This window comes from Mustela putorius, unplaced genomic scaffold (genome assembly GCF_011764305.1).
Source record: "Mustela putorius furo isolate JIRA1106 unplaced genomic scaffold, ASM1176430v1.1 tig00000228_pilon_pilon_pilon, whole genome shotgun sequence".
In the NCBI taxonomy this organism is placed as follows: Eukaryota; Metazoa; Chordata; class Mammalia; order Carnivora; family Mustelidae; genus Mustela; species Mustela putorius.
Window position 1 is genome coordinate 22405494 of NW_025421322.1, and position 129856 is coordinate 22535349.

The 129856-nt window shown below is 37.0% G+C and overlaps 2 protein-coding genes across 4 annotated transcripts; one reads left to right on the forward strand and one right to left on the reverse strand.

Annotated features, from left to right (window-relative positions):
• Positions 1–333: 333 nt before the first annotated feature.
• On the reverse strand, positions 334–45364 carry MRPL13 (mitochondrial ribosomal protein L13). The gene is made up of 7 exons (XM_004743497.3): positions 45150–45364; positions 42975–43098; positions 32885–32978; positions 25896–25956; positions 18701–18787; positions 12722–12843; positions 334–623 (listed from the first exon to the last, which is right to left on the reverse strand). The coding sequence occupies exons 1-7, from the start codon at positions 45174–45176 to the stop codon at positions 602–604; spliced, it is 537 nt and encodes a 178-aa protein (XP_004743554.1). The 5' UTR covers positions 45177–45364; the 3' UTR covers positions 334–601.
• Positions 45365–45479: 115 nt separating this feature from the next.
• On the forward strand, positions 45480–120755 carry LOC101693418 (MDM2 binding protein). Of its 3 annotated transcripts, XM_045078080.1 has the most exons (22): positions 45481–45669; positions 46508–46588; positions 50957–51030; positions 51126–51274; positions 52929–52987; positions 55102–55246; positions 56231–56348; positions 58871–59005; positions 60813–60907; positions 61713–61785; positions 66460–66577; positions 82501–82674; positions 84200–84307; positions 91883–92044; positions 96736–96853; positions 103010–103165; positions 106548–106643; positions 113192–113458; positions 115354–115603; positions 116196–116309; positions 119665–119730; positions 120503–120755. In XM_045078080.1, the coding sequence occupies exons 1-22, from the start codon at positions 45552–45554 to the stop codon at positions 120539–120541; spliced, it is 2715 nt and encodes a 904-aa protein (XP_044934015.1). In that variant the 5' UTR covers positions 45481–45551; the 3' UTR covers positions 120542–120755. The 3 variants fall into 3 exon arrangements, with proteins under 3 accessions (XP_044934016.1, XP_044934015.1, XP_044934017.1); XM_045078081.1 differs by lacking the exon at positions 84200–84307 and having other exon boundaries at positions 45480–45669; XM_045078082.1 differs by lacking the exons at positions 60813–60907; positions 61713–61785.
• The last annotated feature ends 9101 nt before the right edge of the window (positions 120756–129856 follow it).

A 129856-nucleotide genomic window follows, 5' to 3' on the forward strand; every position in this document is an offset into this window, starting at 1 on the left:
CACCACAGACAGGGCAGTGAGATTTCCAGGGAGCAGACAGGCCATAGTTTATTTGGCGTCCTGGAGACCAAGAAGCTATATGGAAAAAAGATGACTGCACTTTGTAAATACCTCAGCGCAAACCTTACGCTTCTGAGCTGGATGAATGTACCGTGGGAGGTTAGACACAGTCATCGCTGAAAGGAAGAGCAGAGGTGGGGCTGCGTCCCCCGGGTGCGGGGCAGAACAGCGATGGCGGAACTTGAGCGAATCCGCACGGACGGGCACTTGTCGGCAACTCTACCTGCACTGCTACCCAGGACGTGTGTTTTTGTTAAATGAAAAACTGAACAGTTACACAAGTAAGCAGTTTTATTCTTAGCATCCCTTACAGCAATTCAAATTGGACTATATAATAAAATAATTCTATAAAATAATGTATTTTGTTGCAATTTCCTATTAAGGAGTATCACCTCCAGAGCCTTCTCCATAAGCTTTCAGCTCCCATGTCAAGTTCCTTGTCAAAACGCAGCGGCTGTCTCCCTCTGCCTGGAGCTCCGGAGAGACTCCTCAGGAAGAAGCTGCCATCACCGCATGGCTCTTTCCTGCCATCGTCACTCTTCTAGAGTCGATAATCTTCAGGTCTGAAAGACAAAATCAACAAGTCTTTCTTTGTGAAATCATTTTCTCCTGCCTGATGAAGAAGATTAGTTTTCAATTTAAAATGAAAGTAAACTGTTCATTGAGAAATTCTCTACAAATAGTAGATTTTTGGTGAAAACCACTAGAGTCAAATCATCATGAAGCAACAATTCCCAAGCTCTTTTGAGAGTATAAATATAAGCTGCCTTGTGCCTGTGCATGAAGGCAGTATTTAAAAACTTGAATTCAATTTCTGTTCCTTTTTTAAATACATACTTTTTTAAAGACCTTTTGATGGAAAGGACTGCTATGATCATTAAAAATCCGTATCAGCATATGGATTTACCCAATCAAGGCAATTTCTGAATGAGTAATATCCCTATTTATATTATTTTATCAGGCAAAATTTAGTTTTCGTTATGATACATACACAAATGTATAAACACAAGGCCTCTGATATTTTAATTACATACACATAACTGGTCTTTTCCTCATTCATGCATTTATAGGATTAACCATACTCCAAAGTTACTTCCAGCAGTAAATTACAACAAAAAACACTTTTTCATTTTCTCCGTTGTTATGATTTAAAAACGGGAAATTACAAGATGTGAAAAATGTTAAAGTGTCCTTTTATCTTTTCCATAGGTGTGTTTGTAGGTGTTGAGCTCACATGGGACTTTCAGAAGGAAGTTTGTAATCAGTAAACTAGATGTTTTTGAAACAGCTGTAAAAATATGATAGTTTGAATTCCTTTAAAAAGTAGATAAACTGTTTGCCCTGAAATAGCTTATCTAGTCCCTTTCTCCACTCACAGCATGTTTTCTTCAACAGAATATGCACAAGATACCAGACAGCTCAGCTATGAAGACCAACAGTCTAGTGGCTGAGTAAATAAACGACATTACAATTTCAAGTTAGTATTGAACTCTGAGGAACAAGGCTCTGATCTGGGAAACCAGCCAAATACGCTTCACCGTAGCAGCCATTCTGTAACGACTACAGGAGAAACTGCAGAATTTTGTCACCGTTTGTTTCTGAAGTCTCTTTCCAAATGTAAAAACTGCATCTGAAGTCTGGGAAACGACAGTGTGGTCCGAGGGCGAATGTGGCTCCGAAACGCATCCTTCTCATCTTTGGCTTGTCGCTCAGTTCGGTGGGAGCAGCTCCCAGTCAAAGACGCCAGCACATTTCAAGAAACCACTTCTGCTGTCGAGCTGGTTCATGTGATTATGACGAGCGGGTGGCGATGAGGCCACCAGAAAGGAATCTTCGAAGCTGAGGTCCCGACAAGAAGTCGCCGTGACTCCACTCAAGAACCCTCCACGTGCTTAGTCACAGTCTAGTTGTTTCCACACCAAAGGTTAACTTACTAAGTAACAATGAGATGACAAAAACACCTTTTAGTGGGATTTACAAATAAAACTGGAAATGTGTGTGAAGGGTGTCATCGGTGATAGAAAGAGTCTGTAGTAGGCAGTGACCTGAAAGCTGCAGGGCCTAACAAGGCCGCAGGCTGTTTCCAGAAGATTTTCTGGTGGCAAGTGAGGAGGATCAAGAAGAGGGCTGTGCTGGGGCTGTGCTGAGGCTGTGCTGAGGCTGTGCTGGGGCTGTGCTGGGGCTGTGCTGGGGCTGTCGCGGCGCTGAGCGGGAAGAAAGGGCTGGCTCAGGACTGAAGAGGCATAAAGTACCCTCCCCCTCCGTCGGTGGGGAGGGTGGGGAAGGACGGGGAGAGCGAAGGGGCCAGGGGGAGGGAGGGGAAGAAACGGCTAGAAAATGAGGATTCAGGGATGGATCTGGATTCTTCCCTTCAGCTTGAAGACCTCTGTGAATGGCAACGGTGCTGATTTTTTCAGGATCGGGAATACAGGCAGAGGGACAGACCAGAAGGGAAGGACCTTGGTTTTGAATAGGGTAAGATTTGGACAGGACAAGCACCAGCAGTTAGGAGGTGGGGTTTAGGAGAATGACATGTCAGAGTCTCTACCACAGATTCCCTCGCTTTCGGCCCACTTCTGCATATCAAGTGGCTCTGCCTAAAAGATCTTCAGGAGTCCTCCGCTGCTTTGTCACGAGTCAAACCCTGGAAACCAGCATCTAACCCTCCATGCACGGCCTCAGCTAACATTTCTGAGTTATTCCTGCTACATCCCTTTCCTTTACATTCTGTTCCCATTACACGACTTGCTACCGCCCAGATTAAAACTTTCACACCTCTCGACATGGGGACTTGAGCGTTTTTCTGCCTGGTAGACTTGACTAATCCTTCAAAATCCACCTCAAAAATCACATCAGCTGGGTAGCCCTCCACGGCCTCCCTTTCTGACTTCGGGCTCCTCTTTGTAAAATTGCCAGAGGATATCATGCATACTTCTGTTACAGTGTTTCTCAAATTATACTTGCCTTTATTTATGTAAATAAATGTTACTTACGTAAGATGTGCTGAAGGTTAATAAGCCATGAAGTGTACTAACCACTTCACATACATTATCTCATTTTATTCTGTTGTGAAAAAGATATTTTTATCAATACTTTTATCAATCCCATTTTATAGTTCATAATACTGAGGCCAGAGAAGCTGGATAACTAGCCTGACACACAGCTAGGAAGTGGATGAAAGGATCTAGTGCAGACCTTCTGACTGCGAGGACTTGCATGTACCATTTCATTCTGACTTCTGGTGGGCTGCTGGTTCGTTTGAAGGCAGGTCCCCATGTAACTGAGCTTAAGCTTCCAGCAATTAGCACTGGGCCCACCAAAAAGCAGACACCTGTAAGATACCTGTCATTACAGTACAGTCACTGCCTTGACAATGCCGCTTTGTTTTACAAACTCATCCTTTCCTTTTTTTAATGGAAACTAGTCAGGATCTTTTATGGATGGCTGATCTGCTTCCAGGAAGGGAAGACCGTATCATGGCCAAGGGTACTTCAGATGTTGGCATAGCCAGAAATATCAACTCCTACTGGAGGCAATTAATGATATTACATGGTGTTCAGGAGGTACCGTTGTGGGGAAAGTGAGGTTTTTACACTAAATACGGTTTTATTTTTCCGCATGCACGCGCGCACACACACATGCATACACGCAAGGCCAGGCACGCATACAATGCATTTATACCGCGTACCTTCTTCCACTAAAAGAAATCCAAGATAAGAAAGGGAGGGGAGGTCTGTTTACCTGAGTGCCCCTCCAACTTCAGTGGGCACACACATCCCCTGGGCTCTTGTAAAAATGCTCAGTTAATCTGTAGAGGGGCTCACGATTCTACATTTCCAACAAGCTCCCACGTACTGCAATGCTGGTCCATGGACCACAGTGTGACTTAGCAAGTCTATAAGGTGAACGTAGGCCACGCACACAGAGCTACTCATAAGACAGGGGATGACTATTTGAAGATGCTGAAGGAGCAAATAAATAAATTTATAAAAAAAACCATGCTGTGCCTAAGAGAAGGTAACACACTTCTTCCTTAGCTAGAGCTGATTTCATCTGCTATACAGTATCCTTTGTAGTTCTTTACCCAGGAGAGGACTTTATTAATAGACAGTTTTATGCTTTTCTGATGCAATAGTTAAGTAATTTTAAATTATGGTAACAGGTACTGAGGCTGGATATCCTTTTGGTATCTATCATCAAACAAAGATTAAATTGTAGTCAATGTAGTTACTAGATTAAATAATTATTAAAAGGAAGACACCTAGCATCTAGTATATTGCTTTTCATAGTACGGATGCTTAAATGTTGTTTGAAACTTTAATGAAGTTAAATGGCTTAATCCTTTGCTAGAAGGATGATGAGCAAATTTATATTCTGTATTTCTTTGCCTTAATTATTTGTCGCTGTTTCAGTGCAAATAAAAAATCATGAAGTTTTAAAATAAAAGATAGTCCTATGTAAGGTTAATGTTTTTGTAAATAACAGTATTCTAAAATAATCTCAGGAAATCTTTGAAGGGACATTTCAAATGCTGTTATAGAAAGGTAATCTCTATTGATTTTTATAGAAATGTTTCTCTTGACAGAAATGTTATATTTTAACAAAATTACCATAACCTTTTCTTTATATATGTAATACAAAGTATCCAAAATTAAATATATCAGAATTACACTAAAGCACAGATTTTAAGGAAAATGTCTATTTTAGCTGTAACTGTTAAGCTAGCTTTAAGAAGGAAGCAAAGCCCAAAATAAGAATTTACCATACTTAATTAAGTCAATTCCTCTTTCAGGAAGATCAGATTCCACTCCTTTATTCATTCAACAAAGATTACGGAGTGTCACGCCTAGCTGTGGGCACTGGGAACACAACATCGAGCAAGACAAAGTCCTGTCTTTAGATCATGCAGCTTCTCATAGAGGGAGATGCACATACAGTCACACACAGTTACACACACACATATGTACACTTTGACTTCTGAGATGAAAGCTAAAAGTGTCAAGCTTGCATATATACATTTAGGGTAATTTGGGAGATTAATCAGTCTTCAGAGAATTAGCCCTTTCCTTAATTCATTTTCTAAACTGTGCTAAAATTAGATAGCTACTAAATGTTCTCCAGCAGTAATTCATTTTGTACTTAATTCTTGCCACTAGCAGAAAACTGCCTTCAAACACTATAGCTTGAAAAATAAAATCACTTTTTTGAATGAGGAAACAGAACTTAAATATGGGGTGTCCGAGCAAGTATTCTATGGTACTTGTGATTGCTCAGAAACTTGAATGTTAAAATCATACCACCTCTCACAAAATTCTCTCTTTTCTATAGAAAATCCTTTACCATTGACATCTCTATTCAAAATGTTGTCAGCCACTCACTAAATGAAACAGGTAAAATACAGCCACTCATTAAAATGAAACAAGTACCTCTCAGGAATTCAGAGATTCAAATTCTTGACAAAAAAATGACAGAGGCCAACACATTTTAATTATCCTGAAAATGGGGACATTCCCGTAAGAGAATTTATCTTCTGACTTCAGGAAAAATCTTTAGGGAGACTTCAGTTTTCATTGTAAAATGATGAGAGAAATCCATTAGGTTTGTGAACAAAATGAAATATAAAGCTATAAAACACATAGTTTATGTGATGTTTCAGTTAGATACTTAATATTATTTGTCCCATTAAGATAATTTATTTTTCAGAAGAAAAAAAATTTGAATTCCAGTTGTGAATCCATGAAATTTTGTGTAACTTAAGTGTAATAAATCTCAAAAATATCTTATTCTCCCTTGGGTCTTATGTCTTTTCACTCATAAATAATATTCGTCAATATAATGCTTATTCCAACAAAATATTTAAACAAGAATATTTAGACAGTAGAGTAATCTTAAGAACAATAAAAGGTCAGTTTGATTGAGTTTTAAGTCATTTCCATTGTACTGGTGAAACTATTTAGAGTAAACAATGAGAGGAAATCTGGTGACATCGCATATTCCTTGAACTAAAATTCTTTGAACTGAAGATGTCAGCCGTACGGGAAATTGTGAGGCAGAATAATGGCGCCTTAATCCTCATTTCTCCAGGCACTGTACCATGCACCACGTCCTGATTAGAAAAAAGCCCAACTGTGCTTTAAGAAACAAACAATCAAAACCCAAAATTAATAGGACTGTTAAATTTTTTTAATCTACTTACTGCTTTTTTCAGCTAAAATAAAGAGGAATTGCTGTTACATTCAATTATCATTTTTAAGTCATAAGCTCTATTGGCTTGGAAAAACGGTTTGGTTGCTCAAGTAGAGATTCTTTTTAGTCCTAATCTGTTCATATCCAAAAGAACAGTAAAGTTTAGAATGTCTAATTTGAGCAAAATTCAGCACTGGAAATACTGAGGTATACAGTTTTTGCCAGTGCTGAGCTGGTTGAAATAATGGGAAAATTGGAATGTAACCCTGCTCCTCAAGTCCGGCTAATAACTTCTGTCTGTGAAGAGCAGCAAATTAAGTTAAATCTTGTAGGAAAATGCCATATGACCAGACTAGCATAAAATTATGGAAAATCTTGAAGATGTCCAGATCCCAATTCCTTATGGGTTTTGAAAAGGTAAAAATCCTTCTTTATGGTCTTTAAATATAGCCTCTGATGTGAAGCACTTTTATAAAAGAGGCATAGGTAAAAATATTGTTTTCTGGGTATTAATTTAAATACAACTTAAAATCTGTGGAGATTTTTCGAATTCATACGTTTCCTATGGGAGGGCACGTATAAATTTAAATCACTGCTCTCTTCTAGAGCTACAGACTAAATTATACACGATGCTCACCACAGTCCTTTTCCAAGGCTAATGTCCCCCGCACCTGTGCTCCTTCCATAGTGCTGGAGGCATCACCCAGGAAACACGCTAAACCGAATCCTGCTTTCAGCAGAGACAATTCAGGGCCAATCACGACTGTCTTCCTATCTCTCCACCTCCAGCCCTGCCACCCTCTTCTTTGTAGGCACACGTCCAACAGCACACTCTGTAGAGGACGTTAAACCTGGGGACGTGGTTTTCTTATAAACATCTCTTTTCAAGATTTAGTGATGCTGAACTTTCCATACTTAGTTTCTATACAAAGGTGAGGGTTTTGCTTAAAAGAAAGCATTACAGACTTAAAGAGTGAGGAACACAAAAATGTATTTCTTTTTGGTATTGTTTCACCACTCACTCTGTGGACTATGTGAAGCAACTCAAGATGAAATTTTCCACATACCTTATTTGTCCTAAGAAAAGCTCTCCTACAGAATTTTGTAAAAATGAAAATAAAAAAGCTTAAAATGATCCAAGTTTTATTTTTACCCTACATAATGAAAAGTTTCCATTACAGTGACAGCATTATAATTTCTATGATTACTGTGGTTTTGTAATGTGTTGGCAAAACTACAATGAATATGGAAATAATTATTGACAGCTTTAAAGTAAGTTGACCATTTGAAAGCTACAACCCAGGGAAATGAATTGTGAAGAAAAAACAGTGCTGTTGCTTTTTCTTTGACAAACAAATTCTAAGTGCACACCCTCCAACTATCACTTGCACATGGCAACCACACGTTTATTTTGTACCTTTAAGAAACAATGGATAACTTCATAACCTATTCTAACACAATCTATATATGTACATACGAGCTATAAAAAATACTAATACACCAAGTATATCAACTAATTTAAGAAGTGAGGTTTATAGGCAATACTTCTCATAGAAGAAAATGACTTTCAGTTATTAAAAAAAGTTGTTTTCTCATAAATATCAGTTTCTTTCCTTCTTGTTTAACATTGTTTTAAAAATGGCTACACAACTAGCATAAGAAAATCTGCATAAAAGAAAATTAGGCCTCAGAGACTTTTGTAAATGATTTAAATGAAATCCCAAAAATGGAGCTTTCAATTAAGATTAAAAAAAACTTTGTCAATCACCTAAAGGGTTCAAGGCTTAGTTTTGACTATCATCACTCTTTGATCATTGCTCAAAAGCTTTAGTTTCTACTAGAAAAGCTAATAAACTTACATTTGACGAAAAGCTAATAATAGTTCCAATTTAAAAATGTACATTTCTATACCATAAACCCATTTAAAATTTTATTACTAGGGAAACAAAAACCAAAGCAAGCTAGTTTTGTGTCTGCTGACTTAGGTACAATCCAGGTACATCTGTTTCAGTCAAGTCTCTGCAGATTTCACCATCAGATCTATCTTGACTAAATTCCAAAGACTACATTCCAAAGGAAGATTATATTGTTGGCCAAGCTATTTTGGGTGGAATGAGAGTGTATTTTAAGTAGCCTCCTTCTCCAAAAGGAGAAAAAAAACAAACAAACATTTTTCTCATGAAAGCAAATCTACCAGTAATGAGAAATCCCATTTTCAATGGATAGCCCTGCATAGTGTGTTAGGTATTTTCATTTTTACTCTAATGTCTGTAATATTTAATACTAGAACTTTATGAAATGGTAAACAACTAAAATGGCAACATTCACTAAAGGGGTCAGTAGCCACATGGGGCTAATGAAACTTAATTAAAATTACATAAAAGAAAAGTATTTTATTTAATTATTTATTTTTTTGCTTCAGTTTATCAGTCACACCAGCCACAGTGTAAGTGTTGAGTACTTGAGTACATGTGTGGCCAGGAGCTACTGTATTGATAGCTCAGATACAGAGTTTTTTCATCACGAGGGAAATTCTATTAGACAGCCCTGACCATCTAAATTGTAATACGTAAGTATATACCACATTATCATCTGGGGAAGTTATATGGCTACCTGTAAGGAAAGATCATATTGTAATAAAGCCCAAAGGAAAGCCTGGTGCCTTAATGCATATTCCTGTCAGAGAGAAATCTGGGATGAAAAGAAAGGGCAGGAAAATACATCTCCACAGTAGTTACTAAAAGAATTCATCAGGTTACTCTAAGTTTCTCTAAAAGTCTCCTTAAAAATAATTACAGAAAAGCCCTTCCTAATTCCATTAATATAATAAAGGCACTTAGTCATCTTCTGATTTGTTTTAAATGAGCCAGGAATCACTTCGTGAAATGAGCAGTTTCATCAGTGCTCTTTATTCATGATACACAACTCCGAATGCATAATCTATTTGGTCACATATCTGATTAATAACACCTTTAGTATTTCTAGATTAAAAAAAAATAAAGGTACCACATATCCCCTTTGGTTAGGAATATAAATTCATTTATGATGGTGTTTCTATAAAAAAATCAGGAATGACATTCTTAGGACTTCCAGAATTTCATACAGCCTGGTAAACCACCAAAACCCAAAGACTACGTAAAATACTTTTTTAGGATGTAACTTTATAAAGCAAACTATCTGAGAACTACATATGACTTAAGTATACTTAACCAAGATGCTACAAGAGGTACTCAGGCAGAGTGGTTAGGACCATGACCCAGGATCATGACCTTGGGCTTGAATCCCTAACCCACCACTTAACAATCATGCAATCTTAGTCAAGTTATTTTTCTTTCTGTGCCTACATTTCCTTTTTAATGGGGGGGGAAAAAAAAAGACATAGATACACAAACACAAAGAAAGAGTGGAAGCTAACACACCAAAATTAGTTAACTAAAGTGAGATTATTTATTCCCTTAATTTTGTATCTTATGCATAGTTTCTACAATGAACATTTAACACTTTAAAAAAAAAAAAGATTTATTTATTTATTTAGTGAGAGAGCACAGAGCAAGGGGAGGGGCAAAGGGAGAGAGAAAAGCTCAAGCTGAGGCCCTACTGAGGGCAGAGCCCGTTGTGGGACTAAATCTCATGATCTGAGATCATGACCTAAGCGTAAATCAACAATTGGACAGTTAATTGACTGAGCCATCCAAGTCCCCCAAACATTTAATACTTTCTTTTTATGTATTTTTTTAAAAAAATTATTTATTTGAGAGAGAGAAAGATAGCACAACCAGGGTAAGGGGTAAAGAGAGAGGCAGAAGCAGACTCCCCTCTGAGCAGGGAGCTGGATGTGAGGTTGATCCCAGGTCCCTGAGATCATGGCCTGAGCCAACGGAAGACACCAAACTGCCTGAGCCACCCAGGAGCCCCCATTTAATACCTTTTAACTTCCCCAAAGTGCAAGTGAATTTTTAATTGAATGCTTGAGTTTAAAGTCTATATTATGTGAATTCTTAGTAAATTAAAGATTCCAGGGTGGTAAATTTAAGCTAGTAAATGTTTTTCATAAATTAGAGATTAATTTCTATTTGTGCATCTCTTTAAAAGAAGTTATAAAGGCTTGTCTTCCTAGAAAAATGTTCATATACGTAGGTTCAGTTGTAAATGTAAATAAAAGTTCTATGTAGTTTAAGTAGGAAAAGGCACATTGAATATATCTGCAATAAATGACTATGTAAATCTGTAACAACAAGTTAAATCAAAATTATTTTTCTAAAAGTACAGAATTTATCCAAGTACAGAAGTCTCATCTCTCAGATGCCAAAGCGGGAAGAACTGTAAAGATCATAGCATGGAAAACAAACGGTAAAACCTTTTATTTTCAGAAACTACTGATTTATCTAAATAAGTCACTATAGGGGCGCCTGGATGGCTCAGTGGGTTAAGCCTCTGCCTTTGGCTCAGGTCATGATCCCAGAGTCTAGGGATCGAGCCCCGCATCAGGCTCTCTGCTCAGCGGGGAGCCTGCTTCCCACCCCCTGCCCCGTCTCTCTGCCTACTTGTGACCTCTGTCAAATAAATAGATAAAATCTTTAAAAAATAAATAAATATAAATAAATAAATAAGTCACTACATAATCTGGATTAAAAAATGAATTTAAATAAAACGAATTAAAATAGACTCTTGGGTTTTGAAAAGAAGGCAAATTATTAAGTAGGTATCTATAAAGGTCAAAAGAAGGAGAAAATCACCCTAACTAAACTTAGTTGTTAGACTCAAGTCATGTCATAAAATGTATAGTTCTGGTCATTGTCAAGCAATGAAAACCAGAACCTAAGAAGTGATAGAAAATGTACAGAGAAAAGTATTTATCATGAGGATATATCCTGATAACTAGCTGGTATGGATATCATCAGATATTATAAAATTGGTTTTTTCAATTTTTCATAAAGAGTCTGTTAATCACTCATTTACTGTCAACTGAAAATTGATAATTCAGATGATACAGTGAACAGAAACAAAAGTAATAAAGTGTTTTTAAAGCCAATCGATTTCAATGATTCTAGCATAAAGGACTAGTATTAAATTGGAGTATTTTACCACCGTCACTTCGTATCTTCTAGAGGTTCTTTCCTAATGTCATTTATAAAAGTTGATACTAGAAAACCTGCTTTCTTCATTTATTTATTCAATAATTATTTGCTGAATGCCTACTGAATGTGCCAGATGTTATGCTCAGGTAAATAAGACAACCTGGAGTTCCCTCATAGAATCTAATTAGAAAAAGACATTAAAAAAAAAAATCACACAGGTACTTAATTACATTAGAATAAATGCAGTAAATGAAAAGGAAGTGTACAGTAAGTATACTTTATAGCACAGAGGGTAGCGTTTAGGAGAAGACAAGATGCCCATTGTAGATCCAACAACAAGGATATGTGGTTCCCTTTTTGATTTGTATAAATTCTGTAAATGATGCCGAGACCCATCAGATGAAGTACTGTTCTACGCACTGAGGACACAGTGATGAACTAGACGCAGCCCCTGCCCCTCACGAGCTGACCATGATAATGACAGAGTTACACAGCAGGTGCTGTGGCAGAAGATGGCCAGGCTCTTTAGTCTAGTCTTGATGTTTACACAAGGCTTCTTAAAGGTGGTGGGATCTGAACTAAGGTCTAAAGAATGAGTGAGAGTTATTTCAGAGCATGGGGGAGGGACATGTTGTTTTAGGCGAAATAATGCAAAACGAAGACAAGGAAGATTAAAAGTCAACACGAAGCAGCTTCTCGGAACTCAGACAGAGGAAACTGTGTAGAGGATACCAAGAAGTGTCTGTTATTTTGTTTTTCTATTTGAATCAAGACTATTAATTATCCAGAATTGATGACTTTTCATTAGATGATATTCTCAAGTTTAGTGAAGCAATCTGGAAAATGGAGAATCACTCTGTTTTAGGTAATTATATGATTTATGATTCTAAGAGACCATAATCAATCCAAGTATTGTCATCCCAAACAAAATATCTGACAATTTATAGGCACTTATGAACACCCTTGCATGTACATAGCAAGGTTTTAAGACTTAGAGACTTTTTGGTTCTAATATCAAAATCTAGAATTTATTCACAGGTAGAAGATGGAAAGAGTATCCAAGGGAGTAAAAAAAAGTTCACTCTTCCCATCTTCAAGATCTTTTCATCTGGTTAAGGAAACAGACAGGATACTAAACTGAGCTTAAAAAAAAGAAAAAATAGGGGCGCCTGGGTGGCTCAGTGGCTTAAACCGCTGCCTTCGGCTCAGGTCATGATCTCAGGGTCCTGGGATCGAGTCCCGCATCGGGCTCTCTGCTCGGCAGGGAGCCTGCTTCCCTCTCTCTCTCTCTCTGCCTGCCTCTCCGTCTACTTGTGATTTCTCTCTGTCAAATAAATAAATAAAATCTTTAAGAAAAAAAAAAAAAAGAAAAAAGAAAGGAAAGAGAAAAGACTTACGGAGACCACAGTCTTGGGAAAGCCTCTATTTCTTCCTGTGTGTACTCATCTAGACGTCTGGGTACTTTTCGTGGTTGAGGCAGCTCTTCTACTAAATTCTTACGAATATCTTCTGGTATGTCCTAGGTTAAATAAAATTTACGTTTAATTTTCTTAAAATATATCCCTTAGTAATAAATTAGTAATATTTAATAAATATTAAAAAATAACAAAAGAATATTTACAGAATGAGGAAAACAATATAATCTTTACAAATCCATGAAAACCCCTGAAAAGTATATTAATGATACAAGTAATTCATTATAATACTGTACCTTATATTTTAATTTTGACAAACCTATTTCTCGTGATAAATTAAACGTCTTTAATTCTGAGGACCACTGAGTCACTAAATTCTATCTTTTTTTTCCTCAACTGTTTAATTTATTCCCTTCCTTTCAACCGCAGAAGGCACTGCCTTGGCTGATTCTTACGATTTTTCATCTGATTGAGTGGATGTACTGGGTTTGTGGCTTCCAGGGACACAACCTTTCAATTGAGACTCCATGTTGTTGCCAGAAAAAACTTTGGAAAATGAAAACCTGCTGGATCCTTGAGTCATTGAGCCAACAAACATTAACAGAACTCCTTCTACGAACCAGAAACTATGCTAGGTGCTCAGAATATAAAAGGAAATGAAAAGACAATGGCCTCTACAGGGCTATAATTTTAAAAATGTCACTTCTCAAACCAGTGTCCTCACTCCTAGGCCACCCCTGTGACTTCACCTCTTCCCACACAGCCGTCCACGGCGTCTGAGTCATCAGCCTCCTTGCCTCTCACGTTCTGTTCCACTGGGAAACCCTGGTGCCTTTACTGACAGCATTCCCTCTGCCCACAAGGACTTTCCCCTGCTTAATATATTCAAATATTCAGAAAAATGAAAGGAAAGGTAAAATGCAAAAAAGTCTGAATTTGGGTAGTGAAAAGCCAACTAAAGAGTAAAGCATATAGTTGAGAGTTATTTCAAAAGAAGAATAGATGTTAAAGCAAAGGAAAGGATAAAATGAAGAGCATGAGTAACCAAAAGAATTTACATTTATATTGTGCTCATGATACAGAAATAGGGAAAGGAAATTGTCCTGGGAGTCTGGATGGTTAAGTTACTTTTGGAAACTCTACTGAAATAATGGTTGGATGTTAAGAGGAAAGCATCCGATGAGTATTTCCACAGGGATAATAGATATATTTCCCTCTTTTCATAACTGTATGTTCCTAAACATTAAGAAAAAAAGATTATATAGTAAATTACAATTCTCTGCAAAGAGCATACATAATTGGGAATCAAACATCTGGGCAAGGACAAGGGACCAAAACAGTCACTGTTTTCTATTCAATGTCTTACAAGTCAAAATATAATTTTACAATTAACTTTAAAGAATCAGAGCTCTAAGGCATTATAAATGTATTCTAAAATCTAATATGGCAAAATTTTAATAATATTTTTAAAAAGTTAGGTGGGCTTTTTAAAATTATGGTTTGTACAGGGTGAGTCACTACCAGTACATAAAAAATACAATACATACTACTGACAATGTGTTTCTTCACTGAGAAGCATTTTAAAAATACTTAACTTCCCTCCCCTAATGTATTCAAATCTTTAAGTTTAACTGCACAGAACTGGAACACAGAGAGGATGTCTGGACATATAAATATTAAGTTGCTCTAATTTTTTACTTCCTGGAAAAGTCTATTTGCCAGTTTGATATTTACAAAAGTTTATGAATATTTCACACTCCTTTGGGGAGCCATTAAAAAAAAAATCCCTCTATCATTCACAATTTTAAAAGTTGCCAACTGCTTACACAGCAGAGGGTGTGGAACATAGTGGGTTAGTAGATGTTTGCCGAACTGAAGGAATTCTGACTGAAATGAGCTTACAAATTTTCTCTACCAGTAGAGCAATTTACTGAAAGAATGGATTAAAACACTGCAAAATGAGGAATGAACGTTGTTGATTGGGCATTACACATTAAACCAGGAAGAGGGGAAGCGTCTCTTTTAATCTGCGCACCAAGAAAGTAACCCACACGTGCTAACTGAATGTGCGCATGGAGATGTGAGAGATTTCACCGTTCCTGCTGCATGGAGGGACTGATTAACCTAAATGGGGGGAATAAGGAGAAGAATGAGTGAAATAAAGAGGGAGCAAGGTGATTAATTTTTTCAATTTCTAGAGAAATTTCAAACCTACAGAAAAATTGTGAGAATTTAGTGAAGACACCTAAACTCACCTAATTCACCAACTGTCAGAATAGGACATGTTTGCTTTCCTTTTCACCTATATACAAACCTACACACACAAACTTTCATTTTGGCTGAACCACTGGAGAGTTATTTGTAAATAGTTCATCCCTAAGTATTTCAGTGTGTATCTCCTAAATATAAGGCTTGTCTCCTATGTCACCACATTACAAGTTCATGCTTCAGAAAACAGTGATGAAATACTTTCTATCTGATATATAAGTACATATTCAAGTTTTCCAAACTGGTAAAATATTGTCTTATGTATCTTTTTTCAGTCTAAGATCCAGTCAAGGATCACAGGCTACATGCAGTTATGATGCTGTTACTATGTTGTTTCACATACATACAAAGTTCTTCAGTCTAGTCTCTCTTAACACAAAGCCTTTCCCTGCTCTTTGTCATTCCCTGAAATTAACACTTTTGAAGAGTCCAGGCCAATTATGTGGTGGAATGCCCTTTTCTTTGGATTTGAGGGATTGTTTCCCCATTAAAGTCAGGTTAAACATTTTTGACAGAACGCTATATATAATGTTGGGTCTTCAGTACTTTATTCATAGTGGGAAGCACGTGATGTCAGTCTGTCCCATACTAATGATATGTTTGATCTCTTGGTTATGTTGGTGTCCACCAGGTATCTTTAAAATAAAAAAGTATCTTCTCTCCCTTCAAATAAAGTGTCTATGACACGATGTTTTGAAATTGTGTGAATATCTTGTTCTACAATAACCTTTCACCCAGTGACTACAGAATATGCTGATAAAATGGTGGCTTTTCTAATTCAGTGTTATTTCTACATTTTTTAGATGATATTCTCTAAGGAGAAGCTTTTCCTTCTCTAGAAAGGAAAGGGAAATTACTAAGTGTTAAATATAATTTTGGGGGGCACCTGGGTGGTTCAGTGGGTTAAAGCCTCTGCCTTCGGCTCAGGTCATGATCCCAGGGTCCTGGGATTGAGCGCCACATCAGGCTCCTCTGTTCCATGGGGAGCCTGCTTCCTCCTCTCTCTCTGCCTCCCTCCTGGCCTACTTGTGATATCTGTCAAATAAACAAATAAAATCTTAAAAAAAAAACAATAATAATAATTTTTAGACTATAATCGTGGGCTCACAAATTTTCACCTTCTACTCAACATAATCCATTATTATTACCATTCATTTTGAGGCTCACGCTGTCCCATATGTGGTCAGTGGTCACCAATTCAAAATGCCTTCCATGTTCTCTTGATATTTTTGAGCACTGCCTTACTTTCTATTACTTATTATTTACCAGTATAAACAATATAGAAATAAATTAAGTGCATGTGTATACTCCATACTTTGTTCTTTCTCTGCTCCAGACCTAGAATCAACCATTCCTCCAATGAGAACCTGGTTCCTTTTAAAAAGGAATAGCACTTTGGGGCGCCCGGATGGCTCAGTGGGTTAAGGCCTCAGCCTTCGGCTTGGGTCATGGTCCCGGGGTCCTGGGATCAAGCCCCACGTCGGGCTCTCTGCTCTGCAGGGAGCCTGCTTTCTCGCTCTACCCCTGCCTGCCTCTCTGCCTACTTGTGATTTCTCTCTGTCAAATAAATAAAATCTTAAAAAAAAAAAAGAAAAAAAGGACTAGCACTTAGAAAACAAGATCTGGGTACTAGTTGTGTTTAATTCTACTAGTCCTGTCATATAATATTTATTTATTTATTTAAAAAAAGATTTTGTGAATTTATTTTTAGAGAGAGAGAACGAGAAAGAGAGCACAAGAGCATGCGTGAGCAGGGGGAGGGCAGAAGGAAAGGAAGAGAATCCCAAGCAGATTCCAAGCTGAGAATGCAACCGCAGGTGGGGCTCAATCTCACAACATTTTTAGATGATATTCTCTAAGGAGAAGCTTTTCCTTCTCTAGAAAGGAAAGGGAAATTAGTAAGTGTTAAAAATAATTTTAATATCATGACCTGAGCTGAAATCAAGAGTCAGATGCTCAACTAAGTCACCCAGGTGCCCCTTGAATAAAAATCTTACCATGAAAAGAAAGTTATAGTAAAAAATAAATAATCTATAAGGCATTCTCCAAAACATCTTAATTCTCTCTTCTCTAGTTCATTCCATCTCTTTGTCCCCATGCTTCAGTAAGTAGCCAATTTCATTTTCTCATTTTTTCTTCCTGAGTTTCTTTATGCAAAAAGCAGCAGATATAGTGTATATGTGTAAACATATATATGTATAACACATACAGAAGGTAGTATGCTATCTGCATTTTCTCACCTTGCTTTTTTTTCACTTACTAATGTATCTTGGAATACATCAATTCACAAGAATATATGTCATTCTTTTTTTATAATTACATAGTACTCAACTGAATGGATATAATATTGTTTATACAATTACCTATGAATAAACTCATTTCTATTATTTTATTACTATAAATAATGTAGAAACATTAATCTTGTGTATCTTCAGAGTAAACAGATTGCTGGATCAAGTGTGGCTCTCCTTATGTATGTCTGGTATTATATGCAATGTTACCTCATTCTCAGATTCCTTATGGGTTGCACTGTTTTGGACTTCTACCAGCAATCTATGAGTGTCTACTTCCCTATGGCCTGGACAACAAAATGTGCTATAAAGCTTCTGAATGTTTGACAGTCTGTTTTGGGGGAAAGGCCCATTAATTTTATCATCTGAAATTATTTAAGTAATTTGATGTTCAACTGAACTACCATGAATACTTAAAACATCTACATTCAAACCTGACTACCTTACTACTAAGATTATCTATTTATATATACACATTTTGTGTGTGTGTGTCTTTCAGAAATTACGGACTCTAAAACATGGGACAGTACAATCAGAAACAAGTTTTAATAATTGTGATTTCATGAAAGACAGTTATTCTTAGATGATGACATAGCTCCCATACTTGTCATCTACAAGGTAAAGTGAATACTGGAAAATTCTACTCATTCATGCACAGCAAAGGTAATATATTAACCATTTTGATAAAAGCATGAATAATTTACTCATGCAGTAAGCTAACTAAATAGAGCACTCAGTGGCTTAAATAGTTGATACAACTTGGTATCCTGGAATTAGTTTCCATGTTATTCCTCTAGCAGGAACTATAAGGACAACAATCACAACCGTGGTAATGATAGCAACGGGTACTTCCTGTGTCAGGCCTGTTCTAAGCATTCCACAAATGTTATCTCATTTAACCCTTACCACAATCTCGTAATCCAGTCAGTACCCTTATTTCCATTTTACAGATGAGAAAACAGGGATAGTAAGTAACCACCCATGGCCATAAAGTCAATAAATGGTGGAGTATGAATTCTACTCCAGACAGTCTGATTCCAGAGTCTGGACAATTATTTTATTATAGAACTTCTACTGTTTCATTACATTATACTAAAGAGAAAGCATAAGGACATAAAATAGTTTAATAGTAATAAATAGAACTATTTTTTTTCCAAGTACGTTTTTAGCTGAATAAATTTTGAGTTAGGAACAAGTATTCTAAAATTAAATCAAGGAAAATAATTAGCAACCAAAACTAAGTTATTAATCCATGATCACACAAGATTTGCTACTAGTTATAAAAAATGTAAATGAAATTCATGCTTTTAATAGCTGATAAAATTAGCAATGAGTACCCTCAATTTAACAGGCTCTGGCCATGTTCCTGCAGCAGCATCGTTACCAATGACCACTGACTCACCTCATCTGGGAAAAGATGCAATCTCTGCATCAGAGTTCTTCTGTGAAGGTTTTTTGGCAGCATGCCATAAATAGCTAGTTTCACGATCTGAAAAACAGATATATGCAAGACTCAATAAGAAAAATTTGACTTGGGATATAAGAAGGCAACCACATTTAGAGATCGTGACAAAAACAAAGTGGGTTAAGACTCAAAAGAAATGATGGGACGCCTGGGTGGCTCAGTTGGTTAAGCAGCTGCCTTCGGCTCAGGTCATGATCCCAGCGTCCTGGGATCGAGTCCCACATTGGGCTCCTTGCTCCGCAGGGAGCCTGCTTCTTCCTCTGACTCTGCCTTCCACTCTGTCTGCCTATGCTCGCTCTCGCTTGCTTTCTCTCTGACAAATAAATAAATAAATAAATAAAATCTTAAAAAAAAAAAAAAAAAAGACTCAAAAGAAATGAAAGAAATTAGGACCTAAGTAGATATGTGGCAGCAACAAAGGAACTGTCATTGTTTTGTGCATTCCTATTTTCTTTAGGCTCTATCTGGTTTAATTTATGTTTAAAGGATAAGGACAATAGGAAGATGTTAAAAATAATCTATATATGTGATGTTTGCTAGAAGAAGCAATTCTCTAGGCTTGTACGAGAACCTATGGCTCCAATCTGTCAGATACTGAAGAGAGCAGAACCCAGGGAGGCCTTAAGTCCTGTTTCCTCCAGGCAGGTCAGGAGGTTTCACATTCATAAAGTAAGCATGGCCAGACAGTTCTGAAACGGACTCCCTAAGCTGCAAATCTACAACAATGGTAACAGTTAACATTCACTGAAAACTTACTGTGTACACAGTGGCCAGCTGCACCCCATTTATTGTCTTGTTTGTGACGCTGAGTCTCATTGCACACACAAGAAAACAGATTCAGTGAGGTCAAAGAGCCTCCCAATTTCACCTAACAACTGGCAGTGCTGGAATTCAAACCAGGCGGTGGTCTTACTCCCAGAATAGACACAGTACATGCAATCACGGCCATCATGTGTTTGTCTCTCTAACTTCTCAAGAAGACAAAAAGTCCCTTTCTCTCTACCATACCCATTCCCAAGATGGCAAACTAATCTTACGCAATTTACTTTTCTCTTTTTAAGATTATTGTCTTTGTTGGTCTGAATGTGATTTGATATAAACGTTGTCAAGAGAAGGTCACACAGAGTCACGCTATGTCCCATAATCTCCTGGGGGCCTGCTGGTATACAGTATATACAAATACACTGCGAGGTCTTCAGTAAGCCACTGATAGGGACATTGGAGCGCTGCATCAATTTTTACCATCTGTACACATAATCCAAGAATGTAACTTGACATACATTAACCCCATTAAAACTATACTGTTAGAACAGTGTTGCACTGTAAGAAGATTTCTTATTTCTTTAATTTTAAATCTTCAACTACATACAAAAGCAAATGCAATCCCATATATATTTCCCAGTTTAGTGCTGTTAATACTTTATGCACTGGAGATCTTAATAGAGATTTCTATTGTTAAAATTAAAAGCAATGAAAAATTCGGGGCGCCTGGGTGGCTCGTGGGTTAGGACACTGCCTTCAGCTCGGGTCATGATCTCAGGGTCCTGGGATCGAGTCCAGCATCGGGCTCTCTGCTCAGCAGGGAGCCTGTTTCCTCCTCTCTCTCTGCCTACTTGTGATCTCTCTCTGTCAAATAAATAAATAAAATCTTTAAAAAAAAAAATTCAGTTAGTCACACAAGCCACATTTCAAGTGGCCAACTGCCACATGTGTCTAGTAGCTTTCATGTTTGACAGTGAACATAGAACATCATGACAGAAATTTCCATTGGACAGCAGTGGTCTAGCTTTTCATCTTTAAAATTTTAATTTTTAAAAATCTTAAGCAGAAACTGACAGTGTTAAGTCTACTGAGCATCTTCTCTGGCTAAACTAGTCATTATGTCCTCAGAATATCCCAACAGCAATTTTATTGTTATGGCAGGGTTATGTGGCATTTAGGGTTCATGTTCTTAAAAAACTGTAGTTGTAGTCACTCGAATTAATAAGTTGTTTTTTTTAAACTTGCCCTATTAAAAAATGCAAATGTAACAGTCAAATTAGAGAAAGCTAGAAAGTGTAGAAAGGTTTTAAGTCAACAGGGAGAGAGAAAAAAGGAAGACATACAAACAATATTCACTCCAAATAATAGAATACAACATGTGCATGCAATCAAGTAATTATAGCTGTATAGGCTTAAGTGTTAAGTTCTAAGGAATTCAGAAAGTGAGAAAGACAGAATAAAACGAGGTTAATAAATATTAAAGAACGTCCACATCTGTAGACCAGGGCATGTACCATTTGTTTCACACAAAATAACTTCATTAACTATGGGGGTGGGGGGAAGATAAGAAAGGAACCATGTTAGGAAAAAATATAAGGACAAAGATGTGGAGCATCTGGTTGGCTAAGTCAGAAGTACATGTAACTCGATCTTGGGGTTGTCAACTGAAGCCCTACATTGGGTGTAGAGATTATTTAAATAAATAAAAACTTAAAAAAAAAGAAAAAAATGTAAGCACAAAGAAACTATTAATGAAACTAAAATATATGATAGAGGGATAAGGAAATGCTGAATCAACATATTTATTTTAGTTTACAAATAAGGACCTGTATATTTATAAAAATACTTTGAAATATTTAATAACCTACTAATAACTATTTAAATGTATTAATTAATGTATTTTACAAACAATATTCTAGGACCGTACTGAAATGAGAAGCACGCATTATGAAACAAATTCTCTTACAAGCCCATACACCAAGTACTGATTAGCAAATTATGTCTGCTGGCAGAAGACCTACTGCTCCAGACAAACACTTAAATATTTGATTTGGAAGTAAAATAACTGACCTCTTCCTTAACAAGCCATTCTTTTTCAAAATACAAAGTCAAAGTTAAGATACAAAAAAAAAAAAATTAACATTGTTTAAGTGAGGTAATAATTCAAACGGATTTAACTTTAAACTATTTTCAAGGCCTTCATAAACATTTTGTAATACATTTTAATCTTTGTTTATAAAACATAACTTGAAACAATTTCTATAAATGTTATCTATTGCCAAATCCTTATAAAAAAGTTGGAACTATACTGCCGCCTAGTGTATAGTGAGTATGCCTAAATAACACAGAAATTTAAATTTTAAAAATATTTATTAAATATTAAAACTACAATATGTTGTGGCACTTACGGTATATAAGCATGGTACATATGGCACCACATGTAGCACATATGGTACAGAAGCCCTTATAACTTTTTAATACCATTAGATGCAATCCATAATAACAGGATATTTTATTTCCTGTAATAGTCTAAAAACATGTTTTGAAACAGAACATCAAATATTTCTTGAGCAACTTCTGAGCATATTTTTGTAAAACACCTATAAATGATAAGAAATAAAAATAAACAGTAAAGCATGGAACTTCCAAATGTTACTTCAGGACTTACTATAACAAAATACGTCCTTCTCCCTCATCTTCAAGAAAGTTTTAGGCAGTATTACACCAAACAAATGACTGTATCCTGACAGTAGATAGCTATTTTTATTCACCATCGTAGGGAAATAAAAAATAATGTCTTCACAGCATAACACTTTTTCATTTATGAATATATTTAGGTATAAAGCTAAAATAGTTCCTAATGGGGAAAACTGTTATTTATTCTATGAGTACAGTTCAAAGACTGAGTTATGAAGAATTAAGGAAGGAAAAATAAAATTGTGAAATGGCAATGGGAGACTTTGTTTTTAGTAATATCAACAGCTAATATTTAGATTAGAAACTTCTAGTACATAACTCAAATGACAAATAAATATTAATGAAATTAATAATACTGTTTTAAAAAATCTTTTCTAAACCATGGAAGCAACTAGAGGCCAGAAGTAGGAGAAAGTAGTACAAAAGAGTCCTAAGGCTGGCATTTGCCCAGAGGCATCAGCTTAGTGCAGGGCTTGCATTTCAAAGGACTACCCCTTTTTTGGTCAGGAAGTAGGATCAAAGACTTCCTCATAAACCTAGATTTTCAACAGAAGTCAATACCCACGGTACAGAGTAGAGAAATTAAAAAATCAAATCTTTACTGATAGGAAACATTAGAACTATGAGCCTGATTGCACAAGGCCTCAAGGCCCCAAATTCACCTTTTTTTAAAAATGGGGATCAACGGGACGCCTGGGTGGCTCAGTTGGTTAAGCAGCTGCCTTCGGCTCAGGTCATGATCCCAGCGTCCTGGGATCGAGTCCCACATCGGGGTCCTTGCTCCGCAGGGAGCCTGCTTCTCCCTCTGACTCTGCCTTCCACTCTGTCTGCCTGTGCTGGCTCTCGCTCGCTCTCTCTCTGACAAAAAAAAAAAAAAAAATCTTTAAAAATAAAAATGGGGATCAAAACCCAGAAGTCTATAAAGTATAGCTTAAAGAGGCCTTAGGTTGGTGTTAAGTTCTAAGGAATTCAGAAAGTGAGAAAGACAGAATAAAACGAGGTTAATAAATATTAAAACCCCATGTACCTGTCAGGAGCTAAGACAATATTTTTTTTTTATTAAAGATTCATTTATTTAGTTTAGAGAAAGAGAGTGTGTGCACATGTGCAAGGGTTAGGGGAAGCGGCAGAGTGAGAGGGAGACTCTCAAGCACACTCCGGTTGAAGCAAAGCCCAACCTGTGGCTCAACCTCACAACCCCGGGATCATGACACGGAATAGAAGCAAAGAGTTGGGCACTTAACTAACTAAGCCCCTGCCAAGTAAATTTATGACAAAATCTACTCTGGAGATATAGATCCTAAAGAATTCTCAGGGATGAACTTTTAAGGTACATGAGCTTATCAAGTATCCTGAGCAGAAACAATGTATTACAGACCCACAAAGACCACAAATATCAGAATCAGATATAAAAACTAAGAATTATGTTTACTCTGCTTAAAAAAATAAGAAGGAACCAAAGTATGACAAAGAAACAGAAAAACTATCAAAACTGACCAGCAAACTTGAAAAAAAGACAAACAGTAAATCTTCAAGAAAAAAAATAAAAATTCAAATTAGGACTCAATAAAAGGATGAGACATAAGTAAAAGTATGTCTCAGATGAGACATAAGCAAAAAGATAGAGAACTAGAACACAGAAATAAAGAAATTATTGGGTGGGTTAAGTGGGTTAAGCCTCTGCCTTCGGCTCAGGTCATGATCTCAGGGTCTTGGGATCAAGCCCCGCATCGGACTCTCAGCCCAGCAGGAAGCCTGCTCGCCATCCTCCCAACCCCGTGTCTCTGCCTGCCTCTCTGCCTACTTGTGATATCTCTCTATGACAGACAAATAAATCTTAAAAAAAAATTATTGACAATGCAGCAAAGACAGGGAGACACAAAATATGAAAGAGAACTAATAAATCATGTACAATGAAATAATACAACTACTGTAAATATTATCATATTTCCAAAAGGAAGGAACAGATAAAGAATAAAGGCACCAATATTTAAAAGACCTAAGTGCTGACAAATTTTCAGAACTGAAGATACCAGTCCTCAAGCAAAATAAATAACAAGACTTGAATAGAAACAGAAAAACCAACACCAAAAGAAACAAGACAAAATATATACAAAGAAATAGTTACATTGACATGTGACTTGTCAACAGCAGTAACAGATGCTAAAATCTGTTTGAACAATAGCTTCAAAGAGGTGAGACCAAAAAAGTTATGCTAGAATCTCATATATTGAATAAGCAAAACTAACTTTCAAGAAAGAAGGCAAAAATAAGATAGTTTGAGACAAAAATGAGTTTACTATTAAGAGAATGTTATGATAGGAATGCCAAAAGAAATATTTCAAGAAGGAAATTAATCCCAAAGGAAGGCTGTTATGTGAAAGGATTTATAAGCAAAGAGAATCATAAAACATCAGTTAACTGTGTAAAACAGTAACAAGAATGTTGAACTGGAAGGGTTTTAAGAATTTCTGAATAGAGAAAGAATCATAACTGTGAGGGAGAATAGGTGCTGAAAATCTTCTGAGGATCTTGATTTGATCTGGAGGAAAGTAAAGATACTGATTAATCTTAGACTTAGAATAAATAAACTTAATCCAAAAGAAGGCAAGAAAGAAAGAGAGGGAAAAAATAAAACAAAATCTCATTCAATTTAAATGTAAAGTAAAATGACATTTCAGGCAAACACTACCAAAAGAAGGCTGATACAGCTTATTAATATAAAAAATATATAAACCTGGAGTTAAAAAGCATTACTGGAGATAAAAAGGGCCAGTATATATGCTAATTAATTCTTAGGAACAGGATAATTCCAAACTTAAATTCATCTAACACTAAATCTTCAAAACATATAAAGCAAAAATTGACAGAACTACAGGGGAAAAGTAAATCCACAATTGAGATTGTAACATAACTCTTTCATGTAACCAATACATCAAATGAACAAAAAAAGGGAAGACTTTTTGTTTTGTTTTTAAGATTTTATTTATTTATTTGTCAGAGAGAGAGAGAGAGCGCGAGCGCGCACAGGCAGACAGAGTGGCAGGCAGAGGCAGAGGGAGAAGCAGGCTCCCAGCCGAGCAAGAAGCCCGAGGTGGGACTCGATCCCAAAATGCTGGGATCACAACCTGAGCTGAAGGCAGCCGCTTAACCAACTGAGCCACCCAGGCGTCCCAAAAAAGGGTAAGACTTTTGACTGGAACATATTTTGCATATTTGATATAATGAATATATAAGCATACATAGATACAAACAATGCTCTGCAAGATGTTTTCAGTGAACATATCATATTCCAGGTAATCAGGCTGGTATCAAGTAATTAAAAAGAAAAGCAACAAAGCTGTTTGGCTACATGTAAAACATAGTAAATAGTGCTTAGAAAATATATAGAATTGAATAATAATATATATAATTGAATAATTGAAAACAGAATTGAATAATTCAAGAATAATTTAATATATAGAATTGAGTAATTAGAATTTGAAAAATATATAGAATTGAATAATAGTAATAATGATGGGTTAATACTTAGCAAAACTTGTGAGACACAGTTAAAGTGCAGAATTTATAGCCTTGCATGCCAGCTACATTAGAAGAGAATCAAGACTGGAAAAATAGTTTCTGAACCAGTTTTTCCACAGATGATAAACAATAAAAAATACAATAAACTTACTGCTATTGGATCCTTCTGGTGTAGCTGAGCAGCTGTTACTTGTTTAAATCCACCTGGATAGCTGTGAAAAGAAGCAAAGACATTAAAACTGAGAGTAGGCTATGACATAGTATTCTTGAAATGAATACTGTTTTATAATATGAAAACTATTTTTATTATGAAATTATTCTTGTTTTAGGAAAACATGCTGTTCATTAGTGTCTTAAAAAAATTAAGTAGTGGGGCGCCTGGGTGGCTCAGTGGGTTAAGCCTCTGCCTTCGGCTCAGGTCATGGTCTCAGGGTGCTAAGCCTGCTTCCTCTACTCTCTCTGCCTGCCTCTCTGCCTACTTGTGATCTCTGTCAAATAAATAAATAAATAAAAATCTTAAAAAAAAAAAATTAAGTAGTAACCCGATGCTATTTGAAGTGCTATTCTTTTTAAGTGGTCAAATATCATTATTTCATAAAAGTTCCATATCTTGGGAAATTCTTGACATAATTATCTTTCTAGGGAATTAAAGTTTTCATTCATTCATTCACTCACTCATTCATTCATTATGGGGCAGTTTATCATGCTTGAATTAAGAAAGAAAAAGCAGTAAACCAATATGCTTCACATTTCCTACCAAGTCAGAATGTCTATATAACCTACGGGTCAAGTTTGGGGAAAATAGTGGTAGACCACTTTGGTTCTAAAGTGGAGTTCAGGGCGCCTGGGTGGCTGAGTTGGTTAAGCAACTGCCTTCAGCTCAGGTCATGATCCTGGAGTCCAGGGATGGAGGCCCACATCAGGCCACAGCTCCAGGGAAGTCTGCTTCTCCCTCTGACATTCTCCCCTCTCATGCTCTCTCTCACCATCTCTCTCTCAAACAAATAAATAAAATCTTAAAAATAAATAAATAAATAAGTAAATAAAGTGGAATTCATACTCTGAGCAGGGAATGATCCTGTTTCCGATTAAAAGGTGGTAAAAGATCACTAAGAGTAATATGCTGGTCCTAAGTAATAAAATATTGCATTGCATTCATATAAAAATATATATAAAATGGATAAATTAGAGGTCAATAACTATGTATGTATATATATATATGTGCATATATACATATACACACATATGTATATGGGATACACACACACACACACACACACATACATACACACTTGGGATAGTACTGGTGGTAGCTTGGTAACTTGGATGCCCCATACCCCAGTCTAGAATCTAGATTTGCCAGTGGCTACCAGTATATTATTTAACTCATTTTACCTTTTCATATAAGAGTTTATTCACATAAGAAAATGAGGGGTGCCTGGGTGGCTCAGTGGGTTAAGGCCTCTGCCTTCGGCTCATGTCATCATCCCAGGGTCCTGGGATCGAGCCCCACATCAGGCTCTCTGCTAGGCTGGGGGCCTGCTTCCCTTCCTCTCTCTCTGCCTGTCTCTCTGCCTATTTGTGATCTCTCTCTGCCAAATAAATAAACAAAATCTTAAAAAAAAAAAAAAAAAGAAAGAAAGAAAGAAAGAAAATGATACTATCTGCTCCATCTACCTCTCAAGATTTTTACAAGAGCCAATGAGAAAATGTGAAAGTGCTTAAGGAATTTAAAGCAAAAACAATATATAGATGTAAGGTTTCCTTAAGCTGAATGGATAAACACAGCCTAAACAATTTCTGAGGAAGGGGAAAGGAAAACATAAACTCAGTGCACTCTACAAAAGAAGTTAAAGATTACCTAAATGTAATTCCTTTCATAAGTTTCTTTCGACAAGACTTGAAAACATTTGAAAAAACCACATTTCAGGAATAAAATTTAAGAAGCAGATTTAGAAGTCTGCTGAGAAAGATGGATAATTTTCAAAGTGATACTCTTGCATTTGTTTCAAGGAATTTCAGTTTCAGAAAAAGAAATATCTGTCTAGACTTCAATTACTATATTCATTCTCTCCACGGAAAAAAATACTTATACCTTCTATGCTAAAGATCACCTTTCTGTTTTGAACACTGGGATGCCAAATTCTAAAGCATAATACCATCTACATTTTATTTCAGGAGAAGAGCATAAAATTCCGAGCAGATGAATGACTTGAAGAGTATAATAAATACTCTGTTGGTTTTTAACTGGTGAAAAAGTAATTACACTTCCTCCTCCAGGGATAGCCTGAAGGAAGAGAAGAAACTTTGTTTTAAATGTTAGTCAGATTTTTTTCAATTCAAATTAATTCAGTAAATACCAAATGCCTATTGTGCGGAGTGCTGGGGATATACAATAAATATAACAGTATCCTGTCCACAGGAAAAATGACTGAGTTAGATGCCTCAGAAGGCATCTAACTGTAGGCTCTATTTCTAACTCATACCAATACATTTTAGATGACTGAGCAGTTAGATGTCAAAGTTCAAGGTGCACACATAACACATCTTGCCTGACCTCTAAAACCACGAGAAATGAATGTTTATGAAAGGTTTAGATGAGAAAAGATTTTCTGAGACTGGAAAACACAGAAGAAACTATAAAGGAAAAGAAATTTAATTGTATAAAAGTTAAATAACAAAGCACAACATAAAACAAAGCACATCATAAAGAAAATTCATAAAAACTACATGCTATCTAATGGTGGAATAGTATTCTTAATAGATTAAATATGCACAGAAAGTGCTAAGGAAAGTATTGACACCTTATTATAATGCAACGTAAACAATCGGATGCTCATCAAAGTAGCAGAATCTTATTATTAAATCGTTTTTAATGACAGTACTGTGTCAGCTGTTCTTTACCACCGACACTTTTGCGCTCCTAGTGCACTATTACAGTAATGTTTGGAAATACCTTTTAAAAGGTATTTTTAAATAGGTATTCTTTTAAAAGATCTATTATCATCCCTTAAATCTTGAAATTCATTACATTCTTCTTTTTATTTAGAATACGCTATATATTGAAAAAGCCTAATGGATAAAGATGTTTTTCAGCTCTTTATGAAACTAAAAATTTTAATTAAAAAAATAGAACAATATTTTCTATGCAAATTGTACTGTGTACTACTACATAGTGACTAATAATAATATTTATCAAAAAGCTTTCTGGGAATTTTATATAAAATGAAAAAGGGTGTAAACTTGTATGTGAATTAAAATGCTGAGTCCACAGGATGAAAATGATTTTTAGTTCCTTCTTTTACATTTTTCTGCATTTTCTAAAATTACCATATATTAACATTTTTACAACTAGAGAGTTAACTTTCCAATACATGAGGTAACCGTGTTATGAGCATAGTAAGAGTGGTACCTCTAGTGAAGTGAAGGAACAAAGTGAAGAGTCAAGAAAAACAGAAACAGCGGCACCTGGGTAGCTCAGTGGGTTAAGGCCTCTGCCTTAGGCTCAGGTTATGATCTCGGAGTCCTGGGATCAATCCCTGCATCAGGCTCTCTGCTCAGCAGGGAGCCTGCTTCCTCCTCTCTCTCTCTCTGCCTGCCTCTCTGCCTGCTTGTGATCTCTCTCTGCCAAATAAATAAATAAAATCTTAAAAAAAAAAAAAAACAGAAACAAAAAGTGACTAACCCTATGGGGGATGAGGAAATAGGGAAGGCCTTCCAGAAAAGGTGACACGTGAGTCAGGTTTTAATAGGAGAAATATGAGAGGTCTTGAGAAACATTCCTATGAAGGAGAATAACACATGCAAAGGCAGAGAGGCAAGAAATAGCAATATGTTGGCTAAAATGAAGGATTCTGAAGCAGCAGGGGTAACTGGGTACCAATAATTTACAATAGTTTAGGTTTTCATCCTTAGAAAAAAGAACTTGACTGAAGAGGACACTGCCAGCAGAGGGCATGACACTAGCTGTTTGCTACTTGGCGGTGCTATTACTTTCTTTCATTTGCAGTTATTACTACAGAAATTATTGCTACAGTAATTACTACAGCATTTTGGTCAATACATCCCTTTCTGCTCTTATCACATTATGTTATTCTGACTTTTCATATTTCCTTCCCCCCATTATCTTTTAATTTTATAGAATTTTATAGAGATTTCCCAATAGTAGAAATTACTAAAGCTCAATGTGAATTATTTTGGTTATGTTAAATAACAATTTCATAATAAAGCATACGATGGCTAATGGAAGCAGAAAAGTTATTGCCAGCATTTAAGACCTACTTAGGCAAGAGATGAGAGGAAACAGATGGGGACATGAAAGTCTGCTTGTCTAAGAAGAGGGTGCAATTGGAAATAAAGTAATTTTAACCAGGAATAAAGGCCAACATTTCTTTCTTTCTTTTTTTAAAAGATTTATTTATCTTGAGAGAAAGAGAAACAGTATGAGTGGGGGAGCGGTATAGAAGGAGAGAAAGAATCTCAAACAGACTTAACACTGAGCATGCAGCCCAATGCCGGGCTGGATCCCAGGACCCTGAGATCATGACCTGAGCGGTATAGAAGGAGAGAAAGAATCTCAAACAGACTTAACACTGAGCATGCAGCCCAATGCCGGGCTGGATCCCAGGACCCTGAGATCATGACCTGATCATGAGCTGAAATCAACAGTCAGCTACTTAACCTACTGAGCCACCCAGGCACCCCTTTCCAGGATATCTTGCGTGATAGTATGGAAGGAATGCTTAATTCAACGTGTATGCGACCTGAAGCCGGAAAGTTAACTACCACATTACATGACACACTCAAGATCTCAAAACATTTGAAAAGGCTGGAGATAAAATTTAACTTAAGGTACTGCATTTGTGTTAAAATGTAACTAAACCACACAGGATGGAATATACATGGCTGAACAGCAGCATGTTTAAAACAAGACTCGGGAATTTCAGCTAATCATGAACTCAGTATATTACTCAATGATATGGCCTTGAAGAAAAGTTCTATTGCAATAAAGGGCTGCATTGTACTATCCATTATACTGTATTATACCAGACTATCCCACTATACTAGAAAACCATCAGAACATAGCCAGGTGAGTATATTTAGTTAAGAAAGACACCGACAAGAAAGAAGTCTTTCTAGAGTGACCAGGATATAAAGGTGATAGTTGAAATGAGGCCATATGAAGAACTCTGAAGGAGCTACAGATGTTTAGCCAAAGGGAAAAGACAAATCAATGGGCTCTTACTGATCCTAGCCTCAAAATTATGTGAAGAATGCCCTGTGGAAGAGATAGATATTATACTGTCCGAAGAGGAGAACTAAGACCAGTAGGAAAGCTAGAGAAAAACAGATTGTGATTCAATAGCATAAAGATCTTTCTAAAATTTAAACCATTTTTGGGCTCTTGGGTGGCTCAGTCAGTTAAACCTCCGCCTTCAGCTCAGGTCATGATCTGGGGGTCCTGGGATTAAGTCCCACACTGGGCGCCCAGCTCATCGGTGGTGAGGAGGTGGTGTGCTGCTTCTCCTTCTGCCTGCTGCTCCCCTGTTTATGTGCTTGCTCTCTTTCTGTGACTGTCTCTCTGACAAATAAATAAAATCTTTAAAAATATAAATAAAATAAAATTTAAACCATTTCAAAGGTGGAATGAATGGGCTGCCTTACAAGCCACGAAATGGCTGTTATTCAAACATTGGCAGGGAGACCCAGATCTTGAAAGGTATGTTGTGGGGATTCTAGGTATCTTCCAAATTTGGGATTTTGTTCATCACTCCTTAATCATCTCAAGTTTTTTCAGATATTGAAGATGGTTCAGGAAATAGCAATAACATGAATGATTTATAGGAAACAAAAAGAAGACTGACTAAAAAATTAGAATAATTTAAACCAGAGAGGTTACATCCAAAGTTTCTAGGAAAAACAAATAACTAGTTCTGATACAGTTCTGTGGGTTTTTTTGCTTGAGTAAATGTAGCATATGCAAAATTAGTATTTTCTTAAATGCCAATTTTTGAAAATAACTCTTTAAATTAGATCTATATTACATTTTTAAGGGATGGGTTTATTTATTTAAAAAAACATCTTTTTAAAAATTATCTCTACTTTGAATATGGAGCTCACACTCATAACCTGAGGGGAAGAGTGATACGCTCTTTGAACTGAGCCAGCCAGGTACCCCCTGGTAAGACCAATAGTATTTTTACAGTAATATATTTCAGCTGCTTATCTTCCTTGACAATGGCATTATCTTTTTTTTTAGTATAGTTGACAAAAAAGATTACATTAATTTCTGCTGTATAACTTAGTGATTCAACAGCTCTGTATGTCACGCTGGGCTCACCACCAGTGTAGCTACTCTCTGTTACCATATGATGCTATTACAATACCACGGACTATATTCCCGTTCTGTACCATTTATCCCCAGGACATAGTCATTCCGTAAATGGAAGCCTGTATCTCCCATTCCCCTTCACCCACTTTGCCCATCCCCTCCATTCTCATCCTCTCTGGCCATCACTAATCTGTTCTTTGTACTTATAGCTCTCATTCTTTTTGTTTATTCATTTGTTTTTCAGATTCCACATATAAGTGAAATCATATTATATTTGTCTTTCTCTGTCTGACTCTTCACTTAACATTATACACTCATGTTGTTGCAAATGGCAAGACCACATCCTTTTTTGTGGCTGAATTAATATTCCAGTGCATGTGCACATGTGTACATCATTACCCATTCATCTATCAGTGGACACTTGGAGTGCTTTTCTATCTTGCCTATTATAAATAATGCTGCAATAAACATGGGATACGTATGTCTTTACAAATTAATGTTTTCATTTTCTTTGGGTAAATACCTAGTAAAGGAACTACTGGATCATATGATAGTTCTATTTTTAATTTTTTGAGGAATCTCCATACTGTCTTCTACAGTGGCTGTACCAGTTTGCAATCCTAATAGTTCACGAAGGTTCCTTTTCCTTCACATCCTCACCAACATGTATTATTTTTTGTCTTTTTGATTTTGGCCATGCTGACAGGTGTTAAGGTAGTATCTCTTTATGGTTTTGGTTGGCCTTTCCCTGATGGTTAGTGATGCTGAGCATCTTTTCATATGTTTGTTAGACAATGGCTTTATCTTACCCAGTATGTGAGGAGTAAACTTTTTGTTCCCATTTATTTCCAGAAAATGCAATGTGCCTTGTGTTCATTATGACCACATGATCCCCACAGTCACCTAGATTTAAAAAGAACAAAGAAAAAAAGATTTTATAATGAAAGTCATGACTTTAAGAAAAAGTGATCTTGGTTATTTATAAAGCTTTTCAAAATCTAAACAATACATTAAAAAATATAAAGCAAGTCACAGTGCAACACCAAAATCCTTGCACAGGATTTTGCTGTTCTGTTCCTCTTTAACATAACATCTAAGTATAGAAAGAATTCGCCAGACATTTGGAAAATCTCAACACTGGAAGGTAAAAGAGAATATAATAAAGATGCCAATAATAACAACACATATCTGAAAGGCAAACTATTGTTATTCCTATTGTCTTTTCCCATTAATAATCACACTTTGCTAAAATGTTTATATTAACATACCTTTAAATATCTAATACAAACTTTCCCTTAAAAATAGACGACAAAATGAAAACAATACGCATATAGAAGTAAAAAGGTATGTTTTACCAATAGGCAAATTGAAAACAAATGTAAAACATCACAATTGAGTATTCTTCCCAAATTCAGAGAACAATAGAGTACTATGTTGGGAGACTTTTAGGTGGGGTGTCACAATCCTGCTCTCAATCGTCTTTGTTAGTGAGATTTAGGACATTTGCAAGCCAAGGGAGACTCCTGCTTGTTTATGGCAGTCGGGGCTGCCAGAGGGATGCTACACAGAGGACTGAGGGGAAGTGGATGGAGGGGGGGTGTACAAGATGCCAGCTTTTGCTTTGTCCTCAGCCAGCCTCGTGCTCCCTCATCACTAACAGGGAAATTTTTAAAAAGATTCTAAAAGCTTATTTATTTAAAAAAATGAAAAAATAAGTATAAATAAATATCATATATGGAAACTAAGGATTACATGATCAGATCTATACAAAGCTCTGAATTTGAATGATTGCAATTTCAGAGAGAAGTACATAGTCTATGTGGACCAAGGGTAAAGGAAAGAGGATAAAGCAGTAGGTTTTCTTTACCACAGTGAAAGGGAATCTAGAAATATAAAGGAAAGACACAGGAACCTTACTGTGAGTGGACTAAAAAGATAGCTTTGTGTTTGGTGAATTGCTTGAAGTTCCTAAAAGTGATCGACAGTGGGCTACTAAGGCAACTGGGCGAATGAATGAGAAAAACAAAGATGGTGAGAAGAGATCTACACCTTTTCAGAGAATGCTGAAGTTACCTTAGTTTTGGAGCAGACATTTACAGCTGAAGAAGCTAAGGCCTGCTTAGCTAAGTGATCTGCCAAAGCTCATGCACCGTGTTATTTAACACCTGTTCTGGCTCTTTCAGTGACACTTATGTGGAGGAAAAATGAAATTTTTACACAAACAAAAGCTGAACTTACTTATAAAATGTTACTTAAGCTTTGAGAATGCAAAAAGCACCTTAAACTACTCCAAACAAAGCTACTCTTATTTGTAGAGATCAAAAAGGATCTTTCAAAGGACATTAGAAAGAATACCACAGAGCAGATGAAAATCACGTTTTTTCATCTCTAAGGTATGAACATCTACTCTGGGAAAAGTTAATCTCCCTCAATAACTTATGCCAGATCTCTATTAAATATATTCTTAGAAGCACTTCTCTGACTCTAAATAAAACTAACCAGCAATTAAATATTTGGGTTTTTTACTGCATTACATATTAAAACAAAAGCCAATATCTTTAAAGGCTAAAATCCTGAATACAGCATAATCATTTCTGTTTAAATTTCAGTTAAATGGACAGATTTCATTTTAAAGTTTTAACTAAAAACTTATGCTTTATAAAATGCACCAAATGAATATAAATTGGAACCCTGTTGCCTGATGAAGAGATGTTCCAAGAGAAATTTCTTCCAGATTAAAAAGAGTTCAGTAAGTAATTTTTAGAATAGGAATTGTGATTTTAGTTGTAAAAATTCTCGCCTTAGATGTGTAATGTTATTTGACTCTTTTTTATAATATTCAGTGGTAAATTAAATAGATAAAATTAATTAATTACTTTAAAAAATCAGGTGCCAAATAAATTCAGACCAAGTCAATCCAAGTGGAAACTCAAAAGCTTCCTGTCAGGGAACTGAAGGTCTCATGAGGAGTTACAGATCAGGGGTGTTTCTCAGTCCTATAGCTTCAGTATTTTGGCTCGTTTTCTCCCCAAAGCCAGAACTCACATTTTTTCCTCCATATTGCCTAGGAGAAAGGAAGTAACATTCAGTCTATATCCTCCACGTGCGAGGGCCTGTGGAGGCCTCTCATGTTCACTTTCTGGCACTGTAAGTCTCACAATCATCGAAGTGGGCTTTATCCACCTCCTCCCTCCCAGCAGCTTATTTTTTAATAAGCAAATGGAGTCAGAGGTTGAACAACTCCACTACGATCGCATGGTTAATTAAGTGGTGAAGTTAAGATTCAAATACAATTCTAGTGACTTCAAAGACAATTTTTCTCCTCTTTACTACACCAGGATGGCAAAGGGGTGGCAGGGGGAACGGCATTTGGAGGCAGTGATCTCAGTCACTAACTGATCACGCACACCTTTCCACTAAGTTCTGAGGACAGCTCCGAAATCCTTCTCATCGGACTCCTCCTAGCTTCAAGTTATGTGTCACTGATGGGGGAACAGAAGGCTGGCTGAGGACAAAGCAAAAGCTGACACCCTGCAACCTTCCCCCTCCCCAGACATATGTGATATTCTTTAGAAATCTCCCAACTATCTTAATGTTAATACCAAGCTAGAGGAAAAAACCTTGATGATGACAAGGCCTCAAGGCATCCAGTCTCTTATAGGTCCTTGTGAGCATATGAAAGTACTACTGAAACCTCCCTTTTCCTTACCTCCCCCTACCCCACCCTACATAACCTGCCACCCCTCACAACCCTGGGGCAGCAGCTCTTTCTGCCATGGGTCCTGTTCCCGTGCTTTAATAAACCACCATTTCGTACAAAAGAGGTCTCAAAAATTCTTTCTTGGTCATCTGCTCTGGACCACACCCCACCGAATCTCACTTATATTCTAAGACTTCATCATCACGTTTGTACTTCACCACGTACCAATTCTTCAGATAAGGTATTCAAAGAGACCTAGAGCATAGCCTCAAAATTTCTAGTCTTACTTACCAGTTCTTTCGTACACCAAAGTTTGTACAAGGTAAGCCATACTACTTGCTATACTTGCTATTCCCTGAAGCATTATTCCATTACTTCTATTCAAAACACACACACACACACACACACACACACGTATATACAGTCTTATCTTTTCTTTGCTCCTTCTACTAGAAATACTCTCCTGACTTATTTCCACTTGCTAAATTTTATCCATAAAATTTAAGCTCCACATAAATATCAAGTTCCAAAATAAATACCAGTCCTTCCATAAAGCCTTTCCTAACACCAAAGCCAACGTCCTTTGAGTCCACAAAGATGCCTGAATTTCTCTTACGATACTGATTTAACTCTATTTTGTCCTATCATTTGCACATTTTATTCTCCACCTACATCACAAGTTTCCTTCTGAGGATTCTTAATGTAGACTCTTATATAATGGTAGTTACCAGTCACAATAAGTGTCAAAAAAAATTCCTGGCGTTCACTTTAATGTAAATAGGGCTTGTTCTATGATGCTTGGCTCCCATTCAATTCCTTTCCTAGATTACATGGGAGACACTCCTGGTTCTTATCTTTGAAATAGGACCATTCAAAATTGTCTGAGCTACTCAGATTCCATATATGGGTAGACTCAGATGGAGACGTATGTAAGCTTGGTAGGATTCTCCTCCCAAATCTGCTTTATATTCCTTTTCCATTGACTGATTAATTAATCCACTTACCACTTACTAATGCCAGGTACCGCTCTTGATGTTGGGAATATAGCAATGAATGCAACCGAAATCCCTGTTCATAGTAAATCTTACATTCCAGTGGGATGAGCTAGACAATAAACAAGTAAGTAGAATACACAGTATGCCAGGAGCTGATAAATATAGGGGGATAAAGAGTAATACAGAAGTATTATTAATTGGCACAGGATTTTGTGTTTTAACTTCCCTGGGACAAAGGTCCAGAAGTGCAACTGATATATAGTAAACTTGTGTTTAGTTTTCTAAGAAATGGTCATGTTCTTTTCCAGACTGGCTCTACCATTTTACATTCGTGCCAGCAATGTGTAAGTAATCCAGCTTCTTTGCATCATCAATAGCATCTGTTGTTGTCATTATTTTTCATTTCAGCTGTTCTGATAGATGAGCAGTGATATCTCATTGTGGTTTTAATCTGCATTTCCCTAACTAATAATGTTGAATTTTTTTCGTGTTTATTTGCCAACATGACCAACATAATTGGTCATGTCCTTTGCTCATTCTCTAATTATATGTTTATTTCTTGTGGGCTGTATGGTTGGCAAATATTTTCCTTCAGTCTGTAGCTTATCTTTTCATCCCCATTTACAACACCAAATCCTTATTTAAAAGTTCTTTGGGGGTCGCCTGGGTGGCTCAGTGAGTTAAAGCCTCTGCCTTCAGCTCAGGTCACGATCCCAGGGTCCTGGGATCAAGCCCCGCATCGGGCTCTCTGCTCAGCAGGGAGCCTGCTTCCTCCTCTCTCTCTCTCTGCCTGCCGCTCTCCCTACTTGTGATCTCTCTCTCTGTGTCAAATAAATAAATAAAATCTTAAAAAAAAAAATTGTTTGCAATTTAAGTCTTGACTTTAGTGACATCTTGTGGATATAAAGTTTTGCTGATTATGTTATGCATTAAAATGTATAATGAAACAAAAATAACTCTTTGTCTTTAAAATGTAAATTTTTAATTTCACAGAAATGCTATTCTCCCTTACTAGAAAAGGATGAACCAGACAGGCAGCCACAAAAGCTCATCTGGTTTTCTAGCAGAATGTTCTCATTAGGTACCTAAGGAATACATTTCCAATAATGACCTGCTTACCAGAAAGCAGAACTTTAATTCAGTGAACCGGTAAGTGCTATACTTACTACTATTTCTACTTTTCTCAAATTATGTACTGTTTGTATTTCCACAAAGACAACCTAAGAGATCTCGTATATCACCTTGTTAATAACACTGCTAAGGTTAAGAAGAAAAAAAAAAAAAAACCAAATCAGCAGGAAAACACAGTTTAAGCAGCTAAGAACCAGCACACTAAAGTGGAATGGGTAATATTACTACCTGAGGAAACAAAGTACTTGGGTTCTGGTCCCAGTTCTATTATAATCTAGCAGCTAGTGCAGTGAGAAAGTCATTTTATTCTTCTGATTTTAGTTTTCTCATATAAATGAGGCAGGAAAACAAAGTATCTGAAGGCCTAAGGAATTAATTTCTATGACTTGGTAATTTGAGAACTATAGCATTTTCCTTGTCTGCCAAAAAAGATTTTTAAAGTAAAGAAATTTCTAATCAGTCATGTATAAGTCTGCTGGTCACTATTTTACTTTGGAAGTCCAAGTGCTCCTCATTATTCACAGATTCTACATTACGAATTTGCCTATTCTCTTCAAATTTCTTTGTAATCTTAATGCCTACAGTGTTTTCTCAGTCATTTGCAGACACATGCACATCAGTGAAAAATGTGAGTGGCTTGATGCACTCTTTTCAACTGAGGTCAAATAACGTAATGCACTGGCTGTCTTTTGTTTCGACTCTTTTACTATAAACAAGTGTCTCTTTATGGTCCATTTAATCCTAGCTTTTTGGCATTTTTGTGCTTTCTAAAGTGCCTTTACTTTTTGAATATCCCTCAAGTCTGATGCTCAAGTGCTATGTAGTGTTCCTAAGTGCAAGACGGTTCCAGTATGTCTTACAAAGAAAATGTGTGTTCGATAAGCATTATTCAGTCATGAGTTACTCTGCGGTTGGCCGTGAGGTCAACAAAATGTATATTAAATAAGGTGTCTTTAAACAGAAACACACATAAAACAAACAAGACTATGTATTGACTGGCTGACAAAAAAATGTTGTAACCAGAGGCTCAGAGGAACCTAACTCTGTGTCTCCCCTAGAAGCAATGGTTCGGTGTCCACTCTCATTCAGCATTCATGGTGACTTTAAAGATTTTGTTTATTTATTTGACAGAGATCACAAGTAAGCAGAGAAGCAGGCAGAGAGAGAGAGGAGGAAGCAGGCTCCTGCTGAGCAGAGAGCCCGATGCGGGGCTCGATCCCAGGACCCTGAGATCATGACCTGAGCCGAAGGCAGAGGCTTTAAACCACTGAGCCACCCAGGCGCCCCTCATGGTGACTTTAAAGACCAGAACTATAGTGAATAATGAGAACTGACTGTGCTCATAAAACATTTTCTTGAAAGTGTCATTCCACAGAATGTTTCTGACAAGCATCTCTGAAGGACCAGACACTGTACTATGTGCTTGCAGAGCAAAGATCACCAAGACAGAATTCTTACATTCAAATTCTGTACTTAAAGACTGCACGGCTGTGGGCTTTCTGTGAAATTTTCATTAAGGGAAGAGAAAGATGAGAGCAGCAAGTAAGAGAAATGGAGGAACTCCTATGTTCTTGCTCTTACCCAAATCAAACCATCTACACGTCTTTTCCTCCTCAGTCCACAGATCCCAAATCTAACTTAGCTGAAATGCTACAGCCCTGATTAAAAGTAATTTCTTCATTCTCAAAACTGGTATTCATGAATGCATATATCCACTCAGAAAACATTTATGCTGTCCAACTATATGTCAAACACCATTCTAGGCATTTCTAGCTGTGAAAAATTTAGGCAAAGTTCCTGTCCTTTTAGAACTTCGTCTAGTAGAGGGAGGTGGATGATGCACATTTTTATAATATGTGTGATCCGTGAATGCTAATGTTTTTTAAAAGGCAACATAAAGTATAGTAAGTGAAAGGGGGAGCTGACGGAGGAATTGGGTAAGGCCTCTCTCAGGATGTAAGTAGGAGAAGTCTGAAAGATGTGAAGGAGCAATGCATAAATCTGGAAAAGCCATAAATCTGGAAAATCCCATGCAAGCAGAGAAAACAAAATGTAAAAAGGCCCTAAGGCAAAAATGTGTTGGCAGGTATATTAATGAAACAGTAGTAAGCCTTAAGTGGATTACTCAAGGGAGGTAGGAAATAAACTCAGGGAGATAACAGGAGCCACACCATGTAGTTCCTCGTAAGGCACTGACAGAACTTTGGCTTTTGCTCTGACTCTCATTTGGAAAAGATAATTGTAATTGATCTGGGGAGAAAAGACCCTACTGGGGCAAGAACAGAAGCAGGGAGATCAGTGAGGAGGCTTTTGGAATAATCCAGAATAGAGAGTACAATGGTTTAAAATTACAGTAGAAGAGAGAGTTAATGAGAAGTGACTGAATTTCAGATATATATATATTTCTTTCAGGTACATATATTTTTTCATATATATATACACACACATATATATACATAGAAACACTTTACAGGGAGTTGAACAAAGAGCAGTCAAAAATGAAGATAAGACTTTTGACTAGAGTAAGAAAAAGACTAGAGAAGCTGTTAATTAAGATGGGGAAACTAGAAGTAACAGGTTGGTATGGGTGGGGGAAATCCAGGAAGTAAGTTATCTCCAAGTTAAATACACAAAACATGCTAGAGATGTCTACCACACACCTAAGAAGATTGGCTGAGTAGCAATATGGTTATATGAGTCTCGAATACAGGAAAAAGGTCAAAAATGAAGATATAAATTGGGAGCTATAAGCATAATAAAAGATATTAAAGATAGAGATACGAAACTGAATGTGATTGCTCAATGAATGTGACGGTATCCAAGGACCAGGTTCCAGAGCACTCCTCTAATTGTTAATGAGAGAAGACTGGGCAATTAGAAAGTTGAAAAGAATAAAGGAACTGGGAAGGAGGAACTAGCAAGAGAATGCATCCAAGAACAAATGAAGAATGTGTTTAATAAGAAAGTTCTTTACTAGACTGGACTCCCCAAAAGGTTAACTCCAAGAAGAAAATAAGACAGGGGTTTTTCTTTTTTTTATTTTTTTAAGATTATTGTGCTTGCTTCGGCAGCACATATACTAAAATTGGAAAGATTATTTATTTATTTGGCAGAGAGACAGGCAGAGAGAGAGGAAGGGAAGCAGGTTCCCTGCTGAGCGGACAGCTCGATGATGCAGGGCTTGATCCCAAGACTCCAGGATCATGCATGACCTGAGCCGAAAGCAGAGGCTTCAACCCACTGAGCCACCCGGGCACTCCAGACAAGATTATTCTATATAAAAAAGACTAGGGGCGCCTGAGTGTCTCAGTCATTAAGCACCTGCCTTCCGCACCAGTCATGATTCCAGGATCCTGGGATCAAGCTCCCACATCGGGCTCCCTGCTTGGCAGGAACCCTGCTTCTCCCTCTCCCACTGCTTGTGTTCCCTCTCTTGCTGTCTCTCTCTCTCTCTCTCTCTGTCAAATAAATAAATAAAATCTTAATAAATAAATAAATAAATAGACTACGGGAACATAACGACTGAAGGCAATACATAAACCTTGGCTGGATCCTGATCTAAAAAAAATTAACAGCTATAAAGAGCATTCTTGGAACTACTAAAGAAATTTGAAAATGCACCAGATATTAAACTACACAATTAAATCATGTTTATTTTGTTATGTGTGATAATGGCTTTTTGGTTATATAGGGAACTATTCTTATTCTTAGAAGACATAAGCTGAAGCATTCAGGGGGATTTACTATGACATCTGCAACTTATTTTCCAATGATTGTGTAAAAAATTACATGTCAAATTATGTATTAAATATAACATATACATTAGATGGTAAATTATAACTGTAATCTGGCTGGAGGGTATAAAATCACTGTACTATTCTTTGAGCTTTTCTGAAAATGTGAAAACTTCCACAATAAAAGTTACAAAAATGTAAAGGGCCAATAACTCAGTGGAAATATGGTCAAAAGACACAGACATTTCACAGAAGAAATGATAAAAAGCCAATAAAGAGAAAAGGATACACAGCACCAATGCAATCAGGACAATGCAAAGCCATCAAGAGTGTATTTCCCATCTACCAGAGGAGTCAAACTTAAAGAGAATGAAAACATCAAGTGTTACTGAAGAGGAGGGATAATACAAATTCTCTAGAACATCAGAATAAAGACTAACTAGTTCCGCAAACACTTTTGAACCTAATAACTACTGTCCTGCAGACACACCTCAGAGAAATTCTTCCACACATGCACTGGGGAAAAGGTACAAGAATGCTGACAGTAATATGATTTGTAATGGGAAAAAATTGGAAATAACCCAAATGTTGAGAATGTGTGTGTTGACTTCGTCATTGTAACTGTTGATTTTCTTTAAAAATGTTACCTATATTTAAATAGGGATTTATTTACAACTTCATGATTCAACAAGTTAAAACTATGATTAACTGCAAAAAATGTTGTTGACAGGTCAAAAAAGATGGAACAGTAAGAGCTGACACCTAGATCTTGCTAGATGGTCCCTGAACTGCCAGGTTAAGTGAAATCAATCAAAACTACATGTAATAAGCAAAAGTCTTTTAGTATCAACACAACTTTTTTCTTTTGTTTTGGAAAAAGGTTACAGAAAATCAAATTTATCAATTAAAAACAGTAAACTTTTCATGTCGAGTTAGCTCTATCCATCTTTCTAGAGGAAAATGTTTTTAGAAGAGAGGGCAAATTTATTTCTTCATTTTCAGAAACTCTACTCAAATCACATAACCATATGAAGAAACATGTAAGAGTGAACATCTGATTTATAGTCCCAATCAGGATATCTGAGAATGAAAGGAGGGCTACTGATAATTTGCTATTGTAATGGCATGAAATGGGGTTGTCTCAGGCAAAGTGGTCTGTATGGTTTTTTTATGAATAAACCAAACTCATTTTAGTGCCCCAGTAGGTTTTTTGCAAGAATGGAATAAGGGATCGTAGCAAAAAAAGAGGTCCTCAGAAGTAGTTCTGGCAGATTTCTTCAAAATTCTATTCTGGGATGAAAATTATGGTTACTAGTGACAGATCTAAAATGATACTCACTCAGTTGATGGTATATAGGTTTATGCAATCCTTGAAGTTTAATTGATGCCACAGCAGCTAGTTTGCCAGGGGGCTGCATTTTCCCATCTAAAAGATACCAAACCCGAGCAAAAGTGGCCCATTGCTGGGGGGGAAAAAGACAGAGAGAAAACAAAGAAAATTCTAATTAAAATGGAAATAATCAAATTTATTATTATATACTATCACATAATATTCTACAGTTAACATCAGTAATAGATCAAAAAGATCCTTTGCTTAATAAATTTTTTTTTTTTTTGGTTTTGTTTTCATCTCTATTTCTGGAAAAGGAGGTTCTTTTTTCGTTCTACAAAGTTTAAACACAGTAATTTTTCCTGACTGCTTTTCTATCTGCAACGTGGATGCTTTATTTATTTATTTATTTAAGTTTTTAAAAGATTTTATTTATTTGACAGAGAGCAAGAGAGGGAACACAAGCAGGGGGAGTGCGAGAGGGAGACACAAACTCCCCGCTGATCAGGGAGCCCGACGTGGGGCTTGATCCCAGGACCCTAGGATCATGACCAGAGTTGAAGGCAGACACTTCATGACTGAGCCACCCAGGTGCTCCCAATGATGCTTTATTTAAAACATTTCAAAGATATATTTTCCTTTATACTACGGCATTTTCTGGAATGGTAACGAGAAACTCTTATGAAAGTAGAAACTGTTTATAAAGGTCTTCAAAACTGTTTCGAGACTGAAATATATTAAATTGAAAGATGAGTGACCAAGTGGGAACTGAAGACTATTCAGAAGTTCAATTCCATGGGAGAATACAGTAACAGAATATAGGTAGACAAGTATAGACGAATGGTGCTAAATAAACTTAAATTTTAAATAGCTACTTGGACATTTTTAAGCTGCCTCAGGCACACACCATTGTCTTTGCGGTACTCACCAGTAACTTCAAATTCTAAGAAAATTCCAACCCAGAAAGATCTCAACCAGATGTTTTCTCTATGCATATATTAAGTTGCTTAAAAATGCTGGAAAAAATACAACAAGACTAACTGGTTTTACTTTAAGTTTTATTACAAACTTCAAATCCGCTTCTAAACTGCTCACCATTTCTGTTTTTCTCCTCTCTCACTTTTCTAGTTTCTATCTTGTTCTCTTCACACATCTTTTGTCAGGTTTATCTCTTAAGTATTCCGTATATTTTGATGCCACTGTAAACAGCATTGTATTTTTAAATTGGATTGACTGTTGCTATAGACATGCACTTCATTTTTCGCATGTTGGTCTTATAACCAGCAGCCTGCTAAACTTATTTATCAGATCTAATAGCTTTTCTTAGATTCCATCTGATTTTTTACATAGATAATCATGTTATTATGTTATCAGCAGAAGGGAGAGAGAGGGAGGAGGCTCCCTGCTGAGCAAGGAGCCCAATGCATGGTTCGATCCCAGGATCCCAGAATCATGACCTGAGCTGAAGGCAGATGCTTAACCGACTGAGCCACCCAGGGACCCCCAAATATTATGCATTCCCTATCTCAGCTGAGGGCATACCCTTCCCCTCACCGAAACAGAAAACCTTGGGGGTAACCCCCGTGTCTTCCTTTGCTGTCAGCTCACATTCAATCCTTCAGGAAATCCTTTTGCCTCCACCTTCAAACAGAACCTGACCGCTTCTCAACACTACACTGTTCCTAGTTTGGTTTGTGCCACCATCACGTTTAGCCTCAATTACTGCCGTTGGTCTCCAGACGGATTCTTCCACCAATCCCCGTTTCTCAACAGTCTAAGCTCGGCGGCCAGAGCGCCCCTTTTCACACCTAAGTGACATCACGTTACTCCCTGACTCCAATTCTTTTCAGCGGATCCTCGTTTTACCCAGGAACAAAAAAAAATCCTCACCATGATCCACAATGCCCCTGTCTGATCCACCCTATGACTCTGACCTTCTCTCCGAATACCCTATCCGGGGACGGGGAGCGGGGAGACATGAAAAGTCCTGGCTGAAAAGAGAAGAAGCGCCCAGAGCACGACGAGCAGCAGCCACAATCACGACCCTCGCCGGTGCCCGCCCGAGGCATCCTGGCCCAGAGACTCAGCTTTCCTACCGACTCAGCATCACTAAGTCCACCTAAGCCCCTGTCTTCCTTCTGCCGGTGTAATGAATTCCTTCAAGCTACAAGATTTCGAGCTCACCTGTGGAGCCTTAGAAAAACTGGACATGTTCCCCCAGGAACAGCACCGTCCTGTCCTCGGGATCAAGGCCAGACCTCAGCGTCACTGGCCCGGCGGGAAACGTATAAACCCAAGCATGACAGTTCCTAGGTCAGCCAGGCTTCGTCGGCTTCTCTGCTCTTCCTGGGTCTCCTCCAATCTTCCCATGGTAGCAGTTTCATTACGAAAGGAGCAAATAATACGGTTACAGAAAGAATAACTCCCCGAAAGAACCCACCGGCCGGAAAAGCTGCAGCAAACAGACGGAAGGTGCCCAATTTCCAGCCGACCTAAAGTGGAAGGGAACCGGAAGTACATCAGTAGCGCGCGACGATTTGGATGGGGAAAGCGGGACTTGACACAGTCTAGTTCAGCTCTGAGGAGATGGATCGGTACCTGCTCCTTGTGATCTGGGGGGAAGGAAAAGTCCCGTCCGCGGCGGGTGGGGAGGCGGAGCATGGGCCTGGAGGGGCGTCCGTGGAGGGTACCGAGAAGCTGCCGGGTAAGCGCGGGGCTGAGAAGGAGCGGGAACGGCTTGCGGGGAGGGAAGAAATGGAAGTTGGCGATCAAGTTCTGCAGGGGAGGGACCTATCTCGAGTTCGCCCGGGCATTTGTTTCTCTCCGCGATCGGCCCAGTAAGGGCTGGCAAAGGCCGTTATCTTCATGGAAAAACAGGGACAGATGTGTGGATGCAAATTTCCAGCGCTCAGAAGTTCTTAGCACAGTAAAGATTTAACTGAACAATTCTCTGCGCCTTAGCAGTGGAATGTGTGCTTGTTGGAAATATATGCATTCCGTAGCGTTTCCGCCTCCTGTGTGTTCCAAAGGAGCAAGACGGAAAAGGGTCTTACTCGCCTAGATTTTACATCCTAATGGGAGGAGACATCCCACACATAAACTAAGCTAAAAAAAAAAAAAAAAAAAAAATGGTAAATTTAAAAACAATTGTAACCGTTTGAGATTGCACTCCCTTTTGGTGTTTCTGTCTGTAATCCGTATTGCATTTTATTTGTTTTGACTGGGCAAGCGTTTTGAGGAGAAAATGATTGTGGTTGTGTCCAGAGTATTGTGACAGTTTCTATTCTCCACTTTAAATTCTTCGGGGAGATGGTTGGATTGCTGTTAACTGACTAGCATGTACGAACTGGGCACCTTTCCTGTTTTCTCTATTTGCATTTAATTTATTATATTGAAACTAAGATAGTTTGTAGTTCTTTTATGTACAACATAAATTTTTATGTGTACAACATATTCTTGAGAGTCTCTGATGGTGAAATTGGAATATGCCTAGATTGCATAACTCTCGAGCCTAATGAGTTAGTATGTCTTTGCTTTTTCAGCTTTAACAGCAGCAAATGTTTATCATCTCCTGAAAAGAAGCATTAGAGCTTCAATGAATCCAGAAGATAGTACTTTTCCCGGTAAGTGTAACAGAAACCTCTTATTTCTCTGACTCTGCATTTGTACTGGAAGTAAATGTAATGAATTTGATCACTTAAAGGTACAAGAGATATTTGTTGACTGTGCATAAGCCACTGGGATAGTGGCTGAAAAAACTGAACTGAAAACGGAAAAAAATCCCTCTTGTTGCTGCTTGAATGTAATTAAGTTGTATGAAATTTATTTTAGGTTCTCAGCGTAACTTTTGTTCCCTTTATAGAATTTTCTTGCCCATCTTTAGATCCATATAAAATAGGGTTAAATGGCATTATAAGAAGGATTTGCAATTTTTTCCTAAGTACACATACATTATTAATGTTTTTACATCCATTTCTTATCATTTTTTCCACCCTTACCTCTTACTGATTCTCTTAAAAGCACAATGATCTTATCTCCATTCTTATCTGTTTTAAATTTTTCTAAGTATTTGTCTTTTGTGACCACCGTTTGTTTTGTAAAAATCTTTTTCTCAAAAAAAAAAAAACACAAAACTTTTTCTCCTGTGGTTTCTATTGACATTATACAAATCCATCAGCTTATTTTTTTTTTTTTAAATCAATATCTTCTCTTTTACTCCCTCTTCTTGGCCTCTGAGAGTGTCATGCAAAGACTCAGAGAAAGAGATAAGCAAAACAGGCCAAGGCCTACAAGCTAAAGGAAGCTTCTGGAGATGCTAGGATAGGGTGCTCATTTTGATAATGTTGTAATTCTCGTGACTGGACTGCCTGTTCCTTTCTGTCTTCTTTCATTAGAGAACCTCTAGTTTGTCAGGTTTAAACTGTCACCCTTGGGAAGTTATTTCTAATGTTTTTGTATTTCCCAAGTCCATTTGCCCAATTGCGTAATACTCACTAATTTTTCAAGTTGGTATGATTTACGTCAGTAGTACTATTACTGCAAGAAAGATTTTTCACGTGTGCCTTGAAAGTATATGCTAAAGAGCTTTGGGAGCATTCTAGGCATTCTCACGGTAACTTCCACTTCCTGTTTGGGTGGATAGACATTTCTTATCCATGCAGTCCTTGTTTGCGCAGGAGTCTGAGCCTATGTCGGTGACTGCACGCTGAAGCCATGCAAAGCGATCCTAATGTAAAATCAACGGGACAAAAATCACAATTGTTCCATGACATTTTTTTGTCAAAACTTTAAAAACTCTCTCACTATTGGTTATACATATAAAGGAAATGGAGTTATGTCATAGGCTGTAATTGAAGCATTAAAAGCATTGAGAATTAAACTTTTTTCTTTTTCTTTTTGTAAAGACTTGATCCAGAGTAGTTTGAACAGTGCTTGTCACTTTCTTGTCATCGTATAACTTAGGATATAGAGTGAGCATCTCTTCTATGTTTTGGTGAATTGCCGTACTCCTGAGTTTGTATTGGCTTCTGATGTTTTATCCTTTGCACTTTCAATGTTGTGGCATTCCTTTAATTCAAAGGTATTTGCCAGCGTCATTTTCTCTGAAACGTTTTCGTTCTTTTTGTCACAATGTGGTTTTTGTTGTTGTTATTGTTGTTTTAATTTTTTATTTTTTATAAACATATAATATGTTTTTATCCCCAGGGGTACAGGTCTGTGAATCGCCAGGTTTACACATTGCACAGCACTCACCATAGCACATACCCTCCCCAATGTCCATAACCCCACCACCCTCTCCCTACCCCCGCAGCAACCCTCAGTTTGTTTTGTGTCACAATGTTTTTATTACAGCAGCTATTTCTAGAATCTATTTACATTAGATTTGAAAATCACTTTTGGCGTTACCACTTTTTGTGGGTTTTTTGCTGCGATTTTGTTTTTTGTTTTCCTTTTGCCCATTTCCTCTTCCTGTTACCTATTTTTGTAAAATATCGTAGACTTATCACTGGGAGAAAACAAGGAAACACAATTACACATTTGTCCTCTATTCATATGAACTGAATGAATAACAGATGTGCAGTGACCAGTCAGCAAACTTGGACAGTAGCAATGCGATTGGTCGCTGATCGTGATACACATCTTTGATTTATGTAGTGATTTGCGATCCGAGAAGCTAGCAGTGAAGTTTTACTTTATGTGATTATGGTTAATTAATAAGCCTTGGTAACTGGAGTTTGAACCATGTTTTGGGAGACCAGGAGTTATTGAAACCATGGTAACTGAAATCTGCATATTGGAACCATGCAAAGAACTGCTGGCATTGAATTTCTTACCCTGGGAGCATTACTGCTTTCAGTAATACGGCAAGTCTGAGAAACTGAAAGTGCAGTATGATTATAATTGAGCTAGGGCTGGAGAGGTAAGCATAGCTAGGTGGAGGACTTTGTAAATCATGTCAGGGTGTTTGGACTTTTTCATAACAATAATTAGACATTAAAGGCTTTAAGGAAGGAGGAGACGTGGTGGCATTTGTGTTAGTGAAGTAGTCTGGCTACAGCAGAGTAGACAGATTTGAGAAGAGTGTAGTTATGAGGGGGCTGCTGCAGAAGACCAGCTGAGAAATGAGAGAGGCAGTCAGGGTAGAGGAAAATGGATAGATCTGAAGGAAATTAAAGAGGTAGAATCCACCTGACTGAGTGTTACACTGGTGTGGTTTAGGAGAAGGGGAGAGGGAGAAAGCAATCAAGAGTGATAGTAGGGGGCGCCTGGGTGGCTCAGTGGGTTGGGCTGCTGCCTTCGGCTCGGGTCATGATCTCAGGGTCCTGGGATGGAGCCCCGCATCGGGCTCTCTGCTTAGCAGGGAGCCTGTTTCCTCCTCTCTCTCTGCCTGCCTCTCTGCCTACTTGCCATCTCTCTCTGTCAAATAAATAAATAAAATCTTAAAAAAAAAGAGTGATAATAGGTTCCAGGCTTGGCTATACTGTAGATGGTGGCATTTAGTGACCTGTCCAGTTTAGGACATGGAAACACTTTAAAATGTCAAAGTAAAAATGTTTTTAAAAGTTGGATACATGTGTTCAGAATTCAGAAGGCTGGAGATTAAAAAAGAGTATGGAATCATCAGTGTATAGATATCAGTTCAAGCCATGAGAAAGAATGGGCTTGCTTAAGGACAGTGAAAAGAGCAGAAAATCTTGAACTGAATCCCAGTATTTAAAGGAATTGAGCACTGATTTTTAAAGGCATGAGGAGCAACTGGAAAGATAGGTTCCAAGTGTTTTAAGGAGAAAGATGACAACTTTGTCATCCTTGATTCCTTTCTTACTCTTAATTGAGAGGTCAAGTAACAACAGCAGTAAAAACTGTCACATTTAGTAACATGCCTTTGGGGGTGTAGTTACAGTGGCATGTTGGAGACAAAAAACAAAAACAAAAACCGACTGAAATGGATTTAGAGGGCAGTAGAGAATGTGATGAGGACATAGGGACTGTCAAGTGTTGGCAAAACTTTCAGTTTATCCTTGAAGTAAAGAAATGGATATTCCTCAATAACTTGAAGAATATCTGTACAAACTTAAATGCTAGTGGGAAGGAACTACAGAAAAGGAGAGCTGGAAGGTGCAAGAAAGATAATCTAATCAGAGTTTGGGATCTCTGTGGAAGACTGACGGATAACTTTGAATTGAAAGGGCAGTGGTCCTCATGTAGTCCCAGGAAGAAATGAGGGAAGACTAATGGGAATGCGAATAGTGTCCTATGTTTGCTGATGGCGTGTTTGGGAGTAATTACCTAATACGGTTTTTATTTTCTTAATGAAGTAGGAGGTAAAATCTTTTGCTGAGGCTGTTGGCAGAAAGTGGTAATAAGCACTTACCGTGTTACCTGGCTCCCATGAGTTAAGCTTCAGTTACCACATTTCTCCTCCCTCCTGGGAATCCAGTTTCTTTACATAGTTCTACATTCTTTGTGGCTCTAAATGGACAAGCATCCCGGAGATGACCCTTAACTTCATATCCTCATGTAACATTCCGGTCTCCAAGAAGAGAATCTTCCCAACGTTTAGGTTGTAGTTTTATCTCCTCTCCCCCTAGCCGGGATGAATCAGACCTTCATGGTCTTTGAAGAGGGAATCGTTTTTCCTAAAATGACTTACACACTTTTGTGTGACTCAATAGTAAGTGAGTGGGTGTATTTTGGGGGTAAATTTTAGTGTTTAAAATGATGAATAAAATAGTATGGGTTTTGATTTTGACAAAATAAAAGTATTCATTGTGAATGAATGCTTTTGCACATCAGGCAGATTGTTCTGTTTGAATTTTGGGGGATTTTAAAAAGACCCATGTTATGTATTTGTAAATGCATTTATGCACACACCTATCTTAACTATATAGTATGTATCAAAAATTACATAATTCTCTAAGTATATGTGCTATAACATCTGCTTGTTTGTGGTATGCCTTTCTTCTGATAAGCATTGTTTTGTTTTCAAGCATGTTCTGTAGGTGGCATACCCGGTTCCAAGAGGTGGTTCTTTGCAGTGCAGGCAATATGTGGATTTTATCAGGTAACAGAAATGCAAAAATTGCCATTAGCAAATGTCCTTGTTAATATAAATAATTTCAAGAACCCATCATTTAATGCAATCTTTTCATGTGTTAGTTTTGCAGTTCTGACTGGGAAGAGATACATTTTGATATAGAAAATGATGAAATTGAAAATGTGCTTCAAACAAATATTGAAGAATGTCTGAGTGCTGAGTGTTTTGAGGAAGAAGATAGTAATAGCAGAGAATCATTATCCTTGGCTGAGTATGCTTACAATATCTTACTTTCAATAATATATTTCTATAATGTCTTTTTTTTTCTTTCTATAGAATCTTTAAAATGCTTAACATTAGACAGTATTTTAGCCACAAGAGTGAAGGTTAAATGTTTTAGCAGCTATCAGAAGGCAATTTTAGTTAATTGAAATTGTCAGTTCTTTATCTTGGAAGATGGGCAATTTGGGCCTTTTATTTGAATAAAACTATTTAAATTGGAAAACTGGGCATCTGAAAATGTTTAGTTTCTTAAGCTTACAAAATTGCAGGAATCATAAAAAGTGATACTCTCATTAATATGTTATTTTCCTAAAGATAAATTCTGCCTGGGATTATAAATTTTAAGAGCTCAAATAGAAACTTTATTTAAAATTAAAAACTGGCATTCAAACTCACTCTAAAAATGTGATTTTCATTTTGCTATTTGAGGTTGAAATATATGATTTCTTCAATTTATATATATCTTGAACATTTAGACACTTTAAAATGCGTAGTTCCTGAGGATTGTATAGATGATTGGGTTCACTTTCAGGTCTTTTGAATTGTGGTACAATATACAAGTTGGTCCAGGTGACAAAAGTTTTGATTATTTTTTTTCTTCATGAAATGTCCCATCTTGAACTCATCATTAGTACCTTTCATTTTAGTCTTCTATAATATTTCATTACAAATCCCACTTCTGTTTCTTGCAGGATTCATGTATTATAATATTTCTGTAAATTACTGGACACTTTAAAAATTCTGTTTTCCTCTTTTCAAATTATATTTGTTTGTACGATTAATGAAAGGAGATTTTGTAGAACTGAGCAAAAGATATTGAACCAGGGGTCATTAAAGGTGGTTTCTAGGTACATGATGGTGGGCCGGTCACTCCATTTCTCTGGTCCTTTATTTTCTCGTTCATGAAGTGTTGAGATCCTTTCAGGTGATTTCTAAGGTGCCTTCCCCTCTTAGAGTTTTTATCATCCCAGGTTTTCCCACCATTATTAAAAGATGGTGAGTAATTATTTCTAATAAGTGACCTAATAATTATTTCCACAAGAGGGAGCTTGAAAACTATACTTTATCAGAAGATACCTTAAGTTTTCTAGACAAAGGATTTAAGTAACTTTATGTTATGTTTATGTTTATGTTTATGAATTTTTGAGGAAAAAAAATCATCATTTGGATAAAATGAAAAGATTTTGAGGAATTGGAGGACATCATCATATTTTCCAACTGGGGCTATTTTATGCCATTCAGAGAAAAGCAGTATCCTTCTTTATTAAACCCTTAGCAATACTTACTTTTAGAGTTCAGAAAAATGTTTGGTCTATTACTTAGGATTTATGTTTCATATACTAGGTATAATTTAGAGGTTCCCCCCACCCCCGTTTTGTTAGTGTTGTTTGTTTTTGATGGTGTGGCTAAAAACTTGGACTCAGTGTGTAAATCTTAGCTTCTACACCTACTAGTTATGCGACTGAAGCAAATTTGTTTAAGGATAATAATAGTAGTAGTGTCTCATGGATTGTCATGAAGATCACATAAGATAATGCATTTAACATACTTAATAGTATCTGGCACATGGTCCATTTAATATTACCTATTATTATTATATGTAATGTGAGGATGTGTTTTTCTAACTTACCCTTTTATTTTAGCCTATATGAAGAATCTGCAGAAAATTTGCATCAGCTGTCCGATAAACTTCCTGCTCCTGGTAATATTTTCTGACTGTTTTCAATAATTCATATCTTATCTTATACTTTCTGTGAATGAGTGATAAATTCAGTCTTTATGCTAGTGTTCTCACTTCTAATTTCAAAATTCAAAATGAAAAAAAAAATTTTTTTAGAGGGAGTGAGAGAGAGAGACTCTTAAGCAGGCACCACACCCAGTGTGGAGCCCAATGTGGGGCTCCATCTTGGGACCCTGAGATCATGACCTGAGCTGAAATCAAGAGCCATGGATGCTCAACCTACTGAGCCACCCACGTGCTCTGAAAAATAATTTTTTAATTGAAGTTGATACAAAACACAATCCACTACTTTAATAAAGTATATTACTGAGACATTATAGTTCTCATAATTGTTTTTATTTAAACAAAAATTAGAACTTAGAGAATTAAATACCCATCGTTTCCTTATGTAGTTATTACTGAGGAATGTTTCCTCTACATACCCTTGTTTTCCACAGTATGTTCTATAGAATACTAGTCCTATGAACACCTCTAGGAGAAAGAAGTTCTTTAACCTAGATCGTTTGGATAACATTCTTATAAGATGTGAGGTCACTATATACATTATTGAGTAGAATGTTATATGATAAAAGAAGCCCTTTAGTCAGTTGTCTTTTAAAATGATTTTATTTATTTGTTTGAAAGAGAGAGAGCAAGAGAGGGCACAAGTGGTGGAGAGGGAGAAGCAGGCTGCCAGTTGAGCAGGGAGCCTGATGCAGGGCTCGATTCCAGGACCCTGGAATCATGACCTGAACCGAAGGCAGCACTTAACTGATTGAGCCACCCAGGTGTCCCTACTCAACATCTTTTTTTACAGAGCTCCCCGCCTTTTTTTTCTACTATAATGGAAAGCATATTTTTTGAAATACTGACTGCACCATACTTTTCTTAAAACTGTATTCTGTTTTAAATTTATCTTTCTTTGTGTCAGTCACGCAGCTGGCAGCTAAAGCTCAGTTACAGTTTGGCATCTATAAATAATTTTGAAGAGATTTCTTGAATATTGTCGTCATTGAAGGTCATTTACTAGGCAAATAGTTGTTGTGTCTATTATATGTAATGTATTGTACTAGGAGCAGAGTATGTGATGATGAGTAAAGCATATGTGATACCATGAAGGACTTGATAGCTCACCATCTAATCCTTATATTCAAGATCCTATTTTAGTGTAAAGGTCCCGTATGGAAGATAACTGAATAAATAGATAAATAAACATCAGTTTTTTAAATGAAATGTGTAAAATTAAAAATATGCGTTGAAATATATAGTTGCTGTTTTGGCAAATTAGAATGCTTTCATTATCAAATTTCTTTTTTTTTTTTTTTTAAGATTTTATTTATTTATTTGACAGAGAGAGATCACAAGTAGGCAGAGAGGCAGGCAGAGAGAGAGGAGGAAGTAGGCTCCCTGCTGAGCAGAGAGCCCGATGTGGGACTCGATCCCAGGACCCTGAGATTATGACCTGAGCCGAAGGCAGAGGCTTAACCCACTGAGCCACCCAGGCGCCCCCATTATCAAATTTCTATTTGGTTTCTGTTTCATTTATATTATCTTGGTCCTTTAGCAAATTTATAATTTTATAAAATGTGAAGTTTCATGCAATTATACTTTTTTTCCTTAAGAGCTAATGATGTTGTCAGTGTAACTGAGTTTTCTGAGTGTTTTATTTTCCTATAAAAAGAAACCTTATAATTTTATATTATATTAATTCATTCTCTTTTGTGTAAATTAAGTGTAGAAAAATATACTGAAATTGCCCAGGTTTTTTTCTCTGTTCAGTACAACAATAGCATTGGTGATCTCAAGAGCAACATATATAATTAAGCACTGGCACATAATTGGCAAGTAATTATGATAGACTCCATTGTTTCCTAGTATATGCTAGCTATTAAAGATAACATGCCTTTAAATCAAATGATTAACATTTAGAACTTTTGAACTTCTAAAGATATGTTTTGTTTTAAAGAATTTCAGAAGTTAAAGTTAAAATCCTTCTTTGTCTTCCAAATAAACATAAAATTCAGTGTTTAGAGTACTATTTTGAGATATATATGATTTTTAAAAAAAATTATGAAAATGCCTTATTCTCTTTCTAGGTCGAGCAATGACAGATATAGTACTGTTGCCTTCTGAAAAAGATCCTCCTAGATTGAAAGACTGTCTGCCTGCTGTAGGAGCACTAAAACATCTGAAGGAATGGTATTCAGCAAAGGTTACCATAGCAGGAAATCACTCTGAAACGTAAGCTGCTTTGTTCGTATTTGCTCACAGTGTTTCTGTTTTTACAGTTAGCATGGTATCCTGTTTTTAACAGACTTAGATTTCAAGATAGTTTTATGTCATACTGTTCTTAGAGGTTTATCTATTGAGAAGAATCTAGATTTTTCTCGTTTCGTACTTTATAGTCCTGAGACATTTAAGTTTTTAGTAAATATCATCAGTGCTGTTTTATAACTATTATTGAGCATTAATTATCTAAACACACTGTGTGCCTTTAAATAGGTACATATTGTCCATTGAGCACCAGGATGAATACCCTGGATACAGGGATACACAAGATTTGTTACTTGTTTGTTTTATGTGAAATGTAGAAACAAGTATGTACTGTTATGTTTTTTATTTTAGTAAGGACTAATTGTATCCTTAAAGTATTCAATTGGGCTTAATTTCATGATTTTATTCATTTAACAAGTGTTTATTGAGCACTGACTTTATGCCAAGCACAGCAATAGATGCTGATGAGTTAAGAAAGCGAGATTTGATCTAGTTCACTGAAATACAGGGAGAACTAGGAATGCGAATAGCCATCATCATCTGTGGTAAGTGCTTCTATGCAATTCCATACAGAGCTGTAGGAGAAAAATTTTAGGAGCACCGTTCTCCCTTTGAAGATAAAGGGCTGATAACTAAGTCTGTGTATCTGCGTACATGTGTATATATCAGGCACACTTCAGCTAATAAATAGTAATAGGAGAATCTGTTCCTTCATCTGTAGTGTTAAGAGTAATTCCTCTTAACAGGATAATGAGATTAAACAGACATGTAATAGTGACTCCCTCAGAGACTGACTTAAGGAATGTTGGAATGTTTTATAATATTAGTAGATAAAAGCCATGATAGAAACTTTGCATTTTTGCCTGTTAGGATTATAGTTAACTATAACCGTTAAATCAAAGGAAGATATAAAACCCTGTATTTAACCATCATAATCTTTTTTATTTGTAGAAATTGTCAGAAAATTGCAGAATACCTCTCTGCTAACGTTGTATCTTTAGAAGATCTCAAAAATGCTATTGACTCAAAGGAATTATGGAGGGGAAAGATTCAGATATGGGAAAGAAAGGTAAGTGGATTTATCAGTTATCACGGTTTATAAAGCAGGCCTTTTAGCTTTATTTACAGCACAGATACTTGAAATGAATTTGAATGACAATGTACCTCATATAGATGTTCTAGAATAGCTCTAAGAATTTTGTGTGATAATAGGAATGTTCTGCCTGTGCTAATAATACAGTAGTCACTGGCTTTATAGTGCTACTGAGCACTTTATGTGTGATTACATTAGTGATTATTTCAACCAACAAATAGAATTTTTAACTTTATTTTAGTTATATAGTCACCATGGTTATCTTTTGGACACTGCAACTCTAGAATATAAGATTCTTTAAAAAATACAGAATTTGACATTAGTTGAGTTCATGTCATTGATCCAAGATGCCTTATTTCATTACATGTATAGACTATTAGAAACCTGCTTAGAACATCTCTTAACTGTAATACCACTTTTTTTTTTTTTTTTTAGATTAAATATTTATTATTAGGGAGAGAGTGGGAGGGAGCAGCAGCCCGGACATCGGGAGAGGGAAAGAAAAATCTCAAGCAGACTCCTCACTGAGTGCAGAGCCCAGTACTAGGCTCAGTCTTAACACTCTGAGATCATGACCTGGGCCAAAATCAAGAGTCAGACGCTTAACTGAGTGAACCACCCAGATGCCCTGTTGTAGTACTACTTTAAGTGATCATTACTTTCTACTAATCGGCTCTCTGATTTTGAATAACTTTTTTTTGACCTCACAAGATCCTAAATTTCTCAACTACAAGATGAAAATATTAGATTAGTTTAACTTCTCTAATCTTCAATTTCTATGAGGTTCCAATTCTATTTTGGCATCTTTTATGATGAATGAATATGTTTAGTGGCTTTTATAAGTTGTGTGCTTGTTAAAGCATGCATCTAGTATTTTACATATTTTTGAATATAGGCAAAACTAAATAAAATTTCTTGGGACACCTGGGTGTCTCAGTTGGTTAAGCATATGCCTTTGGCTCAGGTCATGATCCTGGAGTCCTGGGGTCGAGTCCCACACTGGGCTCCTTATTCAGTGAGGAGCCTGCTTCTCCCTTTGCCTGCTGCTTCCCCAGCTTGTGCTCTCCCTCTCTCTCTGACAAATAAACAAGTAAAATCTTTAAAAAAAAAAAATACCAAAAATCGTAAAGTTTCTCAGTGTTTGTTCAGGGTGACTTGGGAATATGAGTTGAGTCTTGTGTTTCTGTAAAGATTTATTGCACTAATTACTAGATTTTTTTTCCTTTTCAATTCACCCTTGACTATGGCTTAATAAAACTTCTAATAAGACAATAGGACTTAATGTGATTGGGTCCTTCTTGCTGATTTACATGCTGTCTCATCCTTACCTTAGGAAATACCAGTCTGCAGGTAATCCTTCTGTACAAGTGGTTTTAATGTAAACAAACCACATAGCCATCTGGAAGTGTATAGGATAGAATTAGCTAGAATTGTTTTTGTATTCATTTTTTGAAACTACATGTTTGCATATACAAAATAATGGCAGAGTTCTCTTCATGTGATTCTTTTACTCTTTTATGAATAGGAAATTAAATGTTTATATCGCCACAAGATGTATGTAGAACTTGAAATCACTTGTTTTGGTGGAGAATAGCTTTTAGGGTAGAGGCATTATAATGATTAAAGACATAGATTCTGGAGTTACATTGTCTGCATTCAAATACCTACTCTATTTCTTGCTAGTTTTGTGTGACACTTTGGGTAATAGTTAGCCTTTTGGTGCCACAGTTGCTTTCATGTGTAAGATAGGTATCATAATAGCTCCTATCTTATAGATTTTTATGAATGTTAAATTATGTAAAGCACAAAGTAACCACTCATTAAATGTTAGTACCATTGTTACCATTACTATGAGTACCCCTACTAATACTGCTTCTGCAGGAATTGATCTTTCCATCAACAACTTATTTTGAAAGCAAACTATGTGTTAGGCCCTGTCCTAAGAATTTGTTTAAATAAGACAGACAAGCACTGTTAATAGGAAGTGATAGGAAGCCAGATATTGAACAAGTATATGTAAAGGAGATTGTCTGGCTCTGTGGTTGCACAGAATGGGCTTAGTGTACTCTTGTGGGCTGGTATAGAGCCGAGGAGACCTTTTCATGAGAAGATCTATATGTAAGTTAAAACAGGAAGGATGTGTACATAAATGGAAGAACCACATTTTGAGTTGAGGAATTGAAAATGTTATTTCTTGGGGCACCTGGGTGGCTCAGTGGGGTAAAGCCTCTGCCTTTGGCTCAGGTCATGATCTCAGAGTCCTGGGATCAAGCCCCTCATCAGGCTCTCTGCTCAGTGGGGAGCCTGCTTCCTCCTCTCTCTCTCTCTGCCTGCCTCTCTGCCTACTTGTGATCTCTGTCTGTCAAATAAATAAAATATTTTTAAAAAATGTTTTTTCTCATGGTTTTCTTCTCAATTTTTACATTGCAATAAGATGTATTGGTCTTTGCAAGTTTATTCATGGTATTTATAACTGTGTTCTTTTGGTTTCTTTTCAGTTTGGATTTGAAATTAGTTTTCCTGAATTTTGTTTAAAGGGAGTCACACCTAAGAATTTTAGTACATCTAATTTAAATCCTTGCATTCTTGCCAAAAAGTTAATACCATCAAAGGATAAGAATATTTTACCAAAGGTAATCTATATTTAATTCATTTTGCAGTCATTCATTCATGCACATTTTTGTTCTTAAAAGATATGTTTGACTCTTGAAATTACCGTTTCTAATATATGTGCTTAAATGGGCTCACTGGTGTAATTTTTATTATAATTATAATTAAGCACTTAAATTATACTATGTTATCATCATTGAATGTTGGCAAAACTATTATTATTTTATTTTTAAAATGGAATGATCGTTATAGGCCTGAAACTTCCTTTGGTGAGGCCTTTGCTATGGGAACTTTCTGAGACTCAGTGTGGAGGGAATATGATACTCTGGAAAGAGAACAGGCTTTGATGTTAGGTAGACCTGGGTTTGAAATCTGACTCCGTCACCTCTAAGGCGTTGTAACCTGCAGAGATTGACTAACTCATTTGTGAAATGAAGACAGTAACATACGTACCTTACAAAGTTATTATGAAGGTTAATTGAGGAAAGGGATCACAGTACCTTCATTCACAGTTTAATAAGTATTAGGTTGTATCCCATATCTCCATAGATTCATTCTTAAAATGTAAATAAATATGAAATACAACAATTTAAAAGGGTTTAGTTAGTTGACTTTTTTTTTACATTGGAAAAAATAACATAAGAAGAGGTGTTTATATAGAAGCCTTTAGAAATTCACTTTAAAAGACCTAGTTAGAAAAAAATTTTAAAAAGACAAAAAAAAAAAAGACTCAATTCAAGAATGTGCAAAACAATAGTCCTTGAAGTTACAAGGATGTCAGATCGATGGGTAATATTTTCTGATCAAAGTGTAATACAAAAGGCATATTTCTGATGGGAGCATATTTCCCGATAGTTGTTTGGAATTGCTTACTTTAAGTAACCTACCATGGCCATCTTTCACAGGAATATTAGATTCTTTTCTAAAGATTGTAAGATCGATGACCTCAATGTCTCTTCTTTCGTAGTACGCCATTTAAGTATGAATAATGTATTTAAATGTTGCTGCTATTGACAGGAATCTTAGGGTACCATCTCTCTCTCTCTCTCTTTCTCTCTGTGTGTGTATACATATACTATATATATATGTGTGTGTGTATTTATGTACACATAATATATACACAATTATAGATGGTGAAATTACTCTGCTTTCTTCAAATTTAAAACTTTGGGTAGTCTCCTCAAGATGGTTTTGTTATTCTTTGCCCTTTTTGGGAAGTATTGTAGCCTCCACTTCTAAAATATTTGTCCTCCTTCGCTAGCTCACTGGGAGCTTAGTTTTAGACTCTGCCCAAAGAAATACTGCAATTTTATTTCTCTGAGTGGAGCTGTCTTTGTTAATTAGGACACTTGGCTTCACTAGCGCTGTTAACTTCTTCAGCATTTATTTCAAGGATTTTTTTTTAATCTCATCATACCACTCAATCTAAGTTCATCCTGGAGAATCTTCTCCTTCTCTCAGTCTTGCAAATCCTCTAAGTCTGGTTTCTTCGGTATCCTAGCCTCTTGGGCCACCTGTCTGTCTTGCTGAAAATAATCACAAAAAGTTGAGAACTCTTGTCTTCCTTTGCTTGTCTCTTTCTGGACTCATTTTTCTGTCTGTCAAAACTCTTTTCAGTTACTGAGAAATGTCTATGTCTCTACTCTGAAAGATAGAATTAAAATAGAAAAAATTCTTGCCTGCTATAAAGGATTTAATTTTTGGCTTGCATAATTTGTAAACACCTGCTTTTGAAGATCCATTTTAAAGTTTTAAACTCTAATCACTAATTTGTTTGCCTTTATTTTATTTATAGAATTTAAAGTTTACATAATCTTATTTCTTTCCTAGGTTTTCCATTATTATGGCCCTGCTTTAGAATTTGTGCAGATGATAAAATTATCAGATCTACCCTCCTGCTATATGTCGGATATTGAATTTGAGTTGTATCCTTTTATTTACATGTTCATTTTAGATTATATTTTCTTTGTCAGGTGGAGTGTTGGAATGTTTCCTCCACATCTAGATATTTGACCATACTGGGTTTTTTTTTTCCCTTTAATAACATTCAGTATGTTTTTTGTTGCCATGGCTTTAAGAGAAGTTGTGCAACTTTCAAAAGGAAAAAATTCTCCTTCAAGTACTATATGCTTCTAGAATAGGCATGATATTGCTACTTATTGCTAATAGGGTAGGGAGGATAGAGAAATGTGAGGAATATGTGGAGAAAAACAGAGTAATTTACAGACTCCTGAAATGTACACGTTTCTCTTGCCATTGGCAGGATGCATAGATAAGCAGCAGTCCACTGTATCTTCTTATATACTTCGGTAAATACAAATGCCATCTCATATATCTGCAAATATTCAACATATTTTAGACTCTCTTTTAAGAAAAATGATTTTTCTTAATACACCTAAGAACAGAACATTTTATATAAAAAGAAATTGTTGCCTGGAAATGGAACACTAGCATAGTGTTCTTAAAATTTGTGTAGAAATTAAGGTTTTTACAAATCTCTTTTTCTGATAGTTTCTAGGGATGCTCTTCATAGAGGCACTTTCTTCTTGGTGTATTTTCAGCATTAGAAAAATACTTTTCCTTAAGAAAAGGAGCAATTGTGAATTCCTACAGTTAAAATTTTTAGTAAATTAATCTAAGCACCTTGTGAATTAGACCACCAGACTGGTTTTAGGGAGTAGTATTGTTTCACGGTCACCATTCTATCATTTCTTTAACTCCTTAGTTCAGAGGGTTGACAAAAAACAATACCAGACAGAATTCCATGTTGTTTCTCGAGCAGATTTCTTCTCTGCGTGGGAAGGTATAGGTTTTTCACTTTGTTTTTAACTTAACATTTAAGGGTGGGTGAGAAAAGGGACTATAGTTTGTTAATCTGTTTTTGCATAATAATTTTGCTTCTTTAATTGAACAAAGGATTTTGGTCCTAATAGATATTAAGGTAACTTTGAACTTCCCATAATAACACCAAAGTCCTCTGCAGACATGAAATGATGTTAACTTTTTAGAAGAGATTTTCAAAGATAAGTTTCATGACTGGTAATTTTGTTAGTTTTAAAATTTGAAGACATGTTAGATTATTGTTAACCTACTCCTTCAACATCTGATTTCAGTTATGTGAGAAGATATTCTCATGCTTGCATTATCTTTTTTATGGTAGGACAGGTGGGTGGAAGTGAGAAAAACTTCTAAAGCCTCACTGTATTATCATTTGTAAGTTTTCAGGTTTTTTTTTTTTTTTAAGAACTTATTTATTTATTTGTCAGAGAGAAAGAGAGAGAAAGAGCGAGCACGGGGAGCAGCAGGCTGAGGGAGAAGCAGGCTTCCCACTGAGCAAGGAGCCCCGTGCAGGGATGGATCCCAGACCCTGGGAACACGACCTAAGCCCAAGGCAGGCGCTTAACTGACTGAGCCACCCAGGCATCACTCCATTTTTCTTTCTTCATTCTGGTGGTGTTTATGAGATTTGTGGCTATTTCAGTAATTTTATATATATATATAAATATACTTGACTGAATATACTACTGTACTTGACTTTACTAGATTGCATATATATAATTAAAATTATATTTATATATTTATATATTTAACATATTAAATATATAAATATATTTACATATATTTATATATTTAATATGTTAATTATATAATTAAATATATATAATATTTAATTTTTATTTTTTAATTATATAATTTTAAGGATTTTATTTTTATTTATTTGACAGAGATCACAAGTAGGCAGAAAGGCAGGCAGAGAGAGAGAGAGGAAGGGAAGCAGGCTCCCTGCTGAGCAGAGAGCCCGATGTAGGGCTCAATCCCAGGACCCTGGGATCATGAACTGAGCCGATGTCAGCAGCTTAACCCACTGAGCCACCCAGGCGCCCCTATAATTTTAATTATATATATATAATCTCTGTAAAGTCAAGTATAGTTTTTAATGGAAAAAACTAAAAGTTTGCTTTTCTTTCTGGTTGTTTACTGTGGGGTTTTTTTTAAGATTTTATTTATTCATTTGACAGAGTTCACAAGTAGGCAGAGAGGCAGGCAGAGAGAGAGAGGAGGAAGCAGGCTCCCTGCTGAGTAGAGAGCCCAATGTGGGGCTCGATCCCAGGACCCTGAGATCATGACCTGAGCCGAAGGCAGAAGCTTTAACCCACTGAGCCACCCAGGCGCCCCACTGTTTGTTTGTTTGTTTTAAGATTTTATTTATTTATTTGACAGAGAGAGATCACAAGTAGGCAGAGAGGCAGGCAGAGAGAGAGGAGGAAACAGGCTCCTGCAGAGCAGAGTGCCCGAGGCAGGGCTTGATCTCAGGACCCAGGATCATAACCTGAGTCAAAGGCAGAGGCTTTAACCCACTGAGTCACCCAAGCACCCCAGTTTACTGTGTTTCTATGAAAACAGTTTTTAATGTACAGAATATTCATGGGCAGTATTTACTTAACATTATCTTACTGCTTTAACAACAAATAAACTATTTTGAATAATTCTGTAGGGAAGAAAATGATTATTATAGTTTCCCCATGGCATTATAGTCAAATACTGGGTTATAATTCCCTTAGAAAATTGATACAGTAAAAGAAATACAATTTGGGCCTTAAGATGCTTGACTATAGATAATTTAAAATTTTTACTTTCTTGGTTAAGCGTCTGAGTCTTGATTTTGGCTCAGGTCATGATCTCAGGGTCATGTGATCAAGCCACATGATGGGTTCCATGCTGGGTGTGGAGCCTGCTTAATATTTTCTTCCCCCTCTCTGTTTCCCTCTCCACCCTTGCATGTTCTCTCTCTCTGTCTCAAATAAATAAATCTTAAAGTTTTGACTTTTAGCCTCTTTTTCCATAAAATTAAGTTTTGAATAGTGTGCCTAAGTGTTTATTTGATGAAGTATAATATTAGCCTGTATTTTCATCCTCTAAAGAATGTGAATTTTTAAAAATTTATATTTTCTTATTCTTCCAACATGTATCCTATTATGTGCTAGACACTGTGCTACTAGATACAGGGGATCCAGTGATGGATTGCACAAATGAAGACTATCTTCACAGAACTTACATGTTGTGGGGGGAAAGAGAAAATCATAAGAACTATGAAGAGGGGAGCCTGGGTAGCTCAGTCAGTTAGGCAGGTGACTCTTGGCTTTAGCTCAGGTCATGATCTCAGGGTCGTGAGATCCAGCCCACTGTGGGGGTCTGCACCACGTGTGGAGCCTGCTTACGATTCTCTCTCCCTCTCCCCCACCCCTCACACTCCCCACCCTGCAACAAAGGAACTATGAAGAAAACAAGCAGACTGCATGCAGTAGAGTGATCAGGTGGACTTACTTTAAGCAGATTAATAAGATCATATATCTCTATAAAAATATGCACATAGAAATCTTGCAGAGTTGTATAGTTAAAAAAAAAGAAAAAGAAAAAGAAAAAAAAGCACAAAGAATTTTAATAAAAATCTGTTCCTATTTTAACCCAATTAACTAAATAGTTCTCCGTGTAACCTCATCTAGTTCACCTAATGGGGGGGCTCTCCACTCTAGGAAATGAGAATATCATTGATCATTAATCATTTCACCTATGTTTTCAAATAGGGAAGTAGAAGAGTATGGTAGATTAGAAAGTCTCAAGTAAGAATGAATGTACTTTAGAAAACAGATTTAAATCCTAGTTCTACCATTCACTGGCTTATAGCTTTTTAAATTGTGAATTATAAGTAATAATCCCTGTTTTACCTGTTGCGAAAGTTACAGTGAAAACCAAATTGGAGTATGTTTTATAAACTGTCAAGTATGTTATAAATGATGGTTGATAACTGATTTTAGTGTCTTTGAAGTTTATCTAGCCCAAATGATAGGCAGGCATATGTGAAATATTTTCCTAAAAGGTATAAAGCTCCAAGTATCCTCTAGATATTTTGAAGATAAAATACAATATTTAGGAATTACTTTTATAGGTAATTTTTCAAGTTAAAATCAGACACATGGGGCACCTGGGTGGCTCAGTGGGTTAAAGTCTCTGCCTTTGGCTCAGGTCATGATCTCAGGGTCCTGGGATGGAGCCCCACTTCGGGCTCTCTGCTCAGCAGGGAGCCTGCTTCCTCCCTCTATCTCTCTGCCTGCCTCTCTGCCTACTTGTGATCTTTGTCTGTCAAATAAATGAATAAACTCTTAAAAAAAAAAAATCAGACAAAAACCTGTAATTTGTTTAATACAGGTATAAAATAATCCATAATGCATCTCGTTATTGAAGATAAGGAACACTAATATTAAATATATATATAATAAACATTTAATTTTCCCTTTTTTTTTTGCTCCTAATATACTTATTTGTATATCTAAGGACACATAAGATAACAAATAGCAGTAAAACTAATACATTAAAGTATTGACTTAGTATCATATATATGTCATGAGACTCATTCTTCTACAAATGCTGATTAAAAGTGATTTTTCATTAGATTTGAGATCTATAAGATATCTTACTTAAATTTCCCCGGAGTTTAAAAAAATATTTATTGGGATTTACTGATTGTTGTAGCTTATATTCTAAAATAACAGAAAAATGTAGCTTTCAGAGTGTAGTTCATTTTATTCAGTACTTAATCAAATTGAGATTTTGCCTAAATATAATATGCTGGCTTTGGGAAAACAAATATTTAATAAACATCTGTATGCCCATTCCTGGCAAGGCAAAGATGAATAACCTGAGTTTTCTCATAAATCAGTCAGAAGCTGCTGTAGGTTTTCTGGCATATGATTCATGGTTTCTTTGCATTTTATACCTTGTTAGGATTAAATCTCTGCTTTCTGGGAATAGACGTTGAAATTACCTACAGATGTATTGTAATTTTGAAACCAGAACAATAATTTATCCAGACAAAAGGTTATAAAATTATAGCTAAGTATGACAAAATCTTTTGATGATGGCTTTCCCAGGCTCTCACTGGTTTGCAGATATACAAAGAAATGTACCATAACCTGAACTTGAAGCAAAATTGTGAATAATGAGGTGCCTGGGTGGCTCAGTGGGTTACGCCTCTGCCTTCAGTTCAGGTCATGATCCCAGGGTCCTGGGATCTAGCCCTGCAAAGGGCTCTCTGCTCAGCAGGGAGCCTGCTTCCTCCGCTCTCTCTGCCTGCTTGTGATCTCCGTCTGTCAAATAAATAAAATCTTTTTAAAAAATTGGTGAATAACAAGGTTTTCAGAGATCTATAACTTAATGGAAAAGGGAGCCTATGTTTGTCTACCTTTGTCTAGTTTTTTACTTTTTTTTGACAGTTTAGGTATTGTTTTTGTTTTTCCAGGGGCCTTGTGAGAGAGCATTACAAAGTATATGTTAGGTGAAATTCAAGTGAAAAATTGTCAGGTGACACTACTTAAGAATTAATCTCAGTGATTATTAATTTTAGTGATATATATTTATATATATATAATATATATTTTTATATATGTATATATTTTTTAACATATTCTGTTTTATCCAGGTTGGTGCTCTTTTTGTATTGCCATGTACTATTAGTAACGTACTTATTCCACCTCCCAGCCAACTCAGTTCAAGAAAATGGAGAGAATATATAGCTAAAAAGCCCAAGACAATCAGTGGTAAGTAGTAAATACTTTAAGTTGTTTATGAAGTGGAGATGACATTCTTGATGAGAAAATTATATTTATTACTACTGATTAAAAAGAACCCACATCATTTTAAGATTTTTTATTATCTCAGTAACCTACTGTTAGTATCAAAAGTGTATGCTACCTTATTTAGTCAAAAAAATATCAGTAATCTAAAGGCAGAAGTTTTGATTAAGTAGATAGCTAATTGTATTGAACATGGGTTTCTTAGAGACCTTTCAAGAATGAAATTGATGAAAATAAAGTGGTGAGGGGTGCCTGGGTCGCTCAGTAAGTTAAGTATCTGCCTTTGGCTTAGGTCATGATCCCAGGGTCCTGGGATAGAGTCCTAAGTCAGGCTCCTGCTCTGCAGGGAGTCTGCTTCTCCCTTTGCCCCTCCCCCCACCCATGATCAACCTTTCTCTTTCTCTCTTTTTCTCTCTCAAATAAACAAAATCTTTTTCTAAAAAAAGAGAAAGTGGTTGTTTTATTATATGGTCAGTACATAAAAAAGCAAACTTGTGATTACAGTTTTCTAGAGAAATTAGAAATTATTTAACAATTGCATGTTATGCAGTGTTCTATGTACGTTAGAAATATTGGCTCATTTAATTCTTATTAGTCCTATAAACTTATTTTTATATCCATTTAACAGACTAGGAAATTGGAGCTTGAAGAAGTTACAGAGCTGTTAATTGGCAGAATCTTGGTTAAAATCCTGGCTCTAACAGTTAATAACTCTCTAACTTTTCCAAGGATTTGAACCCAGGCCCTATGCTCTTAAGTACAGCACTGTATTGCCTCTAGTAATTTATTACATTCAAAATGTCATCACACAACTGAAATCTTAATTTCTGTTGTAAAGTCAGATCATTTATATCCAAACTTTAGTATTTTATGAGGTAATTACAGCTCAAAACATTATTACTTGCCCAAAGTCATATAACTAAAGAGTGTTGCTTCATACTTTGCTTATATGTAAGTGTTGTTTTTATTGGACAATAATTTGTTTGAATTATTATTGAGCTTGTAGAAAGTTTTCATCACCCATGAGTTAGTTTTCATCACCCATGATATGACGGGACTAAGAACTAAAATTAAAACATGTCTACCTGCGTTGTTCTAGAAGAAATCTCTAGAAATAGTCCAGAGCCATAGAATTCTGAGGAATACACATTTAAAATCAGCAGCTTACACAGTATTATATAGGTAAGATACTGAAATCCATTTTAGCAAATGTTGAATTTGAAATGGAGATAATATCTATGTGGAAATTTAAATTCAGAGTTTGAAATTAGGTCCAGTATCCCCAGAGGGTGGTCAGGGCTAGAGATTTAGATTTTGAGTTTACCAGCTATTTTATCTGTTTTATAACAAAGCAGCGTAAGACTAAGTGGCTTCAAAGAACAAATGTTTTTATTTGCTCACAGTTTTGCAATTTGACCCAGGTTCAGCTGGGCGGTTCTTCCATTCTCACCAGTGGTCGCTGATGTGGCTGCACTGAACTTGTGGATTGTTCAGAAGAGCTGGGTTTAGCTGGCATGCAGAGACAACTGTCTTTCTCCAGGAAGTCTCAGAGCCTTTTCCCTTGCCCCATGGTTTCTTCATGTGATCTCTAGCAGGTTAGCTGGAATTTTTACATGGTGTCTTAAGACTCCAAAACATACAAAAATCAAGCTGCCAGGACTTTTAATGCTTAGTCTCAGAACTGGCCCAGTGTCACTTCTGCTGTATTCTCTTATTTAGAGCTACTCACAAGAATGGCCCAGATTCAAAGGGAAGGTGACTAGACAAGGGTGTGAATACTAAGAAGCCACCAATGTAAAAGCCTGCCATGACTGTCGTTAGGTAATAGTTGAAGCCTTAGGAGTGGTTGGACAAAACCATACAGACAGCATGGCTAGAAAAGAGAACCATGGCTAGGATCTTCAGAAATACCTGAATTTAAGGTAAAAGTGGAAGAAAAGTTAGAAAATGATTTAATAAATAGTGGTTTGAAGACCCTAGATAGCTATAGTCATTAACATCAACATCAAAATACCATTTATTGCATGATACAGTGTGGGAAATAAAGGGGAGTCAAACTGGGTCCTTACACTTGAGGAAGTAGTTGCACAGCCCTTTTGTTTGTGAAATTTATAGTCAAGTGATGAAAGCACTTTGATAAATCATTATGAATCTGTTTAGTGGACACTGTGAAGGTGAAGTGGAGGGTGTTTCCAGAATGTATGACCTAACATAGTCTCAGGAATTCAGAACAGCTTCCTGGAGGAACAGATATTGTTAATATAGTTTGTTGCATTGTGCTAGTACATAAAGAGATACAGCTTTGACTGTTCTCAACTCCTCCCAGGGAATAGATGTATATGTGATGATTTTGGCAGATGCTAAAACAAAATCAGAAATAGATTTGCTAGGTGGCAGCAGAGCCAATTTCACTTATTTTACATGAAATCATAGGATAATATTTATCCATTTCTCAATATTACACATGTTTAAGGCTTGAATTGAATATTAGTATCTCCTAACTAAACTAAATATAATATGTCCTAAACTAATAGGAATATTAAGATCTCCTAACTAAACTAAATATACTGTCCAGTATATTCTGGAGAGCCCATTATTTATTTTGCCTTTGTAACTTTTTCTAACATAATTTATTGATCTAAAATTTATTCTCAAGTGGGTTGTTGTTTTTTTTTTTTTTCATGATTTTTATTGCAACTTTAAGAAACTACCTTAGTGTGTGGCTTGATTTGATTTCTTTAAATTATCACCTCTTGAAATTTGGAGTTTAATATTGGTAACTTCTGAATAATAAGACATGCATCACATGATAATCTTCAAAGGCAAGTTGTTGATTACTGATTAGGCTTTATCATTAAGTGCTGATTAAGCTGACACTTTACAGTATTTTTTTTTTAATCTTAGAAGTAGAAACAATCAAATTGTACAGTTGATTATTAAGTTCTTTTCTACCCATAGCCCTTTCTGTAGGGGAAATTCTTTATTTATCTCATTGACAGAACTCCTTTTGTTAAAGAGGAGCCAAGTTTTAGTGAGGATAAAGTTTTAATAGCTCTCACTTAGGAAAACCTCGTATCGCATTCATAGTGCCACTACCAGTAGCCTCTTACTATTCCAAATAAGATATCAGCTTTCAGATCAGACTCTTAAATCAACATTGTTTCCTGTAACTTACTGCATTGTGTCCAGCTGTGCTGTCCTGTTGGCCCTGCATGTCCCCTGTCCTCCAACCTAAACTTTAAAATGTTTCCTTCAGCTCTTGTCTCATTTTAGTCCTTCATGACCTTGTTACTCATTCATTCATTCCTCCAGTCAGTCATACCTTTCCTTCATTTTTTTCTTTTGAGATTGAGTAGATACTGTGTATCAGGCATGATACAATAATATGGAGATTAATAATGAGCAAGATAGACGTGGCTCATCCTTTCCTGGAATGTGAACTGTAATAGAAAATAGATATTAAGAAATCATTAGAAGTCTGAATTATAACGTTGTATTCAGTAGCAACCAACTATAAATCCACAAGAGATAGTATCTTGAAAAAAGTGAGATGTGGAAAGGCTATTATGCTAACATTTGTGGTAAAAACAATTTGAGGGGGTGTGTAAGCACTCATTCATATTTATTTATATAAATACTATTTTGCATTAATTATTCAGTTTTTCAACAGATATTTTTATCAGGTGTCTGCAGTACAGCAGGCACCGTTACACATGTTGGATGAGCAGTAAATGGGACACAGTCCATGCGCTTAGGAAGCTTACATGACAGTGGAGGTATTGGGTTTAGATTTTAGATTTTTTCAGAAACCCTTATGTTTATGTCTTTCAGTTTTGATAGGCCTTTACTCAGACATTTTCTCATTCAGGACCTAATTTGCCATCCCATCTAAAATTGCAAATAGACTCTTCTCTTTACATTATATCCATTTCCCCAGCTTTATTTTTTCTCTTTAGTACTTATCACTATCTAATATACTAAGTGTCTTTTTCTCTCACTCAAAGTGAGAAGAGACAAGATGGAATTTTTAAATTTTTATTCATTTCTTTCTTTTCAGTGCCTGGAACAGTACCAGATACTTAGTAGGTACTCCAAAATAGTTGTTAAGTAAAACATGAAATATATATTTCCAGGTAGTAATAACTGTTGTCTGAAAAAGTAAAAAGATTTTGAATGGATCCCATCCATGCATTGTGAATCAAAATTTGTGCCCCAATTTTTATCAGTTCCTTAGGTTTAACAAATCATCTCTGATGAAATAAAATACGTACATAGTTTGAAACATATGGTATTGCTTATTTGTATATCAAAAATTGTCAAGTATCAGCAATTTCAGATGACTTGACCTAAAATGAAAAACAATGTGCCATTTGAAGATTTTATTTATTTATTTGAGAGAGAGACAGTGAGAGAGAGCATGAACGAGGAGAAGGTCAGAGAGAGAAGCAGACTCCCCATGGAGCTGGGAGTCCGATGCGGGACTCGATCCTGGGACTCCAGGATCATGACCTGAGCCGAAGGCAGTCGTCCAACCAACTGAGCCACCCAGGCGTCCCACAATGTGCCATTTGAATTATGCCTAAATTAAGCATAGCCAAAGAATGATTTTTTTTTTAATCTTTTTTTATTTTCAGCATAACAGTGTTCATTGTTTTTGTACCACACCCAGTGCTCCATGCAATCCGTGCCCTCTCTAATACCCACCACCTGGTACCCTGACCTCCCACCCCACCCCCGCCCCTTCAAACCCCTCAGATTGTTTTTCAGAGTCCATAGTCTCTCATGGTTCACCTCCCCTTCCAATTTCCCCCAACTCCCTTCTCCTCTCTATCTCCCCATGTCCTCCATGCTATTTGTTATGCTCCACAAATAAGTGAAACCATATGATAATTGACTCTCATTTTTAACAGTGATTTTCAGTGAGATACTCGGAAAGTATTATGATACTAGGAAAAATGCAAAAGAACTATGTGAACAAAGGCAACTGAGCTAAACCCAATTACTCTGAAGAAAGACTTCTATATTTAAAACGTGTACTGAACAGCCAGTTGTATAATGAAAAGTGCCTGGCTTACCATATGTTCACAGAGAAGTTTTACAGAATTGTCAAAAATTTAGATGTTGCTCTTTGCCTAACTGTGCATTACAAATGAATAAGCTAAAGTATAGAGAAATCAACAAACTTCTCTAATATCACAGGGTGAAGTCAGAATTTTCACCCAAGTCTCAATGCATCTGCAAACCATCCATGATGGTTACAATCTTAAGTCCTGTTGTTGCCTCATTTTGTTTAAATTGGAATTCTTTTGAAAGGAAATATATTTTTATTTATTTATTTATTTTAAAGATTTTATTTATTTACTTGAGAGAGAGACAGTGAGAGAGAGCATGAACGAGGAGGTCAGAGAGAGACCATGGAGCTGGGAGTCCGATGCGGGACTCGATCCCGAGACTCCAGGATCATGACCTGAGCCGAAGGCATTCGTCCAACCAACTGAGCCACCCAGGCATCCCAGAAAGGAAATATATTTTTAAAGGGTTTTATTTATTTATTCGACAGAGAGAGATTACAAGTGGGCAGAGAGGCAGGCAGAGAGAGAGGGGGAAGCAGGCTCCTCACTGAGCCACCCAGGTGCCTATGAAAGGAAATATTTTAAAGGCACTCTTGAAAAAAGTTACTGTTTTGTTGACTGACAACTCTCCTAATAAAAATATTTTTAAAGAGACTAGATTAGTAAGGACTAATGAAATGTTTTGAATTGATGAGGCATGTACCTTTATTCTCAAATCAGGGTGATAACAATGTTTCAAAATACTGAGCTGAAACTAGTAAGGTTAAAATGACACTGTGTAACTGATCTATAAATTCCACCTTGAGAAAAGGTAAAGGACTCAGGTAAAGATTTTGAAAGAGACTTCAGTGGCCAAGACAAAGTAATCTTTTAATCAGCAAATATTTATAGTTTGCCTGCTGGGTTCAGGGCATTCTTCTAGGTGGTAGGAATTCAGTAATGAACACTATCAACCAACTTTACTGTACTAACTTTTATTGAACACACCATTCAGCAGCGTCCTCGTTCTCTTCAAGCACATATGAAACGTTCTTGAGAATAGACTGTATATATCGTAGGCCATTAAATGAGGCTAATAAATTTAAAAGTGTGTTCTTCAGTTACAGTTAAATTAAATTAGAAAAGACAACTATCATATGATCTCCCTGATATGAGGAAGTGGAGATGCAACATGGGGGGTTAAGGGGGCAGGAGAAGAATAAATAAAACAAGATGGGATTGGGAGGGAGAAAAACCACAAGTGACTCTTAATCTCACAAAACAAACTGAGGGTTGCTGGGGGAAGGGGGTTGGGAGAAGGGGGTGGGATTATGGACATTGGGGAAGGTATGTGCTATGGTGAGTGCTGTGAAGTGTGTAAACCTGGCGATTCACAGACCTGTACCCCTGGGGATAAAAATATATTATATGTTTATAAAAAAAAATTAAAAATTAAAAAAAAAGAAATCAGCAACACAAATGTGAGGAATACTTTAACTATTGGAAATTAAATTAAATTAAATAACACACTCCTAAATAACCCATAGGACAAAGAAGAGAAACCAAAGGGGAAATTAGAAAATGTTTTTAATTGAAAATAAAACCAGGGCACATGGATGTGTAAGTGGGTTAAGCCTTTCTTCGGCTCAGGTCATGATCTCAGGGTCCTGAGATCTAGCCCTGTATCTGGCCTTCTGCTCAGCAGGGAGCCTGCTTCCCCTCACTCCACCCCACACTCACCTGCCTCTCTGCCTACTTGTGATCTCTATCAAATAAATAAATAAAGTCTTTAAAAAAAAAGAAAAGAAAAGAAAACCAAAACTTGTCAAATTATGGAGAGCATCTAAGGCAGTACTAAGAGGATTGTAAATGCTTATGGAAGATACGATCTAAAATCAGTTATCCAAACATCAACCTCAAGAAGCTAGAAGACTAATTCCACGTTTAAGTAGAAGGAAGGAATTAGACTAGAAGTTAATGAGGGCTACATCTAACAAAAGAAGTGCAATATCTATACACTGAAAACTAAAACTTACTGAGAGCAATTAAAGAACATATAAGTAATTGGGGAAACACCATGTTTGTGATTTGGAAAACTCAGTATTATTAAGATGGTACTTCCCTCCAAATTTACCCGTATAATTTAATTCAATTTTTAGCAAAATCCCAAGAGGACTTTACATGGAAATTGACAAACTGCTGCTAAATTTATATGGAATTGTAAAGGACCTGGAATGGCCAATTTTGAAAAGGAAGAACAACTTTGGGGAACTTACAGTACTTGATTTACATCCCAAATATAAAGCCACAGTATTCAAGACAGTATGGTATTGAATTAAGAATATGCATGTGGGGCGCCTGGGTGGCTCAGTGGGTTAAGCCGCTGCCTTCGGCTCAGGTCATGATCTCAGGGTCCTGGGATCGAGTCCCGCATCGGGCTCTCTGCTCAGCAGGGAGCCTGCTTCCCTCTCTCTCTCTCTCTGCCTGCCTCTCCATCTACTTGTGATTTCTCTCTGTCAATAAATAAATAAAATCTTAAAAAAAAAAAAAAAGAATATGCATTATTAGTGGAAAAAATAGAAGTAAAGGTGCCAGTGGGAAAAAGAGAGTCTCTTTAACACAGTGCTAGACGAACTCGATATCCATATGTAAAACATATATATATAAGATTTTTGTATAAAAATTAACTCAAAATGGATTATATAACTAAATGTAAACACTAGAACTAGAAAATTTCTGTAAAAAAATACAGCTACCAAAAGGATCTATAAAAAGAAAAAAATCTATAAATTCACCAAAACTAAAAATGTCTACTTTTTGAAAAACACTAAGAAAAAAATTTTATTTATTTTTCAATTTTACTTTATTTTTTAAAATTTATTTATTTTAGGGAGAGCTCATGTATGCTTGAGCAGGGTTAGGGGCAGAGAGAAGGGGACAAGCAGACTCCCTGCTGAGCGTGGGACCTGATGTGGAGCTCCATCCCAGGACCCTGAGACCATGATGTGAACTAAAATCAAGAGTGAACGCTTAACCTACTGAGGCAGCCAGGAACTCCAAAAACAATTTTTAAAGGTTACTTAGAGAAAACATTTCCAGTCATGTCCAACAGTAGCCAGATACATTAAAAAAAAAAAAAAATTCTTACAACTCAATAATAAGGAGACAAGCCAATTAATAAGTAGGTAAGAGACTTGAATAGATATTTCATTAAAAATATGTGAATAACTAATAAAGCATATGAAAGATGCTCAACATTATTTGTCTTTCGGGAAGTGCAAATTAAAACCACAATGTGATTCTATAATACACTTACTAGAATGGCTTTATTAAAAATAGTGACTATCAAATCTTGAGGATGTGAAGAAACTGCAAATCTCCCACATTGCTGGGGATGGTGTAAAATGGCTTCGATACTCTTGAAAACAGTGTGGCAGCTAAACTTATACTTCACTCTGCAACCCAGTATTTCCAATCCTAGGTATTTATCCAGGCGAAATGAGAACATATGTTCACATAAACACTTGCAAGAAACTGTTAATAAAAGGCGTATTTATAGTAGCTAAGAATTGGAAACTATGCAAACATCCATCAGCTGGTGAAGAGATAAACATAGTTCGTTTTGTCCAGACAGTAGAATATTGCTCGACATATTGCATGAAAAGTTTTGGGTGTACCTATATGTGTTAAGTTTATATGGAATTTCTATAAAAAGCTTAAGGACCAGAAAGCAGATCAGTGGTTGCTTGAGGCCAGGAATAGGAGGGGAGATTGACTGCAGAGAGATAATGGACATTCTCCAAAACTGGATTATAGTGATGGATGCCTAATTACACAATTTACTTAAATTAATCACATTTATACTCTGACATATGCATATGCATATGTTTGAGGGAGAAGGGAGGAAAGAGAGAGGCAGGGAGGCAAGGCAGGAAGGAAAGAAAATCAAAAAGGAAGAACATCAAACAGGGCTCTACCGGAGATCAGTTAAATACACATCTCTGGGGAGGAAACCAGACCCTCAGTAGTTTATAAAAGTACCCAAGTGTTTCAAGTGCATCCAGAATTAAGAACTTCTGCCCTAGATGTGCTCTTTTCAACCCTAGGCTAGAGAGCCACTGTTACTGAAGAGAAAGACCTTCAGATGCTCTGAGGCCAAAAAGAAAAAAAAGAATCGCTATTTTAGGCTTTTCATTCCTTGGCTAGAAAATCAGGATAGTAATACTTGCTCAGTGTATCTCACAAACTTGTTTCAGTCACAGTTAGTGATGGTAGACACTTTGTAAACTCTGCGGTAGCTTTTTGTTATTCTGTCCAACCTTAAGGATTCATCTGTGGAACAATAGAGATCATTGTTCTTCATGATAATAAGATCTTCAAATGTCTTCTGAAGTTTCTCTATTCATTGTAGCTTTCAAATTGTCTATTTTACTGTGTTGTAACTAAAGGGAAATATATACTGTTTTTGATCTGAACGTTTCTTGTTTAAAATAATCATGGTGCAATTTATAAATTTTTCTGCAGTTTTGGAATCTTCACAGTAGGAGGTGTCATACAGCCATTCAACAATACTATCATTTCTTAAACCATTTCAAATTATCTTTAGAGTTGAGCCAGGGCATTTTCTTGGCTAGTCTCATTGAAGCTAAGTTTTATGCCTAATCGCTCAAAGCCTGGTCTGATGAATAAAGTGGAAATCAAGGAAGGCAATACATTTTTTGAAAATGCTTCGTGAATATAATTACCTCATTGTTGTCGGTTTTTTTCCCCTTCTGATTCCCCAGCTGACCCTACGGACCATTTCAAAAAGTTGAGTCTAGAATTGTTTGAACAATGATATCATTGATAGTGTGTAGCCTCCTAAAATGCCTACGTTGAAGGCTAGATTTTATTTTACCATTTAATGTTTAACTTGATTATCAAAATAATTACGTTTATTATTTTGTTGTTTCTTGAGACGTACGTATATATAAAATATTTGTCAGTAAGTCAGAAGATTTACTTAACTAGAATACTTTACTACCCTCATCATCCTGAGATATTTTTCAATATATCGATATTATTTCTTCTTTACATAAATACTATCTTATATTTTATATTGTTAAACTTTTAAAAAGAGGGGATATTACAGAATTTTAAGGACCACTGAGAAACTTACTGGTATAAAATATGACTTTATTTTTATTTTGCTAGAATTTTGATTGCTAATGAAACTAATATTGATCTATCTCTTCATTATAGTTTATATGTTATTTGTAAAATTTGATACAATTAAATGGCACTTGTATTCTGCCTCTCTCATTTTACCTGTATAGTAGATCCAAAATAGGTGTTTGTTTTCGTGAAGAGAGGGCATGCAAGCCAATCTCTTACAAGTTGATGTTATAAAAAATAACAGGAAAATATATAGGGACTCCTGGGTGCCTTAAGTTCATTAAGTGTCTCAGACTTGATTTCTGCTCTGGTCATGATCTCAGGGTCATGAGATGGAGCCCCACACTCTCAGCGGGGGAGGGTGTCTGCTTGAGGTTCTGTCTCTCCCTGTGCCCCTCGTCCTGGTGTGTGCTCTTTCTCTCTCTTTCTAAAATAAATAAATAAATCTTAAAAAAAAGAAAAAGAAAAAGAGAACAAATGTTCTGTTGTAATCACTTACTGTTATTTCATTAGGGAGAACTATGAAATTTGAGTGACAATGCTAATTGTAAATCTATTACTCTCCGTGATATTTACATAGAAATTACTTAATAAGTCTTCAATTAACACCTGCCAAACCTGGAACATTTTTTAAATGACTTCATAGTCATTATGGTTAGGGGAGTTCTTTAAAATAAATATTTTTCTTTTGAGGAAAATAAGATTGCTGTAATTACAGGCTTCCATGATTAAGGGGTTGGGATTTAAAATAAACGTGGAAAGAATGCCATGGATTGAAGGGACACTGGTAACTTGAATTGGCTAAGTGCCAAGTTGGTAAACGAATTAAAAAGTCACTATAAGTCTTAGCAAACCTTGGTTTCAAATGCAACTGGTAACAACAGTGTTTTTCCTTCCTAAAACCTCTATTTAAATTCCTTTTTTATGATTGATGTTTAAGAACAGTATTAATATCTATTGCATAAATTTATTTTTGTACTTCATGGTTGTTTGGGGGAATAAGCTTTAATCACAGTATGTTCATCTGTGCAATAAATTGTTTTCTAATAAAATTACAGTTTTCTTAGTGTACAGTTTTCATAGTGTACATACACATACACTATGTACATACAGATATGTACATAGAAGCGTACATATGTATACTTATATACACATACAGACACACACACGCATATAAATTCCAAAATGCTAAGAACTTCTTTTGTGAGCAGACCTTACATTCCTAAGATTATTATAAATTAAAACAAAAAGCTATGTTAAGATACAGTTCACACACTGTACAGTTCAATCATTTAAATTATACAATTCCATGGTTTTTAGCCTAATCATAGGATGGATTGTTTAACCATCACCACAGTCAATTTTAGGACATTATCTCGTCTCCAGAAGGCGACTCCAAACCCTTGAGCGGTTCCTCCCTATACCCATTGCCTGCTCCTCCCCCCAACCTTTAGGCAATCACCCATCTACTTCCTTCTGTATAGATTTGCCTATTCTGGATATTTTATTTAAATGTAATCATACAATAAACAAGTCATCTTTAATGTTCGACTTCTCTCACACAGCATAATGTTGTATGACAACACCAATACTTCATTCTTTCTATTGCTGAATACAACTCCTCATTTGGACGTATCACTTATTATTTATTCATACATCAGTTCAAGGACACTTTAACTGTTGACCCTTTCGGGTAAATAATGCTGCTGTGAATATTTGTGTACATGTTTGTTTGTTTGTTTAAAGATTTTATTTATTTATTTGACAGAGAGAGAGATCACAGATAGGCAGAGAGGCAGGCAGAGGGAGGGGGGGGAAGCAGGCTCCCTGCTGAGCAGAGAGCCCCATGTGGGGCTCCATCCCAGGACCCTGGGATCATGACCTGAGCCAAAGGCAGAGGCTTAACCCACTGAGCCACCCAGACGCCCTGTGTACATGTTTTTATGTGAACATATGCTTAAAATAATTTTGGATAAAAACCTGGGAGTGGCAATTTTGAGTCATATATTGATTATATGTTTAACTTTTTTGAGGAACGGTCAAACAGTAGCTATATCATTTTTATATTCCCAACAGTATGAAGAGTTCCACTTTTTCTGCATCTTTATCAGTACCTGTTATTGTCTGTGTTCTTTGTTACATTCATCCAAGGGAGGTTCTTCTTTGTGGTTTTGATTTACATGGTCTTTTTAGCTAATAATTGGTAGTGCTTACTCAATAATTAGCATATGTCAGGCATTGATCTAAGGACTTTCCCTATAGCATCTTGTATTTAATTCTCATGTTTATCCATGTCACATAGATACTTTTTAAAATTAATAATCTTTATTTATTTAGGACAGTTTTAGATACTCCACAAAACTGAGTAGAAAGTACAGAGTGTTTCCGTATAGCCGACGTCCTCACACACAGGCAGCCTCCCCTATTACCGACATTCAACCCTAATGGTACACTTGTTAAACCTGATAAGCTTTCACTGACATATCATTATTACCCCAAGTCCATAGCAGGCTGACTTTTTGTTCTCTTGATGGTGTACTTTTAAGCCCAAAAGATTTAATTTTGGTGAAATTCAGTTTTCTCTCTCTTTTTTCTTTCCTTCACTGTGCTTTGGATCTCTTCTTTAACAAACCATTGCCTGCTCCCAAGGTCAGGAAGATTTATGCCCTTGTTTTATTGTAAGGTCTTTACAGTGTAACTCCTAAATTTATGTCTTTGATCCATTTTGAATTATATGTGAGATAGGTGGGTAAGGGTTCAACTTCATTCTTTTGCATATTGGTCGTTCGGTTGTTCCAAGACCATGTGTTGAAAAGACTATTCCTTCTCCCATCATATTTTCTTGGTGCCTTTGTTGAAAATCATGACTGTTTACTTTTGGATTCTCAGTTCTGTTATCCTGTATGTTGTTAACACCAGCGCCTCAGTGCCTTGGTTACAGTAGCTTTATAGTAAGTTTTCAAACAGGGAAGTACGAATCCTCTAAGCTCCTTTGCTCGACAGACACTCAAATTCTTGACATTTCCCTCTCACGGTAATTTTTTATTTTAAATTAATATTAATTTTTCAATTATTATGATTATATAATCACTCTTCACAGTTGAGCCATGTAATATATCTTATTTTCCTTTCCTGTACAGTATTCCGTTTCAGCTAGATTCAGTGAATCTTTTTTTTTTTTTTTTTAAGATTATTTATTTATTTATTTGAGAGAGAGACAGTAAGAGAGAGCATGAGCGAGGAGAAGGTCAGAGGGAGAAGCAGACTTCCCATGGAGCCGGGAGCCTGATGTGGGACTCGGTCCCGGGACTCCGGGATCATGACCTGAGCCGAAGGCAGTCGTCCAACCAACTGAACCACCCAGGCGTCCCTGAATCTTTTTTTTTTTTTTTTTTTATCTAGCCACAAAGCCTTCCCCCAGTGGCGAAACTCCTTTCAGTACCTTCAGGCACATTAGGTATTCTATCAATCATGGATATGTAAGAAATCTCTTCCAGCTCTTTGTGACCTGTCTAATCCAGAATGGTTTCTCTAGCTTTGTTCTATAGCTTTGGATTTAAAAGACTATTTTTTCATCGTCATGGAAGTTTCTTTTGCCCTTTCTTTGTTGGTGCCTTTAATCTAATTGTCCTTATTTTGGTGGAGCAGATTTGTTAAAATCTTCCTGAAATTTTGAAGGTATTGCCCCGTTGTCTTCTAGCTTTTAGCACTGTTTAGAATTCTAGTGCTCTTCTCATTCTTATTTTCTCTAAAGAAAACCCATATTTTCTCTGGAATTTTGTAGAATCTTCTCCTTATTCTTAGTCTTCTGAATTTTCATGATGATGCACCTTGGTGGGTCTATTTTTATTCTTGTATTGGGCTCTCAGCATGCCTGGAAGCTTGCCTTTTTATGGAGGAAAGTGTTCTTATAGCTGTTTTGTTGGAAATTTCCTTCCTTCTGTTTATGTTCTCACTTCTGTTAGTGCTCTGTAGCTGTTCCTCTTGATTTGTGTGTCTTTCTTTATCTTCTTTTTTATTTTCCACTTCTTCGTATTTTTACTTTACATTTTGTACATTCACTTAACTTTTTCTTCTACCCGTTTTCTTAATTTTAATTTCCATGAGCTCTTTCTTATTAATGTTCTTATAGTCTCCTGTTCTTGTTTAATGTATGCAGAATCTTCTCTGAGGAGTGTAGTGATCCGACTGGTTGGTTGGTTGGTTTTGTGTGTGTGATTTCTTTTTACTGTGTATTCTTTATTTCCTTGCAAGTCACTTTTTTTCCATGTTGACATCTAGTTCTCATACTAGCAACCTTCCTTGAGATCTTGTAACATTTGTCTGCCTACTCACATTTAAGGGATAGTACCAGAAAGCTAATGGGAAGATTTGGGTGCATGAGTGTAGCTTGTTGACTCTGATCTTTGTTTTAGGGTGAACTCACCTTAGCTGACTCCAATGTTGGGATTCTTCAGTCATTCTTCTAGGACTGACCACATTTCCAAGAAAGCTCAATTCTGTTATCTAGCTTGCATAATTCTAGAAGTTATATGGGTGAAGAAGAGTACAGGGTCTCAATACTCAATATACAAGTACATGCTTAATCCACTGAGAATTAACTCTAACCCTGCTCTCTGTCCACTATCTCTCAGGCCAGAGACACCTTGTTTTACTTTCAGCAGTGAATAAACCACTTGTTTTCTGGACTAGGAAAAGGACAATCATGTGCCTCAATAGAATAAGGACTGGCCAGGAGGCCAAGCTGCTCAGACACTTCAACCTGTTTTCCTGTTTCACCTTCATGTTGCTTCCAGTGCCTTCTGGGACCATCAACCCAGAGTCTTGTCAGGGGTTGTAATATAAATTATGTTGCTTCTAAGCCTTCTCCACTGTTTTTCTCAGCTTCCTTAGCAGTCTGTACCAATTACTCATTTGCTTTCCTGCTTTCAAAATTAGTTTCTGTTGTCTCTTCTGTCAGATATTAGTCCTTGTAGATTTATGCTATTTTTAAAATCTCTTTATTCTCATTTTGTGGAATTTCAAGAGATAGTGAAAATGAATGCTTATGTCCAATTTACCATCTTCAACAAAAAAGGGACTCTACTTCTATTTTTAATCTCAAAGGCTTCGCAGTTTTTCTTTGACCTTCGCTATAACCCTCACTTGATTTGTTTTTAAAATACACAAGAAGCTGTCTTAAGTGACCTTCATGTAACTGGCACACCAGATTAATGAATGCTCTCCATTCCCTCTGTACAATACATTATGGATGGCTGCTGTAGGGACCAAAGAGCTAGCCTGGAGTGCGTCTGTATACTTCTTCTCCATCAGTGGAATTGTGTGTGTGCTCACAGGGTCAGTTTATTCTCTTTTAAAGAGATAGAAGTTGAAAAGAGTAGTTGATACGTTATGAGTGTGGTCATGTAAGAAAGATATCATGGAACTCTAGTGGGCAACATCAAAAGTTAATGAACAAGGACACATCATTTTAAGGTAAAATGTGTACACTTTGTATCATTTTGTTAAGATTGTCTGCTTTCTGTTTTCGGAGTTAAATGAACAAGTGCTACTTAAAATGGTTGCTTAACAGCTTGTTTTTAAATAACAGAAAGTCATTATGCCCTGTGGGTCAAATGACTGATTCTGCCCTGTTGCATGCTGAATTTTCACATACTTAACAAGATCATTGTTTTTGCTTAGTTCCAGATGTTGAAGTGAAGGGAGAGTGTTCTAGCTATTATCTCCTGCTACAAGGTAATGACAACAGAAAATGTAAAGCCACATTGATTCACTCGGCCAACCAGATCAATGGCTCATTTGCACTGAGTTTAATTCATGGAAAGATGAAAGCAAGGACAGTAGAAGCCAAACTGAGTAAGTGTTAATTTTAGGTGGAAAATATTTCTATATGTGTTAGTATATGCAGTTAACTTCTGTGGTTTTTAATGCTTTTATTTTTCCCAAACTCCATTTCACTTTCAATTTACCTTTTATTTCGAACATATTACAGCATGTACAAACAGTTTAGAGTACAGATAATTCATCCATTTTTCATTATACTTAGTATAATTTAGTAGGTCAGCTTTTGATTCCAAAAAGGAAATGTTTAGTATTTTGCACTTATTTATTTTTAAAGATTTTATTTTTTTACTTCAGAGAGAGAGCTCACGTGTGGAAGCATGAGGGGGTGGGGCAGAGGGAGAAGCAGAGTCTCCACCGAGCAGGGAGCCTGACAAAGAGCTGAATCCCAGGACTCTGGGATCATGACCTGAGCTGAAGGCAGATACTTAACTGAGCCACCCAGGCACCCTGTTTGTATTTCCACTTTATTTTTTTAAGATTTTATTTATTTATTTGTCAGAGGAGAGATAGCACAGTCAAGTAGAGTGGCAGCAGAGGCAGAGGGAGAAGCAGGCTCCCCACCGAGCAAGGAGCCCGATGTGGGACTCGATGCCAGGACACTGGGATCATGGCCTGAGCTGAAGGCAGCCGCGTAACTGACTGGACCACCCAGGCATCCCTGTATTTTCCACTTTAAACATATAATATTTTTCTATAATTTAGCTCTCATTTTACTTACTTCCTCTCAAGTATCTTGTTCCATTTTATTGCCCTTTTTTTTTCTCTCCAAGTTCCAAGTTTTTCTTATCTATCAGTGTATGCCAAACCACTCCAAAGTTAGCTTAAAAAATGACTATTTATTATTATTTTTCATAGTCCTTTGGGTTGACTGGGCTCAGCTGGATGGTTCTATTTTGAAGTCCCCATACATGTGCAGCCACTTAAAAAGCTAGGGCTCTATTCTCCTGCAGACTTAATGGAGGTTGTGTAAGAATGCTTCTTCACCTACCTGTTTGGCTCCTGGTCTATTTTCTCACAGACAGCTTGGGCTTCCTTACAACACTATAGTCTTGGGATAGTCTGATTTCTTACCTGGTTGCTATCTTCTCTTAGAGCATTGTTCTAAGAAGCCTCCAGGTTTTTTGACCTAGTCTGAACTCATTCACTGTCACCTTTACTGGAGTACCTTATTGCTTTCATAGAGCTAGCCTGGGTTCGTTGTGGAAGGACACAGTGGGTGACTAGTAAGTGTGGTTGATTAGGGAGTGTCCATACTCCCTGCTTTGTATAGGAGTTTCGGTAGCTGAAGCCATAAAAGAAAATGTGATGGAGGAAATTCTACTCTGTTACCTAAATTCCTTCAGTTGAAGAGGGAGATCAGAGTTTAAAATGCAAAATAATTTAGTATGCTTAATTTCTTCATCTTAATTATTATTTTGAGATGAGCAAGAGAGATGAGTAACTGACTTTTATTTTTTAAAATTATGTAATAACACATTTTCTGGGAACTGAATATTATTGTCATAGAACATCCTTAACACTTTTCTCTATTTCTCAGGCTTTCCTTTTGACTTCTTGTCACTTCCACATTTTTCTGGTGAACAACTTATACAGAGAGAGAAACAGTTAGCTAATGTTCAGGCTTTGGCTTTGAAAGAATGTCTGAGTAAGTAATGATTTGTACATTTCATTTTACTGTAAGAATGTTGACCTGTTCAGACATAATGCATTGTTACTGTCATTCTTTTCTTACTTTGTCTTTTAGGTATAATCCTCATTTTTAGAACTATTCTTGATAGAGGTGATGCAGAGTAGAAAAGGTCTGCAACATTTTTTCACCAGATTCAGAATCTTCCTATTTATTCATACATTGCTAATAACATTTATAAGAGTGTATTTCTTAAAGACTTATTTATTTAGGGAGAGAGAAAGAACAAGGGGAGGGACAGAAGGAGAGAGAGAGAAAGTCTCAGGCGGATTCCTTACTGGGTACGGAGCCTGGCGCCGAGCTCGATCTCATGACCCTGAGATCACAATGTGAGCTGAAATCAAGTGTCAGACCCTCAACTGACTACACCACTTAAGCACCCCATAAAAATATTTCTTTAGGAAAATTTTGTATTCCATCTTTTTAACTGTGTACTGGAAAAGGTAGCTATGGTTTTAAAATTCTGATTAATATAGAATTTTTGTAAAATTTCTCATTTTATATTTTTGTTATCAGGAGGATAAAGACTAAAAATACAAGGAAATACAACTATAGAGAAATTAATGTGCTAACTTAAGCATTGATTCTTAGACTTTAACCATGACTATTAATAATAACAAATATCACATATGTGCAGAGTGAAATTAACATTATGGGTTTTTCCTTATTCAGGAAATTAACACTTTTTCCAAGGGTCATAGTTTAAGTTTTACAGCTATTATTAAATGTTTAGTTCGTATCAGTCTTAACAATCTTCAATAAATAATCATTCATTAGTACCTAATATGAACTTATTTTAAGATAACTGATAGGGAATTTTTAAGAAATTGAGTCAAATTGTGAGGCCTCTTTAGTAGCGTATAGAAAAGCGTGATATTAGAATTAAGTAGATACATTATAAAATAAAAGCTATCATCGTTTTTGTAAAATCATTTTAAAAATATCTGGAATTCAGTAGCCTATTTTATTCAGTGGAAAATAATTTTAGAATACTTGGTCTCAATTGTTCTTTATATTAACCTACTTTTTCAGTTGCACAAATCAGTGTAATTGTGTAGTCTTGAACTCCTCCAACCATTAATTTTTTTTGTTTTAGTGATACTAGCTCAAGGAAAATATAGTTGGAAAGGCAAATCAGTTTCAGTAAAAAATAGTACATGTTAAAACCAAGAAAAAGGAAACATACTGAAATAGTACTTTTGTGGCTGGAAAACCCTAATTTCAAATATCAGCCTGCAGTGTTACTCATCTCTTGACTTCGCTCTGTCCCTGCCAGAGTCAGCAGGCCCTGCTCCATTGCCTTAAGCCTGCTGCAGCTTTGTAACTCCGTTCCCTCACCGTCTCCTCTGTCCGTCACCTCTCTCCCTTAGCCTCCCAACCAGAAAACCTGCCAGAGTGGAAGAATAGGCTGCAAGGGTTAACCTTCCTGTGGCAGGCCTGACTGACAGCTCTACCCAACCACTAAGTAAAGGCTCCACGTGTAGGAGCAGGAGCAGCTGAGCCGTAGGTATTGCGGCTGTTAAGGGTGCCACAGCTCCGCGCCGGGAGCCTGGTGCAGAGGCAGGTGGGGGTCTGAAGTTGAGGGAAGGCTTGCAGCTAGTCGCTGCTGGAGAAACCAGCTCTGGGCCTATCCACGAAATGACCAGTTTGCAATCCAAGGCATGTAATCTTGATGAAAATTAGTAACCCAGCTAATCAGTTTATGATGGAAGTACTTGCTGAACCAAGCTCTGCTCTATCCAGAGAGTTAATACTGGATTAAAAATGTGGGGTAAGGTTGCATCTGTTAAGAATTCCTGTATCTTAAAAGACAAGAAAATGACAGCAAAACAAAGTTTCTTATGTAAGCATGTCTGACTGTATTTCAGTGATCTTCAGAGAAGTGAAATATAAATATAAAAGTGCTGAAAATGGTATAGTTAATTAACTTACACATGGTGAAAACTACTCTACTAGGAAGAGCTTTCTTTGGAAAAAAATAAACAATTCAGAATCAATACAAAGATGATGGCCTTTGGTATAAAATAAGAAGTTGTTCAAGAAGATTTTTTTTTCCCCAAAATTATCAACAAGTTAAGGAGTAGACTTACTATCTCTCCACTATTTCTCTGACCAGTATTGAATCAGAAAGAGCAACTGGAAAAGTTTGCATGAAAATGTACATACATTACTGAGACACTTTGTTGCTTAAAATAACGCAAACATCAAAGTTTCTGTTCTGATTTAATTTTTTAGAATAATTACTTCCAGTAGTTTTATTTTATTTCTTAAGATCATATTAGAATGATATTTATAATTTTATAAGTTTTTCTACTTGATTTTTTGGTAGTTTACAATTTTTTTATATTTGGAAATATCAACTGTCTTGTTTCACTGATTTTTAAAGAAAAAGTTTAAGAATGCTAGACAGTTTTTAAATTAAAGACCATTCAGCATGATGCCAGACAAATACCAAAGCAACAACAGTGTTGTCATTTTGCTCCAGTATTCCGGTCACACCTCTGAATTCCCCACATCTTTTTTAAATACATAGAACCTGGGGTGCCTGGATGGCTCAGTGGGTTAAGCCTCTGCCTTCGGCTCAGGTCATGATCCCAGGGTCCTGGGATCGAGCCCTGCATCAGGCTCTCTGCTCAGCAGGGAGCCTGCTTCCTCTCTCTCTGCCTGCCTCTCTGCCTACTTGTGATCTCTCAAATAAATAAATAAAATTTAAAAAAAAAAAAACTTTAAAAAATAAAATAAATTCATAGAACCTAGTACAAACCTGATTGACCATCAGCCTCCGGTACTTTTGGATATTCCACTGTCTTTTTCTTTACTAAATCCTAAGTAATTGCTAGCTTTTTTAGGAATAACATTCTTTTGCTGATCCATTTTTAAGACTTTAGTCCAATGTTTTTCTCCCAAACCTTTGCCACTTATGTGTACATTCATTAGTGTAGAGAATAATTTTTGCTTAGGTAAATTATTCTGCTCATAACCCTGTTAAACTTCATCTGTTTCCTCTTCTTTTTTGGTCATTAAGGCCAGGAGGAAGTCTTACCCCGCTTTCCAGATAGCCCGATGTTGTAATATAATTGACTATTTTAATAAGCATGGGTCTGGTTCATGATTTAAGGTTTTTTTTAACATTAATAAAAATATAGAGCTGAGTTCCAAAGCACATGACCTATTGTGTATATTTCACATGAAAACAAACCATTGATAACTTTTCATTTAGAATGGCTCCCAGCAGATTGTACAGAAAATAAAAAGCTTCATTACTTTTTATTTTCTCACTAAGAAGATGTAATAACAGCAGCATATTTTACAATCTTACTTTACCATTACTAATGTTCTTGAGTGCAAGAATCTCGTGTTCCTTATCTTGGATCACAACTGGAACGACCCTACCAATATCCACATTACTATAGTGGGATTTTTCAGAGGTGTCGTCGGAGAGCCCATGTTCCAAAGTAGAGCCTCTAGGCCAGCTGCTTCCTTCTCAGCCTACTCTCTTGCATTATTTATGTGTCAACCTCATGTAATAATGGGTTCTAATCCTCTCTGTCCAAGGGCACAGCATAGTGCTTTATAGACAGCACATAATGTTGAATTGACTTCTGTATGAATTTACAATTTACTGTTTTATTATAGAAGAAAATGTTATTAGTCCAGAAGTGTTTAGAAGTGTAATATTTTTATAAAAGTAATACAGGGATCTATGTTTAAGATGCAAATGCTACTGAAAAACTTCGTGTGGAAACCAGCAGTAGCCTACTGTCTCCTGTCCATCTTTTAGTCTTGGTAGACAGCGACCCGCAGCTGTTCCAGCTGGTTTTCCTAACATTTCCTCCAGTTTTGTTAATAGTAGGTGGATGCTGCTGTTTCTTAATTTGCTAGTTTCAGACATTATCTTAGCACCTAGCTCTGAAAGATAAACACTTAGCTTTCTCCTATCATCTTCACATTCTCTTTCCACCCTTTACAGTGAAGTCATAAATTTTGGTTATATCAGTGGCTAGTTTTAACATTATTACCACCGTATACATAAGCTTACCACTGAGTCATGTAATATATGACGATGATCACCTCTTGTATTATCTTTGTTTTTCTTATGGTTGGTGATCATTTTCAATTTGCCCACTCCTCTGTACAGGCAAATGTTTTTCTAGAGGCTCCAGCATTTTTTACACACTTAACATTAAATTCATTGTATGTTCAAACACAGCAGTTCCTTTTTACTTCTCTATTTCTTTCCAGAGTGTTTAATATTTCGTTCTGATAACAGAACATCTTAGAGACTTCTCTTTCTTCTTCCCTTCTTTTAGAGTCTCCTTTTTTCTAGACCACCTGTCCTTCTTGGTTTACTCCCTTGTTTGCTTGGAGTGTATCTTTCAGCAACCACTTTGACTAAAACTTTGTGGAATGTAAGTTTTTTTAACCTCTTGCATATCTGAAAATATCTTTACTTGACTGATAGGTCATAAAGAATCCTAGGTTGAAAATCATCTACCTTCAGAATTTTGAAGACATTGCTTTATTATCTTCTGTGTGACTATTCCTATTGAGAAACCTAATACTATTCTTATCCTTTGTAGTATTTTATTTTTGGTATATTTGTTTTTACTCCTTTCTCAAATGTTTATCTCCAGAAGCCTTGTCCCTGGAAGCTTTACTCTGATTCATGGTGTGTATGTATTCTCCATGCTCTCCCTCTGTCCTCAGTTTATTAAGCTATATAAATGATGAGCCATTTCAATAGAAGATTCACATTCTTAAATCTGAAAACCTTTATCTTTAGTAATTTTTCTTTCTTTTTCAATTTTTTTCTTTCTTTCTAGAACTCTTATTAGTTATATAGAAAAAAATACCTGGACAGAATACCTAATTTTCTGGACAGAATACTTAATTTTTTTTCCTATTTCCATATTGTTTTCTTTTTGTTCTAGTTTCTAGGCAATATCTTCTGCTTTGTTTTAAGCCCCTTTATGGAATGTTTAAAATTTGAGCTCTCATGTGCTTAATTTTTAGAAGTCTTTTCTTGTTCATCATCTGTTCCTTTATTAAAGAACCCTGTACTTGTTTCATGGGGTGTAGTAGATTGTCTTAGTTCTATGAGAATATTAATCAGAGCAAGCTTTCTTTTGTTCCCTGCAGTGTTTTTGTTTCTGCTGGGCTCCTTTTTCCTTTTTGCTGGCTTTAGTCTCTCTTTTTCATCTTGGACTTTTGCTCTTTTGAGGGTCCCCAAAAATAAACCCCTTTACTCTCCCAAAGTTGAACCGATTGAGAAATAAAACTGAGCAACACACTGATGGAGATAAGCAACAGGTAAAAGCCGTATTGAAGGATAGGACTTTCTAGATCTATGCCCAGGTGAGTTTTCTGATACACCCAGAATTGAATTTCCTCCCCTTGAATGAAGAACTAAGCAAATGAAGATCAACCTTGGGAGGGCAGGGCCTCTTACCACATAGAGAGCATGCGTCCTGAGGACTTGCTAGCTCAGAGGACAGTTGGAGAGAAGGATCAGAGCGGGCCTTATTTCTTCTCCAGGTGGCTCGGTGAGGGAGGGAGGGCCATGGGAGCTGGAAGTATATACTGGATCCAAGTCCGTCCTTTTAGTGTAAACATAAGACCGTGGAAACGCAGAGTCCCCTCTTTCCTCAGCACGTTTTCTTTTTTGTTTTTAATTCTTTATTTAAATTCAGCATAGCTAACATATACTGTATTATTCATTTCGGGGGTAGAATTTGATAATTCATCAGTTGCATACAACACCCAGTGCCCATTCCATCAGGTGCTCTCCTTCCTGCCCATCACCCGGTGACCCCTTCCCCCCACCCACGCCCCTGCAGCAATTTCCAGTTTGTTTCCTGGAGTTCAGCGTCTCTTATGGTTTGCCTCCCTCTCTATTTTCATCTTATTTTTCCTTCCCTTCCCCTGTGTTCATCTGTTTTGTTTCTTAAATTCCACATATGAGTGAAATCCTATGATATTATTCTTTCTCTGACTGACTTATTTCACTTAGCATTATACCCTCTAGTTCTATCCACATCATTGCAAATGGCGAGATCTCATTCTTTTCGATGGACACGTGAGCGTGCGCACGCACACACACACACACACACACACACACCCCATATCTTCTTTCTGTACTCATCTGTCGAGGGACCTTCCCATTATTTGGCTATTGTGGACATTGCTGCCATAAATATTGGGATGCATGTGCTCCTTTGAATCACTATGTTCCTTTTTTTAAAAAAAAGATTTTATTTGTCACAGAGAGAGAGAAAGAGAGAGCACAAGCAGGGGCAGCAACGGGCAGAGGGAGAAGAAGCAGGGTCCCCGCTGAGCAGGGAGGCTGACAAGGGACTCGATCCCAATACCCTGGGATGGTGACCTGAGCTGAAGGTAGAAAACTTAACCAACTGAGGCACCTAGACTTTCCAAATCACTGTTTCCTAAATGTCCGGTGATTCCTTTCTGTCTGTTCTGTTTTAGACGGGAAGCCTTACATACCTTGCTCTAATATACTGTCTGGCAATCTGTGGCATACAGCAGGTGGAGTGACAAGACATCCTTGGTTGTGAGCTCCTGTCCCTACCTCCACTTCAATATCAGGATCGTGCTCTTTTCTCAAGGGGCATTCAGTTTTTCAAAAGGGGAACCCCTTTGCTCTTTCTAGTGGAGCATTTATATTATAGCTGCTAGCTTCCCAGCTCCAGGGCTTGGAGTCAGACCTTTCAGTATGTACACTTCCATTTTGTCCCCCAGTTTTAACCCCCATTTCAGGGCTGCCTTTCGGTGTGCCTGATGCTCCATGGGCTGGGACTCTTTTTCAGCTTCTACCAAAAAAAAAAAAAAAGAGAGAGAGAGAGAGAACAGAGTTTCCAAGCTGTGAGGGATGTAGGGTGGTGTAAAGACGTTTAGTTCTAAGGTCTTTACCCTGCCCCTTCCCTAAACATCCATGCATGCTGTCCTGTTTCAGCCTGTCCCGCCAATCATCTTCCTAACACCTCACAGCAGTGCCTCTGCGGGGACCCAGTTGACTTTCCTCTGCTGTACCAACTCGGCTACCCCTCCACCATCATCTTACCTTCCAAAATGTCCAAAACTGTCATTATTTATTATTTCCGCTTTGGTTGTCCTTTTTTAAATTCCTTTGCTGTGAGTTTAGGTTTGGGGAAGAAGAAAAAGATGGAAGTGGCCAACCTACCACATTTAACTCAAAGTCTTACAGGTTTTACTTTTCACATAAACACCAATGTTCTTAATGCTCTGCGGTATATTCTGAAAACTTGCAAACTTGCCTTTACCATTCATCACTTCATGGTGTGAACAGATTACTCTATTTTTGTTTATCTCGTGTAGCTGGGAATTCTATCTTTACCTACAGATGGGCTGAAAATGAAAACAGGCCTACATAGGAATGTTGATTTGCTGGAGAAATTCAACTGTTTTACTTTTGAAAATATTTATCGTAAGAGTAGTAGATGCACTTCTTGACAGTTTTTTAAAGTAATAGTTGCATGGTTTTTCTTTGTCTTACAGAAAGGAGAAAGTTGGCCAACCTGCCTGAAGTAGTTTCTATTGATGAACTCAAAACTCTATTAATACTCATAAGGGAACGCTTTTTAGATCATTTTGATGCTTTTATTCCTAAAACAATTCCAATAAAGACGGACAAAATTAAAACCGCCAATATGTTAAATGGTAAGTTTTTTGTTAGTTTAATTATTAGTTCTTTTCGTACGTATTTCTCATCATTTAGACATTAAAAGCTTTCTGGCACTTCTTTCATTAAGCATGTTTAATATAATTGTTTTGAGCAGAGGGAGAAGCATTTGAATGAAGGTGAGTCCTCTTAGTAATTGTACTTAGCTGGATTTCTACTAAGCTATATTTTCCTAAGATGAGAACAGTAGAACATACACAGTAAGTTTACCATAGTTAAAACTACCTGCATCAAGATGCTCCCTATTTGCTGTTCATTGTACCAGGAATAGTCCCCAAACTTCATCGAAGGAACAGGAAATCATTTCTCTATTAACTTACAGCTCTGTCTTCCTGGTTCCTATTCTTGTGATATGTTTGAATACAGTGAAGCTTTACAAGATCTAACAAGAAAGCATTTGATGATTGCCCTGCATTTTAAATGTACAGGGTAATTTTTTTTTTTTTTTATTCCATGAGAATCATTTTTATTCCATTGGTTAATAAGAAAATGACCAGAGTCAAGTTAACAGTAATGTTTGTCAGATGCCTTTCTCTGTTTGACACCATAGAGGTACACAAAGAAATAAAAATGTGGATCCTTGACTTTCAGCAGGCTATGATGTATGTCGGAAGCTAATTACAGATACAGCACGCACTACCGTTTCAAGAGCCCAGGCTCTGGAGCTCAGGTGCCAGGGCTCAAGTCTGAGTTTTGTTACTTGTTCGCTGGACATCATTGGGCACTTATTCCACCACTCCCTGCCTCTGCCTCTTCGTGTTTAAAATGAGCTAATAATGTCTCCCACTCACTAATTGTGAGGATTGGATGAGTTGATGTATGTAAGAACATAATAAATGCCAAAGAACTGTTAGCTGTTTGTATTATCATGATCATCATCATGCCATACCAGTAAGAATGTTCCATAACAGTGCGGAGTAATCAGACGGGTGTTGGAGGCAGTGTAAGAGTCCTTGTGAATGGGGGGGTGTGTTCCGTAAATGAGAGACACAGCTTCTTGGTTGCAGCATGTGCTCTGAAGCCAGATGAACAAGGCTGGATGCGGCTCTGCGGCTTACTTGCTGTGTGACTTTGGGCAAGTTTTCTAACCTCTCCGAGCCTCAGGTTTTTTCATCTTTAAATTAGAGATGACATAGGTTGTTAGGAGGATTAAAGGAGTTATTTATAAGTTGCTGAGAAAGTTGCCTGGTGTGAAATGCTGTATATTTGTTTTTAAATAAATGAATGTGAATTTAGAGGAGAGGAATAGAACTAGGGTAGGAGAGTCACAGAACACTTCGTCAGGAGCAAAGGGACTTGGATGTAGGTCTTGAGCAATGCACAGGGTCTAGGTAGAGTGGCGAAGATAGGATTTTCTTGGGGGTAGAAGCTGCATGCCCGTGGAGTATGGAGGTAAGAAAGGGCAGACTGAGATCCAGACAGAAGCTGGCTTACTCAGAGAATTTGTGCAGGAGATAATGGTTACAAGGCAGGAAGGGCTGCAGTCATTGCATGGGTTTTCTGTAAGTATGGACACGTGTCTTACAGTTACTCATACAAGATCAAGTCCTAGAACACTATTAACACCCTGAGCATATTGGGGTGCTCATCTTAAAATGTAAATCAGATTATATCACTCCTTTGCTCAGAGCTTTGTCATTGCTTTCCATTGTACATAGAATGTGTCATCCTTAATACGGCTTACAAAATTCCTAAATGATGTCCACCCTCATACTCATTCTGGATTCCTCCAGTGTCACATTTCTGCTTCCTTGGTGCCACAGTCTTTCCGTTCCTTGAGCATGTCACCTTCCTTTCCACCTCAGGACCTTTACACATGTGGTGTCCTCTTTCTGGAATATTTTTCTCCCAATCTTTACTTGATTAACTGACAGTCATTCTTCTGATCTTGACTTAAATGTTACTTCCTCAAAGAAGCTTTTCCAGACTTTCCTCATTTTAAATTGTTTCCAGTGGTCCTCATCTTCTGTATCTTTCTTTTTATTATTTTTCCTATTTTAAATTATATACTGTAGATGTAATTATTTATTAATAACAGTTTGTCTTCACTGTGAACCATATATTCTCTGAGAGTAGAGTGTGTCGGCTTGCTTTCTCCAGTGCCCTGGAGCCCAAGACTGTACCTAGCATAGAGGAGTTGCTTCCTCCCAAAATAACATTTAACAAATGAAAGAAACCCTGAAGGTTTTTTTTAGAGCCTGAACTGAAATTTGACAGGTTATATGTTTGAATATGACTCGTAATAATGAAGCTGTGATTTTTAACATCCTTGGTAGCTTTTATTTGAGTAAATACATCTAGATGTAAATTATACAGGAAAAGAAGCAATAAGGTCAATCATGTTTCATATTCTGATCCCATTATTTAATAATCATGCTCATTACGAATTATTGGCAATCATCAGGATTATTGTTGTCCTTTTTTTTTAAATAAAAACTCTAGCACTCTAGCATGTGTAACATGAAAATCAGCAGGGAGAAAATGTCCTGATCGAACCATTTTCTATACTCATTGCCACAAAGTTGCTAAAAACTTTCACAATGCCAAGTGTCATATCTGGACTCAAAATACAGCAACTGTCTCCTTTACCTCAGGCCATGGGGGCACATAAACACACTGCATAAATGAGTTTTCTAGGTAATTTTATAAGATCACGGTTTTATTATTTTAGATATTTTAGTAAGAATCTTCTAGTATATGTTTATAATTCTTACTTTATTAAACAGAATATGCCGACTACAATATAACCTTTTCTTTGTGATTTATTCGTATTTATATGTGTAAGGCTGGGATGGCTGTGCACGTATTATCATCTGTAGTATTACTTCTTTTTTGTTGGCCTTGATTTGTGTAGGTCGGGTTTTGAGTCCCTATTTCCCTACTGCATTGCTTTCATTTCTTTGTTTTTCCTGTAAAGTAAAACACTTAAAAAAAGAAAAAAAAAAAAGCAGCATTCTTGGTTTCTCAGAGGCCCTTTTTGTGCTTTTTGGTTATCAACATGTCCTAGTGTCCTGACTGCCACATAAATAAAATATTGTGTCTTGCTTTACTGTAAGAATTATATTAAATTATACCCCAAAAGTACATATGAATGTTTGTCCATGTACTCCTTACTATTTAGTCTATGTCATTTATATTTATGTAAATTGTGTAGTCAACAATAATTAATAATTATATTGTCATATTTAGAACAATTAATGTCTACTTTTATTTAACCTGACTTGTGTTCTTTTGAGTTCTCAGCATGTATCTGTTCAGATCTGCTAATGATATTTGCTTTGCACTTCTAGTGGAAAGCCATGTCAACATTAAAAAGTAGATTATTTCATCTTAAATTTTATTGCCATATAAAATAGCATTTCACTGCCCTTATTATGAGATGGGAAGTAGTATATTTAGATGGTGTTTGGAGGGGGCAATCCAACGTAGTCATTAAAGGTATTTTTAAAATGTTCAAGGTTGAGTAGTTTAATGAATAAAGGGAAAATAACATGCAGTTGGCTTTGGTTTTATGTTTTTTCTTTTTTTGTATAAAAATGCATTTACCAAATTATCATTTTGTAAGACCTCAAAGTATAAAATGGATATTTTTGTCAGAACTGTTGGTTAGTCAGACCACTAATGTCCAGTAATTTTCAGCTAATTTATTAGAATAGTATGTAGTAGTTCAAAACAATATTAAAAACCAGATGGTTTGAGAATCCCCAAAGTAGTACAGTTAGTAATTTTGACAGTGCTGAAATAGTTTGGATGTACTCATAATTTATAATGCAAATGGAAACTGTCCCTTTTTTTTTTTTGTAAATTTTTTTTAAAGATTTTATTTATTTATTTGGCAGAGATCACAAGTAGTTAGAGAGGCAGGCAGAGAGGAGGAAGCAGACTCCCCACTGAGCAGAGAGCACAATGCGGGGCTCCATCCCAGGACCCTGGGATCATGACCTGAGCTGAAGGCAGAGGCTTTAACCCACTGAGCCACCCAGGCACCCATGTCCCTTTGTTTTTGATACAGACTGTAGTGTTATTAGCAATCTCAGTTCATTGCAGCATACTAGCTAGAAGAGTAAACACATTGTTAGTGAAATAACATTTAATGTTAGTGATTTACTTGAAGATGTGTATGTATATAATGTATAATATATGTATAGTATATATAAATGGATAAGTGAAAATTCTTCCTAAGGTAACTTTTATCTGAGAACATCTTATGTTATCTATTATATTATTATACTTTTGAGAATGAAATAATCTCTTTTAAAAACATGAACTTTTTGGGGCACCTGGTGGCTCAGTGGGTAAGTATTGCATAGCTTATCCAACACAGCTTTTTTTTTTTTTATAATCAAGTATTTTGTTCTTGCCTTTTTTTTTTTTTAAAGATTTTTATTTATTCATTTGACGGAGATCACAAGTAGGCAGAGAGAGAGAAGGGGGGAAGCAGGCTCCCCATTGAGCAGAGGCTCCATCCCAGGACCTTGAGATCATGACCTGAGCTGAAGACAGAGACTTAACCCACCAAGCCACCCAGGCGCCCCCTAACACAGCTTTATATACACGTGTGTGCATGTACACATGGATGGATGGATAGATCTATATGTATATATTTTCATATAGCAAAATTCAATATGTTAGCAATTTCCAGTACTTACTTAGATTTATTTCCCTTTAGATACCAGTTCAGTGGAACCTACTTCTTCAAATCTAATGGAAAACAACCCTCTAGAATGGCCAGAAAGGCATGTTCTTCAAAATTTGGAAAATTTTGAAAAAGCTAAACAGAAAATGAGGTAACATTTAAATAACTCAGTATTTTTAAATGAGCATTTTTTTCTTAATCCTTACATTGTGTTTATGAAATGTACATACTTTCTAGTTTTCGTAGGAAATAATATTTCCCTTATTAAAGGAATGTATGCATACTTTAAGTAGATAGAGCATTACAGAGTAGGATGTTGAGACCGTGCTGCCCCTTCTCACCCTCTACTTGTACTTTCTGTGTGTACATATTCACTCTTAACGTTTTAGTGGATCCCTTTCCAGACTATCTTTACTGCTGTATGTTCTGGGTATTAGAAGGTGGAAGAGGGACAGTAAGGTATCCTCCAAACTGAGAAGGCACTCGGAAATGTAAAAACGAAGCAAACCCTTCCATACCTTCTACACAGTTTTATTCAGAGTAACTTGCTGACGGGGTTTCAAGCAGATGACAGTCCAGCCCTGGGCAGCTGTTCTCCACAAAGTCTGGACCATAATCTGCAGACTTTGTAGAGTGAGGGGGTGAGCAGAGGTCATCGTAGTGAGGTCAAAATGTTTAGCATATCTGGTGGGGCCATCTGTGTGCCAGAAAGGAGAAAGGGGAAGAAACTAGGCTGTCTCTGCTAGATACCTAAACAGTTTCAGCGATGGTCGGAACAAGCCTTTCCAAATCCTGGTCAGGGCGTTCATCAACCTCCAGGGGACCCGAAACACGTAGTCCCAAGAGAGGTCATTGCGTGAATGGGATGGAGGGCCAAAGATGGAGTCAGTATCGTCAGCACTCCCACATCTGGCATATTTCCTTGACCTATGCTTTCATCTTTTAGTTTTTTAAAGGTTATATTTTAAATTCCTAAAAGGTTTTTTTTGGTTCTCAACTCTGTTTTTTCATTAGCAATCTCTTCTTTTATTAATGATGAGAATTCCGAAGATACTAAAAGCATGTTAATTGGAAACTTCTTTTAACTTGTTTTCTCTGTTCCTTAGATGATCTCATTATCCCTGGACCTGTTCTGTTTTTTTCCTCTGGTGTTTTTTCTTATGTGTAGCTTTCCTCCCATGTCTGATGGTCCTTGATTGTTACTAGGTTGGAATTTAGTACAAAGTTGCTTTGTATAGGTAGTTGGTGTTAATTTTCTCTCTATATGTGTCGTCCTGTTTCCTGCCTGTTCTCATCTGAATGTCATGGGGAGGGAGATGCAGGGTGGGGCGTACCTAGAAGACTTCACGTTGGGACACCTCTGGGGGTATCAGAAGGTAGGCAGCCTTGGTCCTTCACTCAGTACTGAATGAATACTGAATTCACTTTATGCTGGGGGCATCAGCACTGAGACTGGTACAGGCACCTAGTTTTGGATCTTCAGAGAGCAATTTCTCTGTTTTTCACTTGAGGTAAAATTGCAGGGATAAGGGGAGGTGTGGTAGCATGGTACTTGAACATTTGTTCTAGTAGGGCTCTTAAAATGCATTGCTGGATTTCTGCCCACTGCCACTCTGCCTCTCTGTCGAGTGTTAACCTGTGGCATTGTGGGATGAGAAGACAGAGGCCACATTGTTCTGTTTCTTTCTCTAGCTCTAATTTACATGCTTGCTCTAGTTTATCACTTTTTTTTTTCCACCATTTTTTCATCTAACATTTCTCAACCTTTCTATGAATTTAGTGTTTGGTACTTCCTCATTGTGATTTCCATTTGTTCGAGTGGAGAGGCTAATGTGTATGTTTAATGCACCATCATTTTGAACTAGATTGTTTGTCATTCAAGGTCTAGACCAAATATCACGTTTCTCTTAAGCCTTTTATAAATGTTGAAACTCAGTGTTCTCTTCCTTCATTAAGCACCCAAGGACTAGATCATTACCTCTGTCATGAAGCTTATTTTATTGCACCTTTTTTTACCTCATTCTACATTGGTATATCTATCTCCTTTTACTCTCCTTACCTCCTTTCTCCTACTCAAGTCATACCTATATTACTAAATTACACGCAGTGTTTATGAGTCTATACATTATCATCAAAGAACTCTTTTTAGTGTCTTCCAGTGATATTTACAGAGTCAATGCTCAACTACATCTCAGTGCGTCACAATATGGGCAGATATCATTGAATTCTTGGTTGGGAACAAAAATTACTTTGCATATTTTCAGAATTTGTATTGTGTTAAAATAGACTTCACTGGTGAATTAAGGAATCTTTACATAGTGAAATTCAGAAGGCAAGAATTTGATTTTGGACACACTCACCTATTCTGTGACTTTGTTACCTCATCCTTAAGATGGGGATAACAATCCCAGTTCTAATTCAAAGTTGTCAATGCTTAAAGAGATGATTTATGAAAAAAATACTTTGTAACTTTGCAAACACTGGACAAAATAACATGCTATTATTTTATTGATTGATTGATTTTAAACTAAGACATATCTTGATGGTGTAATTTGTCACAAACTGTGCTTTGAAATTGCTTTGATATCTTTGTGTCCAGGGTCCTATGTAAATGCAAATTACACATGCCCCCAATGCATCTGGCCTATAAAATTTGACTGGGAGTAATATTCATTAAGAAACCTTTGTGAATCACAATTAGAGAATAGCTGTGTAGAAATTAAATTAAACTTATAATGTAGTTCCTACCCTCTTAGGGTAAGAAGTTCAGAGAAAACATTTGTGTATTTTCTTGTTTGACTGTTTTTATTAGATTTATATTTTCAATTTAAAAGTCAAGCTGTATTCCAAAGCTGTAATCATCTAAACAGTATAGTACTGGCACAAAAACAGACATACAGATCAGTGGAACAGAATAGAGAGCACAGAAATGGATCCTCAACTCTATGGTAAACTAATCTTCAACAAAGCAGGAAAGAATGTCCAATAGAAAAAAGACAGCCTCTTCAGCAAGTGGTAGTGGGGAAATTGGACAGCCACATGTAGAAAAATGAAACTGGACCATTTCCTTACACCACACACAAAAGTAGACTCAAAATGGATGAAAGACCTCAATGTGAGTCAGGAATTCACCAGAATCCTTGAGGAGAACATAGTCAGCAATCTCTTCCTCCTCAGCCTCAGCAACTTCCTCCTATAAACATCTCCAAAGGCAAGGGAAGCAAGGGCAAAAATGAACTATTGGGACTTCATCAAGATCAAAAGCTTTTGCACACCAAAGGAAACAGTCAACAAAACCAAAAGACAACTGACAGAATGGGAGAAGATATTTGCAAATGACATATCAGATAAAAGGCTAGTATCCAAAATCTAAAAATTTATCAAACTCAATACCCAAAGAACAAATAATCCAATAAAAAATGGGCAGAAGACATAAACAGATATTTCTGCAGAGAAGATATCCAGATGGCCAACAGACGCATGTAAAAGTGCTCAACATCACTCAGCAACAGGAAATGCAAATCAAAACCACAGTGAGATACCACCTCACACCAGACAGAATGGCTAAAATTAACAAGTCAGGAAATGACAGATGCTGGCGAGGATGCGGAGAAAGGTGAACCCTCCTACACTGTTGGTGGGAATGCAAGCTGGTGCAGCCAGTCTGGAAAAGAGCATGGAGGTTCCTCAGAAAGTTGAAAATAAAGTTACCCTATGACCCAGCAATCACACTACTAGGTATTTACCCTAAAGATACAAATGCAGTGATTCTAAGGGGCACGTGCACCTGAATGTTTAAAGCAGCAATGTCCCCAATAGCCAAACTATGGAAAGAATTTAGATGTCCATCAACAGATGAATGGATAAAGAAGATGTGGTGTGTGTGTGTATGTGTATACACACACACAAATATATATACAATGGAATACTATGCACCCATCAAAGGAAACGAAATCTTGCCATTTGCAACAATGTGAATAGAACTAGAGGGTATTATGGTGAGAGAAATAAGTCAATCAGAGAAAGACAATTATATGCTCTCTCTGATATGAGGAACTTGAGAGACAGGGCGGGAGGTCGTGGGGATAGGGTGGGAAAAATGAAACAAGATAGGACCAGGGAGGGAGACAAACCATAAGAGACTCTTAGTCTCAGGGGCGCCTGGGTGGCTCAGTGGGTTAAAGCCTCTGCCTTCCGCTCAGGTCATGATCTCAGGGTCCTGGGATCGAGCCCCACATCGGGCTCTCTGCTTAGTGGGGAGCCTGTTTTCCCCTCTCTCTCTGCCTGCCTCTCTGCCTACCTGTGATCTCTGTCTGTCAAATAAATAAACAAAATCTCAAAAAAAAAAAAAAAAAGACCCTTAATCTCAGGAAACAAATTGAGGGTTGTGGGGGTGGGAGGAAGGATAGGGTGGCTGGGGTATGCACACTGGGGAGGGTATGTGCTATGGTGAGTGCCGTGAATTGTGTAAGACTAATGATTCACAGACCTGTACCCTTGAAGCAAATAATACATTATATGTTAATAAAAATAAATAAAATTTAGATAAATAAATAAAAATAAAGGATAGGAGGGGGAAAAGGACACACTGTTGGTACATTATTGATCTTTACAGAAATAGAAGTCTAAAACCATAATGTCAACATTTTAATTATATAATCACCAATAATATGCTCAATTGGAGTGATTAAGTAATCAGGAAGTAGTTGTAGTAATAGAAAGTCATGAATTTAATTTTTTGTGCAGGTATTGAAAGATTTTATTTCTGCTTTGTGGCAGATCGATAGCATGATCTGTGACTCAGTGCTTGATAAAACCACTACCGTTCTCTGCAAGTATTTTCCTTTTTCTGGTTTTTAAACTTCCATGAGCTTTTTGGGTTTACAGAGTGAGAGTGTAGGTAGAAATAGTACCTAATTCAGAGTCAGTCTGGTTCTGACTGTCATTTTAAATGGCTCTGTTGTCCTGGGCTTGTAATATAAACTAATGTGTGGTAGTATCTTTTTCTGAAAATTAGTAATAATGATTCTTTTCTAGATCTGGTGACTTTCACTTTAGAAAGTACTAGTTTTCAGGTGTTCATTTTGAGATAAGAACTGTTCTATCTTTGTCAAGGAAATTTGTAAGGATTAAGAACAAATAGTTTGAGAAGTATAAACTCTTGTCTATATTTCAGGTATAATAATGATTCAGTGCTTATTTGTAATGTTATAATCATGGCTAGGAGAGACCTTGGGAGAGATTTCTGATTACTGTCTCATTTCATGGTTGTGCTTCAAGTAATCTTTCAAGTTCATAGAAAATCTTTCAAGTTCACTTTTTACCATCAAAATTTTTGAGATTATGGGGTTTCAGAACATACAAAAACATTTAGATTGAAATTTTATAGAATGGATAACTTCACACTACTAAATAATCATGCCATCATTTATTTATCTTTTTAAATTTTTTTTAATTTATTTTTTTTTCAGTGTTCCTAAGTTTATTGTTTATGCACCACATCCAGTACTCCATGGAATACGTGCCCTCCTTAATACCCACCACAAGGCCCACCCAACCCCCCACTCCCCGCTCTCAGTTTGTTTCTCAGAGTCCACAGTTTCTCATGGTTTATCTCCTCCTCTGATTTCCCCCAACTCACTTCTCCTAATTTGTTTATTTTAGAGAGAGAGCAGGGGTGAAGGGCAGAGGGAGAGAGAGAATCTCAAGCAGACTACCCGCTCAACCCAAAGCCCAGTGCAGGGCTTTGATCCCATGACTCTGAAATCATGACCTTAGCCTAAATCAAGAGTCAGATGCTCAAGGACTGAGCCGCCCAGGTGCTCCTTATGCCATCATTTATAAAGAATGTAATTATGCGGGGCGCCTGGGTGGCTCAGTGTGTTAAGCCTCTGTCTTCGGCTCAGGTCATGATCTCAGGGTCTTGGGATCGAGCCCCTTATCGGGCTCTCTGCTCATCAGGGAGCCTGCTTCCTCCTCTCTCTCTGCCTGCCTCTCTGCCTGCTTGTGATCTCTGTCAAATAAATGAATAAAATCTTTAAAAAAAATTTTCTTTTAAAGAATAATTATGCTTATTTTAGTCAAGTAGTAGCATTATTGACATGGTTAACTATAAGTTTCACTTTAACTTACAGATTTTTAAAAATATACTTTTATACTAAATAATTCACAAAGATTTTACTTTATTTTCTTCCTCAGTATATAGTTCTGTAGTTTTCTTTGTTCTGGTTTCTGCTCATATCACCTTTTCCTGACTATGGTGAATTCTGATCTACTTTTAACAATCTATATAACGTTATTTTTTCAGAACTGGTTCATTACCTCGTTCATCTGAACAGTTAATGGGTCACAAAGAGAGTCCACGGGACTCGATCACATTATTGGATGCAAAAGAATTACTAAAATTCTTTACCTCAGATGGATTACCAATTGGAGATCTTCAGCCTTTACAGATCCAAAAGGGGTAAGTGAAAAACATAATTGCCAATTAATTTTTTTTAAAGATTTTATTATTTATTTAACAGATAGGGATCACAAGTTGGCAGAGAGGCAGGCAGAGAAAGAAGGAAGCAGGCTCCCTGCTGAGCAGAGAGACGGATATGGGGCTCCATCCTAGGACCCTGGGATCATAACCTGAGCTGAAGGCAGAGGCCTCAATCCACTGAGACACCCAGGCACCCCATGCCAATTAAATTTTTTTTTAAGATTTTATTTATTTATGGGGCGCCTGGGTGACTCAGTGGTTTGGGCTGCTGCCTTCGGCTCGGGTCATGATCTCAGGGTCCTGGGATCGAGCCCCGCATCGGGCTCCCTGCTCCGCAGGAAGCCTGCTTCCCTCTCTCTCTCTCTCTCTGCCTGCCTCTCTGCCTACTTGTGATCTCTGTCTGTCAAATAAATAAATAAAATCTTTAAAAAAAAAAAAAGATTTTATTTATTTATTTGACAGAATGAGAAATCAGAAGTTGGCAGAGCAAGCGGTGGGGAGGGGGAAGCAGGCTCCCTGCTGAGCAGAGAACCCCATGCGGGGCTCGATCCCAGGACCCTGAGATCATGACCTGAGCCAAAGGCAGAGGCTTAAACTACTGAGCCACCCAGGTGCCCACCAATTAATTTTTTAAAAATCATTTAAAACACATTGCATCTCATTTCCTTAGTTAATCGATGCCTATGCTCCTTGGGCTCCAGGGATTATCGGTTGGACTTAATCCTCACATTTTACCTTAGCCAATGTTTTGTTATTTGGTGTTATTGAATATAAGGAAAACAAGGATAGTAAAAGCAAAAGCAACCTCAGTTTATTCCCTATAGAAGTCAGTAGCTTCTATTTTGTATACAAAGAAGAAAAAATTGTAATTTGACTTGCAAATTTTTTAAACTCTTTTTTCTACATTATTCTCTAGTTCTGAGTTTTGCCATTACCTGTTATGACATTGTCATGTCATGCCTAATATTAGTAAAAAGCACAGCCTTCAGCTGAAGAGAACAGAAAAGTATAATAAAAATGCTTTTGAAACTATAATATTACTGAGGACTCAGTGTCTATGTGAAGAGTTTACTGCTAATTTGACTTCCAAGACAACTAAGTTACTAGATAATAAATACCAGATGTTACTACAGCTGACTTAATTACAGGTAAAATTGTGATGTCAATTACCATGAGATTTGAATCGTTTGATCACTCTCCCATCTTAATCGTTCATCCATTATTTTGAAGACCTCCCAGAGAACCTTAAAAATTATAGATCATTTTAATCACTTCTACAAAACTTGTTTTGGCAAATATTGATTTTAAAGGTACACTTGGGAAGCGATTTATTTGACATTAGTTCTATCTCATAAATCATCCTGGAGCTTATTGCCTTCATGTGAATGTTCACTCGAGAGAGAGAGAGAGAGAAGAAGCAACTTTGAAAACTTGAGAATCTTAGTAATTATGGGTTTTAATGACTTAATGATCTTAATGACATAAAAGTTGTATAATTTTTCTTTCCTCATAGCTTTGAGATATTGATACTCTTTTTAATGGGAATCAAGAGAGTGAAGAAGTATATCCACATTTTTCATCTCGTTGGCTATTGGATATTGTCCTTCCGGATCATTAAGTGTGAATTGACAAAGTTGAACAGATTTGCCAAAACTGAATTTTATATGTTGTACTCTTTGAAGAGAGCATTTTTCTAGATGCAACATTAGGGGATATACTTATAGAGGAGATACTATTTTTTCTGTAATTTATAGGTATTTTATTTAGAGAAATTTGATACAGTTTCTTCATGTTAATAAAGAATGACCACATTACCCAATAATCTTCTATTAACATTGAAATTGAAGAATGAGCTTTCCTAACAATGAATCAGGAACCTGTAGGCTCTTATTAAAATGTCTACCTGTGTAAGGAGCTATTGAAATGTTGAACAAACCACAGGCATGACTCCTGTGTGTATACCGAAGAAATACTAAATGTCGACAAAATACATATTTGCTAAAACATTTCCTTTAGAAAGAATAGGTTATGAGTCAATCTAAAGAAAAATACATAAAGTTGCTGAGAGTATTGAAATAAGAAATGGAAGACACCGTGATTAGGGAAGGAAGTGAAATGCTAGGTACCTAAATCGTTTTACATTAGGAAATTATTCACTTGAATAGTGAGTCATCAAAATATTGGGGTCATTGCAATTAATTAGTGTTATTTTTTGTGGAACACTTTAAATGGGTGGATTAGATTATAAATTCTGTTTTCTAAGGTTCATACTTGGTATATGCCTTATACTTTAATGTAATAATTTCAAATGCTTATTATAGTACCCTCAATAATTTTCAGTGGCAAGTGGGTAGTTTTCATTATTAAACCATAAGGCAAAAAATGTGAGGACGTACTTACTCATGGAACTATACTATCTGCTTGCATTTCCGTATACCGTCTCCAAGTCTTCTGAATTCAGGCGCCTGGTATTGCATTCTCTTGACTATGTTGCATAGTCATAGAGGCGCTGTTGCATTCTTCTCCCGTTTCCATCTAACCTGTTCTGAGCTTCAGAAACATGATCCGATGAATTGGAACAGTGCCTCTCAACTCAGGAAGAGAAAGGTGAGGGTTGCGGAGAGTGGGCACCTCTTAGAATAAGCAGGAGAGTTTAACCTAATTGCAGTGACCTTCTTCCTGAGATTTTGATATACCCCTGCGGGTCTGAGTATGGAAGGGGTTGAGCATGAATATTGTAAGCTCACCATATGATTACTTCTCCCATACCTGCTGATTGGAACCTACTTCAAAAGCATAACCGAAGTCAGCAATCTCCATATCCTTTGATATCTAACAGGTTGCTAATAACTCTTAAAGTAGGTGTCAACAGGACTATATTCCCAGGGGAAGAAAAATCTGGATACTTCATGTGTTACAGTAGAAAGTAAATACTTTTGTTACCAAAAGATTTGAATTGACTTTAATTATCCCCCTCCTAAGAAGAACCTAACTAAATGCAACAACATTAGTTCACTATACCAACAACAACAACAAAAAATTCTTCTGGAATAATGCTGCTTCTTGAATTTCCACTACAAATCATTTTTCATTCTTGATTTAGCCATTTCTCCGAATAGTCTTGTGAAATAAATAACATCATAACTTCAGAAAGTTGACGTGCACGGGAAATGTAAGAGACAGAACCTACTTAGGCTTAACCTTGTTTGATTTTTCTTATGCTTTCTTGATGTTACATAATTTTTATCCCATGTAAGATTCACTTATAGAGAAGGAAGTCAGATTTTGTTTTCTAGATGCTTTCTTGAACTCTATTTTTCACTAAATAAACTAAATACAAATGAAAACTTTTTTGTTTTAGGGAAAAGACTTTTGTTCTGACACCGGAACTTAGTCCTCGGAAACTTCAGGGTTTACCTTTTGAAAAAGCCTCAGTGTGTCATTATCATGGGATTGAGTAAGTTTTTATTTACACTTTATTCTTCTGCATGTTGCTGGTGAAGCTTTTCTTTTTTCATTGTGAAGAGTATCTCTAATAAAATATAAAAAGATAAAAAGCTAAAGAAAAGTGTATCACTCAGAGAACAAAGCAGTGTGTACACAAGTAAGAGTTTATCTTCTGTTGTTAAAAAAAAAAAAAGGTATTTGATGATTGATCAGTTTTGTAGCATTTAAATATTATATTATTAATTACCAGACATTTTAATCAAAAATATTTTCATCCCTATGTTATAAATATATATTTATACTACTGGTTACATTAATAATCCTTGGTCACTAATTACATTGTAATTACTCAGAAACTATTAGATGAAATGTGTTCCCATTTGCACTATGTTAATTATCTGTAAATTTTTCTAGAATTTTTATTGACCAGTTGAATAAAAGTTCAGAGAATTCTCTTATATAAAGGAATTAGCAGTTTCTGAGGCTATGTACATGCACATCTACCATTTTCACAAGGACAAGAAATTCAATAATGGTGATAAAATATTTTATGATGAATTTTTAAGACCTTGGTGATTCATTTTGTAAAATAATTTGCCTGAAACATCCTATTTTGATTGGCTTATAAACTTAATCTTCATTTCATGTAAACTTTAAAAATACTGACCGTCTTTCACTCAGAAGCTAAAGATACAAAGGACAATTATTTCTGCCAGTTCGAAGCATATACTCTACAGGGGAGAAAGAAAACACATAATTTTAGTAGACTATAAATATGTTAAAATACAGATATCTGCCCAGTGGTTGGAAGAATTAAATGCCAAGAACTACCTGAGAGTGTTTCCAAGAGGAAATCTGAACTATGTTTCAAAGAATGAATTGGAGTAAACCTGGCAGAAAAGGCAATGTCTAGGAGAGAAACAAAGTACAGAGTTACAGATTCTAGGAAGATAAATTACATTTTTTATTTTTTAAAGATTTTATTTCTTTATTTGAGAGAGAGAGAGCTTGATTGAGCAGCGGGGAGGGGCAGAGGGAAAAACAGGGAGCCTGCCTCTGGGCTCAGTCCCAGACCCTGGGATCGGGACCTGAACCAAAGATACTGCTTAACTGACTGGGCCACCGAGTCACTAGATTTGTATTTCTGAACAGGAGTGATAAATGTATTGTACTATAATAAGATGAAATCATGAAGTCACAAAGGTCACTAGTGACATGGGAGGGAGATCGATCTTTTTTTTTTTTTTTTTGAGGAGTAAAAATGCCTTTATTTTTAAAGCATGAAATTATATGCTTGGCTATCAAGGCCGTGGAAATAGGAAAGAGAATACAAACTTATAGCTGTCTAAAGAACCTTAGACCCGTTAGATGTTAGAGATGAGAAAAAGGAGATGACAAGAATTCAGGGTTTCCAGCTTGGGCAGATTGGAAAGACGGTGTACAATTGAGAAAATATGGAAGGTGTGGAGGGCCAGCCAGCAAGTCATTCTAGAAATGTTTACTTTCCTTGCTTTGTTTAAATAGGATTTATTTCATTTAAAGAGTTTGTATGTAAGTTTGACACTAGAGGCAAAATATTTGGTTATTTTATTTTCAAGCATCAGATTTAAATTCCCCATTAAAGTCAGGTGCAAGAGTTTAAAAGATACCTATGATCACTGCTTTTTCCTTTTTACCCATTGTGCTGAATGTTTCTGTTTTAATCACTGTTTTGGCTAGTCAGTTAAAATAAGTAAATCTAGGTAGAGAGCTTTGAAGAGTTATAAACTCAAAAGAGTATATATATCGAAAAGGAGATCGTAGAAGTATTTTTTTGTTTTTATTTTTTGTTTGTTTGAGACCTGAAAGATGGTTAGAAGTAGTAAATTTGAAAAGTGACCAATGATAAAATACATGCCTAGTTTACCATGTCCAATTTTAAATACTACGAGAAAAGATCTTATTGAAAATAGCAATAAAACCATAAATATTAGAAGTAGTTTTGCAAGAAATGTAGAATGGAAAAAATTGCAAATAACCTATATCAGGGGCATAAATGCAGCGTTGATTACTTCAGGGAAACATGCCTTGTTTCCCTATGCACATATCATATTCTAGAGGCATTAATTCTTGTGGAATAAATATAAATATTTAATATAATTTTTAACAACTTTGAAACTTTGGCTGAAATAGTTCTATAATTTATCTCCTTCCTTTTATTTAAAGAATAAGATTAATTTTATCATATAGCCAGAAAATTGTATTTTAAAGCTATTATAATTACAGTGTAGAACTAGAACTAAATAGGAAATCCAAGGAAAAAAGCAAATATACATACGAATTTGATCTACTAGAAGAAAAATTTCAAATCATAGGGCAAAAGATGAACTATTCAGTAGATAGCAGTGAGAATATGATTAAATATGCAAATAAAAATAAATTAATTTAAAATGATTCTTGGTTCACACCAAATATCAAAATAAATCGCAGAGTATTCAGAATTAAAAGTGAAAAGCTGTGGAAGGAAAGGACTATCATGAAATTTAGGGGAAAATCTGTTCTAGGGGTGGGGAAGACTTTTTTAATACATTGTCAGGAAGAAACCAAACAAGAAAAGAATGATAGATTTGTCCTGATTTTGAAACAACAATGTCAATAATTGATAGAAACCAAAGAAATTCTTAAACTAAGGATTGAGCTGAGGAGAGTATTTTTAAGCATAAATTCGGAGGTATTTTCTTTTGTAATTAAAGAATGCTGGGGCGCCTGTGGGGCTCAGTCAGTTAAGCATCTGACTCTTGATTTTGGCTCAGGTCGTGGTCTCAGGTTCATGAACTTGAGCCCAGCATCAGCTCCATAGTCCACTTGAGTCCACTCCGCAGCACTGGAGTCCACTCGAGATCACCCTCTGCTCCTCCCCCTGCCTACGTACCCTTGCTTTTTCTCTCTCAAACAAATAAATAAATAAAATAAAAAATGTTTTAAAGAGAGATTGCTTACAAATCAATAAAAAAAAATAAAATAAATGCTCCTATGGAAAAGCTGGCAAAATCTTGAACCATTTGTTTACCCAAGAGGAAGTACAGATCACTGATATACATGACACGTTTTTATCAACTTTTTAAAATCTGCTTTTTAATTCACGTTCTTAATGTGAATTGAAACAACAGCGAGGACACTTTTCACTTACGAAGTCATGTTAGTGGTGAAGAGACATGAATGAGTAAGCCAGCCCATAGAAGTATAAATTGCTACAACCTGCCTGGAGGGCTGCCCAGTAATTTACCAAAACCCATGCAAATGTTCATAACATCAGATTGATTAATGTAGCTTAATGGGGAAAAAAGTGTGTACACTGAAAGGTATTATGCAAGGGTATTTTCCATAATGTTATTTAAAATAAGAAACATTGGAAATGTCTAACCGTAGGGGCTTGGTTAAATACATTATAGTACATCCATAAAATTCTGTACAGTCACCAAAATGGTTGAAATTGAAGACTGATAGTGACAAGTACGCGCAACAGCTAGAACTGTAGTACATTGCTTGCGGGACTATGAAATGATATCTCTACTCCAGAAAAGGATCTGGAAAGTTCTTATAAAACTAAACATACTCAGATCCTGTGGTTCAGCAGTTCCAACACTAGGTATTTTCCCAAGAGAAGTGAAAACACAACTCCACAGAAGACTGGACCAAGGAGCAGTTTTATCTGTAACAGCCCCAACTGCAGACAGCCTAGGTGGATGTCAACAGAGTGGATAGACCAGCTGGTGTATGAATACAGAGCAGGACTGTCAGCAGTAACAAGGAACATACAGTAACATACACGTACATCGGTACATACAATAACATTACCCTTCTGTCTGCATGTGGAAACAGTTGAAGTCAGAATCTGAGGACTTTAAAATGACTAAGAGGAACTACCTACCCCTTTAAACGAATAAGTCTTTCAGTGACTCCGTTTTCTTTACTCTGAATTTGTGTTCCTTAATCTGGGGGTATTGAGATCGAACTAGGGAGGTTGTAGGAGGCGAGCACAGTGAATCCAGGAACGTGCTTTTTTTCAAGAAGACTTGGGCATGTGGGGGGCGGGGAGGGGGGCCTATTTGTTTTCAACATAGATAATGACTCCACTTGTAACAAAATTCGAGTGTGATGTCAAAGTAATTATGAAGGTGAAGGAGAGTTCTTTCTTCCTCATGCTGCTGTAAGCCATTGGAATCTTTGAGCTCTTCCCATACCAAACGTAAAGAATATTTGGAAAATAGATATATATAACTGCTCAAGCACAAATCAGTATTTTCTTAAGGCAAAATAAAACATATCCCATGTAGCTTGTTTTGTTTTTTCACTCATTTTATCCTGGAGCATTAGATACCATTGACTGTAAGATGCACAGTTTTCTTTCACAAGAAATTAAATTCTGCTGTGAAACTATGACGGGTGGCCACACCAGCATCCTTTTGGTTTCAAATTTATTTCATCTGTTCCAAGACATTTGGCAATTTCTCCTGCCTACATTGACATTGGTGTGTGCTGGGTAGTATCATGCCTCTTATGTAGTTAGCAAACAAAATAGCTTCATCTTCTTGAAGATATTTTTCTTTCTTTGGATGCACAAAGCATTTGGTTATTGTTTTGCAAGAAAATACAGAAGTGTAGTCATTTATTACTTCACTAATATCAAATATCCACCGTTCCTCTCTGTTTCCATTGCTTTATTATTTACAAGTACTTTTTGTTTCAGTGCCAGGTCATAGTGTAATCATTTGAAGACATTTTAAATGGCAAAGTCAACCGGCGCAGTACACATAATTCATTTGAAGGAGTGACATTATGAACAGCTGTGATCAAGAGATATTAAAACTGGAAGGAAAATACCTGCATGTTAGATTCAAAATCCGAGTAGAAAAAAACACTCATTTGAAGTCAGACTGTATCTTTTTTTCTCAAAAACTTTCTATAGGCTCATCAGGCCTATCGTCAGGCATTACGTTGCCTCTTGCCTAGAACCTTTCCTAACATTCATGGTTCTTGATTTTATTTTCGATTCCATCAGTTGCCCAGGAGAGAAATGGAACTCATCTGTAATCCTTAGAATTACTGCTGGTTTTCAATGACATGTGTTTTATTAAAAAACAGACTAGAGCAAGAATGTCACAGAACTGAGAGACCTCGGTTCTAGTTAGAGTTATGTCATGGCTGCACGTTCTGACTTAGGATCTCAGTGTTCTCCCCTGTTAAATCAAATTGTTGGGTTAGATTGGAGATTTTTCAGGCCTAGCTATGCTTTAGAATCACCTAGACAGCTTTTTAAATAATGTGCATACTATAAAATTTGGTGTGGTGGCAAATAAACCTGCCACTAATAATAGTAACACTAGCAACAGTAGCATGCATTTTCTGACTGTTTTGCTTCCATGTTCTAGGCACTGCTTCTGAGTGCCTACAGGTGCCCAGGGCACATGCAAGGAATCCTCATGGTAGCTCGTGGAAATGACTGCTATAAATCTCAGATTGCAGAGGAGGCCAGCAGAAGCATAGATAAAGTTAAGTAATTTGGCCAAGTGTAAACAGCTTATCAGTAGTGGAGCCAAATTTAAATCCAGGGATTTCAGCTCTTAGAAATCAAATATGAAAGTGGCAAGGGAAAGAAAAAGTCCCTACACTTTGACCAGGCAGGCATCAGATATTAGGGTAATGATACACTCGTTAGGAGCTGAACTAAAAGCTTATGGACCCAAAGTTCTGGTTTTAGGGAGCATCTTAGAACTTTACAAGGCAAGAGGATGGCTAACGAGGAAGGGTTTAATTTGGATCGCCTCCCATGACATCTGTGAAGCCGTTTGTGTTTCCCTGATGCAGCTGTAGCAGAGAAGAAAGTGAAGAGTTGTCCAAGGTCACGTATCTCATAGGTGATGTTCCTGCTGTGCCTCTGTGTTGTACTTAACAACACGGGATTTCTTTAAGTCCAAAAGCATTTACTGAGCTAACATCTCCTTGATTCCTTGGATCGGATTTTGCTAGAAACCAGATGCACAGGGACAGCCAACGTGTTTGAAGAAAAATCTGTCAATCAAGCAGTAAGGGGGGAAGGGAGTTTCAAAGAAAAATTCCAGATGTTCTGAGCTGTCTTTTTTGAGCCAGTTAGGATACCTTTATACCCTTTTCATCTTTTTGTTGAAAATAAACTTGCCCTTTCTAACAGAAGTCAGCATTTCACGTTGTTACATATTAGCTGTGCTGAGGAATCAGAGGTTGGCAGAGATTTAAAGAGTATTAAAACAGCAACTCTATTATTCTGAAAATAAGCCAGAGCATTAACTTAATCTGTTGCCCAGAAATAGTCAAAGAGGAATCAGATTATACTTCAGATTTTTAAATCTTTTGCCATATCATCTAGCAGGCTAGGAAAAAACTGAACTTGTGAGGAAAGTCGGCCACTCATTCAGCCCTCCAACAATTACTAGGAAGTTAAGAGGTTTTCAAGTAGATGTTTTGCTGTTTCCTCATTGGCAGGGAAAAGGCTATTGCTGTCGTGGAGCCTGTGATTTTAATGGTCTTTCTCTTGTTTAGATACTGCTTGGATGACCGAAAAGCTTTAGAAAGAGATGGGGGATTTTCTGAACTTCAGTCTCGTCTTATCCGTTATGAAACCCAAACCACCTGCACCAGAGAGAGTTTTCCGGTATCCACTGTGTTGAGCCCTCTTCCATCCCCTGCCGTCTTGTCAGAGCCTGGAAGTGTCCCTGATGGAGAAGCGTTACAAAGCGAGCGCCGAGCTGAAGTTTCTCGATTGAAAAGGAGATCAAAAGATCAGAATTGCTTTTATCCACAAAAAAGGTGAACTATTAAGTGCATTAAAAATAGTCTCATGACGGGAGCACCTGGGTGGCTCAGTGGGTTAAAGCCTCTGCCTTCAGTTCGGGTCATGATCCCAGGGTCCTGGGATCGAGCCCTGCGTCGGGCTTTCTGCTCAGCAGAGAGCCTGCTTCCCCCTTTCTTTCTGCCTGCCTCTCTGTCTACTTAAAAAAAAAAGGTCACATGACAGAAAGTATGTTAGTGTCCACCCTTTTTTTCAAATTAGTCTTTCCTGGTTTTTTTTTTTTTTTTTTTTTTTTTTTTAGTCTTTCCTGTTTTTAAGTAGCTTTCTGCATAGATCTTAGATCAATTCCTTCATATCAGGAATTTTGGGTTGTTTTTTTTTGCGCACTTATCATTATGCTTGTAAGTTCTAAAAAAAAAAATTGATTTGGGAAAAAAACACAATTTCTTGCTTTCTGTTCTAATATATAATCCATTTGCATGATGGATCGTCAGGTTGTTAAGCCCTGGAACACTAGAGATCTGGTCCAATAGATTCAGTAGCAGAGCTGCCCTACTGAAGAGGGTCTTTCTTTTTTTAAAAAAATATTTTATTTATTTGACACAGAGAGATCACAAGTAGACAGAGAGGCAGGCAGAGAGAGAGACAAACAGGCTCCCCGCTGAGCGGAGAGCCCGATGCGGGACTCGATCCCAGGACCCTGAGATCATGACCTGAGCCAAAGGCAGCGGCTTAACCCACTGAGCCACCCAGGCACCCCTGAAGAGGGTCTTTCTTGCTAGCTCTTCTCTTCCTGGCTTCTTGCACTGCTTTCTGCCTGCCCAGGCCCCTGAAACATTGTTTTTGTAAAATAGAGCTTTAAACACTGCATAATATTATATGAAACTTTTCCTGGTCCTTTTTTTGCTACCTAATAAGTAAAATGTCCATATACTGGAACAGAAGTTTTCATAAACACTCTCATTCCCATTGAATTTATATATCTTTAGAACCTTGGTCAAAGTTAGGTCTTTAGCATCTAAAGCATCTTAAATTTTTACTGTATGTAAATCCTTCAAAAAGTATAAGATATTATTAGAATGAGACTTCTAAATCTTTTTTTACCATTTGAAAATATGAGAGTATTTTTTTAATATTCTATTATATTCCATTATAATAATTCTACTATATTCTCTTATAATAATAGAACTATTTCCCTAATATGGAATAACTAAATTATTTTTATGGGGACTTCACAAATTCATGGTACTTTTTAAATGTGATAAAGCTAAAAAGCAAATCCATTAACATTTCCAATCCTGTAATTTATAACAGTAACTTCCTTATTTGTGACTTGTGACTAATAAAAAGACATGTGTTCTAGAAAAGAAAGTACACTGTGGCCTGTGGTTTAGCAGAATTGAAGGATGTCGGACCCTATCTTGTGAAAGGAAATTCAAACATTTTAGAAAGAGCCAATTTTATAGTTTTATTTGTATTTAATACTTATTTTGTCCACGTAATTGCATAGGTACAATAAGTATAGGCTAAGGTGTTTTTGTCAAAATTATCTTCATAGAAAAGTATTAGTACTTAACAGATGATTATTAAATTTTCACATTTCACCACCTAGAATGCCAGAGCTGATTTATGTGAGAAGTTATAAGGCAACGGTGACACTGCTTGTTGCTTTTCCTATTGGCTGAAATTCTAGTTATTCTTTGCTTTGTATGTTTTAGTCACTCATTTGAAGAACAGAGCAACTTTATAGTATGATGTCACATTACTTCTTTAAAGCAGTAGTAGCAAGAAATTTTGCTTGCTTTTCTTGGGTTTATGTTTCAGTGAACATACTTGTCATGTTTAGGACAGAAAAATGGATCTCATTGTTGATTCACTTAATCTGTGTTTTTGATGTATTTCTCCACAATAGACTTGTGAAGTCTGAAAGTTCAGATTCTCTTCTTTCTCAAACAAGTGGCAATACTCATCATCATCATCGTGTGGTGACATCCAGAAAACCCCGAGCAGAGCCATCATTACCTGTGACTTGTCCATCAGTTCCAGTTCTAAGCTGTGAAACTCCAAAAGTCACTACAAAGGCCAGGTCAGGTCAAAAAAGTGTGCATGGACCAAAAACATCAAGACAAATGAAGGAATCGAGATCACAGAAGCACACACGGGTAAAGATTTATTTCCTGTTTCTTAGTTCTACATGGGAAGAAATTCCTTTATTTGGTTCACTTAAAATATATGTCTAAAATCTTATGAGTGAAATGAAATGGTATGTGTAATGTACTTTAAAACAACCCTGAATAAGAAGGACAATGGATGAGTGGGCAGAGGTATAAATGAAACCAAATTAGCCACAAATTGATCCTCATTGAAACTGGTTGATCTACCAAGATAGAGATTTGTTATAAAATGTTCTCTCTACTTCTCAGTGTTTGAAATTTTCCATAATAAAAAATAAATACACCCCCATATTTATCCCTAATACATGTAGCTTTTACACCCAGATTTTGATTCAGAACTCATGATTTGAATTCCTCTTCAGATACTGCCATCATTTCTTTCTAATAGATATCTGGTGACATGTATGACCATGTAAATGTTCCAGATTTCTTTTTTTTTTTCCTAGTTGTTTTGTCCTAGTGAACTTGTCTTTCACATAGTTACATGATGATGTAATTCACACAACTGAACTCTAAAGATGAAATAATAGGTTTGTACCTTTTCCAAGAAATATTAGTCATATGTTATGTTCTATCCAAGATACTGAAAGAGGTGGTTACAGAAACCCTGAAGAAACACAGCATTACTGAGGCCCATGGATGTTTCTCTGCATGCAGCCAACGTCTCTTTGAGATCTCCAAGTTCTATCTGAAGGTATGGTGTCTTCTCTACTAACAGTAAAATTGAAGTCATGTTCTGACGTTCCTCGTTGACATAAAGTCATTTTTAGTGAGTTATTTTTATACTGATAGCTAATAATCTTTCCCAGATATTTTAAGTGGAGATAGAAAAATTGGAGCCAAAGTATATCAGACTTGTTTCATTTTTGTCTTCATATGAAGAAAACTATATTTAAAATGTATCCTCAGTATTTCCCTAACAAGTCTTTGACTTAAGTTGATAATAAGGTTTAAAACATGTTTTTTTTCTTTTTTTAAGATTTTTTTAATTTATTCATTTGAGAGAGAGTGTGAGCACAAGCAGGGGCAGAGACAGAGCAGGCTCCCCACTGAGCTTGGAGCCCTACGTGAGGGTCTGTTCCAGGACGCTGAGATCATGACCTGAGCCAAAGGCAGATGTCCAACCATCTGAGCCATCCAGGTGCCCCTCAAAACATGTTTAATTAGTAGTTTTAATATATAGTAAAAAGGCAACTGGAATGGGTATCAGAATACCTCATTTCTAATTTTGAGTCCATTATCGCCTAGTTGTAACACACTGGACAGATCAGCGACTCAGATGACGCTTCTGTACAACTTAGATGATGTTAGGTTATGTCCAGTGAAGAGTTTTTGACTCAAATCGCAGTTTTGTGTGGGTTCTTAAAACTGCAGATTGACCACATGCATTCAATTCACCTTCTTTTTAAAATCTCTCAAGAAAGATGGTATTAAAGTGCAAAAACAAAGAAAAGAAGAGAGAAAAAAATGTTTAGCCCCTTGTGGATTGGACAAGACAAAGCACACACAAGTGTGGTATCTCAGAGTTAAGGAAGTTAGAACCTAAGTGCCTGTGCCGTGGAGCGCCAGTGAGACTCGAACCTCTTCAAGGGACAGTCTCTGAGGTGCTTAGGATTTGAAGATACCGGGTATCCTGGAAAGCAGGGGTGTGTCAGGTGGATGATAGGGGAATTGAATAAACTCTACAAAGTGAGCCCTCAGCTTCCTCCACAAGCCCTCCCACGGAGGTCACTACGAGGTACACTGCACGTTCGTCTCTTCCCCCACCTCTGTGACGCTGCCGGAAAGAGCCTCTGGAGAAGAAGGAAGTAAAGGTCCCAAGGGAAAAGCCGACGGCCGCCTTAGCACCCTGCCTCGTGAAGCCACCAGACAGAGCTTCCACTAAGATTCAGGTCTCATTTTTGTGTATGATTGGACTGCCAAGGATTAGCAGACTTTTGAGACTTTTTCAAAAAAAGAGATACCAGAACATAAAGGAATGAAGGGAACTCTTAAGGGGCAGAATGCTATAAAAGACTTTAAAAAACTATAATTTTCTCAGAAAGAGAAAATATAATGTAATTGGATCCATAAAGCTAGAACAGGATGCTGTTTCCAGAATCTCTGTAGAAGATGGAGGCTCTTTGAAATTAAAAATACAATAAAATCAATCCTACAGAGAGGCTGAATAGTTGAGATTAAGAAAGTTTCCAGAAATTAGAATCATATGACAAAAACATGAAACATAGGATCAGAAAATGGCGGGACTAATCCAGAAGATCCACTATGCTACTAATAGAAGTTTTAAAAATAGAGAATAAAAGAGAGCCAACTATCAAAAATCTAACCAAGTTTTCCAGAACCGAAGAACACAGGAGCCATGGTGGCACACAGCTTGTCCAGCCCAGTGAATGGCAGTTCTACAACAAGCCGCCTCATTGTGGGATTCCATACCTCTTGCAATAGAGAGAACACTTCTTAAAAGCTTCGCAGAAGGGAATTTTGCATATGAAGAACTGAGACTTAGAATGGCCATGGATTTCTCCACATTGAGTAATGTCATATGCTAGAAGACAGTAGAAAAGTACCTTCCAGTCTGAGGGAAATGAGGTGACCTACTTTGTTATACCTGGTCACAAATTCAATCAGATATGAGGATTCTGAGATAGTTCAGATGGGGAAGGTCTAAAAAAAGCAGTCATTCGTACATCCTCAGAAGCATGGGCAAGAGAACGAAGTTCTGCAGAACAGGGATGGAGTCCAGAAAGAACTAACCCAGGGAGCAGTCAGACCGGATCAGAGCAGGCTGTGGGAGAAGGATCACCAGAGGGAAAAATCAGAATAATAATGAAAAATCAGATTTTTTGAAAAACTGAACCAAGAGGTTAGCCAGTGTATTTGAGTATTTGAAACAACTTTGCTATTTGTACATTTAATCAGGCGATTGTAGCATTTGGCAGGGGGACCCAGAATTACATACATGTCAAATGAAGCAAATATTATTTAAATAGAGATTAAACAAACATTAGATCATTAGAATTAATCGAATCATTAGATCATTAGATTAAACATAAGATAATTAGAATACCATAACTTAGCTCAGGACTGAGCTGTATGTACGTAGGTTTAATCATGCAGACATGGACTATTTAGTGATCGAAACTGGTGTAACAGTTACTGAGAAGGAGAGCGAGGTGGCGGGATTCAGAGACCGGAATCCATTACCTTTGTAACTGCTAACCACGATCATCATCTAAAATTGCGAAATCCAAAAGCAGCAGCATAAGCATATTATTTAGAAACATGCAGGTGTACATAAGGGAAGCAGCTGAAAAAACTGAAAGCAGCTTTCTCCCCTCTGGGAAGCCTAACTTAGAGGGAGAGCCAGAGGACTGCTTTTTTTAAATACAATTAGATTTTTTTAATTTACTTTGTAATCTAATTTGATACAATCATATTTTCTAAAAGTCAGAGGTTTCAGTTTCCTTTCCTATGTGACTCCCTCTTTGTTGTGGAGTAAAATAACCAAAAAGAAGAGAGAAAAGATATTTTATCTGAAAAGTAGGTATAAATGCTGTATATTCATTTCCTGAGTACCAAAGCATTTGTGGACATTTATAATCGAGGATGGGGCTTCGATTTGGTTAGTGCTTCTGGGAATAGGAGGTTAGAATCACAGAAATGTGGGGGCACCTGGGTGGCTCAGTTGGCTCAGCATCTGCCTTTGTTTCAGGTGATGGAGATCCTGGGGTCCTGAGATCTCCTCTCCCTCTGCCTCTGCCACCCATGCTCTGCCCACCCCAACTTGTGCTCTCTCTCTCAAATAAATAAATTAATTTAAAAAAAAAAAGGAATGACAGAAATTTATGTATGTGTGTTTTATTGTTAGAGAATCTTGATATTTGGGGATAAAGCTAAATTATAATAATACTTCAATTTTTTTGTAGTATTTCCTGAGTCACACTGATACTTGTAGAATGATTTAGGATAATCTCAAGTTTATTTAATAATGACTTATTCCCTGTAATTTAATGTACAACTTGTGAAATACTTTATTTTGTTATTTTTAGGATCTTAAGACTTCAAGGGGTCTATTTGAAGAAATGAAGAAAGCAGCAAACAACAATGCTGTGCAGGTAAATAACTGATCCCTAAGAAACTCCATTCAATTAAATTGCTGTTTTATTTCAGGACAGCTACGATGCCGTCACATATGCTGTGTGAGAACTCTCTTTTACATACTTAATAATAGGCTAATGCAAACAGAGCATTTAGGAGTTCTTAACAGACAGCTCAGTTAACAAAAGGGTTTCTTTTTTTTTTTTTTTTTTTAAGATTTTGACAGACAGAAATCACAAGTAGGCAGAGAGTCAGGCAGAGAGAGAGGGGGAAGCAGACTCCCCGCTGAGCAGAGAGCCCGATGCGGGGCTTGATCCCAGGACCCTGAAATCATCACCTGAGCCAAAGGCAGAGGCTTTAACCCACTGAGCCACCCAGGCGCCCCAACAAAAGGGTTTCTAAAGGTGATGTTAAGAAAGAAAAACTGTTAAATAATCCAAAGTGCTGGAAAAATTAATCCAATATCCATAGTTGTTTTCAAAGTTTGGTTTAATTTCTTTCTGGTGACCCTTAGGAAACAACCGGAAAAAAAGGTGAGAAAACAGTGCAGAATCTTCATTGTGTCGGGTGAGGGCGGTTATGGTACTCTACAGTAGGAATCCAGCTTCAGTTTTATTTTCTTCAGTTAGAAAATAAAATGTGTTTTTTAAGATAAATTGTGTTTTGAGATTTTGACATGTGACTTTGTTTAAAATTTTCTACCACACTTTAAAAGTTTTAACTGTATCTTTTTCTGTCCCTTGTGTTTTCAGTAGAAGTAAACAATTATCTTATTTTTTCTCCTTCTAGGTGATTGAGTGGGTATTGGAAAAGACAAGCAAGAAATAACACAGAATCTTTCACTTTGGACACTTATAAATTGGACAGAGCTATTGCTACTTCGTTAGTTTGAAAATTATAAAAATATTTTAAACTTTATTCAGAGAATAGATATTGCATCTCTAAAGAATTTCATAAATATCCAATATTTATATAGTTTTGAGGATGCTCAGTTAATGCGTTCTTTAATTGTATACTTATTTTATAGTTTCACCATATTTTAATTTTTTTTTTTTTTTTTTTTTTTTTTTTTTTTTTTTTACCATATTTTAATTTTTAAAGTTAATATTTTTATATATGTGTTTAAAATTTTACTCTTTGTTATTTAATAATTTCCAATAAATTGAAAATGGTATTTCTTTTCTTCTTGGTAAATGTCTTTGTTTTTAGGCTTATTGAAATTACTGAATTTCAAGTGAGATATTGCCAGTGGCTTTTCTTATGTGACCCAACAGCATACTTAATTGGACGATTCCTGGTTTAGAAAATATTGGTAAAAAAAAATTCACACAGGTAGCCATCTTCCCTTACCCCCGCCCCAGAGCCACTGCTCTTGGAGCTATCAATGTTTATTTGGGATTAAAAACAAAGAAAGGGAAGAAATTGTGAAAATAAGATATAGTGAGAATGACTAAGTAGAGATTACCAGAAAATAAGACCTTTTCCCATGGTACAAAATCAGGGAAATGCAGAAAATACAAAACAGAGTAAAAAACAAATTCCAACATTGCCTCACTGTCTTATGTAACCACTGCTAATATATTTTTTAAAGATTTTATTCCTTTATTTGAGAGAGAGAGAGAGCAAGCATGAACTGGGGGGGGAGGGTCAGAGGGAGAAGCTGACCTCCTGCTAAGCAGGGAGCCAACTCGGGCTGGACCCCAGGACCCTGAGATCATGACCTGAGCCACCCAGGCACCCCACCACTGTTGCTATTTTAAAAATATATATATAATTATTTTTTAAATATTTTTAAAATGGGGGTCATCCATATGTGTGTATGTGTGCTCATACACATATGTGTATTAATTTATAGGTTGCTTTTCACTTAAAAATGAACCATGAATTTTATATCATGTATCATTTTAATTACTGCATAATACCAGGGAACCACAATTTGTTTAACCAGTCCCCTTTATTGGACATACAGGCTCACTTTTTCCGTATTATAAATAAAACTCTAATGAATTTTCTAATATATCACCAATTATTCCTTAGTATAACTTTTTAGGAGTGGAATCTGTGGCTCTTAGATTGATGGTAATATTTCCAAATTGCCTGTCTGAGAAATTAGTTTGGACACCGACCAGCAGAGTCCCTGTTTCCTTTTTCTGAGGACGGAAAATAGTGCTGATGAGCATTTTATTTAAAATATATAAAGAACCTTTACTGTTTTACATTATCTAAGTTTTTGTTTTTGTTTTTTTTAAATAGGCAAGGAGTAGAAAAAACATTTCACAAAAGAAGATATAGGAATGGCAATAAACACATGAAATGATGTGCAGTATCATCAGCCATCAGGGGAAGGCAAATTAAAACCATAATGAGATGTTACTAAACACCCACTAGAATGGATCCAATTTTAAAACTGATGATACCATGTCTTGGTGACTATGTGGAACATTTGGAAATCTCATGTATTGCTGGTGGGAAAGGAAAATGCTATAATCATTTTGAAAATATTTGACTTTCTTATAAAATTCAACTTAACACTCAGCCATCCCCTATTTACCCAAGGCAAATCATTACTAAATACTCACACCAGCTTAATTTTTTAAAAATTTTGTTATTTAATTTTTAAATTTGTTATTTAAATTCAATTTAGTTAACATACCCTGTATTGGGGCACCTGGGTGGCTCAGTGGGTTGAGCCTCTGCCTTCGCCTCAGGTCATGATCCCAAGGTCCTGGGATTGAGCCCCACATCGGGCTCTCTGCTCACCAGGGAGCCTGCTTCCTCCCCCGCCCCTGGCCTGCCTCTCTGCCTACTTGCAATCTCTCTCTGTCAAATAAATAAATAAGATCTAAAAAAAAAAAAAAAAATACCCTGTATTATTAGTTTCAGGGTAGAATTTAGTAATTCATGAGTTGCATATAACTAACACCAGTGCTCATTACATCGAGTGCCCTCCTTAATGCCCATCACCCAGTTGCCCCATCCCTCCTCTCCTCCCCTCTAGCAACCCTCAGTAAAACAAACACTTATAGTTAAGAGTCTCTTATGGTTTGCCTCCCTTCGATTTTTATCTCATTTTATTTTTCCTTCCCTTTCGCTTTGTTCATCTGTTTTGTTTCTTCCACATATGAATGAAATGATGCCATTTTTTTTCCTCTGACTGACTTATTTCCCTTAGCATAGTACCCTCTAGTTCTATCCAAGTCCTTGCAAATGGCAAGATTTCATTCTTTTTGATGGCTGATTAATACTCCATTGTAGAGGTAATACATCTTTTTTATCCATTCATCTGCCAATGGACATCTAGGCTCTTCCCATATTTTGGCTATTGTGGACATTACTGCTATAAACTTTGGGGTGCGTGTACCACTTTAAATCACTATGTCTGTATCCTTTGGATATATATTTAGTGCAACTGCTGGATCATGATCATAGGGTAGCTCTATTTTTAGCTTTTTTTTTTTTTTTTAAGATTTTATTTTTTTATTTATTTGACAGAGATCACAAGTAGGCAGAGAGGCAGGCAGAGAGAGAGAGGAGGAAGCAGACTCCCTGCTGAGCAGAGAGCCCGATGCGGGACTCGATCCCAGGACCCTGAGATCATGACCTGAGCCGAAGGCAGCGGCTTAACCCACTGAGCCACCCAGGCGCCCTATTTTTAGCTTTTTGAGGGACCTCCATATTGTTTTCCACAGTGGCTGCACCAGTTTGCATTCCCACCAACAGTGTAAGAAGATTCCACTTTCTCTGCATCCTCGCCAAGACTTGTTTTCTGACATCTTAATTTAAGCCATTCTGACCAGTGTGAGGTGGTATCTCACTGTGGTTTTGATTTGTATTTCCCTGATGTCAAGTGATGTTGAGCATGTTTTCATGTTTCTATTGGCCATTTGTATGTTTTCTTTGGAGAAATGTCTGTTCATGTTTTTTGCCCATTTCTGGATTGGATTGTTTGTTTTTTGGGTGCTGAGTTTGGTAAGTTCTTTACAGATTTTGGACACTAGCCCTCTATCTGATAAGTCATTTGCAAATATCTTCTCTCATTCTATAGATTCCCTTTTAGTATTGTCAACTGTTTCCTTTGCTGTGCAAAAGCTTTTTATCCTGATGAAGTCCCGATAGTCATTTTTGTTTTTGTTCTGCTTGCCTTTGGAGATGTGTCTAGCAAGAAGTTGTTGCAGCTGGGGTTAAACACGTTGCTGCCTGCATTCTTCTCTAGGATTTTGATGGATTCCTGTCTAAGATTTAGGACTTTCATCCATTTTGAGTTTACTTTTCTGTATGATGTAAGAAAATCATCCAGTTTCATTCTTCTGAATGTGGCTGTCCAATTTTTCCAACACCATTTGTGGAAGACACTGTCTTTTTTCCATTGGATATTCTTTCTTGCTTTGTTGAAGATTAGTTGACCATAGAGTTGACATCAGTTTCTGGGTTTTCTTGTCTGTTCCACCGATCTGTGTTTCTGTTTTTGTGCCAGTACCATACTGTCTTGATGATTACAGCTTTGTAATAGAGCTCAAAGTTCAGAACTGCGATGCTTCCAACTTTAGTTTTCTTTTTCAACCGTACTTTGCCTATTCTCTTCTGGTTCCGTACAAATTTTATAATTGTTTGTTCCAGCTCTGTGAAAAATGTTGGTGTTATTTTGATAGGTATTGCATTGAATGTGTAGATTGCATTTTTGTCTTTTATCTCTTATTATAGTCTTTGGTTTAAAATCTAGTTTGTCACATATAAGGATGGCTATTCCAGCTTTCTTTTGATGTCCATTAGCATGGTAACTTGTTCTCCACCCCCTCACTTTTAATCTGTAGATGTAAGTCTAAAATTAGTCCAGCAGCATATTGATGGGTTTTGTTATTTTATCCAGTCTGATACACTGTGCCTTTGTTTGCAGCATTTAGTCCATTTACACTCAGAGTAAGTATTGATAGGTACAAATTTAGTGCCATTGAATTACCTATAAAGTCACTGTTCCTTTAGAATGTCCTTGTTCCTTTCTTATCTTTGTTACTTTGGGGCTCACTCTCCACTCAAAGGATTTTAATATTTCTTGCAGGGCTGGTTTAGTGTTCACAAATTCCTTTAGTTTTTCTTTGTCCTAAAAACTCTTCACTCTCCTTCTGTTCTGAATGACAGCCTTCCTGGATAAAGTATTCTTGGTTTACCCCGAGCACACTGAATATATCGTGCCAGTCCTTTCCAGCCTGCCAGGTCTCTGTGGACAGGTCTGCTGCCAGCCTTATGTGTCTACCCTTGTAGGTTAAGGACCTCTTTTCCCAAGCTGTTTTCAGGATTTTGTTTTTATATTTGAAATTTGCAAGATTCTCTATTATATGTCAAGATGTTTACCTATCTTGATTGATTTTAAGGAGGGGTTCTCTGTGCCTCCTGACTTGAATACCTGTTTCCTTCCTCAAATTAGGGAAGTTCTGAGTTATAATTTGTTCAAGTAAACCTTCTGCCCCTTTCTCTTGCTCCTTGTCTTTTGGGACCCCTACTATATGGATATTATATCACTTTCTGGAATTGCTGTGTTCTTTCAGTCTCCCTTAATGATCTAATAGTTTTCTTTCTCTCTTTAAGTTCCTTATTTTCCATCATTTTATCTTCTGTATCACTGCTTTGCTCTTCTGCTTCATTCATCCTCATTTTATTATAACCTTTACTTGGGATTGCATGTCAATAATAGCATTTTTAATTCAGGTCTGACTAGAATTTAGTTCTTTTATTTCTATAATAAAGGGTTGTCTAGTGTCTCCTCTGCTTTTTTAAGCCCAGCTAGTATCTTCATAATCATTGTTTTAAATTCTAGTTCTGACATCTAACTTATATCCATGTTGATTAAATCCCTGGCAGTGAGTCCTACCTTCTGTTCTTTCTTTTGGGGTGAGTTTCTGTGTCTTGTCATCACATCCAGAAAAGAAAAAAAAGAAAGAGAAAAGGCACAAATAACAACAATGACAGCAGAAAAAAATGAAATAAAACAGAAGAAACAAAACAAAAACTACACCCTGGGTGTATTTTTATCTGCTTGTGAAAAGAAACTAGATCTTAAATTAATAAAGGAAGAGAAACATATGTATAGTATATATTTAATAAATTAATAAAAAGTATTAATACTATAGTATATAGTTCTATAATAACAATAATTTATATATAATAAAATAAAAATAACATAAAAGTAATACAATGAAGGGGGACAAAAATAAAAATATCTGTATACAACATAAAATTTAAAATTAAAAAGTAATAAAAATGAATTGAAAAAAAGTACTGAAAAAACAATACTGAAAGACTAAAGAATAAAAGCACAAAAAATGCTATCTAGTGTTTTCCCCAGGAGCCGAAGCTTTGCAGCCCTCTATGATCAGTAAACTTGCTGAGAGCCAGCTGTCCTGGCTGGTTTTCTGAAGGAGGGGCTGTTGGTGGACTTGCCCAATTGCAAATGCACCCAAAGCCGGTGTGTAGGGAAGCGGGGATCAGTGTAATAGGCTCCCGTTTCCACTAGGTGGCGCTGTTTTGTTCCCCGAAGCCTTTCCGCACTGATGGGCGGGATGAATATGGCACCCCCACCCCACTCATTTAACCCCAGGACTGAAAGTTCATGCTCCCCACTCTTCAGTGAGCCCTGACAGAAAAGCAATCACTCTTGTCTCCCCAGTTTCTGTCAGGACTCTGTGTCCACCCAGCCTGTAACGGTTTTGCCACTGAGTTTCAAAACCGCAGAGTTTGTGGACTCCTCTGGCGCGCACCTGTGCTGTTCCTCCTCTGAGGATGGGGGTGACGGTCCGCTGCGCTTCTGCCTCCTGCTGGGCGCCCGCCAGGACAGCGGGCGCCGGACTGTGGAGCCCCTCATTCTGCACAGAGCAGAATGCCGGCACCTCGATTCACTCTTCTCAGCCGGCCTCCCTGCTCCTGTGCGTGGAAACGGCCACACTCGGGCACCCCCACTCTTCTCGTCCTCAGACAACGCCGCCCACCTGGGCTTCCATCCCGCTTCGTCATCCGAGCACCTTTAAGGCCGGGACATCCCCCTGCAGCAGGCTTCCAGAAGGTCCGACTTCGTGCTCTGCTGCTTGTAATACTTCCCGTGGCCTCCTTGAGCAGGTTGCCTCCCCTCCACCGTATCCTCGGCTCTGTCACATCAGATTCCAGTCCCCACACCTCCTACCCTCCAAAAGGTAGTTCCTTTTCTCCTGGGAGCATCGCAGCATTTCTTTTCTCAGATCTCCCATGGATTCCGCACGTGTTCCGGATGATTCGAGAACTACCCGGCTATATCGGAGGCCCCAGACGGACTTGAGCTTTTCTCCTCCCCCACCATGTTGGCTTCTCCTCCCTGGCTTAATTCATTGTTTCTTTTTAATTCTTATTAAGTTCAGTTAGCCAACACACAGTACATCATCACTTGGGCAAACCGGGCATGGGTTGGCCAAACAGCCCAAAGGCATGTCAATAAGGGAACGGATAAACAAATCATAAAATGTGTATATAATGAAATACCACTTACCAGTACAATAAGACAAACTAAAATCATCAGCCACATGGATGACTCACAATACACTGAGAAGAAAATGACAGATATGTGAAATTCTAGAAAAGAGAAATACAGGGTCCAAATAGTTTCCTGGGGCCAGAGGTTGGGGTGACTGGAAACTGGCACCAGGAAACTTGGTGGTGGTGTAGATGTTCTATAACATGCGTGGGATGGTGGCTACACTGCCTACACACAATTTTTCTTTTTTAAATATTGAGTACTTTTATTATTGTGCTGCATTTTTTAATTCTTTTTTAATTTGACTACATATGCATTTATCAAAACTCACCAAACCGCATACTTGCAATTGGTGCATGCTGTGTAACACGGCTACTAGAGCGTTCTCTGATACTTAGTAAAATCACCCTGCCTTATTTCCTTTTAAAATACCATTGTCCTCGGGACGCCTGGGTGGCTCAGTTGGTTAAGCAGCTGCCTTCGGCTCAGGTCATGATCCCAGCGTCCTGGGATCAAGTCCCACATCGGGCTCCTTGCTTGGCAGGGAGCCTGCCTCTCCCTCTGCCTGCCATTCTGTCTGCCTGTGCTCGCTCTCTTTCCCTCTCTCTGACAAATAAATAAAATCTTTAATAAAAAATAAAAAAATAAAATACCATTGTCGTATCAAAGTCATAGTCCCAGATGATTAGTAGTAGATCCAATCTACTTGGTGAAACTTGCGTATTCTCTGTCAGGTTGAACTGTATGAAACTGCTGATCCCCAACCAATTTTGCTCTCGAAAGAGTCATCAAATGCAGTTTCCAAAGCACTGCACACTCGCTACAGCTCTGTTGGCTGTGTGAGGCCTGTGAGCCTGAGGAGATGACTGGGTGGTGAAGGGCGGGAGGTGAAGGCTGTGGAGAGAGACAAGGGAGACCAGAGAGACCAGATCGATCCTCGCCAAGAAAACACAGTAACTCCATCCGTGTTTTGGAGATTTTGTTGAGCTCAAGTTACATCCCCAAAGCGAACTGGTTGTTTTGACTTGGAAAACTCTGTTGGTCTTGTCAACTGATCAGAGAAATCGGTTCCTAAACTTTGAGTTGCCTTCCCGGCATGATCTCCACATTGCCTACCTCAGGGCCTGAATTCCCAAGTAAAAAGTGGTTCAAGAGACTTCAAATAAACGTGAAGATAAGCACAAAGGAGAGACCTAACAGGTCCAGAGACGTAGGTCAGCTTTTGACTGTGCAAGATTTTTTAGCCGGGGAGCTTCGGGCAGATCGCACTTCGTGCAAGCTGAGCTCCCAGCGGAGCGGGCTGGCCTGGAGGGCAGCTGCGCGAACTTGGGGGCTCTGCTTCCCACGAGGAGCCCCGCCTGCCAGGCAGTTGCTCTGCCTTTACACAGGGCGAGCATCACAGGGACCTTCCAAGGGAAACGCAAAAGAGGGCAGAGACGGGGCTTCGACAGCAGCTGTGCTGGGGCATTATTTCCTGGGGCTGGCTGGGAACGATGCTGAAAGCTCTCACTCCTTAAGATGAGAAGTTTGGAAGGAGGGAAAGGAGGAGCCACTGGGCCCTTCCGGCTGAGCTGCATTGTGCAGAGATGGTACGTTTGGCAACACTGTTGCCTGCTGGAGCTGGAAAATATGTTGCATCTAATGAACTCCTGGATTCTTCTGGTTATTTCTAGACAGAATGTTAAAAAAAAAAAAGTGTCAGTGGACCCTTTGTTCATTCAGCTGAATGTGGTATGATGCAGGAAAAGAGAGATGAGCCGGAGAAGGAACTGTGCAGCTTTCCAGCATTTAGAGGAAATCCTGAGGGATGAGGGCATTACGGATCTGAAAATAAAATGGTTTTCCACGTCCAGCATCTTTGATAGCGAAAGTCTCTCAAAGGAAAAAGATCGAAAGTCTCTCAAAGGAAAAAGATCGAATTTAAGGTGTGCTTATATAATCCTTGATTAAGACCTTAGAAATATTTATAGCTAGTAATTTCAAAGCAGACCCTTCTTAAAATCAGAAGGGCTTTTAAGAATCTCGGTGGGGGGCACCTGGGTGGCTCCGTGGGTTAAGCCTCTACCTTTGGCTCAGGTCATGATCTCAGGGTCCTGGGATTGAGCCTCACATCGGGCTCTGTGCCTAGCAGGGAGCCTGCTTCCTCCTCTCTCTCTGCCTGCCTCCCTGCCAACTTGTGATCTCTGTCAAATAAATAAAATCTTAAAAAAAAAAAAAAAAAGCCCACAGCCATCATGAAACTCACCCTGTAGAGTGGATAACTTGGTGGGTTTGGTACACTCACAAAGTCGTGTGGCCATCACGGCTATTTCCAGAACATTTTCATCCCCCAAACAGGCCATATCTACTGGCCGTCATTCCCTATTCTCTCTCCTCCCAGACCCCAGCAGACACTGATCTACTTTATATATCTCCAGATTTGCCTCTCCCGGACATGTCATGTGCACTGACTCCTACAAATTATGGCCTTGTGTGTCTGGTTTCTTTCTCTCAGCGTGAGGTTTTCAAGGTTCCTCCGTGTTGTAGCCTGTGGCAGACCCCGTCCTGTTTCAGAGCTGAATCGTTCAAGGTGTGAATCAGCCACGTTTTGCTGATCACCAACTCGCAGACATCTGGGCCGCTTGCACTTTTCGGCGATTACAAATAAG

Bases quoted from the DNA above. Each gene is read 5' to 3' on its own strand.
- MRPL13 (XM_004743497.3), bottom strand. From the start codon at position 45,176: ATGTCCAGTTTTTCTAAGGCTCCACAG. The intron at 12,844-18,700 runs GTGAGTCAGTGG...TATTTAACCTAG, and splicing joins TGCATCTTTTCCCAGATGAG to GACATACCAGAAGATATTCG. The intron at 624-12,721 runs GTAAGTCTTTTC...TTTGTCTTTCAG, and splicing joins TTCCCAAGACTGTGGTCTCC to ACCTGAAGATTATCGACTCT.
- LOC101693418 (XM_045078080.1), top strand. From the start codon at position 45,552: ATGGATCGGTACCTGCTCCTTGTGATCTGGGGGGAAGGAAAAGTCCCG. The intron at 59,006-60,812 runs GTAATCTATATT...TTTCTTTCCTAG, and splicing joins ATAAGAATATTTTACCAAAG to GTTTTCCATTATTATGGCCC. The intron at 113,459-115,353 runs GTGAACTATTAA...TCTCCACAATAG, and splicing joins TGCTTTTATCCACAAAAAAG to ACTTGTGAAGTCTGAAAGTT.